Genomic DNA, 144,179 nt, shown 5'->3' with positions numbered 1-144,179 from the left:
GTGGATTCACTAGTGGTTGAAGAGGTTCTACTGGTCCCTTGGTCTGTGTCCTCCGACACCTCCTCATATGCCCTACGGTTGTCTACGAAATATAGCGCCTCTTTTGCGACTTTCTCAAGAGTAGCACATGCCTTTGTGCAAGTATTTTTTGAGCGTTTCATTCTACAATCCTTCTATGAAAAGGACTGACAGTCTCTCATCCTAAGGTAGTTCTCTAAAAAGACATATTTCTATGTATTGCTTAAATTGAAGCGATTCTTCTTTCTCCTTTTGTCTAAATGCATAGATCTGGGAGACCGTATTATGCTTAATTCCTCTCTTTGAGAATTCCTTGGCAAATTCGTAAAGAAGTTGCTTGATACTTGGTAATTCCTAGATGTCTAATGGTTGCAACCAGGTGAAGTCCGTTCCTTCTAGGGTCAATCCAACTCCTTCATATTGAGTATGAAAATCGGTTATCTGTTCAGTCCTTGTTGAAACATGAGCATACGGATCCCTCGATATTTTTTGGGTATGCACTTTAACACTTGAGTTGTTCTTATGCGTCTAGACTCTACAACCATCCTAGCCATACTTTCTCCTCCTGATATGGTCTCTCTAGTTTTGTATTCTCCCCTTAGCACTACAATGGGTGTCCTCTTTACCATATGTTCATCAGGTCCTTCTATTTGATTTTGTGTAATAGTTAGAGAGATTCTAGTTGTGTAAGTCAAATTAGGTTCTACACTGCCCCTGTTTGTCTTCAAAGAATCCCTAGACCCTATTGATCCCATGGGCTCTGTGTTCGACAATCATTGGTGCCCAAATGAATCTTCCACTTTGGTTCTTATTGGACTTAGATAGCGAGGTTTTGGTCTTGTTTGAGTATTTGTGGGTTTAACTTCTTCTGAATTTACATAGTATTGGTGAAGTGGTCCACAAAAAGATGTATATCGCTCTAGCTCCTTACTGTCCATAGGAGAGTATTTTTGGCCATGCTTATCCATTATGGCCAGTTGGATACTTCTCCCCTCTATGTATGTAGAAATGTATAGTCTTTTGCGAACACTCACATACTCAATGTGGGGTTCATTGCATCTATAATAGAGTGTGTGTTCACCATTATTGAATTTATATAGCCCCACATAAGTGTTGTTTGTATTAAGGCGCTCCATCTTGTTATTTCTCTTGAGCACAATGTTCTTCTTGTCCATTTTGGGGTGGTTCATCTATGAACTCTTCATCTACCTTGTCCTTAGTGCCATTCAATCCCCATTTTTCCACAATAAAGGGGTTGTGAACAACTAGGTACATCATTCCCGCTCGATCAAAGTATTTGTCTCCATTATAGGCCACAAGGTCCTTAAACTCTCTTGGCTTTTTTCCCAACTTAACACAATAGCGGTTTATCAAAATTGAAATTTTAGATACAACAATTTTATGTCAGATGTTAGTCGTGAAGGAACAGTCCCTGTGGAAGCTCCTTCCTTAATGTTCACCTTGTTGGATTCCTCAATCATTATGCTGTATGATCTTTCTAATGAGGTATCGAAAAACAATTCCTCTATAATGTCTTCTAGAGGATGCATTGGTTTTTCAATCACACTACCTTCAGTTGAGTGATTGCTCATTTTCTCTATGATACTGGGATTCCTATTTTGGTACAATCTTTTTGATCACAATGATGGTACAAGCAAACTTTGTCTGAGGTAGAAGTAGTGTCAAGAAGCACTAAGGGTGCACATAGGTGTTGGGTAAAGGGTTAAAGCTAGTATGCAAGGCATGAGCAGGAAAGGGCTGGTTGAAATGCAAGTATAATGTGGTTTTTTGGTCCAAGAAGGCTCCAATAAAGGCCAATTGTGGTGGCAGGTTCAAGTGGTCAAAGTGCTATTCTCGTGCTTGAGAATTTAGTGCTCAAAGTGCTTTAGAAGTCGGTCTAGACAACTCCTCAAACGGAGTCACAATGTGAAAGGTATTGAAATTTAAAGTTAGAAAGATTTACAGATTCTTGATGGGCAGGATAAACATGGATAGATAGTCAAAACTAATGGTAGTGGATAGACTAAAGCACTCAACTTGTGGAGCCTATTGACCATCTTCTCAGATTGTCCATCGAAGCTCCAAAGGAATAGTTATGGGAAGTTGAATGTCAGGGGTTAGTTATGGGCCAAATTTCTTGCATTGGGAAGCATGCATGCTGAGGAATTTTGGGCCTTGATCAGGTTCTAAAATTTTATTTGCAATGTATGGGACTAGTTGAAATTGAGAGCTCGTCGAATGGAGTCACAAGGGCCAAGATATTGCAGGTGGAAGTTGGTTACAAAGTATGGCGGTAGACAATTTTCTTGACTTTTTGCGGCCTTGAAAGGAGATCTTGAGAAGTTCAAAATGGGTTAAGATTTGTACGAGTTGTAGCTAGGGACCAGGTCTACTAGCAATGTCTAATGGCTTTGCAACTTGATCACTGAGCAATAAATGGGTTGGCTGGGAAGGAGGACCAAAAAGAAAGTTTTTTTTGGATTTTTTTGTGATGTCGTTGGGGTAATTTTGAAGGCCTTGAAAGGGAGTGGATTTGAAGCATGCCACATGGCCTAGCAAGTAGTCCTACATACACCATGGAGTGCCAAGAGTTTAGGCTATATGACCTAGGACATGCCCCCCTTATGGACAACAAAGCGTGGAGAGAAGGGAGCTCCCATGCGTGTGGCTATGGCCGGTGCTATCTACGGTGAGCACCAATGTTTGATGGCGCTATGTGGTGGTGTTTGTAGCCCTTGGGTGGAGCCACTCATGCAACCCAAATGATGACATGGTAGTATCACTAGGGGTGGTGATCGTGGGCCCAACAGATGCCAAAAATTTTATTGAAGGCAAGTGTGTACCCAAAAGGGTTTTCACCACACCATGACATCCAAAACAAACTCAAATGAGGAGCTCTAAATAATATGAGAGAGAAAGAAGTGTTGAGGAGTTGACATCTCATTAAATGTGCTAAAAGGGTACCCCCAAGTGGATGAAATGTCAAACCCCTTTCAAGTAAGAGGGCCCTTGGGGTTAAATAGGCAAGAGGAACCTACTTTTTGTTCCTTTTTTTTAATAATTTCTTCCTTGTAAGATAGCTTTTCAAAGCATTATAATTCTGGAAGCAACGAAAGGATATTTTTCTTTGTGTAAGCCATGGAGTTTGTGTAAGGCTTTGGCAAGGGGAATCCCCCCCCCCTTCTTGGTGTTGATTCCTTGCTCCACTACCCCTTCTTCTACTTGTATGATTTGCTTGTGTTTTGGATTGTGATATGATTGAGTGCAACGCTGAATCGAAGTCTACATATGCAAAGTGAGATAAAGTGAGTTTTTGTTGTGAGTTTGTAGTGTGAAATAGAGGTTTTGGGTGTGTGACAGGTGCTAGAACTTTTGATAAAGTGCGTGTGTTCATGTTGGTGCGGCAAAATGAGTGTGTACACGTGAAATTGTGTGGATTTTGAAGGTGAATCCTAGTGTATTGGGGTGTTTTCTATACCATGGGCTATAGAGAGTCACACATTGTGTGTTCTGGGTGTGTACCCCCTTCCCCCTTTCCAACGGCCTATTTTGACCCGTCCTGCATCACCCTTGTATCATAACCTACCTTGGTCTACTCATTGATGTCCATTACTCGTCCATGCTCTGATCTCCATAGTTGTTTTCCTTACAAATACAGCTACTTCCATAGTCCCAATCCTCCTAGTATGATTTTTGTTTTGATTAATTTAATAAGCGTACACTCCCACGATAATTTTATGTTACATTGTCCATACACATCAATCAAAGGTATGTACCCACATCAATGTTTGTTTTAGTCAAAGGCACTAGAGCTTGATCACAGTGCCATAGAGAATAGAATCCCCATTTCAAGGCATTAAAGAATTCAAGATTTTGGATACATTGCAATGTATGCAACAATTTGAGCTATCAAAGCTCCCACATGGCATGTTTGCTTGTTTGTATATACTCAATTTTTCACACATGAGCTAGACACTACCTATACTAAATACATAGTAAGACCCTCCTATATTATATGTGCCCCTATGATGTATGTGAACCCCATGTGTGCACCATCATCAAAATACTCACAGATCAAGGAAATAGCGCATTGTAGAGGAGGCATTAACAAAAAAAAATTTTAAAAAAAGAGTACCTACATTGTAAGTGTTTAGACATTTCCCCAAGCCATAAAGTTTGTTGTAAGACCTACACCATTTTTGCATGAGATTTTGTCTAAAAGAGCCGGATGTAGCTACGTGATGTAACCCATGTTAGACTCCTTAATCATAGTCCATGCTCTAAAATGTAAGATTCAGCTAATGGGGGCATATGTTGGGGTAAGCCTTAGCTTACGTTCATAGCAAGGAAACTCCCTAAAAGCTAAGCATTCACCATTTAAGTGCATAGTCACATTATTTCCTATGTAGCCTATAAATCCTCACACATGCTACTCATTCCCTATACATATGATACACAATTGATGGTCACAAGCCACTTGTGGTAGCTCACATGACCCTCTCTATTTACACTTGTGGTGCATATTCATCCAGTCATTGATTGCACTTCTCCACATGGAACCTATAAATGGCTAGTAGCCAAAGCTTGTAAGCGCTATCCATTTCTAATCAATCAAGCAAGTTATTTTCATTCTATATTGTGTATTGAGTTCACTCTCTAATTTTTCTAATTATACATTGATAATAATGAAACCGAAAATGCCCCATTGGTCTGCCCACCATAGATCTACACCAAATACCATGGGAATGTATAATATTTCCAATGAGATCGTATAGACAACCTATGTCTAGGTATCCACCATAGCTCTACACAAAATACGATGGAAATGTCTAATATGTGCCATTAAGATAGCAGGGATAACCTATGTATAGGTATCTACTTAACATGGACAAATGCAAAAACCACACATAGCTATGGAGAGACTATCACCCCTGCTAGGTCAGCCACCCGTACCAATGAAACAACATGGACAACCTATGTATAGGTATCCACTTAGCATGGGACAAATGTAGAAACCAACCATGGCTATGGAGAGACTATAGCATGTGCTAGGTGCAAAACCATCCCTACCAAGAAACAATGTTATGTCATTCAAGTACATGCATCTTGAGGGACAATTGAAAGAGCATGCCATAGTATTGGTTATTCCCTATATTGAGACTAGTTTAGCAACTATGGTAGCTGAGAAAGAGTGGTATACTCAATCACAAAATATCATGGTAGATCCAATCTATTAGGCATGTTTAAAGGTAACACTAGTTTACTTCATTTCAAACTATGGATTTATGCCACCCATGGTGAAACAAATGCCAAAACCAAGAATAGGGAGTTCCCATAATTGTGGATCATGGAAAATGATTCTTCAAAGCCTGACAATAATGTTAGGCCAATTGAGTCATATAGCATTCAATGTGGCAAGAAATTTCGATACTATCTAAAGGTCTTAGAAACCCTGTAAATAAGGTGAAAATGGCCATAAACATAGTACATGTCATGGTTGTTAGCTCCTTAGACAATGAATGTACATTTCTAGCAGAAAAGATAGTGACAAGAACATAGGCCAAGAAAACAAAGAAAACCATACAATTGAGTTTGATAGCAGGCAAGAAATTTTCAAGAGACTCTAAGAAACTGACCCTACAGGCTTATGAGATAGTAACAGCAAAGAGAAAGCCCTAAAAATGTATAAAGAAAGAACAAAGTCAGTGTCAACTCTGCTCAAAGAACCAAAGCCAAAATTGAGAGGATTAGTGCTGGTAGATAAAATTTATAAGATGGAATTAGAAGATTTTCCAACGGGCTTGCAAGTGGGTCAAACACTGAAGAGGAAATGAAGGAATGTAGAGTGCGCAGGTGATGGAGAAGGTAGAAAAGAAGACTACGCACACACACCAACACACATCGAGACACACACACACACAATCGTTACCCTGCAGCAGCAGCCATTCAACGTGCTGCTACTCTCTTCTCTTTGTGAATTATTATCCAAAGTATATTTACAACATAGTATAGTTAGTGTGCGGCCGCCCATAGCACAATGGACATATTCTTTAACATCATTATCCAAAGTATATTTACAACATACATTAGAAAATTTCGGAGGTCATTTGGAGGGCCTTGTAAGAAATTGTATTTCTCTGTCTAGAAACTTTTTTTAAAATGCACTTGCACCTTGTGAGTACGTCCAAAAGGACAACCAGACACTCTAAAAAGTAGATTTATATTCCCAATTGTCCTTGAAAACGGTCACTTTTTTATTTAATGTGAGCGTCTTTTTCAAGAGGCAGGTGCGGCGCATTCAATGCAGCTTACGTCATCACTGAAAGTTGAAAAGTCACAAACTCTCAAATAGTGATAGATTTTGAGGCTTTTGACACCACCAATGCGTCCGGAACGCCAAAATACCCTAAAAACGAATGTCTACTTGTCTCATTCCGACATCTGGAGAGGCAAAAAATGACAAAAAACCCCAAAAAAAAGGCTTTTTACTTAAGACGCGCGAGGAGGCATTCTAAAATTATAGAATGTCCCTCTGCGCGCCGATGGTACAACGCTCCTTTTAGTAATTTTTGGCCTTTTATCTTTCAAGAAAGCCCCTTTTTAGAGGTTTTTTGACATTTTCCTCTCAAAAAGCTCCCTAAAAAGAGTAAAAAAGGGGCTTTTTACTAACGGCGTGAGAGGAGGCATTCCAAAATTTTGGAATGCCCCCTCGCGCGCCGTTAGTAAAATGTTCTTTTAGGGGTTTTTGACATTTTTTACCTCTTTGGATGTCGGAGCGAGACAATTGGACATTCATTTCTAGGATATTTGGGCGTTCCAGAGGCATTGACAGTATCAAAAGTTTCAAAATCTTCCACCACTTGATAGTTTTGTAACTTTTTGAGTTCTAGTGATGACGTAAGCCGTATCAAATGCACCGTATCTACCTTCTGAAAAAGGTGCTCGCATTAAATGAAAGAGAGTGATCGTCTTAAAGGACCACTAGATTATTAAATGAGGAGAGGGACACTTTTTATATTTTTGTTAATATCAATCTATTTTTCTACATAACGTAGGCTCTTCTCTCATTGGAGGAGCTTATTTTTCTCTCTCTTCCAAAAGGCCCTCCAAAAGACCTCGGAAATCTCCTAATGGTATAGTCAGTGTCCGGACGCCCATAGCACAATGGACATATTCTTTAACATCATATTCTTTAACACTCCCCCTCAAGCTCAGAGTGAGCTTGCATATGATGGATTCCCAATGCTTCACGAAAGTAGCAAAACTTCTCCTTTCCAAGAGCTTTTGTGAATATATCCGCAACTTGATCATTTGTCTTCACATACACCAAATCAATCTCACCTTCCAAAACTTTTTCTCTAATGAAGTGATAATGTACTTCAATGTGTTTAGTGCGAGCATGGTAGACTGGATTCTTTGCCAACATGATGCTGCTAATATTGTCACAATAGATAATGACACTGTCAAGATATTCAAAACCAAAGTCTACCATAAGTACTCTCAACCATGACTCTTCACATGCTGCCAAAGCTGCTCCACGATATTCAGCTTCTGTACTTGATAATGCTACAGTTGATTGCTTCTTGCTACTCCAACTTATCATACCATTGCCAATGGGAAATGCATAACCACTTGTAGATCTTCTATCCATAAAATCTCCTGCCCAATCTGCATCTGTGTAACCATAAAGACAAAGCTTCCCATTCTTTCATAAAACATTCCATAACTGACAGTGGCTTTCACATATCTCATAATCCGTCTCACTCCATCAAGATGACTTTTACATGGCTTTTGCATGAATTGACTTACAACACCCACTGCATAACTCAAATCTGGCCTTGCTATTGTCAAGTAAACAAGGCTTCCAACCATCTTGCGGTACATAGTGACATCCTCAATGTAATGTCCATCATCAAACAACTTCACATTTTGATCAAGAGGTGTATCAACCGGTTTGCACGCTGTCATTCCATACTTCTCAAGAATATCCAACGCGTATTGTCTTTGTATCATCCAAATTCCTGATAAAGTGCCGACAATTTCAATTCCCAAGAAATATCTCAACTCACCAAGGTCCTTCATGTTGAATTCTCTCAACAAACTCTTCTTGACATGCAAAATTTGCTCATCATGACTTCCAGTTAGAATCAAGTCATCAACATAGATAACAATAACGACGATCTCTCCATCAACATGCTTCAAAAACAATGAGTGATCAGCAATAGATTGTTTAAATCCAATCTTCTTCAAGAATCTGGTTATCTTTTCACACCAAGCTCTAGATTCTTGCTTCAAACCATACAATGCTTTCTTCAACTTACACACATAATATGGAAACTCTGGATGTTGATAACCCTCTGGCTGTATCATATAAACTTCTTCTTCCAAGTCACCATTCAAGAATGCATTATCCACATCCATTTGCCGTAACTTCCAACCAAACATACTTGCCATTGCTATCACCAATCTGACTATTGTCATCTTTGCAACTGGACTAAATGTCTCATCATAATCAAGACCTTTTGTTTGTGCATAACCTTTAGCAACAAGCCTCGCTTTGTATCTTTCCACACTACCATCTGACTTGCACTTGAATTTGTATACCCATTTGAACCAATTGCATTCTTTCCACTTGGCAAGCGAACCAAATCCCAAGTGTCATTCTTCACAAGAGCATCCATATCATCATCCATAGCTGACTCCTATTCTAATTTTCCAATTGCCTCTTGAAAACATGTGGGCTCTTTATGTTGCACACGTGAAACCATGTATGCATAATGTGTACGCATGTAACCGTTGTATGTCAATCTATCAACTGGATAACGCACCCTCTCTAATCTTCTTAACTGTGGTGCACTCTTCTCTTCAACTCTTTCATATGTAGGTACATATTTCTCAATATTCTTACTGCCAGGTGTCCTCAAATGTGGTAAACCATGCTCTTCATCAAGGCTTTCATCTCCAGAACTCTCTTCAACCACTTTCTTCTTGCCTTTCTCGTCTTGCTTCTTATCTCGCAAACGACCGCTCCATGGGTTGACACTTCCTGTACTCTCCTCTGCCATATGTGGTCCTGAAATAGTTCTTGTTGATGGTCCTGGCTTATCAACAACATGACGCACATTCTCTTGCTCTTCATACTCATCTTCTATCATCACTAGTTTTGGTTTATACCATGGTTCATGCTCACAAAATCTGACATCTCTACTGACATAAACTTGTCTTGTCTTAGGATCATAGCACTTGTAACCTTTCTTTTCAACTGGATAGCCCAAGAATATACACTTCACTGCCTTTGGCTCCATCTTCTTTCTTACTTCATTTGGCACATGAACATAGCAAACACATCCAAAAAATTTCATGTAAGAAAACTGTTGGCTTGATCCCATAAAGTCTCTCATAAGGCGAAATTTCATGAATGGAAGTTGTTGGTGTTCGATTCATAATGTGTACTGCTGTATGAACTGCTTCAGCCCAATATGTTAATGGCATATTCATCTCATTCATCATGGCTCTTGCAATCTCTGCTATGACTCTATTCTTTCTCTCAGCAACTCCATTTTGTTGTGGTGTGTATCTGCAAGTAATCTGTCTTCTTATGCCTTGTTCACGTAAGTAATCATCAAAACTATGTGACATGTACTCTCCCCCTCCATCTGTACGTAGGCATTTAATTTGACAACCATTCTCTTTCTCAACCATAACTTTGAACTCCAAGAATGCCTCAAATGCCTCTAACTTTGCCTTTAGAAAGTAAACCCATGTCACTCTGCTGTAATCATCCGTAAATGTGATAAAATATCGACAACCATTTGGTGTAGCATGATCACAAGCTAAGGTCCCCAAATATCTGAATGAACAATTTCCAAAGAACTTTGGCTAATTTTCCCCCTCTTTGGAAATGGTAAACGAGATTGCTTTCCAAATTGACAAGCTTCACAAACATGATCAAAATTCAATCTGCCAAACTTTGGTAATCCACGTACAATCTGATTTGATTGCATATGCTTTAGTCTTCTAAAATTGACATGACCAATCCTCTTATGCCATAACTCTACCCAATTGTCTTGAGTGGCTGATTTGTTTGCATACATACCGCTGTGTAAACATGGATCTCCAGCTTCCAATGAGAATAAACGACCTTTCTTTCTTCCACGTGCCAATATCTTGACTGGTTTGCCTTTGCAAAACTCCTCTATGAAGCAGCCATAATGATTAAAATGGACTTGCAACCCTTGATCTGTCAGCTGTCCAACTGATGCTAAATTCTTTGTGATTGAAGGCACATATAGAACATCTCCCAATGTGTTGTATGTCCCATCTTTTTCTAGCAATGGAACTGAACCAACATGTGTAATTCGATGCATAGTATCATCACCTGTAGCGACAAACTCATCCTCTTTTAATTTCTCTTTTCTATTGAGGGCGAGCTTTTGATCGATACAATGAAGCTGGCTCATCAAAGATTTATGCAACTCGTTTCTGTAGAAGAGGCAGTTGAAAAAGCACTAAGTGGCGAGACACGGCGTAGAACCAAATCCCAAAGGAAAAAATTTCTCTCATTTTGAAAGATCCATGTTGAGATAGGGTAGTTAGTGACGGGAGAGATTGTTATTCTCTTCCCAATAGCTGTGAGTACGGAAAAGGTTTTATTTGGAACGAATAGAATTGAAAGCCTGGCTATTTTTAGTTTTCCCACACCTCACCTTGGGAGTAGGAATTATCCCTCACCCAAAGGGTGGGAGTGCAGTCATATGAGCCGTATGGGGTGGGAAACCCCCAAGTTCAATTCTGAAGGAGGAGATTACTGGGAAAGGAATCATCCATTCTTGTCGAGGGGAACAGGCCATTTATCAAGGAGATTTAGAAATTTTGGAAGCTTGGTTTGATCAGGCTGCTGAGTATTGGCGACGGGCAATAGCACTTTCCCCCAACAATTATGCCAAAGCACAGAATTGGCTGAAAATTACGGGACGCTTCTCCCCGTCTCATCGGTGGGAGAGTTGGAACAACGGTACGAGAGTAGCGTGACTTCCTAAATAGGGAAGTCAAAGTAAGTAAAACTTTTTGTTTCTCAGACTTCGCCCCCCCCCCCCGGGGGGGGGGAATTAGTAATACTTATCAAGTCCATCAGGCGTCGCTAAGCCGTGTAATAATACCACCGAAAGCCTATCCCACATGATCTCTTCACTATAGACGTTCAACTTTCAAATTTGGAGGGAAGTAACAGATTCTTGCATGTTAATGAAACCCCCAATTCTCAGAAATTTTATATCTCCTGTTGGTAGGTTGTTGCTATCCCCTGCTCGAAGAGAGGAGAGTCCCAATGACTATTCGTTCGCCAGAACCAGAAGTCAAAATTATGGTAGAGAAGGATCCTGTAAAAACTTCTTTCGAGAAGTGGGCTCAGCCTGGACATTTCGCAAGAAATTTAGCTAAGGGTCCCAGTACCACTACATGGATTTGGAACCTACACGCCGATGCCCATGATTTTGATAGTCATACCAATGACTTGGAGGATATATCCCGTAAGATATTTAGTGCGCATTTTGGCCAACTAGCTATTATTTTCATTTGGTTGAGCGGGATGTATTTTCATGGAGCCCGTTTTTCCAACTATGAGTCATGGCTGAATGATCCCACACACGTAAAACCCGGTCAGTGCCCAAGTTGTTTGGCCAATAGTGGGTCAAGAAATACTTAATAGAGATGTGGGCGGGGGGTTTCAGGGCGTGCAAATAACGTCCGGATTCTTCCAACTATGACGAGCTTCCGGAATAACTAGCGAGTTACAGCTCTATTGCACAGCCGTGGGTGCTTTAGTTTTTGCTGGATTAATGTTTTTTGCTGGTTGGTTTCACTATCACAAGGCTGCTCCAAAATTAGCTTGGTTTCAAAATGTCGAATCCATATTGAATCATCACTTGGACGGTCTATTGGGATTGGGATCGCTAGGATGGGCGGGACATCAAATACACGTATCGCTCCCTATCAATCAGCTCCTAGACGCAGGTGTTGACCCCGAAGAAATACCCCTTCCTTACGAACTCATCCTTAATCGTGATCTTCTAGCTCAGACGTATCCAAGTTTTGCAAAAGGATTAATTCCGTTTTTCACTTTGAACTGGTCGGAATACTCGGATTTTCTAACTTTTCGCGGTGGATTGAACCCGATAACAGGGGGTTTGTGGTTGACTGATACCACACATCACCATTTGGCCATTGCGGTTCTCTTTTTGGTAGTTGGTCATATGTACAGGACAAATTGGGGTATCGGGCATAGTACGAAGGAAATACTAGAAGCTCATAAAGGACCTTTCACGGGTGAGGGACACAAGGGTATTTACGAGATTTTGACAAGTTCATGGCACGCTCAATTAGCTATTAATCTTGCCACTTTGGGATCCTTAACAATTATTGTCTCTCACCAAATGTATGCTATGCCGCCTTATCCCTACTTAGCTACCGACTACGCAACACAACTTTCTTTGTTTTCACATCACATGTGGATAGGGGGTTTCTTAATAGTGGGAGCAGCTGCACATGCATCTATTTTCGTGGTAAGGGATTATGATCCAACTACTCAATACAACAACCTGTTGGATCATGTCATTCGTCATCGTGATATAATAATTTCACATCTTAACTGGGTCTGCATCTTCCTTGGTTTTCATAGCTTCGGTTTGTATATTCACAACGATACTATGAGTGCCTTGGGGCGTTCTCAAGATATGTTTTTGGATACCGCTATTCAACTGCAACCAATCTTTGCCTAGTGGATCCAGAATACTCACGCCTTGGCTCCTGGATCGACTGCACCTAACGCAACAGCAGACACCAGCTTGGCCTGGGGTGGGAGCGACTTAGTAGCAGTGGCCGGCAAGGTGGCCTTAGCTCCAATTCCATTAGGCACCGCAAATTTTTTGGTGCACCACATCCACGCATTCACAATTCATGTTACTGTACTAATATTATTGAAAGGCGTCTTATTTGCACGCAGCTCTCGACTAATACCCGACAAAGCAAATCTTGGTTTTCGCTTTCCTTGCGACGGCCCCGGAAGGGGGGGCACCTGCCAGGTATCTGCTTGGGATCACGTATTCTTGGGGCTATTTTGGATGTACAACTCTATTTCAGTGGTTATATTTCATTTCAACTGGAAGATGCAATCGGATGTATGGGGAAGTGTAAGTGAACAGGGAGCAGTGAGCCACATCACTGGAGGAAACTTTGCACAAAGTTCAACGACAATCAATGGATGGCTGCGAGATTTTTTGTGGGCACAGGCTTCTCAAGTCATTCATTCATATGGTTCTTCATTATCTGCATATGGGCTTCTATTCTTAGGGGCTCATTTTGTCTGGGCCTTTAGCTTAATGTTTCTATTCAGTGGTCGCGGCTATTGGCAAGAACTTATTGAATCTATAGTTTGGGCTCATAACAAATTGAAAGTTGCTCCTGTTACCCAACCCAGAGCTCTGAGTATTATACAGGGACGTGCAGTGGGAGTAACTCATTACCTTCTGGGTGGAATTGCCACAACTTGGGCATTCTTCCTGGCAAGAATCGTTGCAGTGGGATAATGGCTAGGAGGATTTGAGAAACATTATGGTATCAAGATTTCCAAAGTTCAGCCAGGGTCTATCCCAGGACCCAACTACTCGTCGTATCTGGTTTGGCATAGCCACTGCGCATGATTTTGAAAGTCATGACGATACTATCGAAGAACGTCTCTATCAAAAAATATTTGCATCTCACTTTGGTCAGTTAGCTATTATTTTTCTATGGACCTCTGGGAATTTGTTCCACATAGCTTGGCAGGGCAACTTTGAAACATGGGTACAGGACCCATTACATGTCAGGCCGATTGCCCATGCCATTTGGGATCCTCATTTTGGTCAACCGGCGGTCGAAGCCTATACCCGGGGGGGGTCCGCGGGCCCGGTCAATATTGCCTATTCCGGCGTATATCAGTGGTGGTACACTATTGGTTTACGCAATAACGAAGATCTCTACACCGGAGCCATTTTTCTGCTAGCTGTTGTTGCTTTGTTCCTACTAGCTAGCTGGTTACACCTCCAACCCAAATGGAAACCAAACCAATGGACCTACCCTCACAAAATGTTCGTAAAGAGGTACGCACACTACTTGGGGCACCACCTTCTTTTGGGAGTGGAGAAGGAAACCAATCAAAATGACACTTGCACTCACCCACTCAAGCAACACACTTTGAAAACCCCCTTACTCTATATACACTTTGGACACTTGAACACCATCAACGATTATGCAACCCAATGCCGTGCATCAAAAACGAAATATGCAATTTGTGGAATAGCATTCACCTTCTCCCCATAAGAATACCCATAATACATCCAAACTCTTCCTCTCTCAAGCACTCATCAAAAAATCATGCACACAAGACTTGCCTCTCCAACACACAAGAGAATCACTTACATCAAACTAACACACTTTGCATAGAGAGCTCATCTCCATCTATGCAATGCCGTGACACAAATAAAATCACCATGAGAGGTAGCCACATGCATATGTAATGAAGCAAAAGAGAGTTGGAGTGAGAAATTTCTTTAGACCAATTGAATAAGTGTGGAGAAACAAACCAATGGTAAATTGAGAATAGAACACTTACTTGATTTCTCGCACACCTTTAAAGGGGAGGACCGACGCTTGCTAACCATCACGAATTGCGACACTTGAAAGTTTTGAAGATGATTTCATGATCATTAACATAACCATGAGAGAGATCATGATGTATTTACAAGTTATTGAGGTGCTACAAATGATTTATTGGGTCGATGGAGTAAGAGATTGTAGAATGGAAAGAGTGGAGAATAGAGTTGCACTTCCTCCAAAGAGGAAGGTTAGGAGGGAGGATGTGAAAGAGGGAGAGCTGGGGTTTTCTCTACTATTGATCAAGAAACAACATGAAGTTGAAAATATAGGTGTGTGTCCTTGAGTCTCTCCAAGGGGCTATTTATAGTTGTGTAGGAGTGGGATTATGCTACACTTAATTAGGGTGAGTGATTAGCCCTAATTAAGTGTCCTTTGACCACTCATTGAATATTGGACATAAAAGGGACTATTTTTTCACCAAAAATATCATTTTAGACCGTGAAGGCTCCATAGGGGTGCATAATGTAGGTGGGCCCCACCATGAGGCCCTACGGGTGGCTCCTGCGGGGTATCTCAGCTTGTCTGTCTTGGCATTTAGAAAGCATCTTTAGGTTGGTCCCATCACATGCAAGTGACCTTGAACACTCATTGCTCTTCTGGAAGATGAGTAGGGGAAAAATAAGATCTCACTCTCTTGATTTACTTGATTTACAATTCCCTTTTGCTGCGAATCTGACAGATTTACACTATTTTGACCATAACGTTTTACCTGTAGCTCGGAATGACATGCTTCAAAAGGCAAATTTGACCTTCTCAACATGTTTGATATGAATTTGGACTATTCTTCACGCCCATGCACCAAGGAATTCGGCTTGGAGGATCCACACTAGGCTAGGGAACCTTTTGCTTCCAAGTCTTCTTGTATGGGCCCTTTGCTTGTATGCATCCAAGGGGAATCATGCTTTTTCAAAAGGCTATGATGCTTAAACAAATAGAGGAGGGCCCAATATTATTTGCTTGTGAAAAGAATATACAATTGGAGTCTTTTTGAAAGGAGAGAAACTATATGTATATTCTTAAGAGATATTGGGCCACCTATGGAGGGGGCATAGAAGACTTGTAGAGAGGGACCATAATCTTTGGTAAAGACAAGTGGAGAGTTGATTTCCATGGGAATTTATCTATATGGGATGAAAGATGGATATATTATTTTTCTACTACTAATTCACAAGAGGTAAGAAAGTTTGGGGGTAGATAGTTGGTTATTGTATGCTTACTTTTATTTACAAAGCAAAAAGAAAAGGGTGGTAATATAAATATATGACTAAGGTGACATTTTTGGGAAGAGTACAATGTATGTGTCGCCACAAAGGTTAAACGAAGAGGGGGAATTTACTCTAGATAACTTAATAGCGTAGAAACATATATACACATATGAGGAAGAGGACGTTGAGTAGGCTGAGAAATGTTGCAAAAAGATGGTTACCATTTTATGCCACTCACTATCAAACCATTGACCATGATATGTCATATGATTTGTGGAACCACTATCTAAATACCAATCATCTGTATGATGTGGCTCCACCATGCTTCCAACAACATGCTCCATAGGAAATAAATGTCCACTCAATCTATTGTCATATATATTTTGATCATGAGGATTGTATCCAGCAAAGTTTCCTCCATGTCTTCCATAACCTGGGCCTCTTCCACCACAATCACGATTTTGATTTAGCCTTGTGTAACATTCTCTTTCAAAGTGACGATAAATGCCACATTTGTTACAATATCCATCTCTTTGAGGATGTACAAATCGTCCACCTCCACGTCCACGAGTTCGGGCTCTCCCCCTGCCTCTTTGGCTATAATCATTATAACTTTGACTTTGTTGGTTTTGCCATTGACCTCTTCCAGCATTGTTTCCACGACCATAGTTTCCTCTTCCACCTCTTTTGTTTCCACGACCTCTAGAGTAAAAAACCTGATCTCTGGAATTGTTATTTGATGTAGAAGGACCTGACTTGCCTAACTTCACCTCTTCTTGCAAACAAAGGTTTACTAACTCTTCAAAATCAGGCATGTGTCCTCGAATAGATATAGATGTATCCAATGACTTGTATTCCGGTCCCAAACCATTCAATGTCACTGAAACTAAGTCATCATCTGGAACTTCAACATTAATGCTCGCAAGATCTTCCTGTATTTGCTTTATCTCTGTCACATAATCTGATATGGATCTATTTCCTCGCCATACACAATGTAACCTTTGCTTCAAGTGAACTTTTCGTGGTTCTGTATTGGAGCTCTTCATTCTTGCTAGTATCTCCCATGCGTCCTTTGGAGATTGAGCCTTCTTCACATGTGGTATAAAGAAGTCACTAATGCATAGTGAAATCCAATGCATCACTTTCCTTGAATTCTCGATCCACTTCTTGTAAGCTTCTACTCCTGCTTGCCATGTTTTATGTGCTTCAACATTCTCTCTATTTGGTTCCAAACCAACCTCGGGAAACTCTTGTTCACCTATAATATAATCCCATAAACATTTGCCCATGATAAAGTTCTCCATCCTGTAAGACCATATGCTGTAGTTCTCTCTGGTCAGTTTCTCTCCAACGATCTGTGTGACTTGAGTTGAACTTTCTGCCATCTTCACTCTCTCAATTTCTTTCAAAGGATTTTGACAAAATTTCGGTAGAGTTTCGTTTGTATTTGGACAATATCTCAAGTGACAATCTCAACCAAAGTGCTCATAAACACTGACAAAAAATCTCTCATTGCCAAGGGAAAATCCACTGACTCACATTGCCAAAGACTGACTCAGTACTATGCATAAATACTCTTAAACAATGTCCACATGGACCTGTATGCAAATGCAATCCATACGTTGTCCTGTACCACATATCCATACATCCACCTTCTTCCCATAGTCGTAAACGACATATGAGGTCTTTTGCGGGGCGAGTCGGGGGTTCGCTCTAGTACCTAATCCACCTTGCCAAGGTACCAAAGCTCCCAAAGGCAAGGCTTTAGAAAACCTCACTCCACCCTCACAAAGGCTGCATTTTTCCAAAATACATTGACCGCATATCCATACATAACCACAAAGTACTCAATCTGACAATATAACCGCCTCAACTTCTTCCCACAACCTTTCTTACATAGGCATCTGTCCATAACGGACCCACAACAACCAAACATAATCTTTGATAACACAATATCATGATGCAAAAGCTCTATGTTGCTCTCCAAAACCTATGTAAATGCTGAATTCTTCACCTGTAACCTGTAAATCTACTACCGAGTGCAAAACTCGAGATCTCCTATGCTTGTGTGAGCTGGCTATTTTCTGCAGAGAATTACAAATTTTGGAAAATTTGAGTTTGCCAATGCGTCCGGAATGCCCAAAAACATAAAGATAGACTCCTGGATCACTGTATTCCAAGTTCGGGTGAGGGAGTTATGACCAAAAAACCTCTCTTTTTTGCTGTTTTCCAAAGATGCAGAAACCTGTGTATTGACTGTAGCTCCTTAAACTGAGCTCTGATACCACTTTGTAGAGTGTGCAGGTGATGGAGAAGGTAGAAAAGAAGACTACACACACACACCAACATACATCAAGACACACACACACACAATCGTTACCCTGCAGCAGAAGCCATTCAACGTGCTGCTACTCTCTTCTCTTTGTGAACTATTATCCAAAGTATATTTACAACATGGTATAGTCAGTGTCTGGCTGCCCATAGCACAATGGACATGTTCTTTAACATCATTATCCAAAGTATATTTACAACATAGTATAGTCAGTGTCCGGCCGCCCATAGCACAATGGACATATTCTTTAACATCATATTATTTAACAAGGAACAATTCAACCGTGATATGGAAGTGGTAAAGATAGAAGCTTACAAAAATTTAGTGCGTATCACACAATCAATGATGAAATCACAAAAACCAAAATTGAAATTCATTGGGAATCTAGCAAATGATGGAGAAAAATTAGAAGTAGTGGAAAAAAACAACACAAAAGAACCAAGGATCGATTCTTTAATTGAAAATGAAAAACCTGAATGGATAGTACCACAGTGAGGAAGGCCTAGATGGAATCCCCTTAGTGGAGGAAGATTGGTCAAATCACCTATGGAAAAGAATTGAATAAGTAGACTATAGATGCATGACTCTGAAGCTTTGATCAAAGAATTTTGGCTAGATCAACCACCCATAGAGTTAGATGGAGAATCTCTATATGGAGATTGGAGATCGGATCGGTCAAGCATGTCAAAAGACCAAACACTCAATATCTTATCCTCCTAATTTGGGGATAATGAAGAAACATCACTAGTAGGCAAGGCCATGAAATTAAATTGGGAAAATCAGACTCTAGATGTAGAGAACCTAATGTTTATCATTGCAACACCTATTTCTTAGCAGCAAGCTAACATGAGCTAATACCAATTGGAAAACACTTCTATTTATTGTAATTTTTGAAAGCTAATTTTTCATAATATTGTAGAACTATTTTGTAAATTGGATTCAAGGCTATATGCTTCCAAGTTGTATCCATTCACTCCATCACAGTGAGTCAATTTTTGACTTATACCTTGGCTAATGTATATAAGCCACTTTTTTAAAGTCTTCTCTAAGTTTTGGATAATGAAAAATAGTACATGATGTTGATGTGTTCTCTTCACTGCCTGTCTGAAGTTGTATCTCCCTTGTGGAATGTGTGTTTGGTGAACCGTATATGCCATTGCATTCTTAGGTGAAAGCTCTATGCAGCAAGGTAAGCCATTGCTGCTATTTCAAATCATTTTTCATCAGAAAATAGAACATAACTCAAGATTTAGGCATAGGTCTAAAAAATCAATCATAGGGGAGGTGCTAAGACTCCACTACTGAGCTTCCAAATGCATTTTCAACCAAAAATAGTTAGGTCAAATCTGCCATACTGTAAATAATCACATTTTTTGCAAGTGGTAGAAATGTGGAACTGGAACCATAGATTCCTATATCTATTTTATGTCTACTTGTCCTAGCAATTTGGTGATGTTTGGGTGATGGGAAATCATGCAACTAGAACATATAGCTCACCCATTAGCGACTAGCTTTTGACGATTGACGTCCGTTTGAGTGTAGCTTCTTAGTTGAGAGAGTTGATATGTTTTTTTGGAAGATTGAAACTCTCTCGTAGTTTCCATGAACTTGTTGAGTTTGCTTCATCCCATGGATTGACAATTATGTTCATGGTTCTTGCTATTTCTACAATAAAGCAAGTGTGAGGCTTGGTAGTCCACCCACATTTCACACCATTGCCGGGGGAACGGAGTAACCTAAACTAGGGAGAACAAGAGTACATAGTGAAAATTGTCCCTGACATCCTCTAGATTACCTAGATTACAAACTTTCACTTTAAAATTTCCACTTGAGGAGTGTCCTCATTAGGTGTGCAGAGGTAACTTGGAAGTAGATGTAATTGCCAAGATCCTTTCTAGGACTAAATTAAGGTAAGTGGAGCTTGTGGGATGGGTGTCTAACCTCACTCCTATCTTATTGTAGATTTAGCAATAACCACGATTGAATTGTCAATCGATGGGACGAAGCTGACTCGACTAGTGAATATAGACTACAAGAGGTTGTCAATCTCTCGGAAAACAACAAACAACTTGCATCTAAATCAAGCTACACTCAAGTGACTGAAATCACCAAAAGCCAATCGCTTATCGGTAAACAATTCACATCCGTTCCACTGCTCATGTGTCTCTTGTGTACTTTTTACCTTGAGTGCGTCTTTCTCAGCTTTTGACAACTGAACCATCGACACTTCATCTTCTTCGGTTATTTGTACTTGTAAATCTTCTTTGCCACCTAGCCCTTCTGCTGGCTGTGTTTCCATCTCATCAAAAGAGATTGAGGGGATATCTGTATGTGGTTGTTCTAAAGTTCTTGCTTCTTCATGCGTTTCTTGCCGTCCATCTCTCAGCAGCAACTGGTGGACTCTTTTTATCTCGGCTATTTCCTTTAGCAGCTCTTTTTCTCATTGCACCCGCATTAATGCCAGGTCTCTGCATTGAGACTCCTCCAGCTTTAGCTCTAGCTGGAGGTGTTTGTTCTTTTTCTCTAATGCTTTGTACACTTTGTCTGTCCCTTTGATCGAGGCTACTGCGGGATTTTCTCATATTTGTCGCAAAAAAGTTACCTGATCATTTATCCTCTACTTTGAATATTGCAAGGAGGCATTCGCGATCTTTTGAGTTGACAGAGTTGTAGTTAGAAGTTTGTTAGTAACCTCTATCAACTGTCATCCTTTGTTTTGCAAGCATCTGTTAACTTCATGAGAAGTTCACCCAACTCCCTCATTTCCTTATGTTGTTTATCTCTTGCTAGTTGATGTTGTTCAGCATCTACTTTCAATTCTTGCACTTGTCAATGACCATCTCCAATTCTTTAGCCTTTGTGTTGCAACTAAGTGCTGCTGATCAGAGTTTTTCCATCATATCCTGCATTTTCTTCACATATTCATTGACTTGCAGGATTACCTTATCATTGGATTCCCAATCTTCATTTCTTGTGATCTGCCTAGATGTCTTGGTAGTCTCTTGTGACTCTCTCCACGGCGTCGTGGCGGCCGGTTGTTCTCCCGCTCGAGGCTATGCTTGGACCTCTTCTACTTTGTCGTCTTTAGGCCTTGTGGATGCCTCCATCATTTCCTGTTGTGTGGAGGTAGAAGAGGTTTCTTCTGAATCCTGTTCTTTTGTTTGTTCCAATCTTGTGGACTCCTCTGATGTAGGACTTGCTGCCCTTTCCGGCTCTACTTCTTGTGCTTTGGCTTGCTCCTGTTGTGTAGTGCCTGCCTATTGTGCAGATTTTGTTGGTTCTTCTTGTCCAAGCTCTTTTTCCTTAGTGGGCTTAGTTTGTGTGGTTCTGTCTGTTGGTGATGGTGGTGGGCTTGACATGGGGTCATCATGGTGTTCTATAAATGGTGAGGATGGTCTGGGGGACATCCCACCTTCTTCGTGCTGGGATTCACCTTGGTGTGTTGCGTCTTCTGCTTGTTTTTGCTGCTCTGTCACATCTCTAGCTTTCTTTTCTGCTTCTTGAGCCTCTTTCACCTTCAATGCCTCCACCTCTTGATACATTCGTTCTAGTAGATCCTTCGGATCTTTTTCTCCTCTTCATGTAGGGTGCTTTGTTCTTGGTCCTTTGACTTCTATATGTACCCACTTTGCAGGGTCCTTGCCTTGAGCTTGACAGCTTCGTTCGTAGGAGTGCTTTTCTCTCTCAAATGTTGCTTGCTTCTGTTGTGGATCCTCTTGATGTGCTGCCACTACTTTTTCTTTCATTTCTTCAATGCGTGCTCTCCTTTCCTCATTGTTTCATTGCTCTGCCATTTTGGAGAGCTCTCAACAGATTCTTCATCGGATTTGTAAGTTCTCTTGGTAGATCTTCTGGCTCGAGGGGATGGTTGTGCGGACATGATCCATGTGTTCTAATCTGGGGTAGGTAGCAAGTTGTCAGTCCTGCCGATATCATGGTAGGAAATTCTTGTGAGTACCTCTGGTGCCCCCAAATATTTTATCTTACCCTCTTACTTTGTCCCTTTCAGTGTGGACAACACGTACTGTGCGTGGTCGATTGGTTGCCTAGTATCGACTGTAGAACTTGTGTAAATGTGGTTGCAACCGCATGATTGGGTGTCGTGTACCTTGGTGGTCTCTTTGCAAGGAAGTGGAGGTGTTGATGATATAATCTTGCAGGTTCTTCCATCTGTTTTTGGATGAGATCGGCAAATGTCACAAAAGCAGTTTCCTAGGTGAAGGTTCCTGCCGTATTTCTATCTCTTGCCCTCATGGACATTCCTTTTGTTGACAATTTGAGAGCTTCAACTACTATCTCTTTTTTAATGACCACTTCTACCTTGTTCCCTTGCTGGTCAGAGATTTGGGTTGTTCCATCTTCTTTCGTTGTGGACAAGAGCTCATAAGCGATCTGGAAATCCACTCCACATGGCTCTTGGTCGTAAAACTCTTTGAGGCCATGCCGTTTGTTAGCTTCTTTTGTCTCGGGCTTTGTTGCGACATCATAGACCTCTCTTGGTAGAAGTTGTAGCTCTGTCTGATGTCCTTCTTCGCTTTTGAATCTACCTTTGAACATTGTGGTGTTGTTCTTCTCCAACTGTTCTTTAGACAGATAGGTCACTTTGGCTGTTTTTATTGAACTGGGGTCCAGTTGGTATGGTGGTAGCTCTTGCAGATTCTCCTTTTGCAGGACCCTCTTCTTGGCCTTCTCTGCAGCTTGCATCGCTTCTGTTAGGTGAATAGAGTAACAAAGTTAGCAAATTTGGTAAATTCTTCTTTGAAATGTTCTTCAGTTTGAATTGCTGATAATTTTAGTCCAATTTGCTTCAAATCAATTTTTGAACATGTATAGATGCATAAAACATGTAAAGATCAAAATCATGAAGTCTAAACAAAAAAATGCAACAAAAGTAAATAATCGCGATTATTTACAACTGAGTATTTTTGTCAACTTTTTGCAAATTTGACATTATAGGCTTGAAGTATATATCAATTAGATACTCTGAGTGAAATATACGCTCATTTGGGTGCATAGGATGAAAATGATGCCAGATTTAGGCTTTAGGTCTCTGAAACAGTAGATGTAAAGGAATTATGAGATTTTGAGCTCCAAATCTGTTCAAACTTGGCTAGTGGTCTTGGGACATCATGTACTTTGGTCCCATGATGGTAAAGATGCAATTTTCTCCCATCTTGGCAAAAAAGTAAATAATCGCGATTATTAACTTTTTCATCTTTTGGTGCAACTTGGTTCTAGGCATGATATAGACCCTGAGTATGTGATATGAGGTGATTTGGATCAAAAAATGTGACTCAAAACTCAGAATTTGGCTTGCAAGGACTTCTTTGCGTTTTTTGGCAATTTTCCAAGTTATAATTAATCATTTTGGCTCATACTTGAAATTTGACATGTAATAGGTGTGTAAAAGTGATAGGTGTGGTAATGATACCATTTTCAAGCCAAAATATTGCAAAAGTAAATAATCACGATTATTTACAGTAGTCAATGTTTTCTTGCAAAACTTGAAAATTTAGACCTAAACACATTCCATACATCTAAAACAAGTCCTATATTGAATTTGGTAAAATTTGGTCTTTCTGACATTACTTCGTGCTTTGTCAACTCTGAAATCATCGATTTTTGTGACTACATGGCCTATAGAGTTGGTTAGTCACTTTTGAAGCTATGGACTTGTCTGCAACATAGTTTTGAAGTAACTCATCCAATTTTGGCCCATTTCGAGTCAGTTTGACATCGTATGTAGAATTTGACGCTTTGTATCCTTCGAGTCGTTTTCTGATTTTCGAGGGTTTGGCTTGATTGAATTTATGAAACCAATCATCTACATTGTATATAGACCTCTTATGTAAGATGTCTGTGGAGTCAGAATCCAATTCTGGCATCTGCCAAAAACCTAGCTTTTCTACTCGGGAACCGATCGACCCTTGCCAAATGGTCAACTATTGATATAGAAGTGTTCTATTATGCTCGGGCATGCTACAGTTCAAGTCTCATCAGATTTGGTTGAGCTTGACAGGCCGCTATGGTCGATTTTTGGTTGTAGGTCTTCGTACACTGCTTGAATTCTAGGGTATGTTCTAGGGGTTTATACTAGCTATGGACCATAAAAAACGGATCATTGATAAGTATAGAACTTACCTCTCATGTATGGTGTGAGACGTCACTAAAAATAGGTGACCGTGGACTCCAAAAAATATGCGCGAAGAAGGTTAGTCAACAAGTGGAAATTAGGTGATTTTAGCCTACCTTGGGTATCGATACTCGGACTTCCCGAACCATTTTTCCTTATATTCCCTTGTTAGTCCTACTAGGCCATGAAATCTATGTTCGACTCAAAAATTTTCTCAATCGGATTCCTATAGCTCATTCTGCAAAAGTAGGTATTGCCGCCTAATTTAGGCTTCCTGCTTCCATCTGCCAATTTCATTGATTTTTTTTGTGCTTTTCTGCCTTCCTCAACGTGTCTCCAGTTTTTCCATCTGAGCTCCTTTGCTATTTATTATTATTTTTTGACATGTTTATTGAAAAAAAAATAGTAACAATATGCACTAAAAAAGAAAAGTGAAAATCCAATAATTAAGAAAATGCATCGAAAAACACATCTTTATTTATTTTTGTTGGATTTCTCCATTTTAAGTCTCAATATCAAGAGAAATGATGAAAAATAATCAAAAAGGACTATTTTTTGATGATTTTGTGATAGTATATACAATATTTACACTCATCGGCATTATTAGATAATTTGACACAAAATCACATGTATAATGGCATTATTAGAGTTACAATGGCATTATTAGATAATTTGGCACAAAATCACATGTAAACATCAAATTTTCCCTCTCTCTTCAAACATTGCCCTTAATTACTTAGTGCCCTTCCACCCCTCCTAGATGGTATACTTCGGGACGACTGTGTACATGGGTTGAAAAATTGTGTCTATGGATAGCCTTGGTTGGCTCTACCATTCTTTGAAGATCAATGAAAATAAAACCATTATGCCATGCAAGAGTTGGGTCTTGAGTAATTAACGCAAGGGTTTCTGATGTCGAGGTTTTCTGATGCTCTCTTCCAAAGAGTAAATCTTGTAGCTCATGTGCTCTCTGTTTGATTGTACCAACAGGATTCTTTAGCACGCTGATTGGATGAGCTATTGGTATCAATAATGAATGTTATCGAGCTTTTACCCACCATTGATATCTTGGTTTGTCTTGGTCAGAATGGTGTGGTTGAGTTTTCTGAAACCTAACTCTCCATTGCTTGATTTGTTTTCCAGTTTGCGGAGAAGATAAGTGTTCTTTTTTCTTCCAAATCCATTTTGTGTTAGGTTCCTTGCTTGGAGATGCATGTCTATGTGTTTTGATCTTTGGAACCATCTTGGTATTGTCGATGATGTTTTGGGTATCCAGATTTGAATCGGTTTGTCCTTAAGCTGTGCTTTTGGTACCCAAATTTTCCTAACTCCTTGCATGCTGCTTGTACCATTTACTTGTCGATCGAATGGAGAAGATTGATTGCTTCATCGGTTGTTCTGCTGGTAAAATATAATCCCTTCCATTCCTCCTTGCTTGGTGCAATTGGAACAATGAGTTGTTTGCCTTTAGGTGATATCTTGAGCTGATTGGTATCCCAATCTGGTACTACCTTGTATGTCCGCATCCAGGGAATTCCAATAATCATTTTCTCATTCACGTGTTCATTTGGTAAGTTAACAAACTGATGAGGAGGACATGAACATCCATGTACTATCACATTCAAGTTGACTACTCCCAATGTTGGTGTTGGGTTTTTGTTGCATCCTTTAATAGTCACTATTCCTGCTCTCAAAGACTGACTTGTTTCTTTCTTGTACGTGGAGTAGCTGACAACATTTTCTCTAGCTCTTGTATTGACCAATGCATTCGTGCTATGATTTTTGAGTTGTACTTTGATGCGAAGTTCCATTCCATCTAGCCATTCATCATCTGTTGACACTGCATCTTTCTGCAACTCCCATTGTCAATCATCTATTTCCAAAGTGTTGATGGGCATAGGTGTTTGTTGATTCTTGAGGGGAACTTTCCTTTTGAGTACCTGAAGCTAAGCTTCCTCTTGGGCTTCATCAATAACCTGCTGTTGTTTTATCTTGCTTTGCTTGGCTGCATGCATTCTTTCTAGCAATTCATTGGTTAGTGGCAAATTGTACTTCTTTAAACGACATCCACTAATCCAATTAGCCATTGGTTCACCATCTAGGGTGAACAACTTAATTTATCTACATGGAGATACATCTTCAATGATAAACAGTCCGTTTCTCCTGTTCTTAAACTTGGAAATGTGTTGCTTAGGGGAATAGACTAAAACTAAGTCCCCTTTTTAAAGATTTTTGTAATTTTGCTTTTGTGCATAGATAGGAGCTATAGCAGTTAGCCTTTGCTCGTCTAGCTTTTCTAAATCCTCAAGTCTCTTTGACAATTCATGTCCAGTCCACTCAAGATCCTTAGCTACCCTTAATGTCAGCAATAGAAATTCTATTGATAGTATGGCATCAATACCATAAACAATGTTAAAGGGTGTAGCATTTAAAGTTGTTTTGAAAGAAGCTCGATAAGCCCATAGAGCAGCATGGAGATTCATTTCCCAATCTGTCCTTCCTGAACTAACCACTTTAGTCAATACCAAGCTAAGAATTTTATTCGTATGCTCATCTTGTCCATTTGCTTGTGGGTGATAGGGAGGCGATTTGTTATGGATGACCATAAATTCATTAAGCAGATACTCGATTACCTCATTGAGGAAATGAGTTCCCTATCACTGACATTTTCTATTGTCAATCCACGTCTTGTGAATACATACTCATATAAGAATGTGGTAGTGGTTCTAGTATCATTCTTTTGAGTTGGTTTAGCCTCGGTCCACTTAGTCAAATAGTTCATAACTACAATGATATATTGATCTTGGATTCTATAAGCAAGTGGATGTATTGGCCCAACAAAGTCTATACCCCATTTTGCAAATGCTTTAGTTCCGATCATTGGTCTTAAGGGAATGCTATCTACTTGTGTTGGCATTTTAGCTCATTGATGAGAATCACATCTCCAAATATACTCTTTGGTATATGCAAAAAGTGTTGGCCACCCTATGCCTACCATTAAGATTGCTCTTACGGTGTTCCCACTAGAAAAGTGACCTCTAGCTAATCTAGCATGTTCTTGTTCTATAATTGTAATATATTTATCTTGATTTGCACAAAGACGCAAATGTTGATCCTTACGTCTCCAATACAATTGGTTTCCAATAAGAGCATAGTCTCTTGCTTCCGTTTCAATTGCTCTTTGACGGCATTTACTTATATCCTCGGGAAATGTTCGGCTCCATAAGTAAGTAATTAGATAGTTACTCCATTTAGGAATAGGTGACATTTGGAACAGTGTTACATGAGGTATGGGTATTTGTTTTTGACATTGAGGACAATCCTTTACAAAAGAGCGAACATCACTCCTCATAGTTGGCCAAAATACTCCAAGTCTCAAGATCCTTTTGATAGTTGGTCTTTTGCAAAGTAAAGTCCTACTATGGTAATATGTGCTTGACTTAGATATTGGGTTTCCTCTTCAAGATTAATGCATAAGAGAAATATTCCATCTCGGTTTCTTTTGTATAGCCTCTCAGCTAGTAATTGATACATAGTCGATTGCTCGATTAATCTGATGGTAATAGCAAGTGGTATTTGTGAATCCACTTGGACTATGGTCATCAATGATACCATATTTTTTGACCATTGAGGTATCATTTGCACGGGGAATAGATATGCATCTGGTAGATCATCGTCTTCTTTAGGTGGTTTCCCTAGAACAATCCTTAACAAACGATCTGCTCTTTGATGAGTAGTGCCCTTTTTTACAACTACAGTGAAATCAAATTCTAGAAGAATGATGAACCATCTTAGTATGCTTTTTGCGTTGCATGGCTTGTTGACCAAGTACAATAAGGCTTGGTGGTCCACAAACAACAAAAATTTATTTGCTCATAGGTAATGTCTATACTTTTTTACGGCATAGATCATTCCTAGTCCTTCCTTTTATGTGGTGGTATAATTCTTTACCGGCCATGTTCAACTGGTGGCTAACATAAGAAATAGGAAAATCAATTTTCCAATCTTCTGGTTGAGCTAGTATACACCCAATGGCAAAATTGGAAGCATCTACATGTATGTGGAATATCTTATTCTAATCTGGTGCTTTCAAGATTTGAGCTAAAGTGAGAGCTTGCTCAAGCTTCATGAAGGATTCTTCACACTCATCAGTCGATTCATAGTGTGTAATCAATCTATACATGGGTTTTGCAATTATAGCGTACATGTAAATGACCCGTCTGTAATATCCACAATGTCCCGTGAAGGCTTGAATCTCCTTGACTGTTGTTGGTCTAGGCAAGTCAGAAATAACATGAATTTTATCCATATTAGTAGTTATGACATTTTTAGACACTATATGTCCAATAATTTTTCCTTGTCTATCCATAAATGTGCACTTTTCAGGATTTAAGCAAATCCTATAAAGTCTACATTTTCCAAATACCTTTTTGAGGTGTTCAAAATGATAAGGCTGGATTGATGAATGCATGCATATATCTTTTCCTAAGATATTCTTTAAAAGCATGGCTCATCAATCTTTGAAAGGTGGCAGGAGCATTAGTTAATACAAAAGCCATAACCCGATTGCAAAAGCAGTTTTATGTTGATCTTCTGGGTCAACCAATAGTTGAGTGTATCTCAAAAATCCATCTAAGAAGTTGTAAGCTTCTTTTTCTACAACTCGTTATAAAACATGGTCAGTGATTGAAAGAGGAAAGTGGTCCCTAATGGTAGTTGAATTCACTCTCTTGAGGTTGACACACACTCGTAGTTTCTTCTTTTTCTTGGGTACTATCACCATTGGAGATACCCAATATGTGTTTTCAATTTCATAAATGAATTTTTCTTCCTTTAGTCTTTCAATCTCTTCTTTGATCTTTTTGGGAAATGTCTCATTATATGTGTATGGCCTTTGTCTACTCGGTTTTGCATCATCTCTAATGGGTATGGGATGTTGACAGATTTCTGGATCAACACCCTTGAGATCCTTGTAAGAACAAGCAAATATATCTCTGTATTCTTTTAGTAATCTTAACAATAGCTCTTCTTCTTCTTCAGTTAGGTCATTTGCAATGTAGGCAGGCCTAGGCTCTTCTCATGGTTCAGCCAAGTCTATCTTTTTTGCATTTTCGGGCCCTTCGTAGGACTCGCCCCGTTCTCGTAGTTCTCTAACAGGTTGCTCGACTATGATTTTTTGATCTTGAAGAGTATATTTCTTGTAATGAGATGGAACACTCATTACACCTTACCATCCTCTTGTTTGGTTTTCATTTCGGTTGTATATATCTCCTTTAGAGCTTTTTTCAACTCTTGATACTTCTTTTTGCACTCAACTCGTGTCATGGTTGACTCCTTGTCCTGTTTTTAAGGTTTTTTTTCTCGTTTTTCTTGACATTTTTGAGATTTTTGGATTTTTATTTGAAAGATATCTACTAGTGGTTTTGTCCTTGACACAATCATGTACATCTATCTGCATCAAGAATTGTGTTCTACTAGACACTGATGACATAGGTCTATCTTTCACGTTTCTGGTGTCTCTTTTTTGTCTATACCATTTCTCTCTTCTCAATTTTTGGTTTGCAAAGTCAAAAAACTTTTCCTCCCCTCCTTTCATTAGTAGCTTAGCTCTCACATGTTCTTTTTCTGACCTCGAATCATATGAGGTAACTGAATGTTCTTCTAACTCATTTGTTGCATCGTAGTAGAGGTCTGAAAAGACTTGTTGAGCTTTCATCAAGTCCTTGGGTTCCTCAATTTCATCTTCAATGTGAAGGGTTGAAATCATTTGTATGGGAATTATATCATAGCCATCCTCACCGAAAAATTGAGTAGGCATAGACATATTCACACACACATCCATTGTTGCTAAACTTTGAGACCATTCAAATGGCTAAAACAAATGCTCTGGAAAGGGTTCAGGTACATAGGCTTCATCTGTGCAATTCCTTTCTAAGATACATTCTTCTTGTTTTAAACTCTCGTTTTTTGAAGCCCCGTACATACAAATAGTAATGTCTTTGTTCAACCAAGATGGAAGCTTAGTTTCAGTTGAAGAGATGAATCAAACTGTTGTATGGACATTTTCATGACATCTCTATAAGTGTGATCTTTTAGATTAACCCTTGTTATTGATCCCACTTGCTTCAAGTACATATAATTGTTTCCCCAATCTTGGATGAGCTGTACCTGTCACATGAAAGGTCTTCCCAATATGATTTCAGAATTGAGTTTCTTCCCAAAGTCTACTAAGACAAAAGTGTGTTGATATTCAATCACACATGAATTAACTATCACTTTTTTAAGTAGTCTTAAGGGTCTTTTGATGTGTCCATCAGCCAATTGCACTTTCATTCAAGTTTGTCTAATGGTTGGTCGTCCCCAAGATTCCCATCCAGCTATCATGGCTATGGCTATGCCTGCCCCACTATCCAGTATGGCCATGGTTTCTATGTCATTATATTTCAATGGAAGGCTAGGGTTGTGTTTCCTTCTCCCCTTCGTAGTATTCTCCCAGTGCACTTGCCATTCAAAGCCATGCGCATGACTATGCTGGTGTCGCTAGCATCGGATCGACCTCCCAAAGCTGCTTGCACATCTTGTGCCATCTTTAAACTCTTGGGTAAGGCTTCTTGGTCCTACGATTTCATACGCTTCATCTTTACCTTCTGCTCTTCCCACAATTTATTTTAGAGCTCTAATTTTGACATGTCGCAGGCAGATGGGATATCTTCCTTTAAGTCTCTGCAACATACTTTCATATTGCCCAGCATTTTCCTAACCTTGTGGTGGGAATCAAATTCTCAAATCTCTACTGGAATCAACAACTCGTGTTGGCCTTCACCTCGTAGCCAGCGCTTTATGTTCTCCCATATAGCGCTAGTGAGGTCTTTGATGAAGATATCACTTTCACTAATCTGTTGTATGCAACCATCTGCACATGATGAGATTGCTGAAATACATTCTTTACGAATGGCATGCATAATACTTTTCTTTTGATCTGGCTGTTGGCGTCATATTTGCACTAGACAATTAAAAGCAGCATATCAAATACAAATTCATGGTTACAAATGACACTAACACTCTCACACTATTTCAGGAAAACCCTTAACCACCACTTGAAGACTTTAATAAATGTGCAAGGAAATATTGATAAAAATTGAAAACAATCTTCACTTAAAGTTGCAATTTGTTACACGTGTAAAATGGAGATCAAACAAGTGGTTTATAATAACTTAATTCACATCAAACAATACATGTTAACATTCTGGCACATTTCAGTATATATTGTATATTTAACTTATATTTTTCTCCATGCACAGATACTAGTTCAAACAAAGCACACACCGACTTAAAGACTTCAAAAACATATAAAACATTGGACGTATACAAATCAGACTAGCAAATTGTGTGAAAATTATTTTTTACAAAAAAATTATGTAAATGAAGCATTAAAAATAGCAATAATTCTTGACGTCCTTTAAAAAGATAAAAAAGAATATTTAATATGCAATTTGTGTGCAAATAATTTTATGCATATAATTTATATAAATGGAGCATTTAAAATAGTGATGATTGATGAATAAAGTATTCTTTTGAATATGATTAGCTAGTATATAATTTCATATGGACAGTGAAAACCAACAAAATCAAACAATTCATACATTAAGAAATACTCTTCATGGCCGCGTTACCGAACAAGTCCTTCATATTCTTAATACTTAAAAAATTAATTGCACATGCACATAAAAATTATGTGGCGTTCGTATGGCCGGGTTAACCACCTAAATGTCACATTTATGCAAAAACAGATGCTTCTAAAAAACGACACTCTATTAGTCGCATTACCGATCGAGTGTCGCCTAAAGCTAAGGAGAAATAATGGCTTGCATACAAACATCATATAGCCGCGTTACCGATCGATGCCCATATGTTTTTGGGTAAGGGGAAGGGAAGTTGACTTACCATAAGGATACTAGATGCATCGTGTTATCGACGTAGTACCTAGACAGTAAGCCAACATTTACCACAAGGACACCATCTTCCCCGCGTCACCAAGGTGATGCCCCCGTGATAAGCATTGTTCCGTAGGACAGCTTACACACACACTCGCATTGTGTGGTGAGGTACCTTATCACTGCCGCGCAATACAACAAAAGGCACGCTACCACACAATGCATACACACACACACACACCACATACCTGGATTGTGTGGTCAGTACTCCTCTACTGTCATGCACTGCAATGCAGAGCACGCTCCAACACAACCCCTTCTCTCCCTCTCTCCTCTCTCCTCTGTCCTCTCTCCTCTCTCCTCTCGATGTACCTGCAAAGGTGGTATCTCTCTCTCTCTCTCTCTCTCTCTCTCTCTCTCTCTCTCTCTCTCTCTCTTTCTCTCTCTCTCTCTCTCTCTCTCTCTCTCTCTCTCTCTCTCTCTCTCTCTCTCTCTCTCTCTCTCTCTCTCTCTCTCTCTCTCTCTCTCTCTCTCTCTCTGTGAAAATGAAAGCAAGAAATAACACCCAGCGGGCTCGAATGGGCCCGCATATATAGAATTCTGCGAGCCCGTCGGGTTTTTTAGTATTCGCGACAGGCCAGCAGGGAAAATAGAAAAGCGCGGTGGGAATTTAGTCGGTTTGCAGGTCGACCTTAACCGGATTCGTTGTGATCATGTTTGGTGTAATCATGAAAATGTGTCAATAAGACCTTGTGATCACACAGAATTTGTCATAATTACGTAAATATTAATTCCCTGATTGTAGACAAAGCACATGAAGTCTTCAAGGTTGAGCAGCACGCAGTAGATAGAAATGTGGGGGTGTATGAGGTGCACATCAAGGATGAACCCTATTGCACATGCCCTGATTTCACCGATAGGGAGGCCAATAAAAAATCTTATTTGGCTTGCAAGCACTTCTAGTTCATTTTCATGAGAGTCCTTGGATTGAGCCAAAATGAAGACATGCTCATACATAAACCCGTGCTAAGCAAAGTACATGTCTACAATGCTCTTAGCAGCAAACACACCAAACTTAGAGTCAAGCCAAATGATTCTACAATTTTCTAACACATTTTCCGCCATGTATTGTAGATTGGGTAGCAATTGGACATTTGGCAAAGATGTTTTGGATTATCTTGGGTTATAAAAATTTTATTCTCTTTTTGTTGGCAATAATCTTGATGTAAATTGATCTAGGTGGATACTTCTGAGAGAGAGAGAGAGAGAGAGAGAGAGAGAGAGAAGGACAGGTTACGGGGTAGAGAGAGAGAGGCAGATAGAGATACAGAGAGAGGATCAAGGGAGAGAGAAAAGGAGCATAAGCAATGGTGATGACAATGTGGGATCGCGGTGTGTTTACCAAGGAAAAAACTCAGAGAGAGAGAGAGAGAGAGAGAGAGAGAGAGAGAGAGAGAGATAAAGTTGAGAAAAGGACGAAGAAAGAATTTTTCTGGAATCTATTCGTCATACTTCAAAAAAGCACTCACTAAAAAATATCCCCCAAGACCCAGGAGCAGTATACATGAGGATATTTTATTACCAAAGTCCAGCTTTCTTAGAACCTTAACAACAAAGTCCATAGAATAGAATCAAAGGCATTAGCAAAATCAAGTTGTAGTAGAACCACGTTCTTATTGGTTTTCTTACATGCCTCAATACCCAATAGCGGTGTTAAAATGTTATTCAGTATAGACCTTCCCTACAAACCCAAATTGCGCTTTATGCAAGTTTTTTGTTAGAAAAGGTGAAATTTTGATAATTATTACCTTAGCCAGTACTTTATCCCGAGGGAATCACCATGAAAAACTTATCGCACCACGTGAGTTAAGGAGAGAGTTTCTTTTTTACCACGTTACATAATAATATAATCTAGGGGTAGGCCCTCAATAATTTATCTCCCAAGCTTAAAAATAAGGTAGGGGGGTATCATATATATGAGGGGGGGGGGGACTAACCTAGGTCGATTACTTGTAGCAATTGTTCACTGGTGTGCACTAAACTCGAATGAATTTTGGAAAGTTCTTTATCTGATCACCCATCCAATTTTGCATCAAGCCGGTCATAGATGAGGGCTGACTTGGAGCATGTCAAGGGTTGATTTACACCAGCTTTCGATGGGTCAGAATTGGATGAGTAGCTAGAGTGCACGCTGACTGGGCACATAGTTTTAAATTAAAACTAAGATACATTGAGGGTACATCTGGTTATCAATAGAAGTGATTCCTTAGTACATTGCCAGTCATTGTGCTACACACTCTTTCACTATTTTTACTTAATTAGATCATGTGAGACATAAATTTTATTAGTAAGATAGGGGTATGATAGTTTTCTTCATTGATTGTCGTATTAGTGTAGAAATGGGGGTCATATTCCCTAATATGAGTTATATATAGGGGTTTTATCAAAGTTTTTGGCTCGCAGGTGGTGTCGTGTTTTGTGTATGAGTGAATCCCACAGGTACTTTATACGATTTTTCCATCATAGTTATTATTGGTCTTGAATCTGACAAAGAAGCAGAAAAGGTCTTCTTAGGTAGCATTTAGACGAGTCCTTGTTTCAATAGAGGATCCATGCTTTGAGCCTTCCTAATATGATTAATGACTACTAGGGTCAGCGGTCTAAATAGCCCTCGATAATCCTTGAACACAAATTCTTTGGCCAATCCACATACACCTGGGGTTTTGTTAGCTGAGTCAACGTCAATTAACAGGAGCTGTTAAAGACCAAAGACATACAGATGCATATCGAAGATCAACAAAAAAAATCAATGATGACTAGAGTTACACATTTTGCACATTTTTCCAAAATGGTCACGTATTGTAAATTCTCAAATTATTTCATGCCATTGTAATATTTTAATGTGTTATGGGCTCAATGGGAGTTCCAAGTTGTAAAGAACAGGTCAGGTAGTGTGCTAAGGTAGCAGATTCAGTAAATGGTGGAGCCCTAAAGGCCTTGGGCACCCGGACATTGCATATTTTTACCCGAGCTATATAAGGTAGTGTGTAAAAGAAATTAGGGTTCTCAAGCTCATTTGTTGATAGCACCCTTTGGTGAGAGCTCTTGAGGTGTGTGGCTATGGAGTCCTTGAGCTTTTCCTTGCTCATGTGACTTGGTTAACACTAATCAATGCTTAATTCTCTTTCACTATGCCTCTCTCATGCTTCTTGTGATTGCCTATGATGATTTGATTAGCTAGATCTTGACTAATTAGTGGTTAATCCTCTCTAATCTTGCGTGATTGTCCGCTCTTTCTTGTGTGTGCATGTAGGTTTGATTGTATTGTGGTGCTCGATAGATCTATGTGTGTGTGCTTGCGATTAGTGTGTTGCATGATGATAGGATTAGTGTTGTGTGCATCTTGCAATCATAGTGTGTGTGATTGGTTTGATTAGATGTGAGGAGAAGTGGATGTGGATATTTCTCATCATTATGTCTTAGCTCCTCTATAGGCCAAGAATCTCACCTCATAGAGTTAACCATTTGTGCTGACATGATTAGCTCACTAATCGTGTGAGTGTTTCTATGCCCTAGCCAGGTAGCTCATCCCTCCCGATTGATAATTTTTTTGGTCATTGGAGCTATGCAATGATGGGAGGCCCAACATTTGGCACCGTTTCCGGGGACAATGGCTTACACTAGCTTAATTGTGGCATAATCGGATGTGTTTCCTCACTATTGTCACTACTAATTTCACTTGTGTGTTTATGTTTTTGTGGATTTTGGATGTGTGTGCATGAAGCAATGTGTTCATAATTCCCTAATTTATCACCATATCTTGCCAATTGTGTGTTTACACAATCTAATTTCACATTAACCCCTTGCTAATTTCACTAATTTTTGCTGACTTAGTAATTTGCTACGAAGGATTGGAGCATGCAATCGTCAATCGATCTGCATTGGAAAGATAATCAAGGTGTATTCTCAACCTCACTAGAATCTAAAGATGTGTAGAATTGTGTAATGATCCCACCATGATGCAATGCAATGTTGATGCTATGTTATTGCAATGCAATGTTGATGCTATGATGCTATGAAATTTCAGGATTGTTCCTTTTCATGCCGTTGTAATGCCGAAATTTTTAAGATTTGGTGGCATATGAAATTGATAAGTTCAATTACTAATTGGTGAATGTGCATTTATAATTGTGTGTCTAATTGATATAATTGCATGCTTGAATGGTCAATTGCAAGTGTGTGTGCACTAAAGTCAAGTGTGTGTGCATTCTAATTGAGTGTGTATGCCTAATTTTAGGTGTGTGTGCACTATTTTACCCTTCACTACAAGAGGCTATTCATATTAGCGACGCTCGCACAGCGACGCTCAAAAAAAAAAATCCCGGCGTCGCTATGAGCGTCGCAAATTTACAAAGAAATTTGCGACGCTTATAGCGACGCCGGTTAGGCTAAAAAAATAACCGAGCGCGCCCAAAAACTCAGATCTCAGATCTGAGTTTTTCGGCGCCCTCAAACAAAGAGCAGGTAACGCTCTCCTTTTCTCTCTCTCTCTCTCTCTCTCTCTCTCTCTCTCTCTCTCTCTCTCTCTCTCTCTCTCTCTCTCTCTCTCTTCTTCTCCACACACACACACACACACACGAGGAGAGGAAGGAGAGCCAGGTATGCTCCTTCCCTCTCCCCATTCTCATGTTCCCTTCCCCTATTTCTCTCTCCCTCTCTCTCTCTCTCTCACACACACATACACACACACACATAGTGTTTTTGAGAGAGAGAGAGAGAGAGAGTACAAACATAAACAAAAACGCACACACACATACATAAACAAAGAATGCACACACACATTGAGAGAGGAAAAGAGAGAGAGAGCATGCATAAACAGAAAACGCACGCATTGAGAGAGGAAAAGAGAGAGAGAACATGCATAAACAAAAAACGCACACATTGAGAGAGGAAAAGAGAGAGAAACATGCATACGATCCAAAAAAACGCACACACATTGAGAGAGAAAGAGAGAAAAACTAATTTAACGTCGTAGGAAACTAATTAAAATCAAAAGACCTAAAGATCTAGCCGAAGAGGAGTTGAACTCAAGACCTATTATTCAAGAGGGAAATGGCATAATCAATCTATCATACTTAGCATGGGTGATAGAAAGGTTATACCATTTATCTCTTTTTATTGGCACACACATCCACACACGCGCACACACACAAGAAGAAGAGAGTTATAACGTCGTAGGAAACTATCTTAAAAGACGTTAAAGATTAGGTTAGATGTAGACTTACGTTAAATTAGATTTAGGTTTATTTAAGTTAAATTAGATTAGATTTAGGTTTATTTTTAACTAGATTTACGTTTATTTATGCTAGATTTAGATTTACGTTATATTAGATTAGATTTAGGTCTCCATAGACTGCGATGCCTGCATGAAGTGGGTGAAGAACGCCCTCAATGGAATATAGGGTATTGCTGCCTTCACTCATGGTGGGCTCCGTCGATCCAAAAGTACTGGTGAAATGTCTTCAGAAGATAGGGAAGAAGGTGGATCTTCAGGGCGGCAAGAGTCACTACATCCCCGACACAATGACCATCTAGACAACCTCTAGTCATTCAACAGCAACTTCAAAGTTAGTAACAAGAGCAAGAACGGTCTAAAGGGCCAATTGCTATCGTCAGATGTGGATGGAGATGAGGCAGCATCACCACCGGAAGTTAACTCTCACATCTTTAGTGATGAGAATGCCAACTCTTGCCGAGTTATGTGAAAAATTATGTGTTGAATCAGTTTTAAGGTTCTTATAATCCCTGTTAGTTTAGTTCTTTGTTTTTAATATAACATAATTTATGTTAGATTTAGATTTATGTTATATTAGATTAGACTTAGGTTTATTTAGGTTTACCCACACACACACACACACACACACACACAAGAAGAAGAGAGTTTTAACGTCGTAGGAAACTATCCCAAAAGACGTTAAAGATTAGGTTAGATGTAGACTTACGTTAAACTAGATTTAGGTTTATTTTTAGTTAGATTTACGTTTATTTAGATTTATGCTTATTTACATTAGATCGAGTCCATGCAAGAATTACTTACGGTTTAGGGTTTAGAGTTAGACGAACAGTGAAAAGATCTACTGTGAAAAGATGTTAAGGTGCTATGAAGTGCTACAGCTAGAGAAGAGGCAAAGGGGTTTTGTCCACTACATGCAGTATCATGTAGACGTGGGTGTGTAGATTTCTTGTACCCACAAATATAAGTATTGACCAATAAGGAAGAGATTATAACCCGGTGGTTCTGATCTCCGTGCACCTCTAGACCGAGGTGTGCGGGGATTGGACATGACTAGAGAATGTGAGGTAAAGAGAGAGAGAGAGAGAGAGAGAGAGAGAGAGATAAGACGAAGAATGCCAATAGAATATTAAATTTGTTGTCCAGGTTATAAGATTTTTATCCTCATTATGAGTAGTGACGAGGATGTGGGACCGTCCAACCGAAACACCTATCTCTCAACGAGGGTCTTATGTCCTTGTAATCAATGCAAGCATGTTGTGCGACGGACAAGACGTGTTTCTTTATAGCACGCTCGTGAATTTGGTGAGTTCGATCCATCTATTATAGATCAAGTTGTTGCCAATTATAACTCGTTGGACTCTGACGCTGGCCAACAAGCAGCAATCTTGCAACCCAATAGACGTGTTCGCAAGCGCTTTGGTCAAGCAACATATGTGAGGCCACAAGATGTAGCCTCTGACAGCTCGGGGGATGATCATGCAGAGCACATTCCCAACGAGGCAATGTTTGAGCCCGAGATTGATGAAATGATCGAGACAATCATGGATTGAGAAAGGCTTATCTATGATGATATGAAAAGTGAAGCCGATACGCCATTGTATAATGGAGCACGTATGTCTAGATTGAAAGCACTCCTGGTTCTTCTCAACATGCAGGCAAAGTTTGGATGGAGTGACACTAGTGTCACAGCGCTTTTCAGGTGATCTATTACAATTAGTTTACTTTAATAAAACTCTAAATGTATAATGATCTGATAGATTTTTACACGACTGTATCGTATTTTTATGTTGTGTAGATTGCTGAAAGAGCACATACTACCAGCTGACAATGTGATGCCAGATTCCCGAGATGAAGCAAGAAAGATGTTGCGAAACTTGGGGATGGATTACAATTCTATCCATGCTTGTCCTAATGACTGCATTCTTTTCAGAGGGGAATACATAGACATGGAGAAGTGTCCGAAATGTGATTCCAAAAGATATCGAGTAGATCTCCACGGGACAAAAATTCCACAAAAGGTTATGTGAGGATGAGAGAGAGATCTCTTAAAGCCACAAATATTGTATTTGAACAATTTTGCTCCGTGTTGTAAAAGCTCTAGCTCTCTAAGTACTTTCCATGGTGTATAACGCTCTTTTCTACTCGCGCTCACATCTTTTGATTGAAAATTCTGAGTTTTCGACTTGCCTCTTCTATCACTCAATTCATAGCGTCATTGTATTTATATGCATCATTACGTCATTGTATTTAATGGTCTTTGCGTCATTGTCTACTCTATTCATTCAATATTAAGTTTAAATATTTGTGTGTTTAATACAGGTATGGATGATGAGGAGTTTCTTTCTTCTTTGTCACCGCAGCAGAGACAGTGGTACGTGGAGCGTCATCGCTCTGGTGCATCATCGCGCGTTCCTACTCCATCCGCATCTCCCTCTCTTTCGGAGCATTCGGCGCGCTCCGAAGCTTCGTTGTTGACGAGACGAGCTTCACACTCGTCTAGACACCGGCGCTCTAGTGGTGGCGGTGGCGGTTGTTGTGGGGATTCCGGCACCGATGCCTCCACACCGCCTCGTGTTCGACGAGGCTGTTTACCCTCCCCTTCTTTGCCCGCCCCCACACCAGCCACAACATCGCCATCTACGCTAGGTTTTGCACGGCTGACTGTTCCTAGAAGCTACACACCTCTACCTACTCCGCCAAGAGCCACCCCACTCGACACTCCTCGCTTCGGGGCCTAGACGCCGGTGGAGACATCTGACGTCCGTACCCCCATCGACACGCCGTTAGAGACCCCTGCCGGGACACCTAGGTTCACGCGTCACCGGCCAGAGGGCTTGTCTTACTCCGTCGACTTCAGCGGCGGCATCATCATGGATGATGATGGCAAGAAGGTGATCTCGCGCATGCGTGTTCTTTGCTCTCAGCTGTTTAGACACTACATACTAAACAAATGGAGTGAAGTACCAAGTGATTTAAAAAACAGAGTCATCAGCATACTTCATGATGAGTTTCCCGTTCCAACACGGGATCAGCGCTTCAATGAAGACCTGATGAAGATTCGAATGCATGAATACTGCAAACACAAGCGTTCCGAAGTGCAAAAAGCAATCAAGAATGGGTGGAACAGGCCAGATTGGCTGGCCAAAGAAGATTGGAAGAATGCGAAGAAAGCAGCGCACGAGAATCCCGACAAGTGGAAGCAACAAAAGGATGCAGCCAGAGCGCGAGTAGAGGCAGGGAGCTCGCACCACTTGGGGAGCGGTGGATGGGCATCATTTGAGGCCAATTTTGTAAGTGTTTTTGCATTGCTCTTTATGTTCGATAGTTTAGGGTTTATGAGTTTTTTAATTCTAACATAATGAAATCTTTGTATGTTTTGACTGTGGTCGATGACAGGACATGATCCCACACCGTACGAGTGTGAGTACGCAGGCAGGAAGGGCTTAAACGCCCTGATGGACATTCTCAGTTCTCGCGGCGGCATGGTTAGTATTAGGGTTTACTCTTTTCTATTTTTTGTATTGTTTTATAAATGTCGTTATATGTTTATACTTACTGAAATCTGGCTTATTGTCTTTTTTTGCAGAATCCGACAGATACGCCGCTTGGACGCGATGAGACGTCTGACTAGACGACGTCAGTTTAGCCGTAGCTAGATTGAATTAGTTTAGGGTTTCTCATAGCTTATGTATCATGAGACGGATTTTATACGTCTTTTTGAACCATGTATATTATTACATTTGTCACCGCAGTTCCTTTTGCCAATCAATTCTTTATGCCTATGATGTTGTACAATTGTCATTATTACATTTGCCAATCAATTCATTTTGCCTATGATGTGTACAATTGTCAATTTTGCAAACAATGCGTCTTGTGGGTGACTATTTTGGGTCTATTATCTACCCTTGCACTTTTTAAAAAAAGTGAATCAAGTACAATATGGTTGATGGGAATGCCCTGCCACCAAAAAAAAATTCTCTCGAGCGTCGCTATAACCGTCGTTATTTATGGCTCTATAGCGTCGCTATAGTCTTCTGTGTAAACGTCGCTATAAACGTCGCTATGAGCGTCTCTATATAGCGACGCTCTCGTAGCGACGCTCGTAGCGACGGTTTTAGCGACGCCGGGGGTTATAAAAACCCAGTGTATTTCTGTCGCTAACAGCGTCACAAGAGCACACAACCTCTTGTAGTGCTTGTTTGTGCACCTAAAAAACAATGTGTGCTTAATGATTTTTGAATTGTGATGATTGATTTGTGTTGTGGTCATACCCAACTAATGATTTGTGAAATCACATTGCAATTTCGATAAGACTTTCCCTTTTGTGTGTGCACCTAAAGATTGGTAAAAATTGATAATTTTATTAGTGTGTGTGTATGCCTAAAAAGTGCTTAATGTGCATGATTTATTCAATGTTTTGATTGTATATTTGATGTGTGTAATGGTTATATTGCTACGTATTTTTAGCTCAAAACAAGGATTTACACAATCCAAATGCGTCAAATTTTGACCTAATTTTGCCGCTAATTTTGTCGATTTAATTGCCTAATCTTGATTTTATTGATGAAATTGTTTGGAAATTGAATTGATGTGCTTTTTGTGATCTTATTTGGCTGCAATGTGTGTGGATAATTTTTTTAAGAAGGGTAGTTTTCGGATAATTTTTGTAAATTTTTGGTAATTTTTGCAATAGTTTCCGGTTAATTCCGTAATAATTAGATATCTTTCAATATTTAGAAGTTATATTGAATATGTGTTAGCCGCTTGATTTCGAGCGCGTTTGGGCTTTCGTTTGCCAAATTTGGAGGATTTTACTATTTTCGGAAGCCAGGTTGATGATTTTGTCGAATTTGCTATTTTTCGGTAAAGACTGCTATTTTTGGTGTGCTTTTGCATGTCGAAAGTGTTTGATTTTGATTTGGCAATGATTTTCTAAGATTTCTATAATTTTTTGAAATTTTTTTAGATTTTTCAGGTGAATTTTAGCGGTTTCGGATAATTTTCAATCTATTTTTGGCATTTTTGGATGTTTGGAAATAGAAAGTGGCGAATAAAAATTCTTTGCCGGTTGGATATCTTTATGGTTCGTTGGGATAGTTTCTGTCAACATAAAAGTGCGCTTCTTCTTCTTCTTCCCTCTCTGCGTGAACCCATCCCACACCCTCATTCTCTCTCTATCTTTCTCTCTCCTCCCCACCCCCTCCCAAAACTCCGATAATTTACTCACTCTCTCTCTTCCCCTCACTCTCTCTCTAAACGCACACTAATTTACTCTCTCTCTCATTCCCCTCACACTCCCTCTTTCTTTTGCCAGCGCGTGTCCTTCCTCTCTCCATATTTGTCCCACACACACACCCCCCTGCCTTTTGGTGCCTGTAGGCCCGCCACTAGCTTGGCGTTTTCACAAACACACACACACACACGCACACGTTCACGTTGCCAACACCGCTGCGCGCACTCTCTCTCTCCCGTACTGTCAACTCCCTCGTATTGCACGCACTCTATCTTTCTGCCCTGTGACGTGCTACACGCCAAGCGACACTCCCCTCCTCTGTCATGTAGGGAGCTCGGGACTCGGTGTCCTTCAGCTCGGGAGTCGGTGCCCTTCAGCCTCGTGCTACGCACCTACAAGGCAGCCTCGGTCTGCTGCTGTTAGTAGCACCCGCGTATTCCGTGCTGCTCCCTGACAGTCAATGGATCGCCCGTGTGCAGCGAGATAAGCACAAAGGTAAATATATATATATTTTAAAGAAAAAACTTTTAAACATTACACAAAAGAATGAAAAAAAAAATCAAAAAAGGTTTAGAATTTTTTATTTTTTTAAAAAAGTAAATAATATATGTATAATTTAAAAAAACATTTATAAAAAAGAGAAAACCTCATATAAATAAAAAAAAGAGTTTAAAAATTACCACCAAAAAAAAAAACATAAAAAAACTCGCCATTTTTTAAAGAAAAAACTACAAAAAATCAGAAAACTCTCATAGAGAATCAAAAACTGATACAGATAAGTCATAAAATAGTAAAAAATCAAAACTCACAAAAAATAAAAAAGAGAAAAAACCTCACAGAAAATAAAAAAAGAGTTTAAAAATTACAAAAAAAAACATCGAAAAACTCACCATAATTTTTTAAAAATCACAAAAAATAAGAAAACTCTCATAGAGAATCATAAAAAAATAAAAAACTGATACAGATAAGTCATAAAGTAGTAAAAAACTCAAAACTCACCAAAAAAAAATTATCTTATAAAAATCCATTAAATCATGAAAAATTCATAAAATATTTATAAAATTTCTAAAATAATAATTTTAAAAAAAATCACAAAAAAATATAATTACATCAAAACCTCTTCAAAAAATCATTAAAAATCATAAAAATACTAAAAGAATTTAAAAATTTAAAATTTCACAAAAAATTAATACAAATAAAAAAGAAATTCGTCAAAAGTGCCAAAAGAAGCCAAAAAAGACAGAAATAGCAAAAAAGAAAAGCTAGGAAGTACACCGCAACGAGAGAAAAAATCAAGAACAGTAGCCAAGAAAAAACAGAGCAAACAACGAAACAGTCAGAAATAGCAATGGGATTGCCATAAAAATCTAAAATCGAATAACTCAAAGTCGTTTGAGCGGCCGATAAATTTCAAACTTTTGCATGCTAGAAGCAAGCAGGTGCAAGCAATTGCGCTACAAATTAGCTTATAATCGGACGAACAGGGACATTATCACGGTGGATAGCCGATTAGGCTAGTTAAGACGTAGATCAATTTTGAAACCTTTAAGCTAGGATTAATCAATTCTTGTGAGTCTATGAGCAATCAATTGCAAAAGTGCTTTGACATAAGCTGTTTTATAAAAACTTGAGCATGAGAAATCCTGCTAATCAATACCAAAATCCGTAAGAGAGAGTTTTTACAAAACAAGCCGACATGGACTCAACTCGAGCCAAGAGATCAAGTACTGTAGAGCAAGCTAGTAGCTGTAACAACACAATTACAACTGCAACAGAGCAGATTTTATAGCTATATCGCTACAATGCGGATAAATTTTTGTACACAGATACAGAAGGTCATAGGTATCTTATGAGCAATAAAAGCAGCACATGAGCCAAGATCCTATTGATCAAAGTAAAGCGAGATTCAGATAACTCCCAAATGTTCACAAACTTTAGTGGAGCCAGGTATTGCAAGCTCAAAGATGAAGTGTAGATAGATGTGCAAAAAATCAACCCAAGTGTTTATCTAGAAATTTGCACAAGCCAGCAAAACATTGAATTGGTGCATATGCAATCAGGGTCATTGTACATGGATTACAGTGGTCAAATATATAATCAAGAAGCAAAATTGCAAGACTCCAACAGATCAACCAATACAAGACAATCTAATTGGAGAACCAAGTCAAAGGCAGTACAAAGGTCAAGATGGAGCAATCTACTGCTTGACGCTTAGTGTTTTAAAAGAAGATGGCGACAACTTGGCAAGCACAGAAACAGAAGCTCCTCAGGTAGAGCTTGCCATGACAGAACCGAATGAAATGCCACTAGTCATGGCGTATTTCTCGGATTGTGGACGAAAAGGTGGACATTTTTTAAAATATTGTCCAAGCAATCTAGAACACAAGGACACATCAACTGCCAAGCAAGGACAAAGAAAATTGGAAATGCGAATCTCGACGTAAGTGCATTTAACTCATCACTTTTAATGCAATCAGATGATTTTGCATTACCATTAGAAGCTCAAAATCAGCATAAAGATGCACACGCACCTGACAAGCTTAAAATTGATTCTTTGAACAACAAATTCTTGCATGAATTTGGTCAAGGTGTCCAGATATCACCAAAGGTTGAAAAGACAGTTTTGTTTGGAAATGATTCTGCATCCACTGCCACAAGTGTGAAAGGGACACATCAAACAGAATGATGTTAGAATTGTATGGTACATATAATTCATATGCACACTATGTAGACCAAAAAGGGAAATTGTACAAAAAGGATCAACCAATGTTTGAACGGCCCACATACCAACTCATAGAAGTGCGTCTAGTGATAGATAAAAAAGGTTGGTTCATTTCAGAGGAAAGAATCTATTATACCCCATCCTCTCTAGAGCTGAAGGATATTACCCGAGTGAACCCAGAAATTTGTTTAGAGCCAAACTCTCCTTCATCAGAAATCAAGCTTCGACATTGCAACCCAATGAACATATACTTTGACCAAGACAGTTGTAGATATAGACGAGAGTCTAGCATCTATGATGCCTTGGGTTCTGAAATCACAAAAGCTCATATCATAGGAGACGAATGGGATAGACAATATCAAGAAAAATATAATGCTATCTACAGCTTGACTTGGGGAATAATTTGTCATGTTTCAAGGAGATACATAGAAAACTATGCAGAAGGTTTACCAATGCCCAACATCAACAGTGCTACCCAAAGTGTACCTTCACAATCCCAAAAGATGAGACTACACCACAACCAAAAAAAATTGAACTCTTACAATGAAGCAGGCTATAGTGATCACCCTAGGAAGGGGGGAGCTGCGAATCCATCAAGCTCAGCTTATGTACCAGAAAATGCTACAGCAACTAGAAGCCCTAGAGCCTCTAGCCAACAGACTCCTTCAAAGCAGAAACCATTGAAATATCATATGGTTGTTGGAAGTTTCCAATTGACCTAAATTCCATCAGAATCTATAGATAAATGCTTATTTGAAGATCATCAAGGACAAAAGTTTCAACTGATCTCCACAAGTCATAGTAAAAAATCGACAAATCCAATAGTGTACAAACAGTCACATCTAACCAAGCTTACATATGCATATCAACATGCACATGGTAACGAGTATCAACAAGATCATGACCTTGTACAAATCCATACGGATGGTCCAACTGAAGTCAAGGACTATCTGAAGATGATGCAAAGCTTCAAGCTGCCATAATAGGTGATAGAAAATACAAAATCAATGAAAGCTAAAGTCTAGAAAGCTACACAAAGGTCACCACCAGAATCTCCTCCGAAGAGATAGATTTTCCCAGAAAGTACAATGGATATTTTAAGATCAAAGGTTATTGAGATGCAATTGGACAATGCTCAACAATTGCCAAGAGGTGCAATATTATTGCTAATGGAGTCAACATCAATTGAAGCAGGTGGTCAAAGCAAAGAAAATGCAGATAAAGCTCAACCATAGGACACTGCCACAACAAAATCAATCAATTCAGACATAGATCCTGAGAAGATCAAGTGCAACATTGTTGGTGAAAACAAAGAATGGCTGTCAAGAGAAGTAGAACTAGATTTTCAGTTAGACAAGAACCTCATGTCTTTTTGCACTTGGAAAAAATGTGGCCAAGCACAGTTGGAAGATGCTCATGAATTTGTGAGCATATCTAGAGACAAACAAGCAGAATTTTGGGGAATCATCCCCACCACCATTGAAGTAGGTTCACAGATCATCATAGCTCAATTTCATGTGATCACAACAAAAGATATACCAGATGACATCATAATGGGAATGCCAATGGCTCAAAAGATATCAATGATACAAAATTCAAACAGGATGCAGTCTTCAGAGACAACCAAGAATGAAGACCAAGACTGGTCACCCGCGGACGACATCACAAAGTCCTCAATCACACTTAAAATGGAGACCTATGTCAAAGCAAAGATTATTGAAGATGACTCATCTGCATTGAGAAGAACTTCATAAGAGCTTAAAGCAAATCAGATAGCAAGTGCAAATCAAACAGAGCAAAGGGCAACCACAATGGCTATTGAGCAGAGAATGCCACCAAAGCTAGAAGTTAAGAAGAATGAGGTTGTAAAAAGTCAGGAAGCAATAGGAAGTCCAAAGATCAATCACTCATTGCTAGCTAGATCAGTTGATGTAAGTCAGAGGGGAACACAAAGTCTCAAGTCACCCTCCATAGAGACACAGTTAGATCAAGATGAGACCATGGCACATTAGGTGAAATTTGGACTCACAAAGGGGCCCTTTAAGGAGTTTGACTTTACCTCTCTCTACCAGAACGGGCAGATGGATAAATTTTTACAAACAAACTCCAAAGTTGGCGGAGGTTTGACAGCTAGAATGTCTCATTCAAGCTCTATCTATTGATATATATAGCACACCATGATATTCCTCATATTTTAGAAGATTATTTTTTTGATTCACTTATGATGTGAAAACTCTATTGGAATCTAAGTGAATCAAAAAAGGAATCTTCTAAAATATGAAAAATCTCATGGTGTGCTATATATCAATAGATAGAGATTGAAGAAGACATTCTAACTGTCAAACCTCAGCTAACTTTTGAGTTTGTTTGCAAAAATGTATCCATACGGCCGTTTTGGTAGAGAGAGGTAAAGTCAAAATCCTTAAAGGGCCCCTTTGTGAGTCCAAATTTCACCTTATGAAAGCAGAAAAAATATCTTCAATAGAACCTCCAATGAGAATAGCTATAGTTTTCAGCAGTACAAAAGGAGAAAGTGTCACATGCAATGCTCTGCTGGATAATGAAGCAAGGTGCAATATGGTTGCAGAGAACATCCAAATAATTATAAAGGTTACTCAAGGCAAGCCAAATAACAGAGAAATCATGGGTAAGGCTACAAATAAAAAAGAAATGGTTCCTACCCTTAGCATCCAACCTCATGAAGAGCAGGTGAAGCCTTTAAAGGAAATTATTGTAGATGTAATCGTTGGCCATCAGTGGTTAGATCAACACAAGGCCTACAAAGAAGATACAATGCTAATACTCTCTTTTCCAATAGGTAGCTAACAACAATTACAGGTACCATTAATGCTAGATTCAGAGTTAAAGAAGTCACAAGAATCAAAGACAAATTTTACAGACAAAGGTAAAGCCAAAGTGGAACTTTTACCAACTAGCAAAGAAGGTGTGATAGCCTATGCCTCTACATCAAAGAACCCTCATGGATCAGCTTCTTCAAGCAAGTCAGGCTTTCAAAATTTCAAGTCAACTGCTAACCCAACTGAAACCTCAAAAGAGACACCCAACAAATCAAAGGTATATCATCCAAAGTACTCAAGAAAGCAAAAGATAGTCAAGAAAGTGTTTGTTCCGAGCAATTTAGTCAAAGTCAATGATCCGGTTTGGATTAAAGACAAGAAATCGACACAGAAAGACAAACACATGGGATAAATAGCATCACAATGGAGCTTAAAAAAACCAGAGTACTATGGAGGTAACAAACATATATGGTTACCAAAACCACAGGTTAGGACATATGAAGTAGCTTCAAGTCCCTCCCAAGAAAGAAGGCCCACAAGCTATCAACTTCCAATATCCTAGGATACCTAAGAAGCAGGTTTACAATAGAACAACATCAAAAGATGCTAAAGTCAACCACAAATCTCAGGAGGATAGGAAAAAAGATGGATCTCAAAGAGTCTTCCTCTTGGACAAGGACTCTACACAGGCTATACAAAGATTTGGCTACCAGTCAATCACAAGCCAGCTACAACTACACCAGACCTGCATGAAGATCTCAAGAACTCAACAAGACCTAGAGCAAGGCAAATTCAACAATGGAGATACAAATGACATCAAGAGATTTGGATTCCTAAGTCTTTCAATGCTCCTAGTCAAAAGTCAAATGTCAACGATCAACAAAGGCATACAAGAAGATCAAAGACTCCTATCAACATGCCCAGTTGGAGAATCAAACACATAATGGAGTCTGTACAGTCAAAGAAGGACAACCCAACCAAATTCATATTTAAAGATGATAAAACAGGTATGGCAAAAGAAACCTTCAATGCCAACTTGGTCCTTCACTAATCCTCTTTTTGAGGATTCAAGCTTACTTTTACTTGAAGAAATGTTTGTAGTAAGCACAAGAATGTAAAAATTCAAGTTGTCAGGGTGAAAAAAACAGTCTTTGGCATAGTCAGAGGCGTCGGGTTACTGAGCCATAAAATGAGCAAAGCATTAGTTCCAAAGCTTCATGTCTAAATAAACTTTGTGCTAAGAGTCATAGTTATTAGGCTTATGCTCAATCTGGAAACGTTGAGCATAACTAAGCTAGGTCGCTCATGCTAGATGAGATGAGCATAAGAGTTGAAGTCTATTAACTTACAATTGGTGGAGTGTCATAGAGTCCAACACTCATGCACAATGCACAATAAGATGAGAGCACATATCCTCGTCCAACAAAAACCATTCTTAAAGGGGTGACAACTTGCAAATCCATGTCATATTCTTTTATAGCTACACCATCTTTCTAAAGAACCCCTCAAAATCCTTCTTGCATAGCATATTGTTTTCCCATGCATTTTTGTGTATGCATAAATAGGATGTCCCATCATTGGACGTATGCATTAGACACTCTTTTTTGCTTCCAGCCATGCACCTTGAGTGGACTACAACAAGAAATACAATGTTCCATCATGCTACCCTTTCATATTTGCTACCTTTTTAATTACATATCTATCAGCAATCCCTTGAGTACTTTATTAATATTTCCAATGCTAATAAGTACCCCAATAATGCGCTTATCTCAAAGGTACTTTTTTCCCACTGGGTTTTTTTCCTTTGGTCATCCAGGTATTAGACCCTAATATAGAACCTCTTCATTCTAATTCCCGAGAAAGGGCACTAAAATCTGAAGGGGAAAATGTTAATTGAGTCAATGTCAGTTAATAGGAGCTGCTAAAGACCGAAGACGTACGGATGCACATCAAAGATCAACAGAAATAAGCAGTGAAGATTGGATTTACACATTTTCCACATTTTACCAAAATGGTCACGTATTGTAAATTCTTGATTTACTTCAAGCCATTGTAATATTTTAATGTGTTACGGGCTAAATGGGAGTTCTAAGCTGTAAAGAACAAGTCAACTAGTGTGCCTAGGTAGCAGATCGAGTAAACCGTGGAGCCCTAAAGTCCTTGGGCGCCCAGAAATTGCATATTTGTACCCTAGGTATATACGGAAATGTTAAAAGAAATTAGGGTTCTCAAGCTCATTTGTTGAGAGCACTCTTTGGTGAGAGGTATTGACGTGTGTGGCTATGGATCCCTTGATATTATCCTTGCTCATGTGACTTGGTTAACATTAATCAATGCTTAATTCTCTTTCACTATGCCTCTCTCATGCTTCTTGTGATTGCCTATGATGCTTTGATTAGCTAGATATTAACTAATTAGTGGTTAAATCCTCTCTAATCTTATGCGTGTGTGCTTGCGATTAGTGTGCTGCATGATAGGATTAGTGTTGTGTGCGTCTTGCAATCATAGTGTGTGTGATTGGGTTCATTATAGGTAAAGAAAAGTGGATGTGGAGATTGCCCATCATTGTGGATTAGCTCCTCCATAGGCCGAGAAGCTCACCTCATAGAGTTGACCATTGGTGTTTCCATGATTAGCTCACTAATTGTGTGAGTGTTTCCATACCCTAGCCGGGTAGCTCCTCCCTCCGGATTGATAATTTTGTTGATCATGGGAGCTATGCAACGATGGGACCCCCAACAAGTTTTTCATTACCTAGTTTCTTCAAAGCCCATAAAATTTCATTTTCCTAAAGGGGTACTTCCAATCTATTGGCATTGCTTAAATTCTCAATGCATGGACAACCCCACGTTTGGCGCCATTGCTAGGGATCGAAGAGACCTAAGGGAAAAAAACGAGCGTCTTGTGAAGTTATCCTTTAACTTCCTTTAGGATCTCCTATAGTAGAAGATTTATTTTAGAAACCGCATAGCTTAAGGTTGTCGTCTTTTACTGTGTAGAGGTAGCTTGGAGGTAAGTTGTACTTGCTGAGTTCCTGTAGGACTGTAGGATTGTAGAACTAGATTAGGATTTTGAATGATTGATAGACGAGACAAGTCTTAAGATCAATGCTCAAAAAACCATAAAAAACACGAAAATGAATGTTTCTGTACACTTTCACAATCCCATTGCATGAGAACCTAGGAGTAGGGTAAGTAGGATCTGAGGTGGATTTCAAAACATTTCTCTCTCCAAAAAAATCATTGTGAGTTGTCATTTGAAGTTGCAAAATTTCAAGTCTACGGCTAAAAGACTCCAAACCACTCAATCCGACTGGATAGAGTATGCTTAAAAGTTGTATGAACCAGTGGATAAGCTCAAGGACACATTGAGGTAAAAATTTCAAAAGTTGGCAAAGACTCAAATTATTTACTTTTTCTTGATATTTTAGGGCAAATTAAGTTTTGACTTAATTCATAGGTTTAAAATAGCTCATGAAAAGACTGTCCATTGAAAAAGTGCAAAAAAATTGTTCATTTTAAGCATGAAGTAAATAATCACGATTATTTACTTTCAGCTCAAAACTGACTAAGCTTGATACAAGTGATTTATTGCATGTGTACAAACAACTTTTGTAAAGGCACGTAGGATTGGGATCACTAAACTGGCAAAAAACTAAAGTTTGTACTGACTTTTGAGAACTTGAGTGTAAATTGGTGAATAATTTGTCCAAACTCAATGAAATTTAATTCATAGGCTTATATTGATGTGATAGACATGCGTACATGCTCACTTGACCAAAAGGATGCAAAAAGTTGCCATAAGTTAATAGTCGGAATTATTTATATCTGTCCCATTTTTAAACTTTTTTGACTAAGTTAGCATACCACTAGTTTTAACATGTTGTAATAAACCCACAAACCAAATTTGGTAAGATCTGGATTATTGGATTGAAAATTGTGACCAAATTTACAAAGTCAATCTGCGGACACAAATTGATGACCATTTGACCAAAAATTGTCCAAGCTTGATGAAATTTGGCTAGGGACCTTAAGTTGATGTGCTTAACACTAGACTGGTAACCTAATAGGAAATAAAAGTGTCCTTTCAGGGTTTTGGGAAAATTTTCCAAAACCATAGTAAATCCACTCATTTTGAAAAATCCTTTCATGAGCTTATAGTTCAAGGACTACTACATATGGTAAAAATGAGAAACTTGTAAGATTTCTCATCCTTGGTCACTACAAGCCTCCAAAGTTGATGGACCATTGCATTTTCCCTAAAACAACATTTTCTTACGGTTGATTGCATATAAGTAAGAATGGGGATTTTTGTAGGACATGAGATAAAATGCCCCGTTAACTTCAATGGGTTGGTGATCAAAACATATGGTTGATTTTACCTCACCAATTTGGTTTTGGCCAAAACAAATAGGTACAAAAAAGTTGCATTTTTTCCATTCTGCGGACCTATCATCAAAGTTTCTATAGTGACGCTCAATACAGATACTATATTCATGTTTTCTTAGTTCCCTTTGGGCCTTTGGATCAAGAAGGATCCATGGAGCATGTCAAAAGGATAATGGATCTCTTACTAAGTGGAACATTGGGGGCAATGATAAAGTGCTAAATACAGCAAACATGAAAAACCTGGGTTTAGCATTATGACCTCTAGAAACCCATAGAAACTACTCAATATCTAGCCAAGTTTGTAGTTTATGATTAGATATGGTTACTACCTACAAAATACACACAATTGGCCTAAGAAACTAGCAATATTGAGAAAGTTATACTTACTACTCTAAAAAGTTTCGTATTCTTCAGCAAAATAAAAAAACTCAACCATCATCATATACTATGCTATATAGCATATTAGGTCCCCCAAAACTCAAGGAAGGTTAGATTTATGTTATACATTACACTTACACGATCAAAATTGAATTTGAATATGAAGAAAGTCACCAAAAAATTCATAAAAGTGTTAATTTTGGCCAAAAAACAGGATTATGCAATTTTTGTAAGTTTGTCATAACTTTCAATTTTAACACTTAGCTCTCCCTACAAGCATCAAAACATGTTGAGAACTATGAAGGATTATCCTCTAGCAATCTAAACCTCAGAAATATGAAGTTGTGAGTGGTATAGTTGCAAAAAATTGAAAAAACGCAAAAAACGGGACCCGTTTTTTCAAACAGTTTAGGTTCAAAAATGTTGTGCAAGAGTAAAGTTAGTGGTGAAATTGATACTCCAAAAAAAATGTCAAGTTTTTTTCAGCTCATAAGGCAACTTTGTGGATATAAAGCACCTAGAAATTCATTTTCATACTCTTCAAATAATTCAAGCAAAATGGTCACTTAACAGGACACAAAAGTGTCCTATTACCATTCTAGTATTAACACGTCTGTGTCAACATTGGGACAAAAACTTGCAAAAACATTAGCTGGAGTAAATAATTGTGATTATTTACATCTTCTCCAAAAATTGACAATCTTGCACATTTGAGAATAGCAAAAGGTCAAGCATATCAAATAGACCACACAAATCGATTTTGGTGAAATTTGGATCACAAAAGTGAGACTTAAGCCAGATTGTTGAAATCAGAGTCTGCGAACACGAAAAAATTGATAACCCTCACTACAAGAGGCTCTTCACATTAGCGACGCTCACACAGCGACGCTTAAAAAAAAAATTCCCGGCGTCGCTATGAGCGTCGCTATAAGCGTCGCTATAAGCGTCGCAAATTTACAAAGAAATTTGCGACGCTCATAGCGACGCTTATAGCGACGCTCATAGCGACGCCAGCTGGGGTAAAAAAAATAACCGAGCGCGCCCAAAAACTCAGATCTCAGATCTGAGTTTTTCGACGCCCTCAAGCAAAGAGCAGGTAACGCTCTCCCTCACTCTCTCTCTCTCTCTCTCTCTCTCTCTCTTTTTCTTTTACACACACACACACACACACACACACACGAGGAGAGGAAGGAGAGACAGGTATGCTCCTTCCCTCTCCTCATTCTCATGTTCCCTTCCTCTCTTTCTCTCTCCCTCGCTCTCTCTCTCACACACACACACATACACACACACATATAGTGTTTTTGAGAGAGAGAGAGAGAGAGAGAGAGAGTGCAAAAACGCACACACATACATAAACAAAGAATGCACACACACATTGAGAGAGAAAAAGAGAGAGAGAGCATGCATAAACAAAAAACGCACGCATTGAGAGAGGAAAAGAGAGAGAGAACATGCATAAACAAAAAACGCACACATTGAGAGAGGAAAAGAGAAAGAAAACATGCATACGATCCAAAAAAACGCACACACATTGAGAGAGAAAGAAAGAGAAACTAAGGGAGCGTCGTAGGAAACTAATTAAAATTAAAAGACCTAAAGATCTAGCCGATGAGGAGTTGAACTGAAGACCTATTATTCAAGAGAGAAATGGCATAATCAATCTATCATACTTGGCATGGGTGATAGAAAGGTTATACCATTTATCTCTTTTTATTGGCACACACATCCACACACGCGCACACACACAGGAAGAAGAGAGTTATAACGTCGTAGGAAACTATTTTAAAAGACGTTAAAGATTAGGTTATATGTAGACTTACATTAAATTAGATTTAGGTTTATTTTTAACTAGATTTACATTTATTTAAGCTAGATTTAGATTTATGTTATATTAGATTAGATGCGGGTCTCCATAGACTGCGATGCTTGCATGAAGCGGGTGAAGAAAGCCCTCAATGGAATATAGGGTATTGCTGCCTTCACTCATAGTGGGCTCCGTCGATCCAAAAGTACTGGTGAAATGTCTTCAGAAGATAGGGAAGAAGGTGGATCTTCAGGGCGGCAAGAGTCACTACATCCCCGACACAATGACCATCTAGACAACCTCTAGTCATTAGACTTACGTTAAATTAGATTTAGCTTTATTTTTAGTTAGATTTACGTTTATTTAGATTTACGCTTATTTACGTTAGATCGAGTCCACGCAAGAATTACTTACGGTTTAGGGTTTAGAGTTAGACGAACAGTGAAAAGATCTACTGTGAAAAGATGTTAAGATGAAGTGAAGTGCTACAGCTAGAGAAGAGGCAAAGGGATTTTGTCCACTACATGCAGTATCATGTAGACGTGGGTGTCTAGATTTCTTGTACCCACAAATATAGGTATTGACCAATAAAGACGAGATTATAACCCGGTGGTTCTGATCTCCGTGCACCTCTAGACCGAGGTGTGCGGGGATTGGACATGACTAGAGAATGTGAGGTAAAGAGAGAGAGAGAGAGAGAGAGAGAGAGAGAGAGAGAGAGAGAGAGAGAGAGAGAGAGAGAGAGAGAGAGAGAGAGAGAGAGAGAGAGAGAGAGAGATAAGACGAAGAATGCCAATAGAATATTAAATTTGTTGTATAGGTTATAAGTTTTTTATCCTCATTATGAGTAGCGACGAGGATGTGGGACCGTCCAACCGAAACACCTATCTCTCAACGAGGGTCTTATGTCCTTGTAATCAATGCAAGCATGCTGTGCGACGGACAAGACGTGTTTCTTTGCAGCACGTTCGTGAATTTGGCGAGTTCGATCCATCTATTATAGATCGAGTTGTTGCCAATTATAACTCGTCGGACTCTGACGCTGGCCAACAAGCAGCAATCTTGCAACCCAATAGACGTATTCGCAGGCGCTTTGGTCAAGCAGCATATGTGAGGCCACAAGATGTAGCCTCTGACAGCTCGGGGGATGATCATGCAGAGCACATTCCCAACGAGGCAATGTTTGAGCCCGAGATTGATGAAATGATCGAGACGATCATGGATTCAGAAAGGCTTATCTATGATGATATGAAAAGTGAAGCCGATACATCATTGTATAATGGAGCACGTATGTCTAGATTGAAAGCACTCCTGGTTCTTCTCAACATGCAGGCAAAGTTTGGATGGAGTGACACTAGCGTCACAGCGCTTTTCAGGTGATCTATTACAATTAGTTTACTTTAATAGAACTCATGGTGTATAATGATCTGATAGATTTTTACACGACTGTATCATATTTTTATGTTGTGTAGATTGCTGAAAGAGCACATTCTACCAGCTGACAATGTGATGCCAGATTCCCGAGATGAAGCAAGAAAGATTTTGCGAAACTTGGGGATGGATTACAATTCTATCCACGCTTGTCCTAATGACTGCATTCTTTTCAGAGGGGAATACACAGACATGGAGAAGTGTCCGAAATGTGATTCCGAAAGATATCGAGTAGATCTCCACGGGACAAAAATTCCACAAAAGGTTTTGCGACATTTTCCTTTGCTTCCTCGCATCAAGCATTTCTTCGAATGTAAGTCCATGGCCGCCCTAGCATCATGGCATGAGGAGAATAAATCTTCGGATGGTGTGCTACGAATTCCTGCAGATTGCGCAGCCTGGAAACATATAGATGGAACATGGTCGGATTTTGCCAGGGAAGCTCGAAATTTGCGCTTAGGCCTGGCTATGGATGGCGTAAATCCATTTGGTCAAAGATCAACATCTTACAGTGTATGGCCCGTTGTCATCGTCAACTACAACATTCCCCCGTGGTTGACTACGAAGAAGGGGCACCTATGGCTAAGCTTGATTGTGCCAGGGCGATATAAAGTGGGGAATATGGATGTGTATCTTCGTCCACTATTGGAAGAGCTACAACAATTGTGGATTGGCATAGAGGTGGTGGATATGAGCCGACACACAGGACGACGGAATGCTTTGATCAGAGGTATTCTAATGTGGACCATGCATGACTATCCCGGGCTAACAGAATGCTCAGGTGATCTATTGACACTCCTCTCTCAGACACTGTAAATCTGGTTTTTCCCCATAGTTGATCTATTATCATGTGTATACATGCAGGGCTTCAAACAAGCGGATACAGAGCATGTGTCACATGTGGACCTAGACTGAATGCACGTAGGGCACCCTCACTGAAGAAGCAAATCTACGAAGGTCATCAAGCGTATCTTCCGGAGAATCATGTGTTACGCGACGGCTTTTTGGGAAGAGAGCCACCAAGGATGTCTGCACAAGCATGGTTAGAGCAGAAGGAGATGTGCGATGACGGATTGCCTCCAGGGATGAAGAGACTATCTCTATGGTACGAGTTACCATACTGGCCTCGACTCGTGATCAATCACTTGCTCGATCCAATGCACATATTCAAGAATGTGGGTAATCTACTATGGGACCATTTGACCGGCAAGAAAGATACTTTGGGAGCCAGAGTTGACCTTAGAAATGTGGATCGTATGGAGCAATATTGGCCGCAAACAGCGTCTGATGGATCGATAAAACTTCCTAAAGCACCATGGATTTTCACAGGAGCCCAAGAACGCAAAGTAAAAGAGGCCATTCGATCTTTGCGGACCCCCACTGGCGTAATGCACTCGCTCCGAACGTGTTTTACTAAAGAAGGAAAGCTTACCGGTTTGAAGTCACACGATTGGCATAAAATGTGTCAGGTACGTTCATAGTGGACTTTAATATCATTGCATAAAATGTGGACTTTAATATCATTGCTGCACATACTTTACAGTTTATTTTACCGGTTGCCATTGAGGGATGTTTGTCTCTCGACATCCGTAACACAATCTACAAACTTGCAAAGCTGGTGCAATGGATCTCACAAAAGGAGATCGACGTAGACTCCATACCATTCGCCAAACTAAATGCTGCGGAGCTTGTGTGCATGTTTGAGAAACATTTTCCTACTACAATGCTAACCATTCAGGTGCATCTTCTTATTCACATAGTTGATGAGGTGGAAATAGCTGGCACAGTTCATTCCAGATGGATGTTCTTCTTAGAGCGTTTCATGAAAACGCTTAAGGGATATGTGCGTCAAAAGGCACGTCCGGAGGGTAGCATGGCAGAAGGTTGGTTGGTATCAGAGTCCCTAGTGTACATTGGAGAGTGGTTAGACGGATTTGATAAATCCCGGGACACGCTATGGCGAACCATAGATGATGAGCGCATATCTGGGATTGTCATGTGCAATCTCGGTGTTGAGAAGAAGATGACGGAAGATCTAGAGGCTAAAATCAACCGATTTTGCATGCTTCACAATCCAGTGATGCAAAAGTAGATTTCACAATATGAGGATGCAAAGCAAGAGCGACAAAGGGCACGAATCGAGTGGAGACGGGGAAGACGACCACCGATGCACTATCCAGCGGTTCTGGAGAGCCTACCAACCTTCATGAGCTTAAGATGGTTGCACAACCAATTGAAAAGCGCACAACAATGCGGTGACGAAGTGACTGAAGAAGAGTGGGAGTACTCTCGGGGTTGCGCGACCAAGGTAAGTTTGCAATGTACGACTAGCAAGTGACTTTATTTATAAACGTTTGAACGGCCACTCATAATCTTTGTTCGTTGTAGTATAAGTCATACACAGCAGCATGGTGTAAAGGTCGACATTTTAGGGTGGAACGAATCGACAAAAAGCGTTTTACTCAAGATTGTGGAATCATGGCAAAATTTGAACAGTCTAGTCGACGACGTTCCTCTGATGCAGATCCCGTGGTGGCGGAACTCACTTACTTCGGCACGCTGCAAGAGATTTTGAGGATCGATTACAGAGGATTTTTTGTCGACTTGTTCGACGTGCAATGGTTCAAGATAATCATGGAGGGTCGAAACGCTACTGTGCGTAGAGGAGAGTCTGGTTTTCTTGAGGTGGATTCTACTAAGAAATGGACTGACCTAAGAGACACTTTCGTACTACCCGAGCATTGTGAACAAGTAAGTATATAAATAGTTAACATCCCCCTTTTACAAGTTATGTGCTCTCATGTAAGTTATGTGGCTCTGGCAGGTAGTATTTCATCCTACAAAGTCTACATCAAACTGGTGGTACGTCATAGAGTTAGCCCCTCGTAGTGCAAGGACGTATGAAGGCTACCATGTGCCAATCACAACGACATCAATGGAGGAGATCAGAGAAGATGCTCAATCAGAAGCCGCTGCGGTGGTGCCAGACGAGCATCAAGATGCTACTGCTCTATATGGGGTGCATGCAAAGGAGCTACAAAATGAAACAGAGGATATGTGTTTAAACGGAGAGCTCTATATAGATATAGGAAGTTATGCTGAGTTATGCGAGGATGAGAGAGAGATCTCTTAAAGCCACAAATATTGTATTTGAACAATTTTGCTCCGTGCTGTAAAAGCTCTAGCTCTTTTGATTGAAAATTCTGAGTTTTCGACTTGCCTCTTCTACCACTCGATTCATTGCGTCATTGTATTTATATGCGTCATTACGTCATTGTATTTAATGGTATTTGCGTCATTGTCTACTCTATTCATTCAATATTAAGTTTAAATATTCGTGTGTTTAATGCAGGTATGGATGATGAGGAGTTTCTTTCTTCTTTGTCACCGCAGCAGAGACAGTGGTACGTGGAGCGTCATCGCTCTGGCGCATCATCGCGCGTTCCTACACCATCCGCATCTCCCTCTCTTTCGGAGCATTCGGCGCGCTCCGAAGCTTCGGCGTCGACGAGACGAGCGTCACACTCTTCTAGACACCGGCGCTCTAGTGGTGGCGGTGGCGGTTGTTGTGGGGATTCCGCCACCGATGCCTCCACACCGCCTCGTGTTCGACGAGGCTCTTTACCCTCCCCTTCTTTGCCCGCCCCCACACCAGCCACAGCATCGCCGTCTACGCCAGGTTTTGCACGGCTGACTGTTCCTAGAAGCTACACACCTCTACCTACTCCGCCAGGAGCCACCCCACTCGACACTCCTCGCTTCGGGGCCCAGACGCCGGTGGAGACACCTGACGTCCGTACCCCCATCGACACGCCGCTAGAGACCCCTGCCGGGACACCCAGGTTCACGCGTCACCGGCCAGAGGGCTTGCCTTACTCCATCGACATCAGCGGCGGCATCATCATGGATGATGACGGCAAGAAGGTGATCTCGCGCATGCGTGGTCTTTGCTCTCAGCTGTTTAGACACTATATACTAAACAAATGGAGTGAAGTACCAAGTGATTTAAAAAACAGAGTCATCAGCATACTTCATGATGAGTTTCCCGTTCCAACACGGGATCAGCGCTTCAATGAAGACCTGATGAAGATTCGAATGCGCGAATACTGCAAACACAAGCGTTCTGAAGTGCAAAAAGCAATCAAGAATGGGTGGAATAGGCCAGATTGGCTGGCCAAAGAAGATTGAAAGAATGCGAAGAAAGCAGCGCGCGAGAATCCCGACAAGTGGAAGCAACAAAAGGATGCAGCCAGAGCGCGAGTAGAGGCAGGGAGCTCGCACCACTTGGGGAGCGGTGGATGGGCATCATTTGAGGCCGATTTTGTAAGTCTTTTCACATTGCTCTTTATGCATGTTCGATAGTTTAGGGTTTATGAGTTTTTTAGTTCTAACATAATGAAATCTTTGTATGTTTTGACAGTGGTCGATGACAGGACGTGATCCCACACCGTACGAGCGCGAGTACGCAGGCAAGAAGGGCTTAAACGCCCTGATGGACATTCTCAGTTCTCGCAGCGGCATGGTTAGTATTAGGGTTTACTCTTTTTTATTTTTTGTATTGTTTTATAAATGTCGTTATATGTTTATACTTACTGAAAACTGTCTTATTGTCTTTTTTTGCAGAATCCGACAGATACGCCGCTTGGACGCGATGAGACGTCTGATTAGACGACGTCAGTTTAGCCGTAGCTAGATAGCATTAGTTTAGGGTTTCTCATAGCTTATGTATCATGAGACGGATTTTATACGTCTTTTTGAACCATGTATATTATTACATTTGTCACCGCAATTCCTTTTGCCAATCAATTCTTTATGCCTATGATGTTGTACAATTGTCATTATTACATTTGCCAATCAATTCAGTTTGTCTATGATGTGTACAATTGTCAATTTTGCAAACAATGCGTCTTGTGGGTGACTATTTTGGGTCTATTATTTACCTTTGCACTTTTTTTAAAAAGTGAATCAAGTACAATATGGTTGATGGGTGGCAGGCATTCAATGCCCTGCCACCAAAAAAATATTCTCTCAGGCGTCGCTATATGCGTCGCTATTTATGGCTCTGTAGCGTCGCTATATGCGTCGCTATACTCTTCTGTGAGAGCGTCGCTATAAGCGTCGCTATAGACGTCGCTATATAGCGACGCTCATAGCGACGCTCATAGCGACGCCTATAGCGACGCCTATAGCGACGCCTATAGCGACGCATATAGCGACGCTCTCGTAGCGACGCTTTTAGCGACGCTTATAGCGACGCCGGGGGTTATAAAAACCCAGTGTATTTCCGTCGCTAAGAGCGTCACAAGAGCACATGACCTCTTGTAGTGCCTTAACAGATGTTGTTCAAACTTAGGGAAACTTGTCCAAGGATCTTAATAGGTTGTATACTTGGCAAACCAAGACAGAAAGGGCAAAAATTTGAGAAAAGTAAATAATCTTGATTATTTACTACTGCTACATAGACGCACCAATTTTGACTTTTGAACTTGTATGTCATAATAATCAATATCTAATTCTCCTAAATGATTTTCTCATGTCAAACTGATCATTTAATATGGGGAAGTGCCAGGGGAGAAAAAGCTAGAATATTGGTTAAGCTAGTAGAGTGGCCACAATAGGGAACCAAAGGAGGCAAAACAAGGATCCAAAGGGGTGCCATCTGCAAAAGAGCCATGTGCAACAATGGGCTTAAAAGACCCTAAGGTTCATCTCATTAAGACTTCCAAAATGCTAAGGTTTTAAAATTCAAAGGTTGTGTCCAAAGGTCAAGCATAGGGGGAATTGGATGCCTTGTCTGTGTCCCAAAAGTCTTTATCAATCCCTACGTAGGAGGGGGCAAGCCTTGGGAGTAGGGGATGAGAGAGAAAGATCCCTTTACACAAAGAGAATGAGGGACACATGTCAGCTCCCTAGCCCAGATGCCTACAAGGTGTACCCAATTCCTATTGGATGGCCTTGGAGGTGGACCAATGAGAATTAGGCTAGAGTAAATCTAGTTTAATTAATTTAAAAACACTTAATAAAAGAGACAATGAGAATTAAGCTCTCTAGAAGACTATTGGAGAGTCTCCCAAGGGGTCCAATGAGCATTCACGACCAGCCCAATGGCTTGCCTGATTCATATTGGTCAGGAGGCAAAGGGCTCCAATGAGAGTTTAGTTGCATTTATTAATTACATAAAGCTCTCACAAAAGGGGAAAGGTGGACACATGTCTGAAGTCTATCACTTATACTGCTTTATTATCATTGGCTGGCCCTAGGGAGAGGTCCAATGAGAGTGGAGCATGTGCAAATAGCAAGAGGGGTCGACCAAGAGAGAGAGAGAGGGGGTTGATTTTTGCAAGGCATTATCACACACACACTCACAAAATCTCATGTGTGAAGAAAAGAAGACTCTCTCTCCTTCTCAAGCTTTAATGGAAAACTTACCATCTACTCCAAGCTTGTGAGAAGGGAGGCCTACACCAACAAATCTTGGCTTTGTGATGCAAATCCAACCAAGATCCAAGCTTCAGTGCATGCTCATCTCCTCTACCATGATAATTACTGAGCTAAGCTATGCTAATATGAGTGATTATGTGAGGATATGTACATCTTTCTCGTAAGAATATTCCTTCTTCCTCTCAAATCTACTCTCATACCCCGCTAGCTCTCACCATCTTCGAAGGTGTGTGAGGTCTTGGGTCTGAGAGTGGAGAGAATTAATGTTGTGTTTGATAAGTGTTTTGCTTAGTGCATGAAGATTTCATCTTCATTTCACTAGCTAGTCTTGAAGGAACATAAAAAATTGTATTGTACAATGTCTCTCTTGATGGGAGAAACTATAATACAAAGCCTTTTGGAGGGGGGACCGGCTCCATGTAAATCCAGTCCTCAACTGCTGTCAATAGATTAGTTTCTCTCTCTTTTGAAAGTATCGTTCATGCTATCTAACTAGGTGTTATGCTTTCGGTTGATCTCTCCACCCAAGCACTCTTGTAATTCTCATTAGGAATCTATTCTAATGAAATGCCCACTATGGTCATGCTAATTTCCGCTACACACAAGTTTTTAGGCCATTAAATGTTACATTGGTATCAAAGCACAAGGTTTCTATTTTCTTTCTCAAAAAGGGAGTTCCTCAAGCTAGCTATAAATGGTTGGTATTATTAATTTTTTGTGAGTAAGTAGAATAGGGATTTTTGACCCTTGTAGTGCGCCTACCTTCATGCAGTTAACGGGGCATCACTGTCGAGAGCTATGGTCTTAATAGTGGAGTCCTACGGGGCTTGCCTACGGCTTAACCACTATTGAGCTATTAGAGGCTTGACAGGAGCTAGTGCTGTTTTGGTGTTGAACTACCCTCTCTTCTATTCCTTGCAATTAATGATATTCGAGCCACGGGTACAGTAGCTTGAGTGATTTTTCTAAAGGGGTAAAGAGGAGTAGCAACTAGGGCTTGAAGTGCCAAAGTACACCTAAAAAGTTTACACCTAAAAGTTGTTAGAATGGCTGACAATAGTAAAGAGAGTGAAATTATTGTTGATACCTTTGATTTTGATAATGAGCAAGCCCCGATGCTTGTTAACTATCTTGTTTCTAGGCTACAACAAGCCATGGGCAATCCGTCTCTCCAAGGTGAAGTGCAACGGCAACTCCGTGCTCATGGGATTCTCCAAGCTCACCACCATGACAAGAGAACACCTAGGAAGCCTCCTTGTGAGACTTACAAAAGAGGTCTGTCTCCGATTTGGGAAGAAGAAGAGAATCCATACGAAGGGCTCAAGAATTTACTTCTTGATGATGCATCTCCTTCCCAAAGGAGAACTCAAGAGCCTCCACCGAAGGAACGAGAAAGAAGTGAGTCTCCCGCCACCTTGGCGGAGATGGCTCCATGAAGACGTCGGGCTAAACGCTCTCCCTCACCTCCAAAATGGAGAAGACCATTTTATCCTTCTCCACACCATAATTCAAAGAGGGATGACAAAAAGCAAGAGAAGAAAAAGGTGAGAAAGAGGACACCCTCTTCTCCATCTTCTTCATCCTCTTCCTCTTATGAAAGCGATGGTGAAAACGATGAAGATCAAGACAAGAAAAAGGCGAGAAAGAGGTCACCCTCTTCACCACCTTCCTCAAATTCTTCACCTTCTGAAGAAAGTGATGGTGCAACCTTTGAATCATCAAAAAGAACAGGCCATAGGAAATCCTATGCCGCATGGAGGAGGTCTTGCAAGCTGAAGAAGTTCAAAGAGGGAGGAAAGAGCATCTCTTTCCTTACCTATGATGGCACCTTTGGTGCTACGGACAAAGTCTTTGCCTTTATCCAACAATTTGATGCGGCGTTCGGAGATGAGGGCTTCACGGAGTCCTGTAAGCTACGCTATGTAGCTATGCACTTTCAAAAGTCCGCCAGACAATGGTGGTCTAGCCTACGAGCCAACGGTGAAGCTCCACAAAATTGGAAAGCTTTACGAGCTTCCATTATGAAGCAGATTTTGGCCACCAATGCCAAAGACAAAGTACTCACCGAATGGCGAACCTTAAAGATCTCTCCCTATGAATCCATCCACAAATATGTAGACAAGTTTTGGGACCTACAACTCACAGCCCACTATCTTCAAAAAGTTGGATTTTGGAGAGCCAAAGCAACAATTTTGTGCGGGCTTAACCAAAGAAATGGTGGAGTATGTCAACTCCCAAAGGCCACGCACCATATCGGCAGTAATACACCATACTATGGTGGCCTCTTGAATCAATTTCCAAGCGGGGGCTAAAAGAAAAAATAAGGCCACGGAAAACAAGGGTTCCAACGAGCCTAAGGGGAAGGACAATGTCCAAAAGTCTCCTAAGGGCAACACCAACAAAGCTAAAGAGAAGGGAGTTTACAAAGGTAAAAACAAACTCTCTCCTGAAGAGCTTGAGCGTTATCGCAAGGATAACCGGTGTTTCAAGTGCGGCGAACAAGGGCATGCGTACCGTGCTTGTCCCCAAAACAACACCCGCCATGATCCTCCTAGAGCTACCTTGGTTGAAATCCAATAGGAGGAGAATCATCAAACTCACCACAAAGGATCTCCTCTATGCCATGCTTGGGAAAAGGTAATAAAACATGATGCTTTTATTCTATTTGACCCTGGTTCTACTCATAGTTTTATATCTATAGAGTTGGCAACCAAGCTAGGCATACAAGCCCACAAGATGGGAGATGTCCTACCCGCCGTGCAGACAATGCTTTCAAGGGGCAAGAAGCTTCAGTCACTCCCTTAATCGGGAAATTAAGGCTTCATGTCCAAAGCTATGTGGACAAAGAGGAATTATTTATCTCTCCTCTCAAGCATGAGGATGTAATCCTAGGGGCACCATGGTTTGATCACCTGGCTGCCAATGTTAAATTACTTGAAAAGAGAATCTCCTTTAAGTTCAGGGAAAAACATATGTATATAGATGCTAAGGAAATGGGTAACACTATCCCCATTGTACATACACCCGCTTTCAACAAGTCAATAAGTAGCTCTATTTCCCTGTACATGAATTTTGTTAAATATTCTCAAAATGAACCTAATGCTTTAGCAAAAGAAAAGGAATTAGAGTTATCCAATTTTCTCAAGGGGTTTCAAGATGTTTTTATTGAAGACATCCCTTGTGAGCTACCTCCTAAACGAGGTAATGATGACCATGTAGTTGAAATTCTTCCAGGAATTTCACTGCCTAACAAACCTCCTTATAGAGTTTCTCAAGATCAACAAGAGAAGATTATGCGGCAAGTGCATGAGTTAGTTGAGAAGGGCATGGTTAGGCCTAGCTCATCTCCATTTTGCTCAGCTGTGCTATTAGTGCAAAAGAAAGACGGCACATATCATATGTGTGTCGACTATAGAGCACTAAATAGGATCACTATCAAGAATAGGTTTCCCGTTCCACGGGTAGAAGACCTATTTGATCGAGACATTGTAAAGACCGCATTTCACACCACATTTGGTCTTTACGAATACATTGTCATGCCTTTTGTCTTGACCAATGCACCAGCCACATTCAACCGCTTGATGGAGAAGCTGTTCAGGCCTCATCTAACCTTCACTGGAGTGTTCTTTGATGATATTATCATCTACTCTAATTCATTAAATGAACACAAGCAACACCTCCAGGTAATATTTCAAGTTTTAAGAGAAAATAAACTTTACGTTAATCGAAGAAAAGTGAATTTTTCTTGCAAGAGATTCAGTATTTAGGTCACATTATCTCTCAAGATGGCATCCAAATGGATCCATCAAAGTTAGAGGTAATAAAAGGATGGCCTAAACCAAAGAATCTTCATGAACTAAGAAGCTTTATAGGTACGTGTGCATACTATAGACGCTTCATAGAAAAGTTCTCACAAATTGTGGGACCATTACATGACCTAATAAAGAAGAGCATTAGATATACATGGTCTGCTAAGGAGAACAATGCTTTCAAAAAGCTTATCTCTCAACCTGTGCTTACATTACCGAATCTCTCAAAACCATTTGAGGTCGCTTGTGGTGATTGCCTTGGAGCTGTTTTGCTTCAAGAAGGGAATGCCATAGGCTATGAAAGTCGAAGGCTCAACCCTATTGAGCAAGATCTAGGCATATATGAAAAGGAACTCCTTGCAGCTCTACATGCCTTAGACTCATGGAAGCGCTATTTATTGGGGACTCCTTTCATTCTGCGAATGGATCACCAAAGTCTTAAGTACTTCATGATGCAGACCAAGCTCTCCGACAAACAAATGAAATGGGAAAATTTCCTTTTCATATTTCTCACATTTTTGGCAAGCATAATCAAGTAGAAGATGCACTCTCAAGACGGCCGAGAGTGAATGCGGTTTCCATAGCAACTCACCATGATCTATCTTCAGTGATAGATGAGTATGCTATTGATCCCGATTTTAGAGATATGATTTCAGCCCTTGAATTAGGGAAGAAAGAAGAACCATTTACTTTACAAGATGGTTATCTTCTCTATGGAAATAGACTATGCGTTACTAACTCACTACCTGAGAAAGTAATGTATGAATCTCACGCTCCTCCTTACGCGGGGCATAGAGGGATTCAGCCTACCCCAAAGGGAATTGAAACATATTTCTATTGGCCTACCATGAAAGTGAACATACAAGAGTATGTTTCTAAATGTGTGGCATGCCAAAAGACAAAATTTGATAGAGGGAAGCAACCTGGATTGCTTCAACCCTTGCCAATCCCTAATTCACCATGGGAGAGCATATCCATGGATTTTCTCTTTGGATTTCCTAAGTCTATCCATGGGAATACGGGAATATGGACGATAGTAGACAGGTTCAGTAAACAAGCTCATTTTATACCTGTCAAAAAGACTATCAAAGCCCATCAAATGCAACCCTCTTCATTTCACAAATTTTCAAGTACCATGGCTTGCCAATGTCCATAGTGCCGGATAGAGATCCTAGAATGACCAATAATTTTTGGAAGGGTCTCTTTGAGAATTTAGGGACAAGGCTAAACTTCTCTTTGGCCTATCCTTTGGCCATCCACAAATGGACGTCCAAAGTGAAATAGCTAGCCTAACAATTCTCGATCTACTAAAAGCCTATGTAATGGAAGTAGATCAAAGATCCCAATGGGAGAAGTACTTACCCTTAGTGGAGTATGCTTACAATAACATTGTACATACTTCCACAGGAAAAGCACCTTTTGAGGTAATTGAGGGAAGATCAAAAAGTCCCTTGCTACTTAAGGTACATGGGAAGATCTTCTCTGCAGATGAGTATAGCCGATACCTACAAGAATCTTTTCAAAAGATTAACAATGATATCTCTATCTCACAACAAAGGCAAAAGGTTGTTGTTGACAAGCATAGAAGAGCCCAAGACTTTAAATAAAATGATTGGGTCTTATTAAAATTTCCCAAGGCTCGATTAAGGCACACGACGGGCAAGAATCCTACGGGACACCAAAAATACTATGCTAAACTAGCAAAAAGGTACTATGGTCCCTTCCAGATTCTTAGGCCAATCAATGAGATGACCTATCAACTAAAGTTGCCCAATCATTGGATCATACACAATGCTTCCATGTGAGCCTATTAAAGCCTTTCAGAGGAGATCCACCTCAAGAACCAAATACTAAAGACCCACCAGATATCGATGACCAAGAAGAGGTGTTGCAGCCCGAGTCCATTGTCCGACATAAAGACAAGGTACTAAGAGGCGGTAAGACTATCCGATGATATCTTATTAAGTTTAAGAATTATCCTTTTGAAGATGTTAGATGGATGCAAGGCATACAATTAAAGCATAAACTAAACCTTGTCAATGCTTACAATGCTTCCCAAGAGTAAGAAAATGTACAAAATGTTAAAAATGAACAAAGGTTTTGTCTTATAAGACTCTCTTTTTCTTTATTGTGCACAAAAATGAAGTAGTATGCATGCTTAGATCAAGTTTGCGGAGACGATGTCTCCCAAAAACCAAGTAGAGCTTGTCACTCTACAATGGAAGATTTATAGGACTAATGTGCAGACATGTTTGCGGCAGCCTCAGGCTCTCAAGCGCCAAATGGAATAGTCATCCATTGTGGAATGATGTCGTAGGGTAACATAGAGATCCTCTACCCGCTAAGAAAAGGACTAATGAATATGCTTTATCTTCTCTACCCCATAGTCGAGGATGACTATGATTTCAAGAGCAAGGTAATGTCATAATAATCAATATCTAATTCTCCTAAATGATTTTCTCATATTAAACTGATCATTTAATATGGGGAAGTGCCAGGGGAGAAAAAGCTAGAATATTGATTAAGCTAGCAGACCGGCCATAGTAGGGATCCAAAGGAGAAAAAATATGGATCCAAAGGGGGGGCCATCTGCAAAAGAGCCATGTGCAACAATGGGATTAAAAGACCCTAAGGTTCAGCCCATTAAGACTTCCAAAATGCTAAGGTTCCAAAATTCAAAGGTTGTGTCCAAAGGTCAAGCATGGGGGGAATTGGATGCTTTGTGTGTGTCCCAAAAGTCTTTATCAATCCCTACATAGGAGGGGGCGAGCCTTTGGAGTAGTAAATGAGAGAGGAACTCACACACACACACACACACAAGCTCCCTTTACAAAAAGGGAATAAGGGACACATGTCAGCTCCCTAGCCCAGATGCCCACAAGGTGTACCCAATTCCCATTGGATGAACTTAGAGGTGGACCAATGAGAATTAGGCTAGAGTAAATCTAGTTTAATTAATTTAAAAACACTTAATAAAAGAACCAATGAGAATTAATCTCTCTAGAAGACTATTGGACAGTCTCCCAAGGGGTCCAATGAGCATTCAGCAGCCTAATGGCTTGCGTGATTCCTATTGGCCAGTTGGCAAAGGGGTCCAATGAGAGTTTAGTTGCATTTATTAATTACATAAAGCTCTCACAAAAGGGAAAAGGGGGACACATGTCTAAAGGCTATCACTTATACTGCTTAATTATCATTGGCTAGCCCTAGGGAGGTACAATAAGAGTGGAGCATGAGCAAATAGCAAGAGGGGTCAACCAAGAGAGAGAGGGGGGTAATTTTTGCAAGGCATTATCACACACACACTCACACAATCTCATGTGTGAAGAAAAGAAAACTCCCTCGCTTTCTCAAGCTTTAATGGAAATCTTACCATCTACTCCAAGCTTGTGAGAAGGGAGGCCTACACCAACAACTCTTGGCTTTGTGATGCAAATCCAACCACGAACGAAGCTTCAATGCATGCTCATCTCCTCTACCATGCTAATTACTAAACTAAGCTATGGTAATATGAGCGATTATGTGAGGAGATGTACATCTTTCTCATAAGAATACTCCTTCTTCCTCTCAATCTTCTCTAATACCCCGCTAGATCTCACCATCTTCAAAGGTGTGAGGTCTTGGGTCTGAGATCGGAGAGATTTAATGTTGTGTTTGATAAGTGTTTTGCTTAGTGCATGAAGCTTTCATCTTCATTGCATATCTAGTCTTGAAGGAACACAAAGAATTGTATTTTACAATGTCTCTCTTGATGGGAGAAACCATAATACAAAGCCTTTTGAAGGGAGGACCGGCTCCATGTAAATCCGATCCTCAACTATTGTCAATAGCTTAATTTCTCTCTCTTTTGAAACTATTGTTCATGCTATCTAACTAGGTGTTATGCTTTTGGTTGCTCTCTCCACCCAAGCACTCTTGTAATTCTCATTAGGAATCTATTCTAACGAGATGCCCACTATGTTCATGCTAATTTCCGCTACACACAAGTTTTTAGGCCATTAAATGTTACATGTACAATGTTAGACCAGCATAATACAAGGCCACCGGGTAATTTTGGATTCAATCGGATCCAAATTGGTACATGTTCACTCAGTTGCCAAGTTGCAAATTAATCATTTGATTTTTTGCCAAAGTCGAATCTGAAAGTCTCAATTGTTGACTCCCGTAGCTCGAATTGAAGTGATACACATAGACCAATCACAATAGTTAGCAAAAATTACACAGTCTTTGTGAAAGAATAGATAACTTGATCAAAATTGATACATGAATCAGGCTACAGCCAGAGAATTGACAGCTTGACAGAAGTTGCAATCAAGTCATGTTTTTTGGAAGAAATTGACAACAAGTCAATCCGATAGTAAGTACTCTATGCAGGGCTTCACAAGTCTTTATGAACCTTAGATCTGGTTGTGTACTAGGAAATCAAGGCATATTTGGAGAAACTTCCAATAGAGCATCCATCAGAGAAAGCGTGAATTAAGGCAATTCCTTGCACACTATCCTTGAAGAAGTCTCAGAAACTTTCTCAGATTCAACATCTGAAATGTCTTCTTACTTGACTCACTCAAAAACCGGAATGACAGTGCACTATAAGGATATACTCTTTTTTAATAAGACTAATTGCCATGGAGCTCAGGCTTACTTGGATCTTGACGAAGGGTATGTTGTTCGCATTGATGTCCATGGTATTGAGTTCGAAGAAAAGATCAAGGCAAACAAACAAGAAAAAATGTACATGGATAGAAACGGAACTCAGTATTTACAAGTCAAAAACCCTAACATGATAGACAAATGGGGGTTAGAAGTAAACACCATAATTCTAGATATGGCAGCTAAATAAGGACCACCAAATTTAGAATTTGAGGGATACGATCAAGTTGTTTTGAAGCCTTTGAAACGGCTTAGTACGGATAATCTTAGGATCGGAGTCTATTGTTGGGAGGATAGAAACGTAAAAGATCTCTATGAGGCTTTGTATGCCAAATTAGGACAACTAACGTCCATGAAGATCATCTATATCTTCAAGATCAAGAATAAGGGATCATCAAATCTACCAACCTACCTGTTTAGGGATTATTATAACAACAACTTTGTTATGATGACTCATGAGGAGGTAGAACAAACCAAATACCAAGGGTATTTCATAAGGGATTGGATATTGGGCCAAGGACCAGAAACTATTCCAAGAGAAGAACACCATGAGAGATCTTCTAAGAGAAAGCAAAAACCACCTCATCACAAAGAAAGCCAGGTGACACTAAAGTTAGTACAAGTCTACACGAGTCACTATTTCCAGCAGACTGGTTTGAAGGACTCGGAACATGACCAACTACAAGGAGACTAGGAGTTGAACCAAATAGACGTGTCAGATGAGCTGATTTTTAAAAATGGGTAAAAAAAATACAGTGTATCAAGGAATCCATACCACCACTTAGCAATCCTTAAGCAAGTGCTAAGAGAAGAACGCATATTTGATTTTCATACTCAATTCAAGGGGTTTGGAATGACATTAGAAGGAAAAGCATTGACATGGTTCCAAAACATGCCACCAAAGTCAATCATGGACATGAACGCATTAGCTCAAGGATTTTTAACTGCTGGTTCCAAAACAGGGATCAAACACAATACGATAGCTCAAATCTATAGCTTTAAACAGAAACAAGGTGAGTCTGTTAGGGATTGTGCAACTCGAAGAACGACTAGTATCATTATTTCTAGAGGGACTACTAAATAAAGAACTTCATGCTATACTGTATAGCAAGAAGAATATAACCGTAGAAGAGTGTGTGTTAGATGCTATTGACTTAGGAGACAATTGTGATAGTTCCAGATGTCCCTAAGGATAACCAAAGTGAGAAAACAACATCCACTAAACTAGCACAAGTGGGAGCGGCTGCTGCAGCACCACTTTCAAACATAGAAGACATGCTCAAAAGGATGAATGACATGATGAATAACATGCAAAAAAACACCTATGAGAGGACCAGGGCAAGGACTACCTCAACGGGGACAACCAATTAGACTACAAAAATGGTATGCAATTGAGGGTAAATGGACCAACCATGAGACTGATGAGTGCTACTACCGACCAAAGGACGATGGGAATGTTCAGTATGTGCCCATGAGGTCCCAAGGACAACCCATGTACAAATATCAACCTAATATGGCACCAGCTCAAACACCACCAATGGGTATGGAAAGACCTCAACCCGTGTTGGGTCAACAACCTCCATATCCGGGACATAATCCAATGGCTAAAAAGTACATGCATCTAGAAGGATTCATAGATGAACAAGCACTAGTGCCTGTTACACCCTATGCTGAGCCTAGTCCATCTACAATAATGTTAGAAGGAGATTGGTATAATTCACATCCACCATCAATGGAAAAACTTGTGACTTATACTCCACCAGAGCTTGCACCAATGTACTATGTGGCTAATCAAGGTGTCCGACCTCCTATGGTAAGACCCATGTTTAAACCAAGAACGTAAAACTGTCATAACTGTGGTGCAGATGATCATTGGAAAAATGAATGCTCATAGCCTGACAAAAAACTCAAGCTAGTTGAAGCTTATTGCATACAATGTTCCAAAAAGGGAGGACACTTTCCAGAAGATTCTCCTAAAAATCCTTTAAACAAGGGTAAAACAGTAGTAAACGTAGTCCAAGTGATAGCTAATAGCTTACATTTGAGAGTGAGACAATTGTTCCAATCAAGGTAATCACCAGAGCCCACGCTAAGAAAAAGAAACATAGCTCCTCTGATGATTCAGACAATACAAAAATTTCCTCTCAAAAGACCAAAAGAAGTAGAAGCAAAAGGTATGAGATGAGAAAACAGAAACAACGGGCTGAAGTCGAGGAGAAAGCAAAGGAGCTATTCCAGAAAAAGTGAAAGAAACCGCAAGCGAAGTCAAAGAAACAACCCTGAAATCTGGAGGATCAATTCTGGTTGATAAATTTTTTTGAGACTATTAATGCAGCCTTGGAAGCCTACCAAGCAGGCCTTAAAGCAAGCCAAAACATGGAAAAACTATCCTTCTCCAGACATGGAAGCAGCTAAGCTTCAAGCTGATCAAAATTTGGTAAGAATCACGCAAGAAATGTTGGAAAAAAAAGAACAAAAAAAGAACAAAAACAAGAAAAATCCAAAGTGGTGGTAGAATCCCACCATTAAACAAAAGAGCCAGAACTTATAGTGTCGGACAACGAAGATGCCTTAGACAAAATTCCATTTGTAGAAGCAGACTAGCTAGGACACTTATGGAAGAAAGTTAGAGAGATCAATAATGGTAGCCTAACTTTGAAGTCAGCTCCTATAGAGGAAGTTTGGTTAGAAAACCTACCTCCTGATATGGGCATGGATGTACAATCACTATATGGGGATTGTGGATCTGAAGCTTCAGGAATGTCTAAACCACTGACCTTGAAAACATTACCCTCTTACTTGGGAGATAGCAAATATTTATCCATAGTGTGTAAGACCACTCAAATAAAAAGAGTGAAATAGGCCTTGGAAGTAGACAACATTCATTCAATCATGTCTACACCCATCCAATGCACTCTTACTTTGGAAAAGTTGTTAAAAATCAGACCATATCTATGGAATGATCTGCAAGAAACCCTAGAGAAGGTGGAAATAACGGGGCTTATCGCAAAAAAATTAGAAAATTTGAAACACAAAATGGATAACAAAGAGTTTTGATCTGTTCCAATGAACAAAGTGTATCTTGTCGGCATCCATGACGAAGCCTTGGTAGAAGGTATGAGGGTTAAACCAGGATGCTTTGGTGCGTGCACATTGTACACCATCAAAGCCGTCTCTTTTTTTCTAGACCACATTACATATGTGGGAAACTGTTACAAGGGAGGGAGTGAGGCATTGATTTTGTATTTTCTATCACCTATTCTGACAACTTGAGGCTTTGCATCATCTTAAGATAGTCTTTGACTTCAATCGGATTATCCATATTCGTTACCATGTGCATGTTGATATGAATATTTAAGCTTGGTCACATGTGATTGTTTGAACACTATTGGATTTGTCGATTTTTGACTATGACATGTGGAGATCAGCTCCAACTTTTGTCCTTGATGATCTTCAAATAAGCATCTATTTGTAGATTCTCATGGAATTTGGGTCAATTGGAAACTTCCAACAACCATATGATATTTCAATGATTTTTTCTTTGATGGAGTTTGTTGGCTAGAGGCTCTAGGGCTTCTAGCTGTTGTAGCATTTCCTGGTACATATGCTGAGCTTGGTGGATTCACAGCTCCCCCCTTCATAGGGTGATCACTAAAGCCTGCTTCATTGTAAGAGTTCAATTTTTTTTGGCTCTCGTGTAGTCTCACCTTCTCGGACTGTGAAGGTACACTTTGGGTAGCACTCTTGAAGTTTGGCATCTGTAAACCTTTTGCATAGTTTTCTATGTATCTCCTTGAAACATGACAAATTATTCCCCAAGTCAAGCTGTAGATAGCATTATATTTTCCCAGATATTGTCTATCCCATTGGTCTCATATGATATGAGCTTTTGTGATTTCAAGACCCAAGGCATCATAGATGTTAGACTCTCGTCTATATCTATGACTGTCTTGGTCAAAGTATATGTTCATTAGATTACAATGTCGAAGCTTGATTTCTAATGGAGGAGAGTTTGGCTCTGAACAAATTTATGGGTTCACTCGGGTAATATCCTTCATCTCTAGAAAGGATGTGCTATAATAGATTCTTTCCTTTGAAATGAAACATCCTTTTTTATCTATCACTGGATGCACTTCTATGAGTTGGTATGTGGGCCGTTCAAACATTGGTTGATCCTTTTTGTACAATTTCCCTTTTTGGTCTACATAGTGTGCATATGAATTATGTGTACCATACAATGCTAACATCATTCTGTTTGATGTGTCCCTTGCACACTTGTGGCAGTGGATGCAGAATCATTTCCAAACAAAACAATCTTTTCAACATTCGGTGATATCTGGACACCTTGGAATTGGAGCTAATCTCTTGAGACAGCTAATTCCAGTGTTAGAAGATTTCAGCTACTAGTGTGAGAAGATTGCAGATAGTAGACTCGACAGAAATCAGAAACTAAACTGGAATAAGAATGAGACTTATGTATTGGAAATAATGTTCAGATTCAGATTCAGAGTACTGGACAAGAAGTAAGTGTAACTGGGATATCTGCCATGATTGGGATTACAGATAAAAGATTACAGTGAGTATGATATGAGTTACAGAGAGAGTACAACCCACAACAACTGCCAATGATTCTCAAGTATAAGTGTAGCCAAAGTGCTAACCCAAATGGTAACAATTGCCAACCCGATTACAATGTAATGGGCCCTATTTATACACTTCAGGTTTATTGTAGTAATTACCATAGTAACTACTAAGTAATTCCCTGCCCATCTCATAAGAGAATATTCCCACAAAGTGAAACTATCCAGCCGTCTACACGCCTTGACCAAATTCATGCAAGAATTTGTTATTCGAAGAATCAATTTTAAGCTTTTCAGGTGCCTGTGCATCTTTATGCTAATTTTGAGCTTCTAATGGTAATGCAGAATCATGTGATTACATTAAAAGTGATGAATGCATTTACATCGAGATTCGCATTTCCAATTTGCTTTGTACCTTGCTTGGCAGTTGATGTGTCCTTGTGTTCTAGATTGCTTCTAAAGACAATGTTCAAAAAAATATCCACCTTTTCGTCCACAATCCGAACAATACGCCATGACTAGAGGTATTTCATTTGGCTCTATCATGTCAAGCTCTACCTGAAGAGCTTCTGTTTCTATGCTTGCCAAGTTGTTGGAATCTTCTTTTAAAACACTAAGCATCAAGCACTAGATTGCTCCATCTTGACCTTTGTACTGTCTTTGACTTGGTTCTCCAATTAGATTGGCTCCTATTGGTTGATCTATTAGATCTCACAATTCCGGTTCTCGATTATAGAGCTGACCACTCTAATCCATGTACAATGACCCTGATTGCATATGCACCAACTGTATGTTTTGCTGGCTTGTGCATATTTCTAGATAAACACTTGGGTTGATTTTTTGCACATCTATCTGCGCTTCATCTTTGAGCTTGCAATACCTAGCTCCACTGAAGTTTGTGAACATCTAGGATTTATTTGGATGTGGCTTTACTCTCATCAATAAGATCTTGGCTCATGTCCTGCTTTTATTGCTCATAAGATACCTATGACCTTCTGTATCTGTGTACAAAAAATGATCCCCATTGTAGCCATATAGCTGTAAAATCTGCCATGTTGTAGTTATACTTGTGTTGCTACAGGTACTAGCTTGCTCTACTGTACTTGAACTCTCGGCTCGATTTGAGTCCATGTTGGCAGGTTTTGTAAAAACTCTCTTAGCAAATTTTGGTATTGATTAGAAGAATTTCTCATGCTCAAGTTTTGATAAAACAACTTATGTCAAAGAACTTTTCCAGTTGATTGCTCTTACACTCACAAGAATTAATTAATTCTAGCTTGAAAGTTTCAAAATTGATCTAGGCCCTAAATAGCCTAATCGGCTATCCACCGTGATTGTGTCCCTGTTCGTCTGATTAGAAGCTAATTTGCAGCGCAATTGCTTGCACCTACCCATTTTTAGCATGCAAAAATTTGAAATTTATATGCCCCTCAAACGGCTTTGAGTTGTTCGTTTTCAGATTTTTCTTGCAATCATCTTGCTATTTCTGACTGTTTTGTTGTTTGCTCCACTTTTTCTTCGCTACTGTTTTTGATTTCTTCTCTCTTTGCGGTGCACTTCCTGGCTTTGCTTTTTTGTTGTTTCTGTCTTTTTTTGGCACTTTCGATGACTTTATTTTTTATTTGTATTAATTTTCTATGAAATTTTAAATTTTTTAAAAAAACTAGTATTTTTATGATTTTTAAAGAGTTTTTTGGGAAGGTTTTGATTTGTTTTTTTACTTTTTTGTGAATTTTCTATTTTTTTAAAATTTTAGAGATTTTATGATTTATTGGATTTTTAAAGAATAATTTTTTACTTTTTTGTGAGTTGAGTTTTTTACTATTTTGTGACTTATCTGTGTCAATTTTTTATTTTTTAATGATTTTTCATGGGAGTTTCTTTTTTTTTTGTGATTTTCTAACCTTTTCTCACAAATATTTAGTTTTTTTTTTTGCTTTTTTAAAAAATAAAAAATTCTACCCTTTTTTATATTTTTTATTGAATTTTCTATTTTTGATTCTTTTTTGTGATTTTTTAAAAGTTTTCTTTTAAAGAAAAATATTTACCTACCTTCGTGCTTACCTGGCTGCACACGGGCTATCCGTTGACTGTCGGTGAACAGCGCGGAATGGGGGGGTGCTGCTGACAGCAGTGGACCCAAGCTGCCTTGTAAGCGCGCAGCGCGAGGTTGAAGGGCACCGACTCCTGAGCTGAAGGACACTAACTCTCAAGCCTACATGACAAATGAGGGGATTGTCGCTTGGCGTGTAGCACGTCATAGGGCAGAAAGATAGAGTGCATGCAATACGAGGGAGTTGATAGTACGGGGGAGAGAGAGTGCATGCACCGGTGTTGGCAACGTGAACGTGTGTGTACATGTTTGTGAAAACGCCAAGCTAGTAGCGGGCCTACAGGCACCGAAAGGCGGGGGGGAGTGTGTGTAGGACAAATAAGGAGAGAGGAAGGACACACGCTAGCAAAGGAAAGAGGGAGTGTGCGGGGAACGAGAGAGAGAGTAAATTAGCGTTCTTTTAGAGAGAGAGTGTAGGGAAGAGAGAGAGAGAGAGAGAGAGAGAGAGAGAGAGAGAGAGATAGAGAGAGAGAGATTAATAGAGGGTGTGCTTCTTGCAACATTTGAGCTTCAATCAAGGCCAACTTGGACCAAGTACATGTGCATTGTAGAAGATAATTATCGGAGTTTTGGGAGGGGGTGGAGAGGAGAGAGAAAGTTAGAGAGAGAGAGTGAGGGTGTGGGGTGGGTTCACGTAGAGAGGGAAGAAGAAGAAGAAGAGTATTTTTATGTCGACAAAAAATATCCTAAAGAACCATAAAGATATCCACCGACAAAGAATCTTTATGCGTCGCTTTTTATTTTCAAACATCCAGAAATGCCAAAAATAGGCCGAAAATTAGCCGAAACCGCTAAAATTTACCCGAAAAACCAAAAATTTGCCAGAAAAATCTAGAAATTTTCCAAACCATTTTAGAAATCTTAGAAAATCATCGAAAAATCACAATGGAACACTTTTGACACGTAAAAGTACACCAAAAATAGTAGTTTTTATCGAAAATGCCAAATTCGAAAAAATCATCAACTCGATCCCCGAAAATAGTAAAACGCTCCAAATTTGGCAAACGAAAGATCAAATGCACTCGAAATCAATCCATAAACACACATTCAAAATAGCTCATAAAGATTGCTAGATATCAAATTATTATGGATCTAACCGGAGATTAATGCAAAAAATTACAAAAATTTCCCGAAAAACACCCTCTTTTTTTGAAAATTTTGCAAAAATTTACAAAAAATTATCTGAAAAATATCCTTTTGTTTTTTAAAATCCTCGCACACTTAGGGGATTAGTGCACCCAAATAAAATAAAAAAAAGCACATCAATTCAATTGCCAAACAATTTCATCAATAAAATCAAGACTAGGCAATTAAATCGGCAAAATCAGCGACGAAATTAGGTGAAAATTTAACACATTTGGAGTGTGTAGATCCCTATTTTGAGCTAAAAAATGCATCAATATAATCATTACACACATCAAATATGCAATCAAAACATTGAATTAATCATGCACATTAAGCACTTTTTAGGCACACACACTAATAAAATTGGTAGTTTTTACCAATCTTTAGGTGCGTACACAAAAGGATAAATCTTATCGAAATTGCAATGTGATTTCACAAATCATTATTTGGGAATGACCACAAGACAAATTAATCATCATAATTGAAAAATCATTAAGCACACGTTGATTTTTAGGTACACAAACAAGGGCAAAATAGTGCACACACACCTAAAATTAAGCATACACACACTCAATTAAAGCATACACACACTTGCAATTGACCATTCAAGCATGCAATTAAATCAATTAGACACACAATTAGCAAGCACATTCACTAATTAGCAATTGAACTTATCAATTTCATACGCCACCAAATCTTAAAAATTTGGGCATTACGACGGCATGAAAACGAACAATCCAAAAATTTCATAGCATCATAGCATCAACATTGCATTGCAATAACATAGCATCAACATTACATTGCATCATGGTGAGAACTCTACACAATTCTACACATCTTTAGATTCTAGGGAGGTTGAGAATACCACCTTGATTATCTTTCCAATGAAGATCAATTGACGGTTGAACGCTCCAATCCTTCGTAGCAAATTAGTATGTCAGCAAAACTTAGTCAAATTAGCAAGGGGTTAGTGTGAAATTAGAGTGTGTAAACACACAATTGGCAAGATACGGTGATAAATTACGGAATTATGAACACATTGCTGCATGCACACACATCCAAAATCCACAAAAACATAAACACACAAGTAAAATTAGTGAGGAAACATATCCGATTATTCCACAATTACACTAGTGTAGGCCATCGTCTCCAACAACGGCGCCAAATGTTGGGGATCCCATCGTTGCATAGCTCTAATGACCAACAAAGTTATCAATCGGGGCATATAAACACTCACACGATTAGTGAGATAATCATGGCAACACAAATGGTTAACTCTATGAGGTGAGCTTCTCAGCCTATGGAGGAGCTAAGCCATAATGATCACCAATCTCCACGTCCGCTTCTCTTCACATCTAATCAACCCAATCACACACACTACAATTGCAACATGCACACAACCCTAATCCTATCATGCAACACATGAATCGCAAGCACACACACATAGATCTATCAAGCACCACACTCCAATCAGACCTACATGTACACACAAGCAAGAGTGGGCAATCACACAAGATTAGAGAGGAAATAACCACTAATTAGCCAAGATCTAGCTAATCAAATCATTATAGGCATACACAAGAAGCATGAGAGAGGCATAGTGAAAGAGAATAAAGCATTGATTAGTGTTAACCAAGTCAGATGAGCAAGAAGAAGCTCAAGGACTCCATAGCCGCCACACACCTTAAGAGCTCTCACCAAAGAGTGCTCTTAACAAATGAGCTTGAGAACCCTACACACTACCTTATATAGCTAGGGTAAAAATATGTAATGTCCGGGTGCCCAAGTCCTTTAGGGATCCACCATTTACTAAATGTGCTCTCTAGGTACACTAACTGACCTGTTCTTTACAGCTTGGAACTCCCATTGAGTCCGTAACACATTTAAGTACTACAATAGCTTGAAATAAATCGGGAATTTACAATATGTGACCATGTCTGGAAAATGTGAAAACTATGTAACTCCAATCATCACTGCTTCTTTCTGTTGATCTTTGATGTGCATCCGTACATCTTCGGTCTTTAGCAGCTCCTGTTAATTGACGTTGCCTCATTTAACCCTAGGTGTATGTGGATTGACCAAGGAATTTGTGTTGGATTACCGGGGGCAATTTAGACCTTTGACCCTAGCAGTCATTAATCATAGTAGGAAGGCTCAATGCATGGATCCTCTATTGAAACAAGGACTCGTCTAAATGTTACCCAAGAAGACCTTTTCTACTTCTTTGTCAGATTCGAGACCAATAAATATGATGGAAAAATCGTATAAAGTACTCGGGGGATTCACTCATATACAAAACAGGACACCACTTGCGAGCGAAAAACTTTGATAAAACCCCTATATACGACTCATATTAGGGAATATGACCCCCCTTTCTACGCTTGTACGACAATCAATGAAGAAAACTATCATACCCCTATCTTACAAATAAAATTTATGTCTCACATGAGCTAATTAAGTAAAACTATTGAAAGAGTGTGTAGCACAGTGACTGGCAACGTACTAAGAAACCACTTCTATTCATAACCAGATGTGCCCTCAATGTGTCTTAGTTTGACTTTAAAACTATGTGCCCAATCAGCCTGCACTCTAGCTACTCATCCAATTTTGACCCATCTAAAGCTGTTGTAAATCAAACCTTGACCTGCTCCAAATCAGCCCTTATCTATGACCGTCTTGATGCAAATTTGATGTGTGATCAGATAAAATCCTTTCCCAAAATTCATTCAGTTCAGTGCACAGCGGTAACCAATCATTACAAGTAGTCGACCTGGGTTAGTCGCCCCCCTTTCCCATATATATGATACCCCCCTCCCTTATTTTTAATCTTGGAAAATAAATTATTGAGGGCCTACCCCTAGCTTATAATCTTATGTAACTTGTTTAAAAACATTTCACCTTTTCTAAGAAAAACCTTGTAGGGGGAAGGTCTATACTGAATAACATTTTAACAACGCTATTGGGTATTGAGGCGTGTAAGAAAACTAATAAGAACGTGGTTCTACTACAACTTGATATTGCTAATGCCTTTGATTCTATTCTATGGGACTTTGTTGTTAAGGTTCTGTGAAAGCTGGACTTCAATAATAAAATATCTCATGTATACTGCTCCTGGGTCTCCGGGGATACTTTTTAGCGAGTGCTTTTTTGAAATCTGATGAGTAGATTCCAAATAGATTCTTTCTTCGTCCTTTTCTCAACTTTGTTCTCTCTCTCTCTCTCTCTCTCTCTCTCTCTCTCTCTCTCTCTCTCTCTCTCTCTCTCTCTCTCCATTGTCAAAGAAGATAAGTATAAACGCTACTTATGGCTGAAAATCAGCCCACCAAATGGTCAAGTCATGTTTGTGGCCGGCTGCTACATTCCTCACTATGACTCCAACTTTTATGCTCGCTTGAATATGGATAGAGATCAGCCCTTTGTTGAACTAGAGGAAGACATTGCTTATTACAAGGATCAAGGTGAAGTCATTGTTTTTGGAGACATGAATGCTCGCACAAATATGTTACAACACGACACACAACAAGTCGACATGCCGCATGTATCAAGAAGAGTGGATGACTCATACATGTATAATCGAAGTTCTAATGATGCAAAAGAAGTGGATCACTATGGAAAGTCACTTCTACATATGTGCAATAGTACCGGAATGCTCATTGCAAATGGTGTATCTCTATGGCAAGGCACCAATGACTTTACATGTAGAAAGCACAATGGTGCTAGCGTGATTGACTATATGTTGTTCTCAGAAGCCACTCTAGAATGCATACAAAGCTTTACACTTGGTGAATGGAATCCGGAATCGGATCATAGGATGTTATGTATTGACCTCAAGTGTGGTAAACGGCCCGAGCATGTAGCCTCCAATCATGATGTGAATCATTTGTACCTACGTCTAGACTTCAAACGAGCACTTATATATGCTGATATGGTGGACCAAATGTTAAGCATGATAGAGCATCAAGGGAGCCCAACATTAGAATGCAAGTGGAAAGTTTTCAAAGAAGTAATTTTCTCTTGTGCGAAGGAATGCTTTTCGGCGAAACACATGTCTTGCAAAAGGTCTAAGAAGGGTAGCACCAAGAAGAAATGGTTTGACATGGAATGTAGTCAAGCCCGAAAACACTTGCTAAGATTGGATGCAATCAAAGACAAGGAAGTTTACTTGGAATGTTCACACACATACAAAGCACTTGTTCAAAAGAAGAGGAGAAGGTGGGAAGTCGAAAAACAACTTCTTTTAGCACAAGAGAAAGCACATGCATGTGGCAAGTTTTGGCAAAATCTAAAAGGCAAGCGCGTTGAGAGCTTTGGTGACTTGACTCTTGAGGATATGTATATGCATTGTAAGAACCTCTATGAGCAACCCAATGTTGATAAGATGGAGGGTTGTAGCTCCCTTCCATTTATGTCTCCCTTCTTTACCATTGAAGATGTATGCCGCGGGCTTGAGAAACTTGCTACTCGCAAGGCAGGTGACCTTCAAGGTGTCAAGGCTGAAATGATTAAATGGACAAGCAAGAAAACACGATATTGGATATGCGATATGTTTAACCTTGCACTTCAGTATGGCATGCCTCATGATTGGAGTGCAAATTGGATCAAACCTTTGCACAAAGGAGGAGATGTAAACAATGTGAACAACTATCGCACTATAATGGTTGGTTCTTTGATGGCAAAGTTATTTGGATGTATCATGGAGATGAAGATAAGTGAATGGGCTGAAAAGAATGGCAAACGTGCGCTTGGCCAAGCAGGTTTTCGAAAGCATCATAGCACTATTGATCACCTTGTCACTCTTCGAGTTCTTATGGAAGCGTCTCGATTGAAAGGAAAAAAGTTGTATTGTTGCTTTGTGGATTTCAAGAAAGCTTTTGACATGGTACCGCGAGGAAATCTTTGGAGACGTATGCAAAGCCTTCAAGTGCCGAGAGAATTTATGCATGCAGTTTTTCGCATCTACCAAAAAGTGATATGTCGATTACGTATGGGAGATGGAATTTCAGAATTTTTTGCAAGCACTATTGGTGTCAAACAAGGATGCCCACTTTCCCCAACCCTCTTTGGGCTACTCATTGATGAATTGGAGCACATGGTTTTTGATTTTATGCAGCAAGAAGGCATAGAAGAGGTTAAGATTGGAAATGCGGTGATCATGCTTTTGCTTTATGCCGATGATGTAGTGCTCTTGGCACATACCTTAGAAGATGCACAAAAGCTTATGAGTGTCTTGGAACGCTTTTGCCTACATAGCGGGCTGATCGTGAATGGATCCAAAACCAAGGTTATGCTTGTAAAGACCCTCAATGACGAAAATCCATGCATTGTATACAACAATGAGAAACTTGAAGTGGTAGATCACTTCAAGTACCTTGGCCTTGAGGTTCCATCCAATCATAAATGGAAGGATTGTGCAATACGTCGCTTGGAAGCCGGAAAGAGGGCTTATTATGCATTTGAGAACATGTGCAATGCAGGAGAGATCAAGTGTTGGGCTCTCAAAATGTACCTCTTTGACACATTGGTGACACCGGTGCTTCTTTATGGAGTGGAGGTGTGGGGTGGAAGCATCGGGAAGTCTACTTGGAAAGAGTTTGAGAATGTCCAAAAGCGTTTTCTCACCAACTTTCTCCAAGTCAAGACACAAACACCCTACATGCTCTTACTTCTTGAGTCCGGATCGCTTCCCATTGAGGTCTTGGGCATGGAAAGGGTTGTGGAGTACATGCGTAAGACACAACGTAGCCCTTTGCATCGACTTCCTAGAATCGCATATGAAGCAAGTCAAAAGGTTCAAAAGACATGCAAGAGCAAAATACTAAGTTCGGGGTGGATGCTTGATATCAAGAAATGGTTTGGAAGATGGGATGCATGTCACTTGGTCAAGGATGCGTCGATCGACTCCCAAGTTAATGAGGCCTTCTTACAACGCCAATGTATCATGGCTTGGGAGAAATCTGGAGGTTCTCGCTTCAGCCATTACACCACACACGTTGCCCCAAACTACAAATCTCTCTTCTTCTCGGAACGAGGTAACCGAACCCATTCCTACATCCTTGAGCCCATCCCGTTGAGTGCGATCCGCACCATTGCCTCCATTCGTCTTAGCTCCCATTCTCTACGCTGCGAGACAGGACGTTGGGGCACTGGCGAGGAGTGTCATCGACTTTGCACCTTATGCCCTCGTCAAGTGCGAGAGAGTGAGTACCACACACTACTTGAGTGCTCAGCTTTTGACCACATTAGGTCCTCTTTTCCCCATATATTCAGCCATGAGCTCTCCCTACATACCTTCCTCTCCCAACCACGATGTGGACTCTCTATTGCGACGCTCATTTCAGCCATTTTTGAGCATCGAGAGTCACTTATGAACTCCACTCACACCACGTGACATGTTCATTTGGTCCCATAGGTCATATTTGACCTCCCAGGACGATAATAGAACTATCTATCTATCTATCTATCTATCTATCTCTCTCTCTCTCTCTCTCTCTCTCTCTCTCTCTCTCTCTCTTGTTCTCTTAGATTTTTTTCCTCGGTAAACAGACCGCGATCTAACATTGTTGTTACCATTGCTTTTCTCCATTTCTCTCTCCCTTGATCCTCTCTCTGTATCTCTATCTCCCTCTCTCTCTCTCTCTACCCCCTAACCCATCCTCTCTCTCTCTCTCTCTCTCTCTCTCTCTCTCTCTCTCTCTCTCTCTCTCTCTCTCTCTAGGAGAAGTATACACCTAGATCAATTTACATCAAGATTATTGCCAACAAAAAGAGAGATTAAAATTTGTATAACCTAAGATAATCCAAAACATCTTTGCGAAATGTCCAATTGGTACCCAATTTATATCAACGTCGCCAGCTACAATACATGGCGGAAAATGTGTTAGAAAATTGTACAACCATCGGCTTGACTCTAAGTTTGGATATGTGCGTTCACTGCTGAGAGCATTGTAAACATGTACCTTGCTTAGCACGGGTTGATGTATGAGCATGTTTTCATTTTGGCAATCCAAGAACTCTCAAGAAAATGAAGTGGAAGTGCTTGCAAGCCAAATAATATTTTTTATTGGCCTGCCTATCGGTGAAATCAAGGCATGTGCAATAGAGTTAATCCTTGATGTGCACCTCATACACCCCCACATGTCTATCTACTGCGTGCTGCTCAACCTTGAAGACTTCATGTGCTTTGTCTACAATTTACAATGCATTTCGCTTCAATCACCTTAGCCTTTAAACAAAGAGTGAGCCCAATTTTCTTAGCTGCCTCCTCTGAAATGGAAGTCCAAAATTTGACTCTTATGCCATTTCTTAGTATTGAACCACTGCTAATTTCTTTGTTGAAGCAGAAGAGGAATCACCTCCACCCCTAGGAGAATTTTGCATGGTTGTTGGACTCTCTTCATCTCTTTACTTGAAACCCTCCTTTAAGTAGTACCTTAACTTCTTCATCTATGATATTTGTTCCTAGATCAACTGGCCAAGTTGTTGGAGGAGGAGCTAGCCTTGGTTCTATATTATGATCCACCACATAGCAATGAATAACATGTTTCGGACAAAACCACAACCATTGTCTAAGTAGCCCATTTGGATGTTTTCTATTCTCGATGATGCGCAACAGCAGTCGTCATATCCCACCTAGGGAGTAGTGCAAGACGGGAACGCTCGAATAGGAACAATGTAATATGACACATGCAGCAGGTCGAGCTGAGTGTGTGAGTGTGAGAGAGAGTCTTTTGTCATCGTTGCATGATGATGATATTTGGAAAATCCAAAGGAGGCAGTAGGAAGCACAAAATTTTTGATATAGACAACTGTATACGATGCTACTAGCATTGAGTGCATCCGTGTCAACATGTATTGGAAACGAGTTAGGGGGAGGAAGGCTAGACATGGCACGAGTGGTGGAAATGGTGGCGATGCCGGTAGTGGCGGTGGGGCATTTGGGGGAAATAGGATTGAGGAATGTGTGGGGCAGAATGTTTACACAAAAGGAGAGCATGCTAGCATTGACATCGTCGCTGATGCTGTTAGTGGGGCGATGTGAGCTTGGAAACTATCCGCAGACGACAGGGTGTGGGGTGTTGAGAGGGAGTGTACGGCCTGCAACGGCCACACGGATCATCTTGGAATCGTACTATCTTGTGGAAATGCTGGAGGTGATGTCACTGATTGGAGCACTAGAGTGTAGCAGATGATGAGGCCATGGTGGGAGACACGAGTAGGGTCCTAGTTGTGCGAGACATTGCCTGGAGCGTAGGGCAGGCTTGAGATTGTTTGGAGTGGAGGGAGCTCAGATCATTCAACGAGCGTAGAGGACAAGGTGTAAAAAGCTAGGAGTAAGAATCTCAAAAGATTCCTACTAATAAAAGAGGACCGAATATGTTGATAAAGGGAAAGGAGAATAAACTATGGTATCGGCCAACGGACAGAGATAACATTAAGATGCTCATCTAATTTTAAAACACATATAACATGCAATAGCAGTGACAACAATGGGACACCATGTACTTCAAATATGCTTTGACCTATATCTTTCACCAAGGATGCCGTGTTGTGATATGTTTTGTCAAACATGTTTCACAAGAGAATGGCAAAGAAATTATAACCTCATGCTAACAAGTATCCATATAAAGATATTGGTGCATAATGGTGGACTTTTTAAAAAATCCATTAGTTTAAAGATTCCTTTATTCTGTCTCTTTTCGTCGAAGGTGCTCCCTCCCCTCCCTCTGACCATCTCCTTCGCCATACCCCCCCCCCCCCCCTTGTTCGCCCGCAAGCCTCGCTTCTCTGCCATCATCCTTGCTCTCACTCGTCCTACTCTGCAATGCCTCCCGATCTTCCAGATTGCCCTGCAGGTATGTATGGAGAGCGCTGACTAGGCATATAGTTTTAAATTAAAACTAAGATACATTGAGAGTACATCTGGTTATCAATAGAAGTGATTCCTTAGTACATTGTCAGTCACTGTGCTACACACTCTTTCACTATTTTTACTTAATTAGATCATGTGAGACATAAATTTTATTAGTAAGATAGGGGTATGATAGTTTTCATCATTGATTGTCGTATTAGTGTAGAAAGGGGGGTCATATTCCCTAATATGAGTTGTATATAGGGGTTTTATCAAAGTTTTTGGCTCGGAGGTGGTGTCGTGTTTTGTGTATGAGTGAATCCCCCAGGTAGTTTATACGATTTTTACATCATAGTTATTATTGGTCTTGAATCTGACAAAGAAGCAAAAATGGTCTTCTTAGGTAGCATTTAGACGATTCCTTGTTTCAATAGAGAATCCATGCTTTGAGCCTTCCTAATATGATTAATGACTACTAGGGTCAGCGGTCTAAATAGCCCTCGATAATCCTTCAACACAAATTGTTTGTCCAATCCACATACACCTGGGGTTTTGTTAACTGAGTCAACGTCAATTAATAGGAGATGTTAAAGACCAAAGACATACGGATGTATATCGAAGATCAACAAAAAAAATCAATGATGACTAGAGTTACACATTTTGCACATTTTTCCAAAATGGTCACGTATTGTAAATTCTCAAATTATTTCAAACCATTGTAATATTTTAATGTGTTATGGGCTCAATGGGAGTTCCAAGCTGTAAAGAACAGGTCAGGTAGTGTGCTAAGGTAGCAGATTCAGTAAATGGTGGAGCCTTAAAGGCCTTGGGCACCCGGACATTGCATATTTTTACCCTAGCTATACAAGGTAGTGTGTAAAAGAAATTAGGGCTCTCAAGCTCATTTGTTGAGAGCACTCTTTGGTGAGAGCTCTTGAGGTGTGTGGCTATGGATTCCTTGATCTTTCCCTTGCTCATGTGACTTGGTTAACACTAATCAATGCTTAATTCTCTTTCACTATGCCTCTCTCATGCTTCTTGTGATTGCCTATGATGATTCGATTAGCTAGATCTTGACTAATTAGTGGTTAATCCTCTCTAATCTTGCGTGATTGTCCGCTCTTTCTTGTGTGTGCATGTAGGTTTGATTGCAGTGTGGTGCTCGATAGATCTATGTGTGTGTGCTTGCGATTAGTGTGTTGCATGATGATAGGATTAGTGTTGTGTGCATCTTGCAATCATAGTGTGTGTGATTGGTTTGATTAGATGTGAAGAGAAGTGGATGCGGATATTTCTCATCATTATGTCTTAGCTCCTCCATAGGCCAAGAATCTCACCTCATAGAGTTAACCATTTGTGTTGCCATGATTAGCTCACTAATCGTGTGAGTGTTTCCATGCCCTAGCCGGGTAGCTCATCCCTCCCGATTGATAATTTTGTTGGTCATTGGAGCTATGCAATGATGGGAGGCCCAACATTTGGCACCGTTTCCGGGGACAATGGCTTACAGTAGTTTAATTGTGGCATAATCGGATGTGTTTCCTCACTATTGTCACTACTAATTTCACTTGTGTGTTTATGTTTTTGTGGATTTTGGATGTGTGTGCATGAAGCAATGTGTTCATAATTCCCTAATTTATCACCATATCTTGTCAATTGTGTGTTTACACAATCTAATTTCACATTAACCCCTTGCTAATTTCACTAATTTTTGCTGACTTACTAATTTGCTACGAAGGATTGGAGCATGCAATCGTCAATCGATCTGCATTGGAAAGATAATCAAGGTGTATTCTCAACCTCACTAGAATCTAAAGATGTGTAGAATTGTGTAATGATCCCACCATGATGCAATGTAATGTTGATGCTATGTTATTGCAATGCAATGTTGATGCTATGATGCTATGATGCTATGAAATTTCTGGATTGTTCGTTTTCATGCCGTTGTAATGCCGAAATTTTTAAGATTTGGTGGCATATGAAATTGATAAGTTCAATTGCTAATTGGTGAATGTGCATTGCTAATTGTGTGTCTAGTTGATATAATTGCATGCTTGAATGGTCAATTGCAAGTGTGTGTGCACTAAAGTCAAGTGTGTGTGCATTCTAATTGAGTGTGTATGCCTAATTTTAGGTGTGTGTGCACTATTTTACCCTTGTTTGTGCACCTAAAAACAATGTGTGCTTAATGATTTTTGAATTGTGATGATTGATTTGTGTTGTGGTCATACCCAACTAATGATTTGTAAAATCACATTGCAATTTCGATAAGATTTTCCCTTTTGTGTGTGCACCTAAAGATTGGTAAAAATTGATAATTTTATTAGTGTGTGTGTATACCTAAAAAGTGCTTAATGTGCATGATTTATTCAATGTTTTGATTGTATATTTGATGTGTGTAATGGTTATATTGCTACGTTTTTTTAGCTCAAAACAAGGATTTACACACTCCAAATGCGTCAAATGTTGACCTAATTTTGCCGCTAATTTTGTCGATTTAATTGCCTAGTCTTGATTTTATTGATGAAATTGTTTGGCAATTGAATTGATGTGCTTTTTGTGATCTTATTTGGCTGCAATGTGTGTGGAGAATTTTTTTAAGAAGGGTAGTTTTTGGATATTTTTTGTAAATTTTTGGTAATTTTTGCAATAATTTCCGGTTAATTCCGTAATAATTAGATATCTTTCAATATTTAGAAGTTATATTGAATATGTGTTTACCGCTTGATTTCGAGCGCGTTTGGGCTTTCGTTTGCCAAATTTGGAGGATTTTACTATTTTCGAAAGCCAGGTTGATGATTTTGTCGAATTTGGTATTTTCGGTAAAGACTGCTATTTTTGGTGTGCTTTTGCATGTCGAAAGTGTTTGATTGTGATTTGGCGATGATTTTCTAAGATTTCTATAATTTTTTGAAAATTTTTAAGATTTTTCAGGTGAATTTTAGTGGTTTCGGCTAATTTTCGGTCTATTTTTGGCATTTTTGGATGTTTGGAAATAGAAAGCGGCGCATAAAAATTCTTTGCCGGTTGGATATCTTTATGGTTCATTGGGATAGTTTCCATCAACATAAAAGTACGCTTCTTCTTCTTCTTCCCTCTCTGCATGAACCCATCCCACACCCTCACTCTCTCTCTCCTCCCCACCCCCTCCCAAAACTCCGATAATTTACTCTCTCTCTATCTTCCCCTCACTCTCTCTCTAAACGCACACTAATTTACTCTCTCTCTCATTCTCCTCACACTCCCTCTTTCTTTTGCCAGCTCTGTCCTTCCTCTCTCCTTATTTGTCCCACACACACACCCCCCTGCCTTTTGGTGCCTGTAGGCCCGCCACTAGCTTGGCGTTTTCACAAACACAGACATAGACACACACACACACGTTCACGTTGCCAACACCGTTGCGCGCACTCTCTCTCTCCCCTATTGTCAACTCCCTCGTATTGCATGCACTCTATCTTTCTGCCCTGTGACGTGCTGCACGCCAAGCGACACTCCCCTCCTCTGTCGTGTAGGGAGCTTGGAGTCGGTGTCCTTCAGCTCAGGAGTCAGTGCCCTTCAGCCTCGTGCTACACGCCTACAAGGCAGCCTGGTCCACTGCTGTTAGCAGCGCCCGCGTATTCCGTGCTGCTCCCCGACAGTCAATGGATCGCCACTGTGCAGCGAGATAAGCACAAAGGTAAATATATATATTTTAAAGAAAAAACTTTTAAACATCACACAAAAGAATGAAACAAAAAATTCAATAAAAAATCAGAAAAGGTTTAGAATTTTTTATTTTTTTAAAACAGTAAATAATATATGTATAATTTAAAAAAACATTTATTAAAAAGAGAAAACCTCATATAAATTAAAAAAAAGAGTTTAAAAATTACAAAAAAAAATAAAAAACATAAAAAAACTCGCCATTTTTTAAAGAAAAAATTACAAAAATTAAGAAAACTCTCATAGAGAATCACAAAAAAATCAAAAACTTATACAGATAAGTCATAAAATAGTAAAAAACCAAAACTCACAAAAAATAAAAAAGAGAAAAAACCTCATAGAAAATAAAAAAAGAGTTCAAAAATTATAGAAAAAAATAAAAAACATCGAAAAACTCACCATAATTTTTTAAAAATCACAAAAAATAAGAAAACTCTCTAGAGAATCATAAAAAAATCAAAAACTGATACAGATAAGTCATAAAGTAGTAAAAAACTCAAAACTCACCAAAAAAAAATTATCTTATAAAAATCCATTAAACCATGAAAAATCCATAAAATATTTATAAAATTTCTAAAATAATAATTTAAAAAAATCACAAAAAAATATAATTACATCAAAACCTTCTCAAAAAATCATAAAAATACTAAAAAAATTTAAAAATTTAAAATTTCACAAAAAATTAATACAAATAAAAAAGAAATTCGTCAAAAGTGCCAAAAGAAGCCAAAAAAGACAGAAATAGCAAAAAAGAAAAGCTAGGAAGTACACCGCAACGAGAGAAAAAATCAAGAACAGTAGCCAAGAAAAAATAGAGCAAACAACGAAACAATCAGAAATAGCAATGGGATTGCCATAAAAATCTAAAATCGAATAACTCAAAGTCGTTTGAGCGGCCGATAAATTTCAAACTTTTGCATGCTAGAAGCAAGCAGGTGCAAGCAATTGCGCTACAAATTAGCTTATAATCGGACGAACAGGGACAGTATCACGGTGGATAGCCGATTAGGCTAGTTAAGACGTAGATCAATTTTGAAACCTTTAAGCTAGGATTAATCAATTCTTGTGAGTCTATGAGCAATCAATTGCAAAAGTGCTTTGACATAAGCTGTTTTATCAAAACTTGAGCATGAGAAATCCTACTAATCAATACCAAAATCTGTAAGAGAGAGTTTTTACAAAACAAGCGGACATGGACTCAACTCGAGCCAAGAGATCAAGTACTGTAGAGCAAGCTAGTAGCTCTAACAACACAATTACAACTGCAACAGAGCAGATTTTATAGCTATATGGCTACAATGGGGATAAATTTTTGTACACAGATAGAGAAGGTCATAGGTATCTTATGAGCAATAAAAGCAGCACATGAGCCAAGATCCTATTGATCAGAGTAAAGCGAGATTCAGATAACTCCCAAATGTTCACAAACTTCAGTGGAGCCAGGTATTGCAAGCTCAAAGATGAAGTGCAGATAGATGTGCAAAAAATCAACCCAAGTGTTTATCTAGAAATTTGCACAAGCCAGCAAAACATTGAATTGGTGCATATGCAATTAGGGTCATTGTACATGGATTACAGTGGTCAAATATATAATCAAGAAGCAAAATTGCAAGACTCCAATAGATCAACCAATACAAGACAATCTAATTGGAGAACCAAGTCAAAGGCAGTACAAAGGCCAAGATGGAGCAATCTACTGCTTGACGCTGAGTGTTTTAAAAGAAGATGGCGACAACTTGGCAAGCACAGAAACAGAAGCTCCTCAGGTAGAGCTTGCCATGACAGAACCAAATGAAATGCCACTAGTCATGGCGTATTTCTTGGATTGTGGACGAAAAGGTGGACATTTTTTAAAATATTGTCCAAGCAATCTAGAACACAAGGACACATCAACTGCCAAGCAAGGACAAAGAAAATTGGAAATGCGAATCTCGACGTAAGTGCATTTAACTCATCACTTTTAATGCAATCAAATGATTTTGCATTACCATTAGAAGCTCAAAATCAGCATAAAGATGCACACGCACCTGACAAGCTTAAAATTGATTCTTTGAACAACAAATTCTTGCATGAATTTGGTCAAGGTGTCCAGATATCACCGAAGGTTGAAAAGACAGTTTTGTTTGGAAATGATTCTGCATCCACTGCCACAAGTGTGAAAGGGACACATCAAACAGAATGATGTTAGAATTGTATGGTACATATAATTCATATGCACACTATGTAGACCAGAAAGGGAAATTGTACAAAAAGGATCAACCAATGTTTGAACGGCCCACATACCAACTCATAGAAGTGCGTCTAGTGATAGATAAAAAAGGTTGGTTCATTTCAGAGGAAACAATCTATTATAGCCCATCCTCTCTAGAGCTGAAGGATATTACCCGAGTGAACCCAGAAATTTGTTTAGAGCCAAACTCTCCTTCATGAGAAATCAAGCTTTGACATTGCAACCCAATGAACATATACTTTGACCAAGACAGTTGTAGATACAGACGAGAGTCTAGCATCTATGATGCCTTGGGTTCTGAAATCACAAAATCTCATATCATAGGAGACGAATGGGATAGACAATATCAAGAAAAATATAATGCTATCTACAGCTTGACTTGGGGAATAATTTGTCATGTTTCAAGGAGATACATAGAAAACTATGCAAAAGGTTTACCAATGCCCAACATCAACAGTGCTACCCAAAGTGTACCTTCACAATCCCAAAAGATGAGACTACACCACAACCAAAAAAAATTGAACTCTTACAATGAAGCAGGCTATAGTGATCACCCTAGGAAGGGGGGAGCTGCGAATCCATCAAGCTCAGCTTATGTACCAGAAAATGCTGCAGCAACTAGAAGCCCTACAGCCTCTAACCAATAGACTCCTTCAAAGTAGAAACCATTGAAATATCATATGGTTGTTGGAAGTTTCCAACTGACCCAAATTCCATCAGAATCTATAGATAAATGCTTATTTGAAGATCATCAAGGACAAAAGTTTCAACTGATCTCCACAAGTCATAGTAAAAAATCGACAAATCCAATAGTGTACAAACAGTCACATCTGACCAAGCTTACATATGCATATCAACATGCACATGGTAACAAGTATCAACAAGATCATGACCTTGTACAAACCCATACGGATGGTCCAACTGAAGTCAAGGACTATCTGAAGATGATGCAAAGCCTCAAGCTGCCAGAATAGGTGATAGAAAATACAAAATCAACGAAAGCTAAAGTCTAGAAAGCTACACAAAGGTCACCACCAGAATCTCCTCCGAAGACATAGATTTTCCCAGAAAGTACAATGGATATTTTAAGATCAAAGTTACTGAGATGCAATTGGACAATGCTCAACAATTGCCAAGAGGTGCAATATTATTGCTAATGGAGTCAACATCAATTGAAGCAGGTGGTCAAAGCAAAGAAAATGCAGATAAAGCTCAACCATAGGACACTGTCACAACAAAGTCAATCAATTCAGACATAGATCCTGAGAAGATCAAGTGCAACATTGTTGGTGAAAACAAAGAATGGCTGTCAAGAGAAGTAGAACTAGATTTTCAGTTAGACAAGAACCTCATGTCTTTTTGCACTTGGAAAAAATGTGGCCAAGCACAGCTGGAAGATGCTCATGAATTTGTGAGCATATCTAGAGACAAACAAGCAGAATTTTGGGGAATCATCCCCACCACCATTGAAGTAGGTTCATAGATCATCATAGCTCAATTTCATGTGATCACAACAAAAGATATACCAGATGACATCATAATGGGAATGCCAATGGCTCAAAAGATATCAGTGATACAAAATTCAAAGAGGATGCAGTCTTCAGAGACAACCAAGAATGAAGACCAAGACTGGTCACCCGCGGACGACATCACAAAGTCCTCAATCACACTTAAAATGGAGACCTATGTCAAAGCAAAGATTATTGAAGATGACTCATCTGCATTGAGAAGAACTTCATAAGAGCTTAAAGCAAATCAGATAGCAAGCGCAAATCAAACAGAGCAAAGGGCAACCACAATAGCTATTGAGCAGAGAATGCCACCAAAGCTAGAAGTTAAGAAGAATGAGGTTGTAAAAAGTCAGGAAGCAATAGGAAGTCCAAAGATCAATCACTCATTGCTAGCTAAATCAGCTGATGTAAGTCAGAGGGGAACACAAAGTCTCAAGTCACCCTCCATAGAGACACAGTTAGATCAAGATGAGACCATGGCACATTAGGTGAAATTTGGCTCACAAAGGGTCCCTTTAAGGAGTTTGACTTTACCTCTCTCTACCAGAACGGATGGATGGATAAATTTTTATAAACAAACTGCAAAGTTGGCGACAAGGCCTACAAAGAATATACAATGCTAATACTCTCTTTTCCAAGAGGTAGCTAACAACAATTACAGGTACCATTAATGCTAGATTCAGAGTCAAAGAAGTCACAAGAATCAAAGACAAATTTTGTAGACAAAGCTAAAGCCAAAGTGGAACTTTTACCAACTAGCAAAGAAGGTGTGATAGCCTATGCCTCTACATCAAAGAACCCTCATGGATCAGCTTCTTCAAGCAAGTCAGGCTTTCAAAATTTCAAGTCAACTGCTAACCCAACTGAAACCTCAAAAGAGACACCCAACAAATCAAAGGTATATCATCCAAAGTACTCAAGAAAGCAAAAGATAGTCAAGAAAGTGTTTGTTCCGAGCAATTTAGTCAAAGTCAATGATCCGGTTTGGATTAAAGACAAGAAATCGACACAGAAAGACAAACACATGGGATAAATAGCATCACAATGGAGCTTAAAAAAACCGGAGTACTATGGAGGTAACAGACATATATGGGTACCAAAACCAGAGGTTAGGACATATGAAGTAGCTTCAAGTCCCTCCCAAGAAAGAAGGCCCACAAGCTATCAACTTCCAATATCCTAGGATACCTAAGAAGCAGGTTTACAATAGAACAACATCAAAAGATGCTAAAGTCAACCACAAATCTCAGGAGGATACGGAAAAAAGATGGATCTCAAAGAGTCTTCATCTTGGACAAGGACTCTACACAGGCTATACAAATATTTGGCTACCAGTCAATCACAACCAACTACAACTACACCAGACCTGCATGAAGATCTCAAGAACTCAACAAGACCTAGAGCAAGGCAAAGTCAACAATGGAGATACAAATGACATCAAGAGATTTGGATTCCTAAGTCTTTCAATGCTCCTAGTCAAAAGTCAAATGTCAACGATCAACAAAGGCCTACAAGAAGATCAAAGACTCCTATCAACATGCCCAGTTGGAGAATCAAACACATAATGGAGTCTGTACAGTCAAAGAAGGACAACCCAACCAAATTCATATTTAAAGATGATAAAACAGGTATGGCAAAAGAAACCTTCAATGCCAACTTGGTCCTTCACTAATCCTCTTTTTGAGGATTCAAGCTTACTTTTACTTGAAGAAATGTTTGTAGTAAGCACAAGAATGTAAAAATTCAAGTTGTCAGGGTGAAAAAAACATTCTTTGGCATAGTCAGAGGCGTCGGGTTACTGAGCCATAAAATGAGCAAAGCATTAGTTCCAAAGCTTCATGTCTAAATAAACTTTGTGCTAAGAGTCATAGTTATTAGGCTTATGCTCAATCTGGAAGAGTTGAGCATATCTAAGTTAGGTCGCTCATGCTAGATGAGATGAGCATAAGAGTTGAAGTCTAGTAACTTACAATTGGTGGAGTGTCATAGAGTCCAACACTCATGCACAATGCACAATAAGATGAGAGCACATATCCTCGTCCAACAAAAACCATTCTTAAAGGGGTGCCAACTTGCAAATCCATGTCATATTCTTTTATAGCTACACCATCTTTCTGAAGAACCCCTCAAAATCCTTCTTGCACAGCATATTGTTTTCCCATGCATTTCTGTGTATGCATAAATAGGATGTCCCATGATTGGACGTATGCATTAGACACTCTTTTTTGCTTCCAGCCATGCACCTTGAGTGGACTACAACAAGCAATACAATGTTCCATCATGCTACCCTTTCATATTTGCTGCCTTTTTAATTACATATCTATCAGCAATCCCTTGAGTACTTTATTAATATTTCCAATCCTAATAAGTACCCCAATAATGCGCTTATCTCAAAGGTACTTTTTTCCCTCTGGGTTTTTTTCCTTTGGTCATCCAGGTATTAGACCCTAATATAGAACCTCTTCATTCTAATTCCCGAGAAAGGGCACTAAAATCGGAAGGGGGAAATGTTAATTGAGTCAATGTCAGTTAATAGGAGCTGCTGAAGACCGAAGACGTACAGATGCACATCAAAGATCAACAGAAATAAGCAGTGAAGATTGGATTTACACATTTTCCACATTTTACCAAAATGGTCACGTATTGTAAATTCTTGATTTACTTCAAGCCATTGCAATATTTTAATGTGTTATGGGCTAAATGGGAGTTCTAAGCTGTAAAGAACAAGTCAATTAGTGTGCCTAGGTAGTAGATCAAGTAAACCGTGGAGCCCCAAAGGCCTTGGGCGCCCAGAAATTGCATATTTGTACCCTAGGTATATAGGGAAGTGTTAAAAGAAATTAGGGTTCTCAAGCTCATTTGTTGAGAGCACTCTTTGGTGAGAGCTCTTGACGTGTTTGGCTATGGATCCCTTGATATTATCCTTGCTCATGTGACTTGGTTAACATTAATCAATGCTTAATTCTCTTTCACAATGCCTCTCTCATGATTCTTGTGATTGCCTATGATGCTTTGATTAGCTAGATATTAACTAATTAGTGGTTAATTCCTCTCTAATCTTGTGTGATTTCTCTCTCTTGCTTGTGTGTGCATGTAGGTTTGATTGGAGTGTGGTGCTCGATAGATCTATGTGTGTGTGCTTGCGATTAGTGTGATGCATGATAGGAGTAGTGTTGTGTGCGTCTTGCAATCGTAGTGTGTGTGATTGGGTTCATTAGAGGTGAAGAAAAGTGGATGTGGAGATTGCCCATCATTGTGGCTTAGCTCCTCCATAGACCGAGAAGCTCACCTCATAGAGTTGACCATTGGTGTTTCCATGATTAGCTCACTAATTGTGTGAGTGTTTACATGCCCTAGCCGGGTAGCTCCTCCCTCCGGATTGATAATTTTGTTGGTCATGGGAGCTATGCAACGATGGGACCCCCAACAAGTTTTTCATTACCTAGTTTCTTCAAAGCCCATAAAATTTCATTTTCCTAAAGGGTACTTCCAATCTATTGGCATTGCTTAAATTCTCAATGCATGGATCCAACCCCACGTTTGGCGCCATTGCTAGGGATCGAAGAGACCTAAGGGAAAAAAATGAGCGTCTTGTGAAATTATCCTTTAACTTCCTTTAGGATCTCCTAGAGTAGAAGCTTTCTTTTAGAAACCGCATAGCTTAAGGTTGTCGTCTTTTACTGTGTAGAGGTAGCTTGGAGGTAAGTTGTACTTGTTGAGTTCCTGTAGGACTGTAGGATTGCAGAACTAGATTAGGATTTTGAATGATTGATAGACGAAACAAGTCTTAAGATCAATGCTCAAATAACCATAAAAAACACGAAAATGAATGTTTGTGTACACTTTCACAATCCCATTGCATGAGAACCTAGGAGTAGGGTAAGTAGGATCCGAGGTGGATTTCAGAACATTTCTCTCTCCGAAAAAATCATTGTGAGTTGTCATTTGAAGTTGCAAAATTTCAAGTCTACGACTAAAAGACTCCAAACCACTCAATCCGACTGGATAGAGTATGCTTAAAAGTTGTATGAACCAGTGGATAAGCTCAAGGACACATTGAGGTAAAAATTTCAAGAGTTTGCAAAGACTCAAATTATTTACTTTTTCTTGATATTTTAGGGCAAATTAAGTTTTGACTTAATTCATAGGTTTAAAATAGCTCATGAAAAGACTGTCCATTGAAAAAGTGCAAAAAAATTGTTCATTTTAAGCTTGAAGTAAATAATCACGATTATTTACTTTCAGCTCAAAACTGACTAAGCTTGATACAAGTGATTTATTGCATGTGTACAAACAACTTTTGTAAAGGCACGTAGGATTGGGATCACTAAACAGGCAAAAAACTAAAGTTTGTACTGACTTCTGAGAACTTGAGTGTAAATTGGTGAATAATTTGTCGAAACTCAATGAAATTTAATTCATAGGCTTATATTGATGTGATAGACATGCGTACATTCTCACTTGACCAAAAGGATGCAAAAAGGTGCCATAAGTTAATAATCAGAATTATTTATATCTGTCCCATTTTTAAACTTTTTTGACTAAGTTAGCATACCACTAGTTTTAACATGTTGTAATAAACCCACAAACCAAATTTGGTAAGATCTGGATTATTGGATTGAAAATGGTGACCAAATTTACAAAGTCAATCTGCGGACACAAATTGATGACCATTTGACCAAAAATTGTCCAAACTTGATGAAATTTGGCTAGGGACCTTAAGTTGAGGTGCTTAACACTAGACGGGTAACCTAAAAGTGTCCTTTCAGGGTTTTGGGAAAATTTTCCAAAACCATAGTAAATCCACTCATTTTGAAAAATCCTTTCATGAGCTTATAGTTCAAGGACTACTACATATGGTAAAAATGCGAAACTTGTAAGATTTCTCATCCCTTGGTCACTACAAGCCTCCAAAGTTGATGGACCATTGCATTTTCCCTAAAACAACATTTTCTTACGGTTGATTGCATATAAGTAAGAATGGGGATTTTTGTCGGACATGAGATAAAATGCCCCGTTAACTTCAATGGGTTGGTGATCAAAAAATATGGTTGATTTTACCTCACCAATTTGGTTTTGGCCAAGACAAATAGGTACAAAAAAGTTGCATTTTTGCCATTCTGTGGACCTATCATTGAAGTTTCTATAGTGACGCTCAATACAGATACTATATTCATGTTTTCTTAGTTCCCTTTGGGCCTTTGGATCAAGAAGGATCCATGGAGCATGTCAAAAGGATAATGGATCTCTTACTAAGTGGAACATTGGGGGCAATGATAAAGTGCTAAATACAGCAAACATGAAAAACCTGGGTTTAGCATTATGACCTCTAGAAACCCATAGAAACTACTCAATATCTAGCCAAGTTTGTATTTTATGATTAGATATGGTTACTACCTACAAAATACACACAATTGGCCTAAGAAACTAGCAATATTGAGAAAGTTATACTTACTACTCTAAAAAGTTTCGTATTCTTCAGCAAAATAAAAAAACTCAACCATCATCATATACTATGCTATATAGCATATTAGGTCTACCAAAACTCAAGGAAGGTTAGATTTATGTTATACATTACACTTACACGATCAAAATTGAATTTGGATATCAAGAAAGTCACCAAAAAAATCATAAAAGTGTTAATTTTGGCCAAAAAACAGGATTATGCAATTTTTGTAAGTTGGTCATAACTTTCAATTTTAACACTTAGCTCTCCCTACAAGCATCAAAACATGTTGAGAACTATGAAGGATTATCCTCTAGCAATCTAAACCTCAGAAATATGAAGTTGTGAGTGGTATAGTTGCAAAAAATTGAAAAAACACAAAAAACAGGACCCGTTTTTTCAAACAGTTTAGGTTCAAAAATGTTGTGCAAGAGTAAAGTTAGTGGTGAAATCGATACTCCAAAAAAAATTTCAAGTTTTTTTCAGCTCATAAGGAAACTTTGTGGATATATAGCACCTAGAAATTCATTTTCATACTCTCAAATAATTCAAGCAAAATGGTCACTTAACAGGACACAAAAGTGTCCTATTACCATTCTAGTATTAACACGTCTGTGTCAAGATTGGGACAAAAACTTGCAAAAACATTAGCTGGAGTAAGTAATTGTGATTATTTACATCTGCTCCAAAAATTGACAATCTTGCACATTTGAGAATAGCAAAAGGTCAAGCATATCAAATAGACCACACAAATCAATTTTGGTGAAATTTGGATCACAAAAGTGAGACTTAAGCCAGATTGTTGAAATCAGAGTCTGCGAACACGAAACAATTGATAAACCTTAACAGATGTTGTTCAAACTTAGGGAAACTTGCCCAAGGATCTTAATAGGTTGTATACTTGGCAAACCAAGACAGAAAGGGCAAACATTTGAGAAAAGTAAATAATCTTGATTATTTACTACTGCTACATAGACGCACCAATTTTGACTTTTGAACTTGTATGTCGTAATAATCAATATCTAATTCTTCTAAATGATTTTCTCATGTCAAACTGATCATTTAATATGGGGAAGTGCCAAGGGAGAAAAAGCTAGAATATTGGTTAAGCTAGCAGACTGGCCACAAAGGGAATGAGGGACACATGTCAGCTCCCTAGCCCAGATGCCCACAAGGTGTACCCAATTCCTATTGGATGGCCTTGGAGGTGGAACAATGAGAATTAGGCTAGAGTAAATCTAGTTTAATTAATTTAAAAACACTTAATAAAAGAGACAATGAGAATTAAGCTCTCTAGAAGACTATTGGAGAGTCTCCCAAGGGGTCCAATGAGCATTCACCAGCCCAATGGCTTGGCTGATTCCTATTGGTCAGGAGGCAAAGGGGTCCAATGAGAGTTTAGTTGCATTTATTAATTACATAAAGCTCTCACAAAAGTGGAAAGGTGGACACATGTCTGAAGTCTATCACTTATACTGCTTTATTATCATTGGTTGGCCCTACAGAGAGGGCCAATGAGAGTGGAGCATGAGCAAATAGCAAGAGGGGTCGACCAAGAGAGAGAGAGAGGGGGGTGATTTTTGCAAGGCATTATCACACACACACTCACAAAATCTCATGTGTGAGAAAAGAAGACTCTCTCTCCTTCTCAAGCTTTAATGGAAAACTTACCATCTACTCCAAGCTTGTGAGAAGGGAGGCCTACACCAACAAATCTTGGCTTTGTGATGCAAATCCAACCAAGATCCAAGCTTCAGTGCCTGCTCATCTCCTCTACCATGATAATTACTAAGCTAAGCTATGCTAATATAAGTGATTATGTGAGGAGACGTACATCTTTCTGGTAAGAATATTCCTTCTTCCTCTCAAATCTACTCTCATACCCCGCTAGCTCTCACCATCTTCGAAGGTGTGTGAGGTATTGGGTCTGAGAGTGGAGAAAATTAATGTTGTGTTTGATAAGTGTTTTGCTTAGTGTATGAAGCTTTCATCTTCATTTCACTAGCTAGTCTTGAAGGAACATAAAAAATTGTATTGTACAATGTCTCTCTTGATGGGAGAAACTATAATACAAAGCCTTTTGGAGGGGGGACCGGCTCCATGTAAATCCAGTCCTCAACTGCTGTCAATAGCTTAGTTTCTCTCTCTTTTGAAAGTATCGTTCATGCTATCTAACTAGGTGTTATGCTTTCGGTTGATCTCTCCACCCAAGCACTCTTGTAATTCTCATTAGGAATCTATTCTAATGAAATGCCCACTATGCTCATGCTAATTTCCGCTACACACAAGTTTTTAGGCCATTAAATGTTACATTGGTATCAGAGCACAAGGTTTCTCTTTTCTTTCTCATAAAGGGAGTTCCTCAAGCTAGCTATAAATGGTTGGTATTATTAATTTTTTGTGAGTAAGTAGAATAGGGATTTTTGACCCTTGTAGTGCGCCTACCTTCGTGCAGTTAACGGGGCATCACTGTCGAGAGCTATGGTCTTAATAGTGGAGTCCTACGGGGCTTGCCTACGGCTTAACCACTATTGAGCTATTAGAGGCTTGATAGGAGCTAGTGCTGTTTTGGTGTTGAACTACCCTCTCTTCTATTCCTTGCAATTAATGGTATTCGAGCCACGGGTACAGTAGCTTGAGTGATTTTTCTAAAGGGGTAAAGAGGAGTAGCAACTAGGGCTTGAAGTGCCAAAGTACACCTAAAAAGTTTACACCTAAAAGTTGTTAGAATGGCTGACAATAGTTAAGAGAGTGAAATTATTGTTGATACCTTTGATTTTGCTAATGAGCAAGCCCCGATGCTTGTTAACTATCTTGTTTCTAGGCTACAACAATCCATGGGCAATCCATCTCTCCAAGGTGAAGTGCAATGGAAACTCCGTACTCATGGGATTCTCCAAGCTCACCACCATGACAAGAGAACACCTAGGAAGCCTCCTTGTGAGACTTACAAAAGAGGTCTGTCTCCGATTTGGGAAGAAGAAGAGAATCCATACGAAGGGCTCAAGAATTTACTTCTTGATGATGCATCTCCTTCCCAAAGGAGAACTCAAGAGCCTCCACCGAAGGAACGAGAAAGAAGTGAGTCTCCCGCCACCTCGGCGGAGATGGCTCCATGAAGACGTCGGGCTAAACGCTCTCCCTCACCTCCAAAATGGAGAAGACCATTGCATCCTTCTCCACACCATAATTCAAAGAGGGATGACAAAAAGCAAGAGAAGAAAAAGGTGAGAAAGAGGACACCCTCTTCTCCATCTTCTTCATCCTCTTCCTCTTATGAAAGCGATGGTGAAAACGATGAAGATCAAGACAAGAAAAAGGCGAGAAAGAGGTCACCCTCTTCACCACCTTCCTCAAATTCTTCACCTTCTGAAGAAAGTGATGGTGCAACCTTTGAATCATCAAAAATAATAGGCCATAGGAAATTCTATGCCGCATAGAGGAGGTCTTGCAAGCTGAAGAAGTTCAAAGAGGGAGGCAAGAGCATCTCTTTCCTTACCTATGATGGCACCTTTGGTGCTACGGACAAAGTCTTTGCCTTTATCCAACAATTTGATGCGGCGTTCGGAATTTTTCTTGCAAGAGATTCAGTATTTAGGTCACATTATCTCTCACGATGGCAACCAAATGGATCCATGAAAGTTAGAGAGAATAAAAGGATGGCCTAAACCAAAGAATCTTCATGAACTAAGAAGCTTTATAGGTACGTGTGCATACTATAGACGCTTCATAGAAAAGTTCTCACAAATTGTGGGACCATTACATGACCTAATAAAGAAGAGAATTAGATATACATGGTCTGCTAAGGAGAACAATGCTTTCAAAAAGCTTATCTCTCAACCTGTGCTTACATTACCGAATCTCTCAAAACCATTTGAGGTCACTTGTGGTGATTGCCTTGGAGCTGTTTTGCTTCAAGAAGGGAACGCCATAGGCTATGAAAGTCGAAGGCTCAACCCTATTGAGCAAGATCTAGGCATATATGAAAAGGAACTCCTTGCAGTTCTACATGCCTTAGACTCATGGAAGCGCTATTTATTGGGGACTCCTTTCATTCTGCGAATGGATAACCAAAGTCTTAAGTACTTCATGATGCAGACCAAGCTCTCCGACAAACAAATGAAATGGGAAAATTTCCTTTTCATATTTCTCACATTTTTGGCAAGCATAATCAAGTAGAAGATGCACTCTCAAGACGGCCGAGAGTGAATGCGGTTTCCATAGCAACTCACCATGATCTATCTTCAGTGATAGATGAGTATGCTATTGATCCCAATTTTAGAGATGTGCTTTCAGCCCTTGCATTAGGGAAGAAAGAAGAACCATTTACTTTACAAGATGGTTATCTTCTCTATGGAAATAGACTATGTGTTACTAACTCACTACCTAAGAAAGTAATGTATGAATCTCACTCTCCTCCTTACGCGGGGCATAGAGGGATTCAGTCTACCCCAAAGGGAATTGAAACATATTTCTATTGGCCTACCATGAAAGTGAACATACAAGAGTATGTTTCTAAATGTGTGGTATGCCAAAAGACAAAATTTGATAGAGGGAAGCAACCTGGATTGCTTCAACCCTTGCCAATCCCTAATTCACCATGGGAGAGCATATCCATGGATTTTCTCTTCGGATTGCCTAAGTCTATCCATGGGAATACGGGAATATGGACGATAGTAGACAGGTTCAGTAAACAAGCTCATTTTATACCTGTCAAAAATACTATCAAAGCCCATCAAATGCAACCCTCTTCATTTCACAAATTTTCAAGTACCATGGCTTGCTAATGTCCATAGTGTCGGATAGAGATCCTAGAATGACCAATAATTTTTGGAAGGGTCTCTTTGAGAATTTAGAGACAAGGCTAAACTTCTCTTCGGCCTATCCTTTGGCCATCCACAAATGGATGTCCAAAGTGAAATAGCTAACCTAACAATTCTCGATCTACTAAAAGCCTATGTAATGGAAGTAGATCAAAGATCCCAATGGGAGAAGTACTTACCCTTAGTGGAGTATTCTTACAATAACATTGTACATACTTCCACAGGAAAAGCACCTTTTGAGGTACATGGGAAGATCTTCTCTGCAGATGAGTATAGCAGAGACCTACAAGAATCTTTTCAAAAGATTAACGATGATATCTCTATCTCACAACAAAGGCAAAAGTCTTTTGTTGACAAGCATAGAAGAGCCCAAGACTTTAAAGAAAATGATTGGGTCTTATTAAGATTTCCCAAGGCTCGATTAAGGCACACGACGGGCAAGAATCCTATGGGACACCAAAAATACTATGCTTAACTAGCAAAAAGGTACTATGGTCCCTTCCAGATTCTTAGGCCAATCAATGAGATGACCTATCAAATGAAGTTGCCCAATCATTGGCTCATACACAATGCTTCCATGTGAGCCTATTAAAGCCTTACAGAGGAGAGCCACCTCAAGAACCAACTATCGAAGACCCACCAGATATCGATGACCAAGAAGAGGTGTTGCAGCCCGAGTCCATTCTCCGACATGAAGACAAGGTACTAAGAGGCGGTAAGACTATCCGACGATATCTTATTAAGTTTAAGAATTATCCTTTTGAAGATGCTAGATGGATGCAAGGCATACAATTAAAGCATAACCTAAACCTTGTCAATGCTTACAATGCTTCCCAAGAGTAAGCAAATGTACAAAATGTTAAAAATGAAAAAAGTTTCTGTCTTATAAGACTCTCTTTTTCTTTATTGTGCACAAAAATGAAGTAGTATGCATGCTTAGATCAAGTTTGCGGAGACGACGTCTCCCAAACACCAAGTAGAGCTTGTCACTCTACTATGGAAGATTTATAGGACTAATGTGCAGACATGCTTGCGGCAGCCTCAGGCTCTCAAGCGCCAAATGGAATAGTCATCCATTGTGGAATGATGTCGTAGGGTAACATAGGGATTCTCTACCCGCTAAGAAAAGGACTAATGAATATGCTTTATCTTCTCTACCCCATAGTGGAGGATGACTATGATTTCAAGAGAGAGGTAATGTCATAATAATCAATATCTAATTCTCCTAAATGATTTTCTCATATTAAACTGATCATTTAATATGGGGAAGTGCCAGGGGAGAAAAAGCTAGAATATTGATTAAGCTAGCAGACCGGCCATAGTAGGGATCCAAAGGAGAAAAAATAGGGATCCAAAGGGGAGGCCATCTGCAAAAGAGCCATGTGCAACAATGGGCTTAAAAGACCCTAAGGCTCAGCCCATTAAGACTTCCAAAATGCTAAGGTTCCAAAATTCAAAGGTTGTGTCCAAAGGTCAAGCATGGGGGGAATTGGATGCTTTGTGTGTGTCCCAAAAGTCTTTATCAATCCCTACATAGAAGGGGGCGAGCCTTGGGAGTAGTAAATGAGAGAGAAACTCACACACACACACACACACAAGCTCCCTTTACACAAAGGGAATGAGGGACACATGTCAGCTCCCTAGCCCAGATGCCCACAAGGTGTACCCAATTCCTATTGGATGAACTTGGAGGTGGACCAATGAGAATTAGGCTAGAGTAAATCTAGTTTAATTAATTTAAAAACACTTAATAAAAGAACCAATGAGAATTAAGCTCTCTAGAAGACTATTGGAGAGTCTCCCAAGGGGTCCAATGAGCATTCACCAGCCCAAGGCTTGCGTGATTCCTATTGGTCAGGAGGCAAAGGGGTCCAATGAGAGTTTAGTTGCATTTATTAATTACATAAAGCTCTCACAAAAGGGAAAAGGGGGACAGATGTCTGAAGGCTATCACTTATACTGCTTAATTATCATTGGCTAGCCCTAGGGAGGTACAATAAGAGTGGAGCATGAGCAAATAGCAAGAGGGGTCAACCAAGAGAGAGAGGGGGGTAATTTTTGCAAGGCATTATCACACACACACACACACAATCTCATGTGTGAAGAAAAGAAGACTCCCTCGCTTTCTCAAGCTTTAATGGAAATCTTACCATCTACTTCAAGCTTGTGAGAAGGGAGGCCTAGACCAACAACTCTTGGCTTTGTAATGCAAATCCAACCACGAACAAAGCTTCAATGCATGCTCATCTCCTCTACCATGCTAATTACTAAGCTAAGGTATGGTAATATAAGTGATTATGTGAGGAGATGTACATCTTTCTTGTAAGAATACTCCTTCTTCCTCTCAATCTACTCTCATACCCCGCTAGATCTCACCATCTTCAAAGGTGTGTGAGGTCTTGGGTATGAGAACGGAGAGATTTAATGTTGTGTTTGATAAGTGTTTTGCTTAGTGCATGAAGCTTTCATCTTCATTGCATAGCTAGTCTTGAAGGAACACAAAGAATTGTATTTTACAATGTCTCTCTTAATGGGAGAAACCATAATACAAAGCCTTTTGAAGGGAGGACCGGCTCCATGTAAATCCGATCCTCAACTATTGTCAATAGATTAATTTCTCTCTCTTTTGAAAGTATTGTTCATGCTATCTAACTAGGTGTTATGCTTTCGGTTGCTCTCTCCACCCAAGCACTCTTGTAATTCTCATTAGGAATCTATTCTAAGGAAATGCCCACTATGTTCATGCTAATTTCCGCTACACACAAGTTTTTAGGCCATTAAATGTTACATGTACAATGTTAGACTAGCATAATACAAGGCCATCAGGTAATTTTGGATTCAATCGGATCAAATTGGTACATGTTCACTCAGTTGCCAAGTTGCAAATTAATCATTTGATTTTTTGCCAAAGTCGAATCTGAAAGTCTCAATTGTTGACTCCCGTAGCTCGAATTGAAGTGATACACATAGACCAATCACAATAGTTAGCAAAAATTACACAGTCTTTGTGAAAGAATAGATAACTTGATCAAAATTGATACATGAATCAGGCTGCAGCCAGAGAAATGACAGCTTGACAGAAGTTGCAATCAAGTCATGTTTTTTGGAAGAAATTGACAACAAGTCAATCCGATAGTAAGTACTCTATACAGGGCTTCACAAGTCTTTATGAACCTTAGATCTGGTTGTGTACTAGGAAATCAAGGCATATTTGGAGAAACTTCCAATAGAGTATCCATCAGAGAAAGCGTGAATTAAGGCAATTCCTTGCACACTATCCTTGAAGAAGTCTCAGACACTTTCTCAAATTCAACATCTGAAATTTCTTCTTACTTGACTCACTCAAAAACCGGAATGACAGTGCAATATAAGGATATACTCTTTTTTTATAAGACTAATTGCCATGGAGCTCAGACTTACTTGGATCCTGACGAAGGGTATGTTGTTCGCATTGATGACCATGGTATTGAGTTCTAAGAAAAGATCAAGGCAAACAAACAAGAAAAAATGTACATGGATAGAAACGGAACTTAGTATTTACAAGTCAAAAACCCTAACATGATAGACAAATGGGGGTTAGAAGTAAACACCATAATTCTAGATATGGCAGCTAAAGAAGGACCACCAAATTTAGAATTTGAGGGATACGATCAAGTTGTTTTGAAGCCTTTGAAACGGCTTAGTACGGATAATCCTAGGATTGGAGTCTATTGTTGGGAGGATAGAAACGTAAAAGATCTCTATGAGGCTTTGTATGCCAAATTGGGACAACTAACGTCCATGAAGATCATCTATATCTTCAAGATCAAGAATAAGGGATCATCAAATCTACCAACCTACCTGTTTAGGGATTATTATAACAACAACTTTGTTATGATGACTCATGAGGAGGTAGAACAAACCAAATACCAAGGGTATTTCATAAGGGATTGGATATTGGGCCAAGAACCAGAAACTATTCCAAGAGAAGAACACCGTCAGAGATCTTCTAAGAGAAACGAAAAACCACCTCATCACGAAGAAAGCCGGGTGACACTAAAGTTAGTACAAGTCTACACGAGTCACTATTTCCAGCAGACTGGTTTGAAGGACTCGGAACATGACCAACTGCCAGGAGACTAGGAGTTGAACCAAATAGACGTGTCAGATGAGCTGATTTTTAAAAATGGGTAAAAAAAATACAGTGGATCAAGGAATCCATACCACCACTTAGCAAGCCTTAAGCAAGTGCTAAGAGAAGAGAGCATATTTGATTTTCATACTCAATTCAAGGGGTTTGGAATGACATTAGAAGGAAAAGCATTGACATGGTTCCAAAACATGCCACCAAGGTCAATCATGGACATGAACACATTAGCTCAAGGATTTGTAACTGCTCGTTCCAAAATAGGGATCAAACACAATACGATAGCTCAAATCTATAGCTTTAAACAGAAACAAGGTGAGTCTGTTAGGGATTGTGCAACTTGAATGAAACAATTTATTGCTAGATGCCGAGAGCTAGAGATACCTGCAGAAGAACGACTAGTATCATTATTTCTAGAGGGACTGCTAAATAAAGAACTTCATGCTATACTGTATAGCAAGAAGAATATAACCATAGAAGAGTGTGTGTTAGATGCTATTGACTTAGGAGACATTTGTGATAGTTCCAAATGTCCGTAAGGATAACCAAAGTGAGAAAACAACATCCACTAAAGTAGCACAAGTGGGAGCGGCTGCTGCAGCACCACTTTCAACCATAGAAGACATGCTCAAAAGGATGAATGACATGATGAATAACATGCAAAAAGACACCTATGAGAGGACCAGGGCAAGGACTACCTCAACGGGGACAACCAATTAGACTACAAAAATGGTATGCAATCGAGGGTAAATGGACCAACCATGAGACCGATGAGTGCTACTACCGACCAAAGTATGATGGGAATGTTCAGTATGTGCCCATGAGGTCCCAAGGACAACCCATGTACAAATATCAACCTAATATGGCACCAGCTCAAACACCACCAATGGGTATGGAAAGACCTCAACCCGTGTTGGGTCAACAACCTCCATATCTGGGACATAATCCAATGGCTGAAAAGTACATGCATCTAGAAGGATTCATAGATGAACAAGCACTAGTGCCTGTTACACCCTATGCTGAGCCTAGTCCATCTACAATAATGGTAGAAGGAGATTGGTATAATTCACATCCACCATCAATGGAAAAACTTGTGACTTATACTCCACTAGAGCTTGCACCAATGTACTATGTGGCTAATCAAGGTGTCCGACCTCCTATGGTAAGACCCATGTTTAAACCAAGAACGTAAAACTGTCATAACTGTGGTGCAGATGATCATTGGAAAAATGAATGCTCAGAGCCTGACAAAACACTCAAGATAGTTGAAGCTTATTGCATACAATGTTCCAAAAAGGGAGGACACTTTCCAAAAGATTCTCCTAAAAATCCTTTAAACAAGGGTAAAACAGTAGTAAACATAGTCCAAGTGATAGCTAATAGCTCACATTTGAGAGTGAGACAATTGTTCCAATCAAGGTAATCACCAGAGCCCAGGCTAAGAAAAAGAAACATAGCTCCTCTGATGATTCAGACAATACAAAAATTTCCTCTCAAAAGACCAAAAGAAGTAGAAGCAAAAGGTATGAGATGAGAAAACAGTAACAACGGGCTGAAGTTGAGGAGAAAGCAAAGGAGCTATTCCAAAAAAAGTGAAAGAAACCGCAAGTGAAGTCAAAGAAACAACCCTGAAATCTGGAGGATCAATTCTGGTTGATAAATTTTTTGAGACTATTAATGCAGCCTGGGAAGCCTACCAAGCAGGCCTTAAAGCAAGCCAAAACATGGAAAACAAATGGAAAAACTATCCTTCTCCAGACATGGAAGCAGCTAAGCTTCAAGCTGATCAAAATTTGGTAAGAATCACGCAAGAAATGTTGGAAAAAAAAAGAACAAAAACTTAGGAGCTGGTAGTAAGAGAAAATAAAGAAAAATCCAAAGTGGTGGTAGAATCCCACCATTAAACAAAAGAGCCAGAACTTATAGTGTCGGACAACGAAGATGCCTTAGACAAAATTCCATTCGTAGAAGCAGACTAGCCAGGACACTTATGGAAGAAAGTTAGAGAGATCAATAATGGTAGCCTAACTTTGAAGTCAGCTCCTATAGAGGAAGTTTGGTTAGAAAACCTACCTCCTGATATGGGCATGGATGTACAATCACTGTATGGGGATTGTGGATCTGAAGCTTCAGGAATGTCTAAACCATTGACCTTGAAAACATTACCCTCTTACTTGGGAGATAGCAAAGATTTATCCATAGTGTGTAAGACCACTCAAATAAAAAGAGCGAAATAGGCCTTGGAAGTAGACAACATTCATTCAATCATGTCTACACCCATCCAATGCACTCTTACTTTGGAAAAGTTGTTAAAAATCAGACCATATCTATGGAATGATCTGCAGGAAACCCTAGAGAAGGTGGAAATAACGGGGCTTATCGCAAAAAAATTAGAAAATTTGAAACACAAAATGGATAACAAAGAGTTTTGATCTGTTCCAATGAACAAAGTGTATCTTGTCGGCATCCATGACGAAGCCTTGGTAGAAGGTATGAGGGTTAAAGCAAGATCCTTTGGTGCGTGCACATTGTACACCATCAAAGCCATCTCTTTTTTTCTAGACCACATTACATATGTGGGAAACTGTTACAAGGGAGGGAGTGAGGCGTTGATTTTGTATTTTCTATCACCTATTCTGACAACTTGAAGCTTTGCATCATCTTAAGATAGTCTTTGACTTCAATCGGATTATCCATATTCGTTACCATGTGCATGTTGATATGCATATTTAAGCTTGGTCACATGTGATTGTTTGAACACTATTGGATTTGTCGATTTTTGACTATGACATGTGGAGATCAGCTCAAACTTTTGTCCTTGATGATCTTCAAATAAGCATCTATTTTTAGATTCTGATGGAATCTGGGTCAATTGGAAACTTCCAACAACCATATGATATTTCAATGGTTTTTGCTTTGATGGAGTTTGTTGGCTAGAGGCTCTAGGGCTTCTAGCTGTTGTAGCATTTCCTGGTACATATGCTGAGCTTGGTGGATTCACAGCTCCCCCCTTCATAGGGTGATCACTAAAGCCTGCTTCATTGTAAGAGTTCAATTTTTTTTTGGCTCTCGTGTAGTCTCACCTTCTCGGACTGTGAAGGTACACTTTGGGTAGCACTCTTGAAGTTCTGCATCTGTAAACCTTTTGCATAGTTTTCTATGTATCTCCTTGAAACATGACAAATTATTCCCCAAGTCAAGCTGTAGATAGCATTATATTTTCCCAGATATTGTCTATCCCATTGGTCTCATATGATATGAGCTTTTGTGATTTCAAGACCTAAGGCATCATAGATGTTAGACTCTCGTCTATATCTATGACTGTCTTGGTCAAAGTATATGTTCATTGGATTACAATGTCGAAGCTTGATTTCTGATGGAGGAGAGTTTGGCTCTGAACAAATTTATGGGTTCACTCGAGTAATATCCTTCATCTCTAGAAAGGATGTGCTATAATAGATTCTTTCCTTTGAAATGAAACATCCTTTTTTATCTATCACTGGATGCACTTCTATGAGTTGGTATGTGGGCCGTTCAAACATTGGTTGATCCTTTTTGTACAATTTCCCTTTTTGGTCTACATAGTGTGCATATGAATTATGTGTACCATACAATGCTAACATCATTCTGTTTGATGTGTCCCTTGCACACTTGTGGCAGTGGATGCAGAATCATTTCCAAACAAAACAATCTTTTCAACATTCGGTGATATCTGGACACCTTGGAATTGGAGCTAATCTCTTGAGACAGCTAATTCCAGTGTTAGAAGATTTCAGCTACTAGTGTGAGAAGATTGCAAATAGTAGACTCGACAGAAATCAGAAACTAAACTGGAATAAGAATGAGACTTATGTATTGGAAATAATGTTCAGATTCAGATTCACAGTACTGGACAAGAAGTAAGTGTAACTGGAATATCTTCCATGATTGGGATTACAGATAAAAGATTATAGTGAGTATGATATGAGTTACAGAGAGAGTAGAACCGACAACAACTGCCAATGATTCTCAAGTATAAGTGTAGCCAAAGTGCTAACCCAAATGATAACAATTGCCAACCCGATTACAATGTAATGGGCCCTATTTATACACTTCAGGTTTACTGTAGTAATTACCATAGTAACTACTAAGTAATTCCCTGCCCATCTCATAAGAGAATGTTCCCACATAGTGAAATTATCCAGCCGTCTACACACCTTGACCAAATTCATGCAAGAATTTGTTATTCAAAGAATCAATTTTAAGCTTTTCAGGTGCCTGTGCATCTTTATGCTAATTTTGAGCTTCTAATGGTAATGCAGAATCATCTGATTACATTAAAAGTGATGAATGCATTTACATCGATATTCGCATTTCCAATTTGCTTTGTACCTTGCTTGGCAGTTGATGTGTCCTTGTGTTCTAGATTGCTTCTAAAGACAATGTTCAAAAAAATATCCACCTTTTCGTCCACAATCCGAACAATACGCCATGACTAGTGGTATTTCATTTTGTTCTGTTATGTCAAGCTCTACCTGAAGAGCTTCTGTTTCTGTGCTTGCCAAGTTGTTGGCATCTTCTTTTAAAACACTAAGCATCAAGCACTAGATTTCTCCATCTTGACCTTTGTACTGTCTTTGACTTGGTTCTCCAATTAGATTGGCTCCTATTGGTTGATCTATTGGATCTCGCAATTCCAGTTCTCGATTATAGAGCTGACCACTCTAATCCATGTACAATGACCCTGATTGCATATGCACCAACTGTATGTTTTGCTGGCTTGTGCAGATTTCTAGATAAACACTTGGGTTGATTTTTTGCACATCTATCTGCGCTTCATCTTTGAGCTTGCAATACCTAGCTCCACTGAAGTTTGTGAACATCTAGGATTTATTTGGATGTGGCTTTACTCTCATCAATAAGATCTTGGCTCATGTGCTGCTTTTATTGCTCATAAGATACCTATGACCTTCTGTATCTGTGTACAAAAAATGATCCCCATTGTAGCCATATAGCTGTAAAATCTGCCATGTTGTAGTTATACTTGTGTTGCTACAGGTACTAGCTTGCTCTGCTGTACTTGAACTCTCGGCTCGATTTGAGTCCATGTTGGCTGGTTTTGTAAAAACTCTCTTAGCAGATTTTGGTATTGATTAGAAGAATTTCTCATGCTCAAGTTTTGATAAAACAACTTATGTCAAAGAACTTTTGCAGTTGATTGCTCTTACACTCACAAGAATTGATTAATTCTAGCTTGAAAGTTTCAAAATTGATCTAGGCCCTAAATAGCCTTATCGGCCATCCACCGTGATTGTGTCCCTGTTCGTCTGATTAGAAGCTAATTTGCAGCGCAATTGCTTGCACCTACCCATTTTTAGCATGCAAAAATTTGAAATTTATCTGCCCGTCAAACGGCTTTGAGTTGTTCGTTTTCAGATTTTTCCTGCAATCATCCTGCTATTTCTGACTATTTCGCTGTTTGCTCCACTTTTTCTTCGCTACTGTTTTTGATTTCTTCTCTCTTTGCGGTGCACTTCCTGGCTTTGCTTTTTTGTTATTTCTGTCTTTTTTTGGCACTTTCGACGACTTTCTTTTTTATTTGTATTGATTTCTGTGAAATTTTAAATTTTTTAAAATTTTAGTATTTTTATGATTTTTAAAGAGTTTTTTGGGAAGGTTTTGATTTTTTTTTTTACTTTTTTGTGAATTTTCTATTTTTTTTAAATTTTAGAGATTTTATGATTTATTAGATTTTTAAAGGATAATTTTTTACTTTTTTGTGAGTTGAGTTTTTTACTATTTTGTGACTTATCTGTGTCAATTTTCGATTTTTTAATGATTTTCTATGGGAGTTTCTTAACTTTTTGTGATTTTCTTATATTTTTCTTTGGTGAATTTTTCTATGTTTTTTTAATTGTAAATTTTTTTTATTTTTTTTTAATGAGGTTTTTTTTCTTTTTGATAAATTCTTTTGTGATTTTCTAATCTTTTTTCAAAAATATTTCTTTATTTTTTTTTTACTTAAAAAAAATTAAAAAAATTCTACCCTCTTTTTATTTTTTATTGAATTTTTTATTTTTCATTCGTTTTTGTGATTTTTAAAAGTTTTTTTTAAAAGAAAAATATTTACCTACCTTCGTGCTTACCTGGCTGCACACGGGCTATCTGTTGACTGTCGGCGAGCAGCGCGGAATGGGGGGGTGCTGCCTTGTAAGCGCGCAGCGCGAGGTTGAAGGGCACCGACTCCTGAGCTGAAGGACACTAACTCTCAAGCCTACACGACAGATGAGGGGAGTGTCGCTTGGCGTGTAGCACGTCATAGGGCAGAAAGATAGAGTGCATGCAATACGAGGGAGTTGATAGTACGGGGGAGAGAGAGTGCACGCACCGGTGTTGGCAACGTGAACGTGTGTGTACATGTTTGTGAAAACGCCAAGCTTGTGGCGGGCCTACAGGCACCGAAAGGCGGGGGGGAGTGTGTGTAGGACAAATAAGGAGAGAGGAAGGACACACGCTAGCAAAGGAAAGAGGGAGTGTGAGGGGAACGAGAGAGAGAGTAAATTAGCATTCTTTTAGAGAGAGAGTGAGGGGAAGAGAGAGAGTGTAGGGAAGAGAGAGAGAGAGAGAGAGAGAGAGAGAGAGAGAGAGAGAGAGAGAGAGAGATTAATAGAGGGTGTGCTTCTTGCAACATTTGAGCTTCAATCAAGGCCAACTTGGACCAAGTACATGTGTATTGTAGAAGATAATTATCGGAGTTTTTGGGAGGGGGTGGAGAGGAGAGAGAAAGTTAGAGAGAGAGTGAGGGTGTGGGGTGGGTTCACGTAGAGAGGGAAGAAGAAGAAGAAGAGTATTTTTATGTCGACGGAAACTATCCTAACGAACCATAAAGATATCCACCGGCAAAGAATCTTTATGCGTCGCTTTTTATTTTCAAACATCCAGAAATGCCAAAAATAGGCCGAAACCGCTAAAATTTACTCGAAAAACCAAAAATTTGCCAGAAAAATCTAGAAATTTTCCAAACCATTTTAGAAATATTAGAAAATCATCGAAAAATCACAATGGAACACTTTCGACACGTAAAAGTACACCAAAAATAGCAGTTTTTATCGAAAATGCCAAATTCAAAAAAATCATCAATCCGATCCCCGAAAATAGTAAAACGCTCCAAATTTGGCAAACGAAAGATCAAATGCGCTCGAAATCAAGCCATAAACACACATTCAAAATAGCTCGTAAAGATTGCTAGATATCAAATTATTATGGAATTAACCGGAGATTAATGCAAAAAATTACAAAAATTTCCCAAAAAACACCCTCTTTTTTTGAAAATTTTGCAAAAATTTACAAAAATTATCTGAAAAATACCCTTTTGTTTTTAAAATCCTCGCACACTTAGGGGATTAGTGCAGCCAAATAAAATAAAAAAAAGCACATCAATTCAATTGCCAAACAATTTCATCAATAAAATCAAGACTAGGCAATTAAATCGGCAAAATTAGCGATGAAATTAGGTCAAAATTTAACACATTTGGAGTGTGTAGATCCCTATTTTGAGCTAAAGAATTCATCAATATAATCATTACACACATCAAATATGCAATCAAAACATTGAATTACACTACAAGAGGCCACTCATAATCTTTGTTCGTTGTAGTATAAGTCATACACAGCAGCATGGTGTAAAGGTCGACATTTTAGGGTGGAACGAATCGACAAAAAGTGTTTTACTCAAGATTGTGGAATCATGGCAAAATTTGAACAGTCTATTCGACGACGTTCCTCTAATGCAGATCCTGTGGTGGCGGAAATCACTTACTTCGGCACGCTGCAAGAGATTTTGAGGATCGATTACAGAGGACTTTTTGTCGACTTGTTCGACGTGCAATGGTTCAAGATAACCATGGAGGGTCGCAACGCTACTGTGCGTAGAGGAGAGTCTGGTTTTCTTGAGGTGGATTCTACTAAGAAAGGACTGACCTAAGAGACACTTTCGTACTACCCGAGCATTGTGAACAAGTAAGTATGTAAATAGTTAACATCCCCCTTTTACAAGTTATGTGCTTGAAAGCTCTCATGTAAGTTATGTGGCTCTGGCAGGTAATATTTCATCCTACAAAGTCTACATCAAACTGGTGGTACGTCATAGAGGTAGCCCCTCGTAGTGCAAGGACGTATGAACGCTACCATGTGCAAATCACAACGGCATCAATGGAGGAGATCAGAGAAGATGCTCAATCAGAAGCTGCTGCGGTGGTGCCAGATGAGCATCAAGATGCTACTACTCTATATGGGGTGCATGCAGAGGAGCTACAAAATGAAACAGAGGATATGTGTTTAAACGGAGAGCTCTATATAGATATAGGAAGTTATGCTGAGTTATGCGAGGATGAGAGAGAGATCTCTTAAAGCCACAAATATTGTATTTGAACAATTTTGCTCCGTGTTGTAAAAGCTCTGGCTCTCTAAGTACCTTCCATGGTGTATAACGCTCTTTTCTACTCGCGCTCACATCTTTTGATTGAAAATTCTGAGTTTTCGACTTGCCTCTTCTATCACTCAATTCATTGCGTCATTGTATTTATATGCGTCATTACGTCCTTGTATTTAATGGTCTTTGCGTCATTGTCTACTCTATTCATTCAATATTAAGTTTAAGTATTCGTGTGTTTAATGCAGGTATGGATGATGAGGAGTTTCTTCCTTCTTTGTCACCGCAGCAGAGACACTGGTACGTGGAGCGTCATCGCTCTGGCGCATCATCGCGCATTCCTACTCCATCTGCATCTCCCTCTCCTTCGGAGCATTCGGCACGCTCCGAAGCTTCGGCGTCGACGAGACGAGATTCACACTCGTCTAGACACCGGCGCTCTAGTGGTGGCGGTGGCGGTTGTTGTGGGGATTCCGCCACCGATGCCTCCACACCGCCTCGTGTTCGACGAGGCTCTTTACCCTCCCCTTCTTTGCCCGCCCCCACACCAGCCACAACATCGCCATCTACGCCAGGTTTTGCACGGCTGACTGTTCCTAGAAGCTACACACCTCTACCTACTTCGCCAGGAGCCACCCCACTCGACACTCCTTGCTTCGGGGCCCAGACGCCGGTGGAGACACCTGACGTCCGAACCCCCATCGACACGTCGTTAGAGACCCCTGCCCGGACACCCAGGTTCACACGTCACCGGCCAGAGGGCTTGTCTTACTCCGTCGACTTCAGCGGCAGCATCATCATGGATGATGACGGCAAGAAGGTGATCTCGCGCATGCGTGGTCTTTGCTCTCAGCTGTTTAGACACTACATACTAAACAAATAAAGTGAAGTAACAAGTGATTTAAAAAACAGATTCATCAGCATACTTCATGATGAGTTTCCCGTTCCAACACGTGATCAGCACTTCAATGAAGACCTGATGAAGATTCGAATGCGCGAACACTGCAAACACAAGCGTTACGAAGTGCAAAAAGCAATCAAGAATGGGTGGAACAGGCCAGATTGGCTGGCCAAAGAAGATTGGAAGAATGCGAAGAAAGCAGCGCGCGAGAATCCCGACAAGTGGAAGCAACAAAAGGATGCAGCCAGAGCGCGAGTAGAGGCAGGGAGCTCGCACCACTTGGGGAGCGGTGGATGAGCATCATTTGAGGCCGATTTTGTAAGTGTTTTCGCATTGCTCTTTATGTTCGATAGTTTAGGGTTTATGAGTTTTTTAATTCTAACATAATGAAATCTTTGTATGTTTTGACAGTGGTCGATGACAGGACGTGATCCCACACCGTACGAGCGCGAGTACGCAGGCAGGAAAGGCTTAAACGCCCTGATGGACATTCTCAGTTCTCGCGGCGGCATGGTTAGTATTAGGGTTTACTCTTCTCTATTTTTTGTATTGTTTTATAAATGTCGTTATATGTTTATACTTACTGAAAGCTGTCTTATTGTCTTTTTTTGCAGAATCCGACAGATATGTCGCTTGGACGCGATGAGACGTCTGACTAGACGACGTCAGTTTAGCCGTAGCTAGATAGCATTAGTTTAGGGTTTCTCATAGCTTATGTATCATGAGACGGATTTTATACCTCTTTTTGAACCATGTATATTATTACATTTGTCACCGCAGTTCCTTTTGCCAATCAATTCTTTATGCCTATGATGTTGTACAATTGTCATTATTACATTTGCCAATCAATTCATTTTGCCTATGATGTGTACAACTGTCAATTTTGCAAACAATGCGTCTTGTGGGTGACTATTTTGGGTCTATTATCTACCCTTGCACTTTTTTTTAAAAGTGAATCAAGTACAATATGGTTGATGGGTGAATGCCCTGCCACCAAAAAAAAATTCTCTCGGGCGTCACTATTTATGGCTCTGTAGCGTCGCTATGAGCGTCGCTATAGTCTTCTGTGTAAACGTCGCTATAACCATCGCAATGAGCGTCGCTATGAGCATCGCTATGAGCATCGCTATATAGAGACGCTCATAGCGACGCTTATAGCGACGCATATAGCGACGCTCTCGTAGCGACGCTCGTAACGACGGTTTTAGCGACGCCGGGGGTTATAAAAACCCAGTGTATTTCCGTCGCTAACAGCGTCACAAGAGCACACAACCTCTTGTAGTGTTAATCATGCACATTAAGCACTTTTTAGGCACACACACTAATAAAATTGATAGTTTTTACCAATCTTTAGGTGCGTACACAAAAGGATAAATCTTATCGAAATTGCAATGTGATTTCACAAATCATTAGTTGGGAATGAACACAAGACAAATTAATCATCATAATTGAAAAATCATTAAGCACACCTTGATTTTTAGGTGCACAAACAAGGGCAAAATAGTGCACACACACCTAAAATTAAGCATACACACACTCAATTAAAATGCACACACACTTGCAATTGACCATTCAAGCATGCAATTAAATCAATTAGACACACAATTAGCAAGCACATTCACTAATTAGCAATTGAACTTATCAATTTCATACGCCACCAAATCTTAAAAATTTGGGCATTACGACGGCATGAAAATGAACAATCCAAAAATTTCATAGCATCATAGCATCAACATTGCATTGCAATAACATAGCATCAACATTACATTGCATCATGGTGAGAACTCTACACAATTCTACACATCTTTAGATTCTAGGGAGGTTGAGAATACCACCTTGATTATCTTTCCAATGAAGATCAATTGACGGTTGAACGCTCCAATACTTCGTAGAAAATTAGTATGTCAGCAAAAATTAGTGAAATTAGCAAGGGGTTAGTGTGAAATTAAAGTGTGTAAACACACAATTGGCAAGATACGGTGATAAATTACGAAATTATGAACACATTGCTGCATGCACACACATCCAAAATCCACAAAAACATAAACACACAAGTAAAATTAGTGAGGAAACATATCCGATTATTCCACAATTACACTAGTGTAGGCCATCGTCTCCAACAACGGCGCCAAATGTTGGGGATCCCATCGTTGCATAGCTCTAATGACCAACAAAGTTATCAATCGGGATGGATGAGCTACCTAGCTGGGGCATATAAACACTCACACGATTAGTGAGATAATCATGGCAACACAAATGGTTAACTCTATGAGGTGAGCTTCTCGGCCTATGGAGGAGCTAAGCCATAATGATCACCAATCTCCACGTCCGCTTCTCTTCACATCTAATCAACCCAATCACACACACTACGATTGCAAGATGCACACAACACTAATCCTATCATGCAACACATGAATCGCAAGCACACACACATAGATCTATCAAGCACCACACTCCAATCAGACCTACATGTACACACAAGCAAGAGTGGGCAATCACACAAGATTAGAGAGGAATTAACCACTAATTAGCCAAGATCTAGCTAATCAAATCATGATAGGCATACACAAGAAGCATGAGAGAGGCATAGTGAAAGAGAATTAAGCATTGATTAGTGTTAACCAAGTCAGATGAGCAAGGAGAAGCTCAAGGACTCCATAGCTACACACCTTAAGAGCTCTCACCAAAGAGTGCTCTCAACAAATGAGCTTGAGAACCCTACACCTACCTTATATAGCTAGGGTAAAAATATGCAATGTCCGGGTGTCCAAGTCCTTTAGGGATCCACCATTTACTAAATTTGCTATCAAAGCACACTAACTGACCTGTTCTTTACAACTTGGAACTCCCATTGAGGCCGTAACACATTTAAGTACTACAATAGCTTGAAATAAATCGTGAGTTTACAATATGTGACCATGTTGGGAAATGTGAAAACTATGTAACTCCAATCATCACTGCTTCTTTCTGTTGATCTTTGATGTGCATCCGTACATCTGCGGTCTTTAGCAGCTCCTGTTAACCGACGTTGCCTCATTTAACCCTAGGTGTATGTGGATTGACCAAGGAATTTGTGTTGGATTACCGGGGGCAATTTAGACCTTTGACCCTAGCAATCATTAATCATAGTAGGAAGGCTCAATGCATGGATCCTCTATTGAAACAAGGACTCGTCTAAATGTTACCCAAGAAGACCTATTCTACTTCTTTGTCAGATTCGAGACCAATAAATATGATGGAAAAATCGTATAAAGTACTCGGGGGATTCACTCATATACAAAACAGGACACCACTTGCGAGCGAAAAACTTTGATAAAACCCCTATATACGACTCATATTCGGGAATATGACCCCCCTTTCTACGCTTGTACGACAATCAATGAAGAAAACTATCATACCCCTATCTTACAAATAAAATTTATGTCTCACATGAGCTAATTAAGTAAAAATAGTGAAAAAGTGTGTAGCATAGTGACTGGCAACGTACTAAGAAACCACTTCTATTCATAACCAGATGTGCCCTCAATGTGTCTTAGTTTGACTTTAAAACTATGTGCCCAATCAGCCTGCACTCTAGCTACTCATCCAATTTTGACCCATCTAAAGCTGCTGTAAATCAAACCTGGACCTGCTCCAAATCATCCCTTATCTATGACCGGCTTGATGCAAATTTGATGCGTGATCAGATAAAAGCCTTTCCCAAAATTCATTCAGTTCAGTGCACAACGGTTACCAATCATTACAAGTAGTCGACCTGGGTTAGTCCCCCCCCTCCCCCATATATATGATACCCCCTCCCTTATTTTTAATCTTGGAAAATAAATTATTGAGGGCCTACCCCTAGCTTATAATCTTATGTAACTTGTTTAAAAACATTTCACCTTTTCTAAGCAAAACCTTGTAGGGGGAAGGTCTATACTGAATAACATTTTAACAACGCTATTGGGTATTGAGGCATGTAAGAAAACTAATAAGAACGTGGTTCTACTACAACTTGATATTGCTAATGCCTTTGATTCTATTCTATGGGACTTTGTGTTAACCCTCACGGCACACGGACACCCTATGATCTATAAACGTTGTATTATTTAGAGTCAGGTATTGGGCTTGTCGGACCAATAGGAACAGGGTAAGGGTGATCGCCGATGACAGGCGCACTCTAACTAGAATATTCAAGGAGTTAGTTGGCTAAGTATGGGCGCCCAAGTGTGAATGGGGTGAGCTCATATAAAAGCCACTAGACCTAATTTTTACTCATTCTCTCATTGTGCAATAGAAGCTGCTCTTGCTCCATCTCCACCTTCTCCTTCACCATCTCCTTGTGTGTGTGTGTGTGTGCGTGTGAGAGAGAGAGAGAGAGTGTGTGTGTGAGAGTGTGTGTGCGATCGAGCGTTGCGGCGGCACGACGTGTTGAGCTATATATAGAGACACTATATATAGCTCAACACCCCCACTCAAATGAAGGTCCCTAACTGTGGATGAAAAAACCCTTGGGGGCTCAAGGGAAAAACCCACAGTTCTATATATACCCACCTTTTTATTAAAATGTTTTAAATATTTACAATGTTCAAAGGAGCTACATCACTCCTGTTTTACAATGTGTCCTTTCAAGGGTGTGTAACAACCCTATTTATACAATTTAATTGATGTAATTTCTTCAATATCTTTGAGAAGCTTCGATATCTTTAAGCAGCTTGAATATATTTGAGCCCCTGTACACACTGCTTGACGTGACTTTCATCCTGTAAACAACATCAACTCAAGAAACATATCGAAACGTGAAGGTTAGAAATAACCACATCGCATTGTCCTTAGAGACGGTTCGCGACGCCGCTCTAGAGACGACATAGAAACAAATAATAATGCCACATGTACATATAATAAGAAGATAACAAGGATGCAATGAGACGATAATAATCATAGCATCGATGGCGACGAGGGTGTAATAGAACAATAACAACAATATCACCACTGGCGACGAGGGTGCAATGAAACATAGCACCACGGACGACGAGGGTGCGATGAGACGATAACAACCATAGTGCCATGAAATATTGATGCACAAATACCAATTAGAAGGGTTCAATTTGACGATGTACCGAGCTCAACATCAGGCTCCCAAGTACGCATAAACTTTGTCAGTAATGGGAGGTAATCTATCACATCATCGAGAAAAGTATTAGTAAAGTTCTGACATAGAATTAAGAAAATCATTAGTAAAGTCATAATCCAAAATTATTAATTGACCAAGAATAAGTGACAAACTCTACCGATGATGAGGTAGCAACTATATAATCAAGACGATTTGTATATACTAAGCTTTCTGCAAATGCTATTTTACATTTCACCTAATCATAAATAATAGTTAAAAGCACACGGTCTACTGCTTACTTCCACCTAAGTATGGGAAACAACCCCCAAAATTCATAATCCTTAAGTATGGCGGCAGGACATGGGTGTTGAGGATTCTGAGGGTAGGATTCTGAGAGGTACCTGACAAGCGCTCGGATCAAGGCTTTAGAACTACAGGCAATCGGTTATGCGTTTCTGGCCATGAGAACAGCTCATCGTTCTAATAAAACAAAACAATTCATCATAGTATATGCTTTATCCTGACTTATAGTAGCTTATATGCAAGCTATTTTGGCCACGATGACCTCACATGCAGGCTATTTTGATAGGGCTCATAAGGTCCCTGCCCGACGAGTTTAATGTATATATGGCAGCCAATAAGGTCTCTGCTCGCCGCCTTTAATAGATGCTTGGGTGGCAAGGTAGCTTACAAGCAGGCTATTTTCGTCATCACCTGCAGGCCTCTGCCCCAGCTAATTTTAGCAACCAAGGAGTCATTGATGGAGAAAAGGAAGCCCTTGCCCTACAGCGACTCGCTGCCCTGGGTATGGTCAACCCACGCGCATCAAATATCACCTTTGCCGCAACCTGTTACAAGCCTAAAGCTTGTTGAGCCTAAAACGTGAACCCAACTGCCATGCAACCAAGTAGTGAGGACGGCATCTATAGAAGCATTGAACACTATCGTTGCCAAAAGCAGGTAAGGATTGCAAGCTCTGAACTTGAAGACGTGAACTTTGGATCGGCTCTAAACTTGAGCAGCGACTCTGAACATCTACAGCTGTAACTGATTGCATCGGCAATATTCATGGCAGGGATTAGTTCAACGGTAATGGTCTGAAACGCATACCCAGATTGAAGCGGTAATGGTCTGCAGATCCGGATTGAAGCCCAAGTTCAAGCTGGAATCTGCATCAGAAACGGCAAATGTCGAGCAGGTACCTGATAGCCAGTTGCGGCCCAGCCAGATCAGCAAACGGAGAGTTGTGCCGAGCAACACGAGACGCCACAAAAACATATTATGATACTATTTAAGGCCCCCATAAAAGCAAAATCTGCAAGCTAAAAATAACAACAAGAGAGCTTGGCCCGCAAGCAAGTTGGACAATCGGACAGCCTATGGTGCAAGGTTTTCATGCACTTGAGATGGAGGGGAGGTTGTGCAAAGCTGCCATGCATTCGAGATGACAGGGGACTAGGCACACAGAACTCAATAATAAGTTGTGCCATGAGCGTTCATGCTTAATAGGGTCAATCCAGCTCTCAAGATCCCAGCGTCATTCACAAAATCATCTCCTTTTCTTAATCTAAATTCTAAGTATGGACTCTCTTCTTCTTCCCTTGATGCTAAGGTCCGTCTCTGCACTTTGCGAATTCTAACAGTGCAAGCAAAAACAGTATTATATGCTGATTACCTTCACAAGAATATGATGAAAACTTATCTTTTCATGGTTGCACTTGCAACTAAGAAAACACAAGAAGAAAACAATATAGCAAGAAAATCTTTACGCTTAAGCAACAAATATCAGCAAAGTTACTCATCTTTTATTTTGATGCTTGCCATAGCTCTGATACCATGTTGAACCGAAGACGACGATGGGAGAGAGAGAGAGAGAGACAACTCCAAATATGCAAAACCCCAAAGTGTGTACAATGACTACACGAGATGAGTTTATATAGAGGGGACCAGGGTGCTATATATAGAGACACTATATATAGCTCAACACGACGGCGGCGAGGCGGTTGAGCACGGCGTAGCGGCGTCTCCCTCTTCTATGCGGCGCGGGAATCCTTCATTCGCAACTACGCAGGAAGGTGAGTGACACACCGTTCTTCCTTGTGAGCTTGTCTGTTGTATGACTGTGTGCTAGGAGCCTTTGTGGCTCGCAGACGGCGCGTAGCAAGTCCCTAGCCTTGACATTTTTGGCGCCGCTGCCGGGGAGCTACTGTGCGTGAAGCTCCAATGGCGACCTGTAAATTGTATTGAAGCTATTTTTTATGTAGGAAAGGCGCGGTTTAAGTTTGATTATTGTTGTTATGCAAAAACAGTACAGAAAGACACAATGTTGTTGACTGCATTCAAGTTTTCTGTGTTTTGTTAAGCTCAGATTTTAGCTTACATAGTTAGAATTTCTTGCGTTTCTGCGTTTTCTGCATTTTCTGGTTTGCACTGTACAGTTCTGTCAAGTTTCAATTTTCTGCATTTTCTGTGTTTTCTGGTTTGTGCACAGTTAGGCGCATAGTTAGTTAATTAAGTAGGTTAGTAATTAGGTGAACCACTGATTAGCAGGTCAGTAGGTAGGTGGGACAGTAACTAGTTAGGTGAGGTCAACGCGCACCAAAACGCGTACCAAATAATATCTTTTTAAAAAATAATAATAATAATAATAATAATTTAAAGAAAAAAAAAACGAAAAATAAAAACGTGAGTGAGGGGGAGGTTATAAAAACGGACGGGAAAAAATCGAAAATATTTAAGCGTGAGTGACTGGGGGGACCACTAAAATTTTGATCGGGATCAGGATCATTTCCCCAAGCCCAAGCCCAAGCCCAGGCCCAGGCCTCAGTCTTATGATATATACTAGACTCACTCTTATATATATACCCTACCCCCTCAAGAGGGAATGAGAGCATGTGGGGCAAGTCCTCCACTCTCCTCCCTTCTCTTCCCACTTGCACCCTTAGACTTGGTATTTGGAGCCTAGTTCCCCTGCTAGGAAAAGACTATTTCGGGCTTTTCTGGAGCAAAATAGAACCAAACGATGGGCTGTAAAACACAACACATCCCTCCTAGCGATACGCTCGTTTCGAGCTATCACACGGCCCATTCCATGACACGCTCTAAAAAATATAGCAAAAAAACAAACAAAAAACACGCAAAAAACTAGTCACAAGGCCTCCTAGAGCAGCTTTTTGACTCCTTAGGGTATCAAAAGCACATGCACTTACGCTCTGGGCAGGTGCTAGAACATGAGCATATTGAGGGTTCCTCTGTTCATACGGACACCCATTACCCATCCACGATAGGCTCTAGACCCTCAGCGGGGACACAAGGTAGCACCACCCAAGACCCTAAAATAGCCGCTAGTGATTCCTCCTCCGACTCAGAAATCATGGAAGCATACCCTACCCAAAACACTGAGAGAGAAGGCCATGCACCTCCCGAAGCTCCACAGCCTAGTACTAGTATGTTTAGCCATTTCATGGAAACATTAGGTAGAGCTACTCGCTCGGAACCTGATGCAAATGAAGCACACGAAGGGGGTGGGGAAGTGGACTCTCCTTTCACATCGCACGTGGACCCCACACCCCCAAAGAGTTTCCATGTGGATATCCTGCCAACTTCTTACCAAGAAGGCCCTGTTGAGATGCCTCCTTCAGAAGTTCCCTCTAGAGTACCGTTGGTGACAAGTAAAACCACGGGGAGCAACATTGCTTCTACCTCACAAGAAACCGTTAACACGTCGACTCTAGAAGGATTGTTCATTAATGATCATTGGACATACGACCTCCACACTGAGGTGTTGACGGATCTACACTCTGGCCACGCCTACCATGTAGGATGGATAGAGATTGTACAATCCACCTCTAGTGCCACGAGCATCGAAGATCAACAGAAAATGATCTATAATGTTATCCATGGCATTATTCAATCAGAAAGGCAAAACCGAGGGGTACATATACTCTCAACTGGCCCCATGAGATTTTTGGATACGAGCAAGGCTCAACAGCCTACTCTATCACAAATGGAGACTCCTCTAATGAGTCCCATGGACCCATCTTACGTCATTTCACCTGGGGTCTCTATGCAATCTGAGCCTCCGAGCGACAACTTTAGCTTCCCTAACTTGGCTCAACACTCTATTAAGGAAAGCACAGTGCTCACTCCAGGGATAGGCCTGACAGAGAATGTACCGATGACATCTACGGTTAGCGCAGTGCCACTACCTAGTGTCGTAGTACCTAATATGGGGCCTCGACCGTATGTGCCTCTAGCCCCTTATGCACACATGGCCCCCACACCTCCAATTGTACCACTTGTTTATGCTCCTTGAGTGCCGCTCCCTAGCCCTTATCCGAGTGGACCTATGCCCGGTTATGTTCCATATCCTGCATCATCCACACATATGCCAAGACCGGTACCCGTCCCTCTCCCACATATGATTCCAAGAGTACCTCCACCGGCCCTGCCTCCTCACATAGGTGACTTGGCAGCGTTTGCTCAAACCATAGGTCGATCTATCGCGGAAAATATGCGTCATGCATCTGATAGAGAGCCTAGAAGTAAGGCAGTACAAATTGCCAAACTCACGCAAAAATTCAATGGGGACGAAGATGCTAGAAAACACATTGAAGTGTTTGAACAAGTATGTGATTCCTTAGGGGAACGCAATGAACTACATAAGTGCAATGCCTTAAGCTTGACATTAAGTGGGAAGGCTGGAGATTGGTATAGAACCCTAAGGGTGGACGAGAAAACAATCTACCCTACCCTTCGAAGGTTGTTTCTAAAGGAGTACATACGAGAAGGTGTGCTTTGGGGTGTAGCATCTCAGCTACAGAAGGAAGAACGTAAGGAAGGAGAGTTAGTAAGGGACTTCATTAGTCGTCTAAAACACTTAAACTCTCGCTGCCCTGTAAATGAGCACTTCAACAATAACCAACTGCTTGATCGATTCATTCGAGGGTTGAGGAATGAAGGAATCTATAATGGACTAGTGATTAGAGGTATCACAACCTGGGAAGATGTCACTGCCAATGCAATCCAATTAGAGGACAACTTGATGATAGCAGGCATGAGAGTGTCTACTGACACGAGATCCACTAGCTCACAAGCGATTGAGTATGAACCCATGACTGCAAAGCCCATTGCCAATGAGCCAAAGGTATTGGAGACATTCTTGACATACCTCACCAAGGCAATCCAAGAGTCTCTTAAGGATAATCGTCCCCCTCAAAATAGTCACATGTATCCAAGAAGGGAGCAACAATGGTGTTCCATTTGCTTAGGTCCACATAGCACTAGTGAGTGCCCTACGTTTAGAGTAAAATTTAATGGAACTTGCAACGCATGTGATAGGTATGGTCACCAAGATAAGGATTGTTTAATGATCAAACATATGATAGCAAATAGACCACCTGTAGCCTGGACGGATGCACCTCGAGCTCCTGTATTGATGCCTGCTCCACCTGTTGAGCAACTACCGCAACACATGGTCCCTAGATCTCAAAATGTTGTACAAGCTACACCGCTACCACAGGAAAGGATGTTTAACAAAGGAATACCTGATCCCATTGAGGAATATGAGATTCCATCCTCACCAGTTCCTAGTCAAGGACCTACACCCTGCAAAATGCCAATCAATGTTGCCAAACTAGTGGACTTCATGTCTTTTGAGGTCCGAACCACGATCATAGCAAAGCTGTATGGAGATCCTGAGTTATTCCTTGCACTTAGAGCATTCCTTAACGGAGAGCTACGAACGGGATTACCGCAGTTTGCGCAACCAAATAGGCCTGACTCGATTATGATTGATGAGGAAAACCATGTGCAATCACTTGACTTAGATGGACACGATCCTGTGATCGAGGTACCCATTAACGAATTAGGGCAGTATTTTGAAGGCGACGAGTCTAATGCGACCCTACCCATCACTACCAAGGTATTAACTATAAAGGGAATTCTTGATGGTGGTGCGGGAGTTAGCATCATTACAAAAGATTGTTGGGAATCCATGGGAAAACCCCGCCTCAGTGTTACTAACATTGTGGTAAAGATGGCAAATGGTACCATAGCCAAACCTATGGGGATGCTCAAGGATCTTAAGATCAAAGTTCTAGGACACAAGGTACGACATACGTTCATTGTAATGGATTTCTCTAAACACCTTATGTCATATGAAATGGTTTTAGGACGACCATTCATGAGGGAAGCACAAATGGTTCATGATTGGTCTAAAAATCATGTCTATTTGCAATTCCAAGACTCTGTCCTTAGAGTGGATTTGGTGACTGGTAAGGTACACCCCTTAGGGCGTAAAACCATTATTGATTGGTAAGGTACACCCCTTAGGGAGTAAAACCATTATTGATCATCGCTCTGACACCACAGTTCACTCGGCCCCACTACAATATTGTTACACTTGTAAGAAGGATACATACATTGGACAAGATTCTTCTTACATGGATGTGTTACCGGGTATGACGGAATAAGACAACGTAGACTGGGTACACCTAGCTGCAACCATAGATACCTGGGGAAATAGAGGAACCACTTGGGTCACACCAGAGGGGGAAGAGGTACCACAAATTGCACCTCTGAACATGATAAGTGCCATACATGCATCTTTTAAGGGCAAGGCAATTGTAGACCAATCTGACAATGACACCGATAGCTCAGTAGAAGACTTTGACCAACATGACTCAGACACGGACTCCCAGAGTGAAACGGATTCTGAATCTCATGAATTAGAGAGTGGAGCAAGTTCAGAGTCAAAACATTCGGAAGGACCGAGCACATCAACCGATGATAGCTCCTCCAAGAGTGAAGAGGACACCAACGAGGACTCCTTTAGTGAGCCAGATCTAAATGCAAATCAAAAGCAGGTCTCAAATAAGAAAAAGAAAAACTTTAAGAGGCGTCGATATCGAGCCAATGTACGTGCTAGGATAAAAAAGAAGAGATCCTCAGCAGAATGGATCAGTTATATAGGAGCATGTGATGCTCATCGAAAATTGGTAGACGATTGGGGTGAATATCTCCAAAATGTTATGTGGTGTAGACCGCGACCCCATGACATAGCCCAATTAGAGATCACAGACAAGCCAAAGTTGAGCCGCACTACAAGGAGGCGTCAAAACCAAGAGTTAGCTCGACAACACAAGAAAGCAGAAATGGAAGCACAGACCAAAGCACAACCAGAATCCACAGACTTGCATCCTGCACCAGAACATTTCAAATCTTACACCACAGGGGAAGCAAAGGTTGTGTACACAAAAGCCCAAAGAATACCTATCGATGGGAATAATGGAATCTATGATGGTCCGGCAATAGTTAAAGAAATAGAATTAGCCGACCCCGGTGAAGAATCAAAACCTGTTTTTATTGCACAAGACCTCACAGAAGTTGAAGAGGCGGTCCTCAAAGAGCTTCTCAAGGAATTCAAGGACATATTCGCTTGGACATACCATGATATGAAAGGTGTTCCACCTTCTGTGGTGCAACATACAATCCCTATGATTAGCACTGCGAAGCCCGTACAACAAAGAACCTACCCGATGAATCCTAAGTACACAAAGATCATTCAAGAAGAACTAGAAAAGCTTATCAAATGTGGGTTCATATATCCTATTGAACACTCTGAATGGGTGTCTCCAATAGTTATCGTGCCAAAAAAGAATGGGAAACTTAGGGTGTGCGTGGACCACAAAAAAGTTAATGCAGCTACTAGAAGAGACCATCACCCCCTACCATATTCCGAACATGTACTCGAAAGAGTTGCAGGAAAGGAAGCTTATAGCTTTCTAGATGGGTACTCAGGCTACAACCAAATCACGATAGCGCTAGAGGACCAAGCTAAAATTGCCTTTATCACAGAATTTGGCGTGTTTGCATTTCGTGTGATGGATTTTGGCTTAACAAATGCCCCTGCTACATTCCAACGATTAATAAACACTGCTTTTAAAGAATATTTGAGAGAGTTTTGTGAAGCTTTCTTAGACGACCTTTGTGTTTACTCTTCTTGGAAAGAACATCTATCATGTTTGCGGAAGGTGTTTGAAAAGTGTAGGTTATATCGTATCTCATTGAATCCGTTCAAATGCCAATTTTGGGTCAAGCATGGAATTATTTTAGGGCATATAGTATCTAAGAATGGTATCTCAACCGATGAGAGCAAAATTAAAGTGATTCTAGAGTTACCACCACCAACCAATTACAAGGGAGTTCAAAGGTTCATGGGACACGTGGGTTATTATCGACGGTTTATTTTATTTTTCGCTGAGATAGCACGTCCTTTGTACAAGCTTCTCATTGAATTTAAATGGACCGAAGAGTGTGACCAGGCCTATGAACAATTGAAGAAAACACTAGCAAGTGCTCCGATTTTAAGGACACCTAACTGGGATGTCATTTTCCATGTGCATATTGATGCATCAAACTTTGCTATTGGGTGTGTTCTCACTCAACCAGGAGAACATAAATTGGACTATCCCATTAGCTTTGCAAGCCGTCAATTGAACGATGCTGAAAGGAACTCCACCACTACAGAGCGAGAAGGTTTAGCAATGGTTTATGCAGTAAAGAAATTTCGCTACTACCTTCTGGCAAACAAGTTTGTATTTTATGTGGATCATCAAGCGTTGCTGTATCTGGTAAACAAGCCATGCTCCACAGGAAGAATCACACAATGGTTGTTAATTCTTCTGGAGTTTGATTTCATGATTGTAGTGAGACCCGGTAAAAGGCACGTCATGGCTGATCATTTGTCTTGCATACCCAATGGTGAAGCCCCTACAGGAGTTGATGATGAATTACCCGATACTTCCCCATTCATAGTTGAGACTATGCCTGAATGGAGTGAGAACATTGTTAACTTTTTAGTTAATGGTTTTCCACCCAAGGAACTTCGTAAGGATATCGCTCGAAGGCTAGTAAAAGAATGTGAACCCTATTGTTTGATTGCCGGAACTCTGTATAGACTAGGCAAGGACGATATTCTTAGGCGTTGTGCCCGCGAGGATGAATATTTGTATATCTTGCAAGAAGCACATATGGGCATAGAAGGAGGACATTTTTCAGGAGACCTGACTGCTAGAAAGGTGCTGCAATCAGGCTATTGGTGGCCAACTTTATTTAAGGATGCATCACATTTTACAAAAGGGTGTGATGAGTGCCAACGTTACAAGACCACACAGCGCAAAGACAAAATGCCCTTACATCCTATTAAAGTAACCCAACCATTTGAAAAATGGGGCTTAGACTTTATAGGTCCAATTAGTCCCGCAGCTCGCAACACTCAATCTCGATATATTCTCGTTGCTACGGACTATGTAACAAAGTGGGCTGAAGCTAAGGCTTCACAAAAAGCTGACGCGAGGACAACGGCTAAGTTTCTTTTTGAGAACATTATCACAAGATTTGGTTGCCCTTTTGAAATTGTTAGTGATAATGGTACCCATTTTATAAATGAGGTAATAAGAGAGCTTACCACGACCTTTATGATATCCCACCATAAGTCTACACCTTATTACCCGCAAGCTAATGGACAAGCCGAGAGCACCAACAAGACTCTAATCTCTATTTTAACCAAGACGGTAGAAGCTCATCGCACTGATTGGGATTTGAAGTTGACATCTGCTCTATGGGCTTATCGTACTGCTTATAAAGTGGCCGGCTATTAATTGTACGCCATTCAAAATGGTATACGGCCAAGAAGCGGTTATGCCTTGGGAGTTTGTCATTCCTAGTCTTAGGGTAGCTTCGCAAGAAGGATGGAATGGTAACCCCTTAACCGAGCGTTTGTATATCTTAGAAAAACTAGACAAAGAGAGAGAGTTGGCTATGCAAAATGCTCTTGTGGAAAAGGATAGGAGAAAAAAGTGGTTTGATCGCCATGTGAAGGACAAGGACATCAAAGTTGGTGATAAACTCCTTATGTATGGAGTACGTAAAGAGAAGAAAAAGTTGAAATATGCTGGTACCATATAGAGTATGTGAAATTACCCCACAAGGTACCCTTCGTGTGGAAACTCTTGATGGAGTTGAAACCATTGGATTCCTCAATGGGAGTAAATTCAAAAGATATTATGATCCTTTAAGCCAAGAAGAACTACGGGCCATTCATCAAAAGAAGGCCGCCAAAGCACAAACCGAGTTAAACAAGATACAAGCTCAAGCTGAGGCTAAGGAGCGACAAAAATGTATAAGACAAAAACGAGAGGCTAACCTTGGAGTCACAAATGCATTCCACGTGGAAATTGAAGAGGATTGGTTGGACTCTGACACACCTCTACGATACCCTATTGAGTTAAATAGTGCCTATGGAAAAGTGCTATATAACGCCTTATTGGACACGGGTGCTAAATATAATCTGCTATCCTATGGGATGTGGTGTCAGTTAGGGAAGCCACCTCTATCTGAGAGTATTATCCAAGTCAAGGGTGTCAACAAGAAAAAAACTACGGTTTTTGAAATCTGGCACACTTCTGTCAGTTATGACAATGGAATTGTAGTTCAAGACTTTTTGGTCATGCCTACTGGAACTATGGAGGGTAATATAAACCTAGGACTCACGTGGATGATAGCCACCAAATGCACTATTGATTGGGGGACTGGGGGTGTCACAACGCAAAAACCAACTCTTATCCCTACCACTCAAGCCATAGTCCCTGAGATATTGCCTAAGGAAATAAAACCCAAGACATTGCATGTCTAGGAGGTTGAACCATACGTCCCCATAGCCCAACTCTCTAGATCTTCAACTGATGTAGTTGAAAGAAAGCTTGAGACACACAAGAACCATCCTAATATAAAAAAGAAAGCATACAAGTGGGTCCCTAAATCTTCTTTAGTAACCATGGATGATGCTAAAAAATGGAAGCCTCGTAAGAAACGTCCCACTCGCTCCAAGAAATGTAAGAAAACGTGGCGCTGGATTCCTAAACGACTATTAAAAGCCCAAGGATACTATGATGGAAATGAGAAAATTTGGGTACATAAACGTAAAATGTGTCCTTCCCTATCGACAACAAACCCATATGAGTCAAACAGTGTAACGCTAAAGCCAATGGCAGACCGTGGGAAGGGAAAGATCACAGAATGCTACACACCTAGTCCAGAGCTAGTTTGGGCTCCAAAGCAAACCCAATTTATTCCACCTAGCTCAGGAAGGGGGGAGTTCCATGAAGCTTCTAGCTCCTCATGTAATACATCCATAGAGGTAAAAGCTACTACACAGCCTCCATCTATAGTAATGGACCTCAATGAAGCTACAAAAGAATCCACACATCCCAGTGTTCAAGAATCACCTGATGAACCACTTCAAGTTTGATCCTGGGAGAGTACCTTACCACCCTTGCAACTTGACGAGGCACCTAGGGTAATAGAAAACTACTGGCAAAAATCCTCACCTATTACCAACTGGAACAATTGGTTTCAAAGGGTGACAAGCTCATTTCAAACGGTATGATCTACCCAAGGAAGGGGGGAGTGTTTGTGGACATCCATCATTCACTTGCTTCCCTCTCAACCTTTCTCCCTGACCTCTTAATCTCCGATCTTAGGGAATGTATATATAAAGCCTTATACTCACAAAAACAAGATAACAAAGTAAAAGAGCAAGAGCCATAACACAAATCATAAAAACAAATTATGCACAAGAACACGACCCTTGTAATATTTGCACTCTAACCATCATCTATTTGCGTGTACAGATATGGCTAGTACGCTAGAGTCATCCACTCCTACCTTGGGTGAGAGGTACCCTCGTTACTTTTCACAAATATTTCACATGGTCTTTCCAGTGCTTGCATGTGAATGGGATTTGATAGGTACGCTAGCATGTACGAGGAATTTTGAGGAGTTAGAATGGCTGATACGTCTCTTGACCACGTCTGATCCATACTTAGTAGAGAGCGTTTCTCGCATTGCACAAGCCTACCCTTTTGACCAAGATGACTATAGGCGTCTAGTGACCTTCTTAGTAAACATGGGCACCTATGATGAAGAAGAAAATTTACAGGACTACACGGATGGCACATATGGTCTCATGGATGATGACTTTGTTTATCTCGACGACGAGGATAGGGGTTTAGCCTTAGGGTTTCACCCCAACCTCTACAATATCCTATTCCCTTGACTCTCTAGGGGGGAGTGCAAATAATTAGGTTAGGGTTCCTTATGTTTTTTGTTGTGTTCAATAAGTGTTGGTACCTTTTTCCACTAATGTGCCTCCTGGAGGTATTCCTTTTGTTTCCTAGTGTGTACAGGAGCGTGTTGCTATTGATACAATTTGGACCTTCATGGAACCTTTCTCTCATTCACACTTCAAATCAAGCGCGACCATCAACACAAACAGGTGTTTTATGTCCATTAGCATTGCCCTTATCTTTTTGCATCCATGTTTGTCTGCTTTGATTGTGATTGGTAGCATAATATTCAGCGCATTTGCTTAGTATCAAACATTTAATTCAACCTAATGTTTTGTCATAATCACTTGTCTAGGTTTAAAAATCAAGCAGTCTGACTAAGCTAGTTTCACCAAGATAGGTATTAGAAATCTTCTCTTAATACCATGGGGAATGCCTTCCTAATACGCAATGGTTACTTAGGTTCTTAATCTGATTTAGGCAGCATTGTGTGAAATATACTAGGGCTTTCTAGTGGGCTTAACCCTATTGACCTTTAGCTTAAGTATTATAAAGGGAATTAAATGTGATAAGCCTGGGGAGGGTAACAGTGTTTTATGACCCCCCAAAGTTACAAAATTAAAATGCTGAAAATGAACAAACAAAAAATCAAAGTGCCACAATGTAAAATTTTAAGCTGGAAGAGAAATCCCTGCTTAAATTGGTACTTCACTCACATGTATCGCCTATGGTACTAGAGCCCTAGAGGTTCCAATTGTGGGCGCTTTTCCTTGAAAAGCAAAAAATCCAAGGCATACAAAATAAGCACACACATCAAAATTGAATCAATGTGAAAAGACTTTGGGGGGTCAAAGAAAAGGTAATCAGTCAGGCGATGATTTCATGAGAAATTCCTTTTATCGTAGCTTAACTACAAGGTCTTCTAGGTATAGCCTCTAGTCAGCCCTCGAACATCAAATACTTGTCTCTCGCGATTAAACAACTTATTTGACTAGAAAAAATTGAGAAGTTACCCATGGTATTAATAGTCGAGCTCTAGTGCGTTTTGACCGTTAAATTAGCGACCCCGGACTTGCTTAATTTTTTACCTTTACATCTGTTTATGCATTTGATTATATTGCAATTTAATGTTTATTGCTAACAAATTGTCTAAAATTCTGTTACCAATCACTTTGTCTGTCTATTGCATATGATTTTTAATTGTATATGAGAATGCAATTATTGTGGCAATGTTGTTTGATTTTGCAGTGATTGAAGAAGGCTACGCACATCCATGTTGACTACTCTTCCATCTCGACGAACGAGCTTCAACTGGATAGCTTCCGAGGACGGAATCTACATCAAGAAGGGGGGCATGTTAACCCTCACAGCACACGGACACCCTATGATCTATAAACGTTGTATTGTTTAGAGTCAGGTACCGGGCTTGTCGGACCAATAGGAACAGGGTAAGGGTGATCGCCGATGATAGGCGCACTCTAACTGGAATATTCAAGGAGTTAGTTGGCTAAGTATGGGCGCCCAAGTGTGAATGGGGTGAGCTCATATAAAAGCCACTAAACCTAATTTTTACTCATTCTCTCATTGTGCAATAGAAGCTGCTATTGCTCCATCTCCACCTTCTCCTTCACCATCTCCTTGTGTGTGTGTGTGTACGTGTGTGAGAGAGAGAGAGAGAGAGTGAGAGTGTGTGTGCGATCGAGCGTTGCGGCGGCACGATGGCGGCGAGGCGGTTGAGCGCGGCGTAGCGGCGTCTCCCTCTTCTTCGCGGCGCGGGAATCCTTCATTCGCAACTACGCAGGAAGGTGAGTGACACACCGTTCTTCCTTGTGAGCTTGTGTGTTGTATGACTGTGTGCTCGGAGCCTTTGTGGCTCGCACACGGCGCGTAGCAAGTCCCTAGCCTTGACACTTTGTTGTTAAGGTTCTGAGAAAGCTGGACTTCAATAATAAAATATCTCATGTATACTGCTCCTGGGTCTCCGGGGATACTTTTTAGCGAGTGCCTTTTTGAAATCTTATGAGTAGACTCCAAATAGATTTTTTCTTCGTCCTTTTCTCAACTTTGTTCTCTCTCTCTCTCTCTCTCTCTCTCTCTCGTTCTCTTAGATTTTTTTCCTTGGTAAACACACCGCGATCTAACATTGTTGTCACCATTGCTTTTGCTCCATTTCTCTCTTCCTTGATCCTCTCTCTGTATCTCTATCTCCCTCTCTCTCTCTCTACCCCCTAACCCATCCTCTCTCTCTCTCTCTCTCTCTCTCTCTCTCTCTCTCTCTCTCTCTCTCTCTAAGAGAAGTATACACCTAGATAATTTTACATCAAGATTATTGCCAACAAAAAGAGAGATTAAAATTTGTATAACCTAAGATAATCCAAAACATCTTTGCCAAATGTCCAATTGGTACCCAATTTATATCAACGTTGCCAGCTACAATACATGGCGGAAAATGTTAGAAAATTGTACAACCATCGGCTTGACTCTAAGTTTGGATATGTGCGTTCACTGCTAAGAGCATTGTAAACATGTACCTTGCTTAGCACGGGTTGATGTATGAGCATGTTTTTATTTTGGCTCAATCCAATAACTCTCAAGAAAATGAAGTGGAAGTGCTTGCAAGCCAAATAAGATTTTTTATTGGCCTGCCTATTGGTGAAATCAAGGCATGTGCAATAGAGTTAATCCTTGATGTGCACCTCATACACCCCCACATGTCTATCTACTGTGTGCTGCTCAACCTTGAAGACTTCATGTGCTTTGTCTACAATTTACAATGCATTTCGCTTCAATCACCTTAGCCTTTAAACAAAGAGTGAGCCCAATTTTCTTAGCTGCCTCCTCTGAAATGGAAGTCCAAAATTTGACTCTTATGCCATTTCTTAGTATTGAACCACTGCTACTTTCTTTGTTGAAGCAGAAGAGGAATCACCTCCACCCCTAGGAGAATTTTGCATGGTTGTTGGACTCTCTTCATCTCTTTACTTGAAACCCTCCTTTAAGTAGTACCTTAAATTCTTCATCTATGATATTTGTTCCTAGATCAACTGGCCAAGTTGTTGGAGGAGGAGCTAGCCTTGGTTCTATATTATGATCCACCACATAGCAATGAATAACATGTTTCGGACAAAACCACAACCATTGTCTAAGTAGCCCATTTGGATGTTTTCTATTCTCGATGGTGCGCAACAGCAGTCGTCATATCCCACCTAGGGAGTAGTGCAAGACGGGAACGCTGGAATAGTAACAATGTGATATGACACATGCAGCAGGTCGAACTGAGTGTGTGAGTGTGAGAGAGAGTCTTTTGTCATCGTTGCATGATGATGATATTTGGAAAATCCAAAGGAGGCAGTAGGAAGCACAAAATTTTTGATATAGACAACTGTATACGATGCTACTAGCATTGAGTGCATCCGTGTCAACATGTATTGGAAACGAGTTAGAGGGAGGAAGGCTAGACATGGCACGAGTGGTGGCAATGGTGGCGATGCCGGTAGTGGCGGTGGGGCATTTGGGGGAAATAGGATTGAGGAATGTGTGGGGCAGAATGTTTACACAGAAGGAGAGCATGCTAGCATTGACATCGTCGCTGATGCTGTTAGTGGTGCGATGTGAGCTTGGAAACTGTGCGCAGACGACAGGGTGTGGGGTGTTGAGAGGGAGTGCACGGCCTGCAACGGCCACACGGATCATCTTGGAATCGTACTATCTTGTGGAAATGCTAGAGGCGATGTCACTGATTGGAGCACTAGAGTGTAGCAAATGATGAGGCCATGGCGAGAGACACGGGTAGGGTCCTAGTTGTGCGAGACATTGCCTGGAGCGTAGGGCAGGCCTGAGATTGGTTGGAGTGGAGGGAGCTCAGATCATTCAACGAGCGTAGAGGACAAGGTGTAAAAAGCTAGGAGTAAGAATCTCAAAAGATTCCTACTAATAAAAGAGGACCCAATATGTTGATAAAGGGAAAGGAGAATAAACTATGGTATCGGCCAACGGACAGAGATAACATTAAGATGCTCATCTAATTTTAAAACACATATAACATGCAATAGCAGTGACAACAATGGGACACCATGTACTTCAAATATGCTTTGACCTATATCTTTCACCAAGGATGCCGTGTTGTGATATGTTTTGTCAAACATGTTTCACAAGAGAATGGCAAAGAAATTATAACCTCATGCTAACAAGTATCCATATAGAGATATTGGTGCATAATGGTGGACTTTTAAAAAAATCCATTAGTCTAAAGATTCCTTTATTCCGTCTCTTTTCGTCGAAGGTGCTCCCTCCCCTCCCTCTAACCATCTCATTCCCCCCCCCCCCCCCGTGTTCGCCCGCAAGCCTCCCTTCTCTGCCATCATCCTTGCTCTCACTCGTCCTGCTCTGCTATGCCTCCCGATCTTCCAGATTACCCTGCAGGTATGTATGGAGAGCGCTCTCTCTCTCTCTCTCTCTCTCTCTCTCTCTCTCTCTCTCTCTCTCTCTCTCTCTCTCTCTCTCTCGGGATAGTTTCACCGGCTGTCAATACGACGACGCAAAGGAGGGGTAGGAGGGGGCTCGGTGCCATGCAAGGATGTCAATACGAGGACGCAAAGGAGGGGTAACTGAGACAACATGCAAGGCTGTCAATACGAGGACGCAAAGGAGGGGTAACTAAGTCAGCATGCAGTACAGAGAGAGAGAGAGAGAGAGAGAGAGAGAGAGAGAGAGAGAGAGAGAGAGAGAGAGAGAGAGAGAGAGAGATGAAAGGGAATTTCCTGAGATTCCGCTACTCAATGATTTTTTGAAATTGAGAAGACATACTCTCTCTCTTGTATATTCAATTGCACGAAATTGAGGATCGACAATAGGGTGACTATACATATCGATCTCAAGACTAGGATCATAGGATCAAGACTAGACTTCAAATATGCTTTGACCTGCAACAAGGTTTTCCACCTATGTTTTTTCAAACATGTTTCACATGAGATTGGCAAAGAAATAATAACTTCGTGCACAACAAGTATCCATATAGAGATAATATCTCTCTCTTGTATATTCAATTGTAGGAAATTGAGGATCTCTTGAGATGTAGAGAGAAAGAGAGAGAGACGAGACAAGAGACACACCATATACGCTCCCAAAGACTGATTCATATTGAGGACAAGATACAAATATATAGGTGAGACCAAGTTGAGTAGAGTGAGCCATATATAGCTCCAACACCCCCACTCAAACAAAGGTCTCTAGCTTTGGATGAAAAAACCCTTGGGGAGTTCAAGGAAAAAACCCAAGCCCCTATACAATGTGAAAATATGAACCAGCGATGATGATGTGAAAGTGAATTGTGCATCTATGTACAAATATTCAAGTGACTTAGAGATCACAATGTGCAAATGTGGAGTGTGCATAGTGCATGGTACCTAAAAGATTACAATGTCATATGTACAAAGCTATTACAATAGCAAAGAAGCTAATCTAGAAAGAGTGAGGTCGAAGCAACTCCAAGCTCCGAGCGCAAGAGGATGAAACGTGACTCGTTGAGGCCTTTGGTCAAAATGTCTGCAATCATCTGGTCACTTGGACAGTGTTCAACCATAATGGTTCCTTTGCGTACTTCATACCTGACATAATGATAATGGACAGCAATGTGCTTTGACTTATTATGTTGAACATAGTCTTTTGCAAGACTAATAGCACTTTGGTTGTCACACCGCAAGGGTGTTCTAGAAAGAGGAGAGTAACCAATATCAACCAGCATTTGTCGAAGCCAAATCAACTCACGAGCTGCAAGTGATGCCGCAACATATTTTGACTCAGTCGTAGAAACTGCAGCACAACGTTGTTTCTTGCCAGTCCAAGAAACAAGACAACCATTTATAAAGAAGCAATTTCCAATAGTAGATCGCATAGATAAATGTGAGCTTGCCCAGTCTGCATCCGATGTGAGTTGTCGTCGATAGACTAAACCAAAATCTGTAGTGCCTTTCAAGTATTTCAACAGACGCTTTGCAGCAGACCAATGCTTAAGAGAAGGACATGCAAGATGTTTTCCAAGGTAATTAGTAGCAAACAGAATATCAGGATGAGTGTTCATGCCAACAAACTGAAGACATCCAATCAAGTTAGCATAAGGTTGATTTGTGACAAGTTGACCGCCATTGTCAGAAGTGTTCTTCGTAGAGCTCGCAAAACAAGGTGTGTTGGCTGAATGTGCAGATTCCATACCAAATTTTTGAATAGTATCTGCTATAAACTTTGACTATCGAAGGAATAAAATACCTTTTGTACGGTTCCGTTGGATTTGAATGCCAAGACACGAGTGAATCTCTCCAAGATCCACCATATCAAATGCAGAAGACAATAACTTTTTCACTTGCTGAAGAAATCCCAAATCATTGGAAACAAGGATGGTATCATCCACATAAAGAGCAAGAATCACAAAACTGCTACCTTGGCGTTTTATGTATAAGTTGGGGTCTGACGAGCAAGAGATGAATCCTTTAGAGGTGAGAAAAAGATCAAATTTTGTATACCAGGCTCGCGAAGCTTGTTTGAGACCATATAGTGCCTTATGGAGTTGAGCAACAAGGTCTTCTTTACTTGGAATAAAAAACCCTTCTGGTTGTTCCATATAAATTTTCTCTTCCAAGTCACCATTAAGAAAAGCAGTTCGCACATCCATTTGATGAGCTTCTAAATCAAATTGAACAGCAAATGCCAATAAAACTCGAACACTTGTAATGCAAACAACTGGTGAAAAAGTCTCTTGATAATCAACACCAGCTACTTGGGATTTTGCAACTAAACGCGCCTTGAACTTGTCAAAAGAGCCATCTGCTTTTACTTTTGTTTTATACACCCACTTACATTTAATAGTTGTACGACCAGGAGGTAATTCAGTTAGTATCCATGTACCTTTAGAGATAAGAGAATCGTACTCTGCTTCCATAGCCTCTTGCCATTGATCCTTTTGTGGTGAAGAGATAGCTTCATCATAAGTAATAGGATCTTCGGAAGTAGAAAAAGCATTATCATCAATATCGTCATCATAAACATGACATGAGCCATGTTCACAATCAATAGGCAGATCAACAAAAATATCAATATCATCATTGGAAACATTCGGAATGGATGGTTGTGAAGAGGAAAGTTGCTCTATAGGAAGAGTTTCATCTTCTGAAAGAAATGGAAAAGCTTGAAGCAATGATTTAGTATCATCAGAATCATCCATGGACCATGAGCCTCCCATAAGCTGTTCGTTAAAAGTAGCATCACGATTCACAATTACTTTCTTGGAGGAAGGGTCATAGAATTTGTAGCCTTTGGAAGTGTCAGAATATCCAATAAAAATAACTTTAAGACTAGGAGCATCAAGCTTTGTTCGTGTTTCTTTGGGAACATGAATATAAGCAATACATCCAAAGGTTCGAAAATGAGATATAGAAGGAATGTCACCTGTCCATGCTATGATGGGTATCTTACCAGAGGGTGCAGTAGTAGGAAGATGATTCTGAATAAATACTGCTGTCAAAATAGCTTCAGTCCAAAAAACACGAGATAAGCCAGAATGAATCAGCATACATCTTACAGCATTGAGAATAGTGCGATTTTTTCGTTTAGCAACACCATTCTGTTGAGGCGAATATGGAATAGTGTGTTCATGATGAATTCCACTGTCAGCACAATAACTCACAAACTCTCGAGAAACATATTCGCCTCCATTGTCACTACGAAGCTTCTTAAGGCGACAACCAGTTTGAAGTTCCGCAGCCTTGTGGAATTGTTTGAAAACAGATAAGGCTTCAGATTTTTGTCTAAGTAGAAATACAGTCGTATACCTTGAGAAATCATCAATGAAAGTAATGAAGTAGCGATATTGTGATCTCGAAGAAG

Source organism: Adiantum capillus-veneris, chromosome 10, assembly GCF_014529385.1.
Source record: "Adiantum capillus-veneris isolate H3 chromosome 10, ASM1452938v2, whole genome shotgun sequence".
In the NCBI taxonomy this organism is placed as follows: domain Eukaryota; kingdom Viridiplantae; phylum Streptophyta; class Polypodiopsida; order Polypodiales; family Pteridaceae; genus Adiantum; species Adiantum capillus-veneris.
The sequence above is the reverse complement of the archived record's forward strand: the minus strand, read 5'-3'. Positions refer to the sequence as shown.